Raw genomic sequence first — 141,387 nt, forward strand, 5'->3', positions numbered from 1 at the left:
GTATTTTGTTAATGTGGGTGCATTTATTGCAAAAGCTGGGTTGTGCCTTTCCTATCAGTAGTGCAGTTTTAGGATCGTGTGGTAGGGGGCAGAGAGGTAAAGCAGGTGATTGCCCACATTTGGAATAGATCTGCAATAGAGCAAGCACAGCATGATGAGATGTGATGTCATATGACACCCAATGACGTGCAGTGTTCCGGTCACATGTTTACAGCACTGACAGATGGCCACGCCTCCTCCACAGACATGGCAGCGGTAGGGAGCAGGACTCCGATCCTCTGCTTATTGATCATTTCTTTTTTCATCCTGCTGGTCTCCATAAGTCGGCCAATAGGTACACTATACACTTGTCATCCTATCTGCACTGCTGTACACAGAGTTAGGTGCAGGGCTGTCACTAGTAGCTATATGTATGGGACTGATCATGAGTACACAGTCAGCACACTATGGTAGAGAATCGCAATCGTAGATCGTATTATACCCTGCAGAGTGGAAACAGCACGCAGGCTTCCAGGAGAATACAAACCAAGTGCCTGCTTTCCAAGCCCATCTTTCCTGTAGACTCCATTAGAACAGACGTGGCTGAATTCTAGGGAAGGTGCGATCTCTCATAGACCACCAGGGGGCAGCACACTGTCTTTCTTCTATCAGAAATTGCAAACCAGATACTAAATATCATTTTTTTTCCCCACAAATAGAGCTTTCTTTTGGTGGTATTTGATAACCTGTGCGATTTTTTTTTTTTCTTGCGCTATAAACAAATTGCAACAATTTTGAAAGAAAAAAAAAAACTATTTTTCACATTCTGCTTTATAACATTCCCAAAAAAAAATAAAATAATGTAAAAATCTAATTTTTTCATCATATTTATTTTTTTTACTAGTAATGGCAGCAATCTGTGATTTATAGTGGGACTGCGACATTGCGGCGGACAGGTCGGACCCCTAACTGACATTTTTGACACTCTTGGGGGGACCAGTGACATTACTACAGTAATCAGTGCTAAAAATAAGCCCTGTTTCAATCAGTGACAGATGTGCGGTGTGCCGTGTTTTAAAAATATGCACTGTTACTGTAATAATGACACTGGCAGGGAAGGGGTTAAGCCAGGGGCAATCAAAGGGTTAAATGTGTACTTAGGGAGTGATTCTAACTGTGTGGGGGCCAGACTTAGTGGATGGAAACAGAGCTCCTGTGTTCCGAGATAACAGGAACACAGGAGCCCTGTTTCAATCAGTGACAGATGAGCGGTGTGCCATGTTTAAAACGGCACACCGCTTCTGTCAGTCCCTGCAGCGATCGCCGGACCCGTTGCTTAGCTGCAGGGTTGGATAGCCTGCACTACTTGGGGGCGACTTTGGAGCGGCTTTCATTGACTTCTATTAGAGAAGTCGTTTGCAAGCCACGCTGAAGTCGCGCTGCAGAGGGCGGCTTCAGAGTCGGGCGACTTTGAAGCTGCCCCAGTGTAAACCGAGCCTCACAGCTATCAAAAAAAAAGAGCCCCTGCAACTGTTTATCAACATTATCAACATTGTTGCTAGATAACTATAAACACAATGTTTTACAATGTATCATTTTGTTCTTTTAGATCAAAGAAATTAACTTCCATCTGTAAGTGAGGGTATACTAAACATTTTTCTGACACGTGTTGCTTACAAGTTAAAATCAGTATTTTTTACTAGAAAATCACTTTTTTTTTTTTTTTTTTCTTTTAGCAAGGACTCTAGGAAATAAAATAAAATGGTGGTTGTTGCAATCTTTTATGTGAAACTATATTTGCGAAGAAGTCTTTCAAACACAGTTTTTTGGGAAAAAATACACTTTAATGAAATTTAAAAAAACTAAACAGTAGTTAGCCCAATTTTTTTGTTTAATGTAAAAGATGTTGTTATGCCAAGAATCGTTATCTTTATTGTAAGCAAAAAAAATTGTGATTCTCCTTTTATCTGGAATCGTGCAGCTCTACACTGAATCATGCATGGCACGTGAATGAGTATGTTGCTATGAATGAAATGTACATTTCTCTTTCGTTCATTGATGGACACAGCTTTTGATATTCTTAACCATTGGGTTATACTGTCCCCTACAGGAGTAGAACACTAGGTAGAAATAAAGTCTGGCTATGCCTATGAGCAGCCCCAGGGGGTATACTCCCTCTATCTACTATTGGTACTCAGTTTTTTTCTGCCTAGTCGGGAGTAAGGATCTGATTCCTTGCTGGGATCTCTGGTCATGGCAAATTTTTTTTTTTTAGATAGAAATGTTTTTCTCCTGGATTTTTCCTGTAAGATCTACAATCAACTGCTGGACTGGGCGATGGGCTGAATTATCTAGATCCAGTGGTCACCCCAGTCTGGCCTTAGCTCTGCCGTGACATAGCCTCACTGGATGGGGGCTGGCCTGTGAGTTAAAACACCTCAAAAGGTCGCATATGACAAGTCTTGGCCCGAGTCACAGTGTTCCTCCCTTTTCGATGGAGAGGGGTTCTGTCTGGAGCAGAACCCCTCTCCTGTATGGTGAGTAGCCGTCCTCCCTCTCCCGCTGGAGGGTTTTGCGGTGGGCGTGGGCCCCTCCTTGGGATGGTCGGAACCCCGGGTTCCCCTCCTTCCCCTCAGGCACCCCCTTTCATCTATCCCCCATCCTACCACCCCTCCACTTATGCAAGGGCTGTTTGGGTGGTCTGGTCCACCTCCTGGGGTGGACGTAGGGTGCTATACTGATGATGGGGGTTAGGGCAGTTGCCCCGGCAGCAACAGGATAATCGGCTGTGCGGGGGGAGGGGTTGTACCTGGTAGGGACTCCTGCCAGGGCCCCCTGTCCTGCCTGGGTCTGTCCCTGAGGCTTAGGGATCCCTCCTAAGTCCCTGGAAGCCTTGTGGTGCTGCACGGGCCGCCATTTTGTTGTAGTCTGTGTGTTTCTATACATGGGGGCCATGTTTGTGTAGTCCGGTGGGCATTTTGACAGTGGAGCCCTGTGGGTGGCAATTTTGGCAGTGGGAGCCCCTCCTCATCCTCTGGTGCTGAATCCTGGATCCTTTTACTTCCTGATCGCCGCACGTGCAGTGCAGATTATCCTGGTGGCTGCAGGTGCCTGTTTCTGCTGGGTGGTGAGTCTAGTGGGTTTCTCTCCCTCTCTGTTGAGAATCGCTTGGTGCTCTGTGCCTGGTGACTGGATGGTGCTGCCAGCGCTGTGTCGCCCCTGTCTGCCGTTCCTTCCAAAGGTTGTCTCTGATTTTCATTTGAATGAAGACATTGTGTTGCCTTCCCCGTGTCCCAGGCTTAAACATCCAAAGGAAATTGCCTTGCATCCCTTGGATGTGGTCTGGGCAGTTAGGGTGTACCTGGCAGCTACGGAGTCTTCCAGGAAGTCAGGCTCACTATTTGTGCCTATGGATGCGCCTCGGAAAGGGTTGTCCACTTCCTCTGCGACTATTTCCAGAATGATCAGACAGACAGTGATTTCAGGCCTATTCCTCCTTTCCCTGTTAAGGCGCACTCTTCTAGGGCACGTAGTGCCTACTGGGCCTTCTGTTATCAGGCGTCAGTGACGCAGGTTTGCAAGGCAGCCACCTGGTCATCGGTGCACACTTTCACAAAGTTCTATAAAGTGGATGAGTTGGCATCTGCGGATGCTTCTTTTGGCCGCAAGGTTTTGCAGGCTGCTGTTGAGAGGACCTGATTCTCTTTGAGGGTGTATTGTTTTTTTTTTTCAGTTTGGGCTCCAGTTGTTTTGGTTGAGCTCCTGTTGCTTGGTTGGCTACTGTTTAGCCTTGGGAATTTTTTTGGGACGTCCCAATGGTTGAGAATATCAGGAGCTGTGTCTGTCAATGAACGAAAGAGAAAATGGGATTTTTGGCTTATCGTAAAATCCATTTCTCTGATGTTTATTGACGGACACAGCACTCACCCCTCTGTGGAGTTGTAATTCTTCTGACAATGCTTGTAACAAAACTGAGTACCTATAGCAGAAAGAGGGAGTATAGTCCCTGGGACTGCCCATAGGCGTACCTAGACATTTTTTCTGCCTAGTGTCCTACTCCTGTAGGGGGAAGTATAACCCAATGGTTAAGACCACCAGGAACTGTGTCCATCAATGAACATAGAGAAGTGGATTTTCCTGTACGTCAAAAATCCCATTTTTGTATACTTCACATAAAGCTTGTACACAAAAAAAAGGAGCCATGTGATGCACTGAATCATGCCGCACACTGCCCCCTACCACGGCCGGCAAACGAACAGCCGCCAGAGTGATAAAGCGTTCAGGCAGCTATCTGTTGCAGTGTGAATACAACCTCAGAATTAAAGTAGGAGAGGAGGAGGTGACACTTTTCAGAGGAGCAGCAAGTGCTGCTTGCACGTATGATCAAGTCACAGTGGATCACTTTTCAGGGAGCAGAACAGGTGCGGCTGACATCTTTTTTTTTATGTGACAGTTAAATAAGGCAATTGAATGGAAAGACTGCGCCCCAACTATGAGTCTAGCATTTGGCTCATGGTTGTGGCACAGCCTGAAGCAATTCAATAGGCCGCATTTGGTGGGCAGGGCTATCATTTTCGCCAAGGTATGTGTACTACTTCATCCAACTGCCATGTTATTCTAAGGTGGGCAGTCAGGACGGTAAAACCACAGCTAAGCCGCCAGTTTTTACCTGCTCTCCCATCCTGACTGCAGATGTAAATGTATTTCCCCAGATAAACAGCCACATACATTGGTGAATAACACATGTAAATGGTCAACCTTTTAAAAAATGTGTAATCCAGTCTATTGATCCTGAAACAACTGCCAAGAAAGCACAGCCAGTTGTCGAACCTCCGTGCTTATTACACTGCAGTCCTTAAAGGAGGATTCCACCTTTTTGAAGAAAATAATATTAAATGCACCAATATTGTAAAAAGCAAAAGGGGAGATTTTAACTCCATATCTATTCCTGTGCATCAGGGCAAGAAATGAGGATATCCGTTGTCACTGAGACACAGAAAGTAAGAGATTAAGTAAGAACCAGTATTTAGATCCATTCAGCTAGTTCCCCCAATATGTTTGAAACTGATCTTCAGGTTTACTGGCCCTTTTAGCTATAATTCTTTTTAAAAATGCTGCCTCATCCCTCCTATCTATCCTGCAAAGTCTGAATAAGCCCACGTTCACATCAGGCTGATTTGACAAGCAATTCGACATGTCAAATCGCATGCCAAATCAGAGCCTATTGCCGGCAATGGCACAGTTCGAATCGGTGCAACGCTGACTTTGCGGCCTTGCACCGATTCCCAAAAGTAGTTTCTACCACTTTTGGCGACACGGGGGGCGATTTTAATAGACATATGTGCATTAACCCAAAGAGATGTCTGGCAAATCGCCCCCGAACTCGCACTGAAATGCTGGTTTGAAATCATGCATAGTTCAGCTGAATGAAGGCTCCAGTCCAGTCCCATGGCCCAGATGCTTTGGCTTCCTTGTGTCAGAGAGGGAGAAGGGCATGAGGGAGAGTCAGAGGGCAATGGGAGCCAACATGCTGCTTGAATGGACAAGGGCAAAGATGCCAAACCGCCCCCCCCCCCCCATCCCTGATGTGAGTGCCCCCCGATCGTCTTCAGCTAACACTGGTACCTGGTGCAGACTGCACTGCACACACATGCGCACACACTCTGATGTTGAACTGGATGGATTGGTATCTCTAATCAATAGTAGATAGGTAGGAATTCATACCATCTATGCAGGTAGGGCAACTCCCAGGCAGTATAGCCAGTGAGTAACGCATGGAGTGAGTGAGAGCAAACCCTTGGCTTGGTTGAATGTTCTCCAGAGGCTGCTGCCTTATGGTGCCCCCCACCACCACCACATAAAGACACTGTGCCCAGGTCAGCTGCCGCTGCTTTTCCTCCCTCTCAGTCCCTTACACAGGAACCACAACTGCTGGAATATGTGACTGGACCAGATTAAAAATGGGTATTTACACAGATCTTTTTTTTTTTTTTCTTTTTTTTTATAAATTTATTTTTATTGATTTTAAAAAAGAGAAAAAGACCTAACAAACCACAGTCGCCACGCAGGGCGAACACAAAAACACAAGAACAGCTGGCAACTAGCCAGTGAAACCCTCCCCTCCCCCACCCTTCCCACCCACCAACGCAGGCTCTACCCATCAAGCCCATCACAATGGATGGATGAGCCTCCAAGGAAGCTAAAACACCTCAGTAGATTCCCAACACACTTACAGCTTCACAATAGTGCCACTAGGATGTAGAATGGGTTTGGCAGCATACTCCAGCACCCACCTATGAATGCAGCAATAAAATACAATACCCATCACCATGCAACAGTCAGTCGAGGAAATCATTCAGCACATATACTTAGCAGCAACCTAGACATACAGAAAAAATAGGATACCCATGTCCGTTCAGCAGGAGGTCGAGGCCGGGCAGTCCAGACATAGCTTCCAGACCTTATCAAACTTGTTCGGACAACCCCTGCTTAAATATGTAGCCTTATAGAGCGGAATCACCTTGTTCACCAGACCCTTCCAAACACAGATCTCTTTTATACTGACAATAGACAGGAGGAAGGGGACACAGTTTTTAAGAGTATTTGTAATTGGTCTTTACTATTGCTTTAAGAAAGATGGCCATGAAACGCGTTGCCATTTAGCATTCAGAGCTTAGGAAGAAATCTTGTGTGGAGGGGCTCTATCTGCTGTCAGTGGGTGCCAGCATTACTGTTCACAGCCTTGTAGCTGCAGAGAAGTCCCATGGTTACATTACACTGTGGAAATAATGTACCCACTCACAGATGTTTAGCTGTAGGTGAGAACTGCCACTTTATCCAGGTTCTTCGCTTTGTCCAACACTAGTTCTGCATTTGTGGAGGTGCAGATTGAAAATCAGGACAGCTACCTATCTTAAAGCAGAAGTAAACTCTCCTATCCTTTTCAGCCAAGGAAACTGCCATCTTGGCCTCGGTTTGATCTTCAATTGCCATGGTGCTGCGCATGTGATCCGTTATGACACCAGCCATTTGAGGGTTTGATCATTTGGTTGTGAGCACGACCAATGTGACAGTTAGCATTCCAGCCATGCCTGAAATGCAACTGTTTTTTGAAACTGTTAAATCAGTGGGTTTACTTCTGCTTTAAAGTGTAACTCCACTTTTGTTGAGAAAAAAAAATTCCCTTCTGGGTGATCTCTGTACATTGCAAGGATTATAACAAACCTTGTTGCAGATTCCTGCCTTTTGTTATTCTGAAGAAATCATTGTTTGTTCCTCTGTGCTGAGTGAGTCAAATGGGAGTGGCTTCATAATTATCTATCAGCTGTGGCAGCTGCAGGGCTCTAATGAGGAAAGCTGCCGGGCCTGCATCCCTTTAGACGTGTTCCTATTGGGAGTATCTCACCAAAAATGACATGTTTGTTGCAGGGGATGCCAGAAATCTGACTTGTATCTTAGGTAGACTTCTGGGAAAATTGGTGAGCCAATCACACAAGCAGGAAATAATGTTTCTGGGGTGTGGTCAGTACACATTCTGTGTACAGAACAGCTCCAGGTAGCCATATTGTATTGCATTTTCAGAAAATTACAACAGCTGCAGATTGAAAAGGAAAAGTCATTTTTAATAACATTCAATTACAATATGACTTGTGTCGCAATTGTATACGATATATTGTTTTTTCTTTATTTTGCTGATTTTTTTTCCCCAAGAAAAGTGGAGTTACCTTTTAAATACAACTGAGCATACCTGTATTGTCCACAGGCTATTGGTTTGTTAGTGCATAAACTTTATATACTCACCTTGTCCTGAAGGCCTCTGCAGAATTTATTTTGATCATCAAGACATCATATATGGGTACATGTTCTCCATATTGAAAATAACCAATAGCAATCACTGTGTTGGCCCATATGCAATACTGTACAGCAACTGTACAAAAAATACAGGTTTATTCAATAATGCAAAGAGAGAATTGACGGAACCACAGTTCTGCTTAAGAGATTTGATTGCTAAGAACAATAGCATTTTCCCCTAAACTATTTCAATGGCTTTCAGTACCTGTATATTTTCTTGGAAAACATATAACTTTTAAAAGAAAGTAGAAGCTATGATAAGCCACATATAATGACCCAAAGTGATGAAAGCTAAGTGAAGGGATTAAAAATGGATGTCTTCAGCAAATCCTGCTTGTGTTAATTACAGGTTTCCTTTCAAGCGCTGTGAATAAGCAGATTATTATCGTATTGATGGCTTTGTACTGCTTATAACACTAATCAATTCAACCCATCCTTTTGACATTTTAAAACACCATTGTGTCTGTTTGTTCATTTGTTTTTCTTGTCCTTTTTTAGGTTTGAAAGAGATTGCTTTCTGGGGCGGAAGGTTCATCCTGATTCTGGCCCTTGTTACATTGGCCATCAATTATTTGACTCCATATTTCTCCAAATTCCGTCCAGCTAGTCATTCTCAAACAGGTAAGGCCATATGATCATTGTGTGCTGAAGAAAAAGTTTTGAACCATCTACCTTTTAAAGTATTACAGTATAACTGAAGGCAAAACTTTTTTGGATAGAGTGGAGAGGGACTAGAGCTTAGGTGACCAGACGTCCCCCCGGTTTACGGGGACAATCCCAGGACTGAGGAATTTGTCCCCGGACCAAGTCTGTCCCCTGTTTTGTCCCCAGTTTCAGGGCCATATAAATGTAGGCAGGGCATCTCATGTTGGCTGAGAAACAGCCTGGTGGCTTAGATGGCGACGCCCCCTGCTGGTCGATCTCACTGCCGCTCCTGCGGCTGTTCAGTGGAGAAGAGGCAGAGCTAAAAATGAACTGTGTGGAGGTCTGAGACCGGGCGATGAGCAGATGGGGGGGGGGGGGGTCTGTTTGTATACAGGTGAGGGAGCAGGGGTCAGGACTGGTGCAGCTGCATGGAGAGATGGAGAGTTTAGCTGTTGTGGGGGAAGGGCTAAGAGGTGGCTGCAGAGATAATCTGTGAGAGAAGGGTGCAGAGGTGAGTTATGGATGTGGGGGCAGAAGTGTCCTCTGTGCATAGTAAACCTCTGAACCCTGTACTCTATATGCCTAACACCCTCCTGTATTTTATGTAGCCCTGTGCCAAGCGCTCTGTGTATTATGCCGTCCTGTACCCAGCACTCTGTGTATTATGTTGTCCTGTACCCAGAGCTTTGTGTAAAATTTAGTCCTGTGCCCAGTGATCTGTGTATTATGTAGTCCTGTGCCCAGTGCTCTGTGTATTATGCAGTCCTGTACCCAGCGCTCTGTGTATTATGTAGTCCTGTACCCAGCACTCTGTGTATTATGTAGTCCTGTGCCCAGAGTTCTGTGTATTACGCAGTCCTGTGCCCAGCGCTCTGTGTATTATGCAGGCTGTGCCCAGCATTCTGTGTATTATGCAGTCCTAGGCCCAGCGCTCTGTGTATTATGCAGTCATGTGCCAAGCGCTCTGTGTATTATGCCGTCCTGTACCCAGCACTCTGTGTATTATGTTGTCCTGTACCCAGAGCTTTGTGTAAAATTTAGTCCTGTGCCCAGTGATCTGTGTATTATGTAGTCCTGTGCCCAGTGCTCTGTGTATTATGCAGTCCTGTACCCAGCGCTCTGTGTATTATGTAGTCCTGTATCCAGCACTCTGTGTATTATGTAGTCCTGTGCCCAGCGCTCTGTGTATTATGCAGTCCTGTGCCCAGCGCTCTGTGTATTATGCAGGCTGTGCCCAGCATTCTGTGTATTATGCAGTCCTAGGCCCAGCGCTCTGTGTATTATGCAGTCATGTGCCCAGCGCTCTGTGTAATATGTCAGGGCTTGAAAAATTTGCTTGGAATCTAGGAGCCAGCTAAAAAAGTTAGGAGCCAGTTTCTTTTCCAGCATGCCGAACGGTCGGCTTCTGTCGGACTGGCTGCCATACACTTGTGCCGAATGGCGGGCAGTTTTTATTGAAACTTTCCGGGGACAGTCCCTGGACCAAGTCTGTCCCCGGTTTTGTCACCGGATTCAGGGCCAGATAAATGTAGGTAGGGCATCTCATGTTGGCTGAGAAACAGCCTGGTGGCTCAGATGGTGGTACCCCCTGCTGGACGATCCCACTGCCTCTCTTGCTGCTGTTCGTGAGGCAGAGCCAAACATTGACTGTGTGTGTGGAGGGCTGAGACCGGGAGATGAGCAGATGGGGGGGGAGAAGTCTGTTTGTACACAGGTGGGGGAGAGGGGTCAGAGCTCATGCAGCTGCATGGAGAGATGAAGAGTTTAGCTGTTGGGAGAGGGCTAAGAGGTGGCTTAATTTGGTGGATAATTTGTGAGAGAAGGGGGCAGAGGTGAGCTATGGATGTGGGGGCAGAAGTGTCCTCTGTGCATAGCAAACCTCTGAACCCTGTACTCTATGCCTAACACCCTCCTGTATTTTATGTAGCCCTGTGCCCAGTGCTCTGTGTTTTATGCAGTCCTGTACCCAGCACTCTGTGTGTTATGTTGTCCTGTACCCAGAGCTTTGTGTAAAATTTAGTCCTGTGCCCAGTGATCTGTGTATTATGTAGTCCTGTGCCCAGTGATCTGTGTATTATGTAGTCCTGTGCTCTGTGTATTATGTAGTCCTCTGCCCAGTGCTTTGTATATTATGTTGTCCTGTGTAATATGTCAGGGCTTGACAAATTTGCTTGGAATCTAGGAGCCAGCTAAAAAAGTTAGGAGACAGTTTTTTTTCCAGCATGCCGAACGGTCGGCTTCTGACGGAGCGGCTGCCATACACGCTGGCCGTTTTTATCGAACCAGCTGAAGTTGCCCAAAATTCGATCTGTGTGTACTTGCCTTGATGGTGTGATGGGCAGCGGCTCACTAGGGAAGGACAGTGCAGCAAGGTGGGGGCGATAGGAGATCCAGTAACTCATGCCACCTTAGGCCCCTTTCACACGGGCGCCTCCGCTAAACAGAATCCGCTTGCTCAGCGGGGATTTTTCTGCTAATCTCCACTGAGCAGGCGGATGACTGGTCCTGTCCACTCCGCTATGCAGAGTGAACACGGATACAGTCTTGCTCTCCTCTATGCAGAAATCAGATAAAAACGGACTGCCTGTCCATTTCCATCTGATCCCATCCGATTCGCCTTACAGATGGAAAATAGGACCACCATCCATCTGTTTTTGGCAGACCGGTTCGGCTAGCGGCGGGTGTCAGCTTCGTCATCTTCGTGGGTGTTTAAATGGAACTGGGGCCATTCCAACCAGCTGCCCCACTCTCCCTGTCCACTCACCGTTAAGGACAGGGTGCAAGATCAAGCCTGCTATTTCCCCGATGCAAGCATCTCACTTCAGCAGGCCGGAGCGTCATCTCATTTCGTGTCCCCGTGGGCTGGAGCCGCATGGGGACAAGACACCTGCTGCAATGTAACCCAGGCACAAGGCCGCTAATTCCAGTCGCCAATGCGACTTGGCGCCTGGGGTTTGTCAAGCCCTGTAATATGCAGTCCTGTGCCCAGCGCTCGGTCTATTATGAAGTCCTGTGCCCAGCGCTCAGTGTATTATGTAGTCCTGTGCCCAGCGCTCAGTGTATTATGTAGTCCTGTGCCAAGCGCTCTGTGTATAACGCAGTCCTGTGCCAAGCGCTCTGTGTATAACGCAGTCCTGTGCCCAGCGTTCTGTGTATAACGCAGTCCTGTGCCCAGCGTTCTGTGTATAACGCAGTCCTGTGCCCAGTGTTCGGTGTATTATGAAGTCCTGTGCCCACCGATCAGTGTATTGTGAAGTCCTGTGCCCAGTGCTCTTTTGTATTATGAAGTCCTGTGCCCAACATTTTGTGTATTATGCAGTTCTGAGCCTAGCGCTCTGTGTATTATGTTGTCCTGTGCTCTGTGTTCCTTGCAGTCCTGTGCCCAGCATGCTGTGTATTATGCAGTCCTGAGCCCAGCGCTCTGTGTATTATGCAGTCATGTGATGTTTGCCAATAAAAAAAAACTGATGTACCAGGATTTAATTTTAAAAATCGTGTCACCCTAACCACTTTACCACTAGAGCATTTTGCTGTCTTCTGTCTGGGCCACTTTTTGTGATTCGGCGCTGTGCGACTTTAACTGACAATTGCGTGGTCATGCAACGCCATACCCAAACGAAATTTACGTCCTTTTTTTCCCACAAACAGAGCTTTCTTTTGGTGGTATTTGATCACCTGTGCGATTTTTACTTTTTGCGCTATAAACAAAAAAAGAGCGTTTATTTTGAAAAAATAACAATATTTTTAACATTTTTTATATGAAATTCCCCCCAAAAAAGATGTAAAAACCAATTTTTTTTTTAAATTTTTGGCCAATTTATTTTCTGCTACCCATGTTTGGTAAAAAAAATCGCAATAAGCGTATTTTGATTGGTTTGCGCAAAAGTTATTGCGTTTACTAACTATGGGAAAGATTTCTGTCATTTTTGGTGTTTTTTTTTTAACGCGTAATGGCGGCGATCTGCGACATTGCGGCGGACAGATCGGACCCTTAACTGACATTTTTGACACTTTTGGGGGTACCAGTGACATTACTGCAGTAATCAGTGCTATAAATATGCACTGTTACTGTAAAAATGACACTGGCAGGGAAGGGGTTAATTTTATTGGAGAGGGAGGGGTTAATGTATGCCTGGTGCTTACTAACGTGTGTGGGGGGAGGTGACTGTGTGAGCCAGGGACAGATCGGATGTCCAGCTATGCTGAACCCTGCAATCTGTCACTCCCTGTCACTTAGGAGATCCGCCCGCTCTGTTTACACAGGCGGGCGGATCTCCAAACTGGATTCCCCGACGATCGGGGCAGAGCAGCGGCGATCGCCGCTGCTCCTCCCCTGGCCCGACTCCCGCTGTGAATGGAAACAGCGGGAGCGCGCCTCCGGTGGCGCGCGAGCGCCGCCTACAGGGGGAGGAGTCTGGCGACGTAGGTCTACGTCATCAGACGATAACGAGCCACTTTGCCGCAGTAGTACTACGGTACTCAGCGGTAAAGTGGTTAACTAGAGCACTTGTCAAGTGTATATTGCTGTCTGTGTTCCTGCTAGGGAGATTTCCCTGCTGACTGTTATCACTAAAAGTGCAGATAGTCTTAGATTTTGAATGGTCACCAGAACAGGTTTAGAGGGGATATTTTTCGATGACACTTGTTCTGGTGACAACCAGGGATTCCCTCACTTTTGTCTCACTTCTGCTTCGGCTATGGGGAAGGAAGTGAAAGGAAATTTCACTGATGGGACATAGATGGCAAAAAAATCTGGCAGGGCTTGTAACTAGTTTAGCTCTTTGGACGTACGTGAACCCTCAATCACAAGCTGATGGCTGCAGTAGCAGCCATCCGCTTGTGTGGGTTTTGTTTAGCCAGATCCCTGCTTCAAAGTAAAAGTGATGTGGCAGCTCCATAGCTTCCGATCACTTTCACTAGTAATAGCAGCGATCAGCGATTTTTAGCGGGACTGCAACACTGCGGCGGACAGATCGGACACCTGACATTTTTCACACTTTTGGGGGGACCAGTGAAAAAATATGCACTGTTACTGTACTAATGACACTGGCAAGAAAGGGGTTAACCCAGGGGCGATCAAACGGTTAAAGCGGTGGTATACTCCGCTTTTTATCTTTTACCTACAGGTAAGCCTATAATACTACTAGCACATTATTCCATTGTCTTGCAGGGTTTTTTTTTTTTGGACACAGGATACTACCGCTTTAAATGTGAGCTTAGGGGGGTGTTTTCTAACTGTGGGGGGGGGGGGTTTATGGAATCCACACAGAGACCTGTGTTCCTAAATAGGAGGAACACAAGAGCTCTGTGTCGATTGCTGAGAGAACAACGGTCTGCTGTCTTTACAACAGTTGACCACCATTCTCTCTCCACGGGGAGCGATCGGGGGTGCCCGGCGGCAATCACGGCTGCCGGCCCTGCAGATCAGCTTCCACGCTGGCGAATCGCTCCCGTGAACCGCTGTACAGGTTCCCCCACACTGCAAGGGTTAAATGCTCGTTATTTCTAGGAGTATTAGAAGAGGCTGTATTACTTACCATACATTTCACTCCAGCTGGATTCTACACTGCTCTTCTCCCTGAAGCTCTGTGATGGGCAGATCCATTGGCTTCCTCACGTGCAATGCAAAGCTGTCAAGCATGCATTGTATGTGGAGAAAACGCCTTAGAGGGGTGGCAGCCCTGGACCCGTCACAGATGGCTTAAAACGGGGTAAGAGTGTTACTCCTTCTTTCTGTGACCCTCTAGAACAGTGATGGCAAATCTTGGCACCCCAGATGTTTTGGAGCTACATTTCCCATGATGCTCACCTACACTGCAGAGTGCATGAGCATCATGGGAAATGTAGTTCGAAAACATCTGGGGTGCCAAGGTTCGCCATCACTGCCCTAGAACAAGCATTTTCCCCTTGCAGTGTGGACCGAACAGACTGGCTCCTTAATTCCATATTCATTTGTCCACCCCTGCAATAGGGAGACATTAGAAGTAATTATTTTTGATTTTGATTTAATACATGTATATGCGCTTACAATTTTCTTATGTTAAAAAAAAAAAAAGTCCCTGCATGCACTGCTTTAGTTCTGATGTCTGAGACCAGCATTGTTCTAGACCAGGGATTCCCAAACTACGGCCCTCCAGCTGTTGCAGAACTACACATCCCATGATGCATTGTAAAACTCTGACATTCACAGACATGACTAGGCATGATGGGAATTGTAGTTCCGGAATAACTAGAGGGCTGTAGTTTGGGAATCCCTGTTCTAGACTATGTATGTTGATAGGTCACATGTGGCCAGGGCTGCTGTTGGAAATCATGGGGCCCCATACAGCCTACCTGACAGGGCCCCCCCCCCCCCCTGAAAATATCAAAAGATATTTTCGCTAAAATGCCATGACCACAATGGTATGCTTTGCAGCGATGGCAGAAATGATACCCCCATCGAACGGGACCTATTCAAGTGAATAGCACATCTCTGCAAGGAGGTTTCGCTAGTGTGGGGTTAAATCAGGTGTGAAGAGGAAATATGCCTGTCAAATGCTCTCTGAAGAACAATCCAAATGCTGACTGCTCTTCAGAGGGCAAAGTACATTTGAATGAGTCCCTAATTTTTTTATATTATTTTTTAGAATTTTACATTTTTAAAACATTTTTAGATTTTTATCTAATTATTTTTACATTTTCTTCTGTTTCAATCTTTATATTCAGTGAAAATAAATGCAGTGCTCAAATAATTAAAATGACCCCTTATGTATCAAAAAAGTATAAATAAAGAATCAAGTGAATAACAATCAATGATGTAGTCAAAAAACTGTAGTGACATAGTGTTACACCATATACATAGTGCAGGAATAACGGCACTGTTTGTCTAATTTTACATTTTTACCTGACCTTTTGGGGGTCTTTGGTCAAATATGGCTCTAAACAGACCCCTAATGTCTCACATTTGAGAAATGGACTGAGGACACAGATTAATCAGTCCCTTTCTCTGCAGCTCCACAGGGCAGTGAATGAATGGAAAGCACTCTGAGGCTGTTCAACACTATTAAACACGGATAATATGCTTCAGTGATGAATGGACACAGGAGCGATCAGTAGTGATCGCTTACTGTGTTCATTCAGGAAAGGAAGGGGCCAGTAAACATGGCATATTTACCAGTCCCCTCCCCACTCTCCATCCTAAAACCGATCCCCCTGTGTGCCTGCAGCTGCTGGCAGTAAAGGAGGGATGCCGGAAGCACTGCAGGGGAAGACAGCACACAGAAGGTCCTGGACAACAGGTGGACGGGGGCACAAATCCAAGAACCAATCTGTCTGCATAGCAGCCAGAGGGAGAAAGAAGAGTAGAAGCCGGCAGCGCTGCAGGGGGTTCCACAAGAGTCACAAGTGTGCCGTACTGGCCCGGGCCCAGTACAGGACCGCTGGCTGTACTGCCTTTTCAGCTGCCCTGCCTGTGGCAACCAGTTCATTTTGGAAAACAATGTGAAAACTGGAAAAAACAGGTATTAAAGGTGAACTTAAAATGTTTACATTGTGGTTGATTTTTCAAAATGAAAATAAAAAGTGAATTTTTATATGACGGTCTTGTGGCAGCACTTACAGTACATCTGATGTGCAATGTATATGTAAAAGCACTGCGTAAATTGACAGCGCTATATAAGTGCCTGAAATAAAAAAAAAAAATAAAATAAATCTACTAAGACTATAGCAACTGTGTAGCTTTTGCTAAGTGGGAGGCATGTGCAGTAACTTTCCCGAGCTTTTGACTCTTCAGTGCCTCTACCTAAAAGGATCTTGAAATTGCAATGGGACCTCCTGTTAGAATTTGCTTGTTCTAGGTATTTGTGACATTCATAACTTCTCTATATACAGCTAATCTTTTTTCTGTTCATTTTAAATAAATCTTTAGTGCCACAAGATGAAATCGACAGACAGCAAGAAATTGTGAGAAAATATCAACAAGATAATTTAAACAGAAAGGTGAGAATATTGTAATATTTTAATAAAATGTCCTATTTTCTCTGTTATGTTTTATTTTTATTTGTTTTTATGTTATGTTATGGATGGAATCGGTAAGGCGTAGACCTGAGCTGTGATTTACTGCTTAAAAACGGTTTCAGGAGGGGAGGCGGGTTAAACCAGTGTTATGGAACACAGCAAACAGTCTTTATTGTAGTCGCTAGCAACCATTCCAAGCAGTAAATCACAGTGTAGATCTATTTGATGTCTGCTTACCGGAGTCCATTTAACCACTTAAGCCCCGGAAGATTTTACCCCCTTCCTGACCAGGGGGTATTTTGCGATTCGGCACTGCGAGACTTTAACGGACAATTGCGCGGTCGTGCGACGCTGTACCTAAACGAATTTGACGTCCTTTTTTTCCCACAAACAGAGCTTTCTTTTGGTGGTATTTGATCACCTGTGCGATTTTTTGATCACGCGCTATAAACAAAAAAAGAGCGTCAATTTTGCAAAAATAACAATATTTTTCACATTTTTTTATATGAAATTCCCCCAAAAAAAAAAGTAAAAATCAAAATTTTTTAAAATTTTCGGCCAATTTGTTTTATGCTACATATGTTTGGTAAAAAAAATCGCAAAAAGCGTATTTTGATTGGTTTGCGCAAAAGTTATCGCGTTTACTAACAAAGGGAAAGATTTTTGTCATTTTTGTTGTTTTTTTTTTTAACGCGTAATGGCGGCGATCTGCGATTTTTTTTTTGCGGTACTGCGACATTGGGGCGGACAGATCGGACCCTTGACTGACATTTGTGACACTTTTGGGGTTACCAGTGACATTTCTACAGTAATCAGTGCTATACATATGCACTGTTACTGTAAAAATACACTGGTTGTGAAGGGGTTAACTTTATTTGGAAGGGAGGGGCTGTGTGTATCCCTAGGGGCGTGCTTTCTATTGTGATTGGCTGTGGCTTGAGCTGTAAGGACACTGATCAACGGATCTACATACTAGATCCGTTTTATCAGTGTCTTTACAGCGAGGAGAATGACAGGCAGCTTGTTTACACAAGCTGCCTGACATTCTCCCTATCCCCCGCCGATCGCCGAGTGACCGGCGGACATCGGGTCCGCTGGTCACACGCGCGGGGGGGTCCGTGACCACGCGGGAGCGGGAGCGCGCCTCCGGGGGCGCGCGCTCGCTCCCTAGACCCTCACAAGCTAGTGACGTAGCCCTACGTCACTTTGGCTGTGAGGGGCTGACTGCCGACGTAGATCGGCGTTAGGCAGTCGGCAAGTGGTTAAGCACAGTCAAAATTTCTTTGCCCCTAGAAGTGTGTTTAGCCCCCAAAAAGCATTGGATTTTTTCTGCCATTAGTTAATTTTATCATTAAAATCTCTTGGACATTTGGTGCTCTCATTGGATTGCATGTATAAATAATATGATAAGGGTTTTTGGCTTCCCCTACTTTTGCCTCCCCTTCTTTCCGTTAATGTGTTACTAAACCCACAACCGTAAAATCAGTCTGTATATGCAGTTAAGCATGCATGCTTGTTATACTCACTGTGGAAACTAAGGGGTTAATCCTCTTCATTGTGTAAAAAGCCTGTTTGATCCTGTCTTCTCCTATTCTCCCCATCTTTCACTTTCCTAAATCCATCTCCTGATAGTACAGAGCCTTGCGGGCACTCTGCACATGCTCAGTTTGGTGTGTATTTCTAGAGGGTTTTTTTTTTTTCTTGGGAGGATTCATGTGATCTGCACAGGGCCAATTAGCGCTGTCTAGACAGGGGGTTAGGGGCCGTGCAGCCTCATAGGACAGTCAGTAGAATAAAAACTGGCAACAAGCTTTCACCAGACACTTATAGAAGTCATAAGACTGCTATATACTGCTGATGAGAAAAGGTATTTAGCAGTTTATATTTACTAAAATAATTGCATTTCCATGTTCTGTGTACTGTGGGAGACCAGATATAGTGAATGCAGGGTCCTGGGATTAGTAACACTTTAAATTGTTGTCATTTGAACAGGAAATTAAGGAAAATATCTTGAATTCTAGTCCTGGATAACAGTAAAGTTTGACAGTTTTGGCTGCACATAGTTACATAGTTAGTGAGGTTGAAAAAAGACACCAGTCCATCCAGTTCAACCTATGATGTGTGTGTGTTTGCTGTTAACCGCACATTGTATACCCCTGTATGTTGTGGTCTTTAAGGTGCCCATCTAATAGTTTTTTGAAACTATCAATGCTCCCTGCTGATACAACTGCTTGCAGAAGAGAATTCCACATCCTTACTGCTCTGACAGTGAAGAACCCCCTGCATATTTTAAGGTTAAACCGCCTTTCCTCTAGTTTTAGTGAGTGGCCACGTGTCTTATTGTATTTCCTTTCTCTGAATAGGTTTTTCCATATGCTAGGGTTGCTAGTACAATATTTGTACATTGATATCATATCCCCCCTCAAGCGTCTCTTCTCCAGAGAGAATAAGTTCAGTGCTTGTAGTCTTTCCTCATAGCTGATGTCCTCCATTCCCCTAATTATTTTTGTTGCCCTTCTCTGGACTCTTTCCAGTTCTAGCACATACTTCCTGAGGACCGGTGCCCAGAACTGGACAGCATACTACAGATGCGGCCGGACCAGAGTCTTGTAGAGAGGGAGAATAATCTCTTTACTTCTGGAGTGAATCCCCTTTTTTATACATCCCAGTATTCTGTTGGCTTTGCTTGCAGCGGCTTGGCATTGCATGCCAATGCCAAGCCTGTTGTCTACCAGTACCCCCAGGTCCCTTTCCATCCTAGACTCACCCAGAGGTTCCCCCCCTAGTGAGTAGCTTGCTTTCTGGTTTCTGGCACCCAGGTGCATTACTTTAAATTTTTCAACATTAAACCTCATCTGCTATGTAGTTGCCCACCCCATTATTTTGTTCAGGTCCGCTTGTAAGGTTTCCACTTCCTGCCCAGAAGATATTGGCATGCTTAGTTTAGTATCATCCGCAAATACTGAGATTGTACTAGATATCCCCTCCTCTAGATTATTTATGAATAAATTAAACAGGATTGGCCCCAGGACAGAACCCTGGGGGACCCCACTTTCCACACCCGCCCAATCCGAGTACTCCCCATTAATCACCACCCTTTGCACTCTCCCCTGCAGCCAGTTCTCTATCCAGGTACTCACCTTATGGTCCATACCTACCTTCCTTAGTTTGAACAGTAAGCGTTTGTGGGGAACGGTGTCAAAGGCCTTTGCGAAGTCCAGGTACACCACATCCACAGGCTTACCTTTATCTAGGTGGCAGCTCACTTCATCATAGAATGTTAATAGATTGGTTTGGCAAGAACGATTTTTCATGAATCCATGCTGATTACTACTAATACCGTTTTCATTACTAAAGTTTTGTATGTGGTCCCTTAACATCCCCTCCAAAATCTTGCAGACTACAGATGTTAGGCTGACCGGCCTATAGTTACCCGGGATATATCTCGGCCCCTTTTTAAATATTGGTACCACGTTGGCTTTTTTCCAATCAGCTGGCACCATACCCGTCTGTAAACTATCCTTAAAGATCCAGAATAATGGTCTGGCAATCACCTGGCTGAGCTCTTTAAGAACCCTCGGGTGCAAGCCATCCGGTCCCGGTGATTTATTTATGTTAAGTTTCTCTAGTTTAGTTCTAAGTCTATCCTCTGTTAGCCATGGCGGTATTTCCTGAGGTGTGTTGTTTAGTTTGGCCTTACAAGCTGGGTTAGTGTAGCCCCCCAATTCTTTTGTGAAGACTGAAGAGAAGAAATTATTTAACACTACCGCCTTTTCCCTGTCCTCTGTGGCCAAAACTCCCTTATCGTCTTTTATGGGGCCAATGTGTTCTGGCCTCGCTTTCTTACTGTTTATATACTTAAAGAATTTCTTGGGGTTCTTTTTACTCTCCTCCGCTATATGTCTCTCGTGTTCTATTTTAGCTGCCCTGATTTCGTCTTTTACATACAATTTAAATCACCCTAATATTCCTAACTTATGTTTCTGGGAACATCTTGTGCCTGTAGGGCCAAGGACATTCAAAACACAGATGAAAGAAGAGAGCAGGCATGCCAATAGCACAGATTGTTGGCTAAGACAGCCTTTTTCAACCAGGGTGCCGTGGCACACTGGGGTGCCTACAGGGTTCTTCATGGATGCCACGGCAAAATGCCTAAAAATTGTTCCCAATTGTCCAAAAAATGTGGGGGAAATCTACAAGGTCATAGATAATTCCTTTCTCCAAGAGAAGTGCCACATTCAGGGCAGGGCAATGCCTATCAAGAGGCAACATGAATTTCTTGCGGAACAGTTTGCAAGCCTTTTTCAACCAGGGTTCCACGGCACCCTGATATGCCATCTGGATTCTTTACAGGTGCCTAAAACTGTCCTAAAATTGTCAACAAACTAGTGTGTGGATCAAGTCTGCCTTTTACACAAAGCCACAGTTGTGCAGAATTACAACCTTTAGCACCATGCGGGCCAGCTGCTGGCATCTAACAACTGATGATGCCATATTTGATAATGAGGATGTTAGATGCCTAACAGTATCCTTGTTTGTCCCTTTCCTGCTGCTCTCTGTCAGCACTGGGGTCGCATTAGAGTCGGGGGGGGGGGGGGGAACTGAGGGAGAAGAGAAAGTTTGGAATAGTAGTCAGTACCAATGTGCAAAGGAAGAGGAATAAATCACCTCTAACGTTGGTTGTCCTATGTGTGTGGATACTGCTGCAATATGGAAAAACTATTAGTTTAGTGTTTTATACTTTAGAATGGGGTGCCTCAGGATTGTGCAGAATTTTAAAGGGCGACTCGACTGAAGAAAGGTTGAAAAACACTGGGCTAAGACACGTTACCTTTACAGCAGAGAAGATGTAGGAATGGTGACAAAGTATGTGCATACAATTACAGATTATTGCCACTGTTAAATCATTTCCTATACACCAGGTATGTCCAACCTGCGGCCCGGAACCGCATGCAATGCTGCCAACTGACCCCTGACAATTTTATTTGTTGCTGGGGAGGAAGGAAGTCGGGTCGGGGGCACGGCCACAGCAGCTTCCAACTAACGGTAGGCAGAGGCTGCCTCGGAGGGGGGGGGGGGAGCATGTGCAGTGTTTCTGACTCCTACCACCATGACCACTTCAAATCACTGAAGTGGTCATGGTGGTTAGAGTGTTCCTTTATTATCTCTCAGAAGAAGTAAACCTCTGTATACTGATTCCATTTCATTTGATCATCCTCTAGTTGTGCTAAATTAGTGCGGGGGGTGCGGCGGCACGGGAAGGGCACAGCGGCATTTTATTACTTATATACCTTAACTATAGTATATATTTTATGTGCGGCCCGAGAAAATTTCTCTACACTCAATGTGGCCCAGAGAGGCCGCAAGGTTGGACACCCATGCTATACACAATGGGGCTGATTTACTAAAAGTGGAGAGTGCAAAATCTAGTGCAGATGTGCGTGGAAGCCAATCAGCTTCTCACTTCATCATCTTCAAATAATCTTTGACAATAAAACCTGGAAGCTGATTGGTTTCTATACACAGATGCCTAAGATTTTGCACTCTCCAGTTTTAGTTAATCAACCCCCAATGTGTATATTTCAAATTACTCAAGCTTTAATCTGTTTGTGGCATATTAGGGAGTACTTGTTTCAAATAATGGGTTTCTTTATTGCATTCTAGTACATTATCCTGTGTTATAAGAATGTCATAACACTTGCCTATTTCATAAGACACTGTATTTATTTGGAGTATTAATCATTCACAGGCAAGGGAATACTCCGAGGATGTCTTAAAGCCACGTGAAGCTAAAAAACTTAAAAAGCAAGAGGAAACCTTTTATAGGATGACAGGCCAAACCTGGAAATTAACTGAAGGTCATGAACTTGGTGTAAGTAGATTCAGAAGGCATGCTGTCTTAGGTTTTACAATTATATACTATTGTTTTGTACGAAGATTAGAATGGACTGAACTTGTCTAACCAAATATATTGCCTGCTCTCCATGAACAGATAGTGGAAGAGTATGTGGGGTTGATTTACTGTGCACTTGCAGTTGCTCCAGAGCTTAGTAAAAAAAAAAAAAAAAAGTTCTGCTGACTTCCATCATCCGATCACGTGCAAGCAAAAAGGCTGTATTTTTTTTTTTTTTTTCCTTGCATGTGGTTGGGTACTTTTTGCAAAGTGAAGCTTTACCTCATTTACTAAGCTTTGGAGCAAATGCACTTGTAGAGTGCAACTGCACTTTGCAAAGTGCACAGTCTGTTTAGTAAATTAACCCCTGCATGTCCATCAGGGTATAGATCACCCTGTTATATTTTAAAAGATCAACTTCCGTTCCTGTTTTGGTTTGAACTTTGTGCGTCTCACGGTTCTCTTACTGGATTAGCTTGAGGGCTGGAGCCACCTCATGAGGCATTAAAATGCACAATTGGTTCAAGAGTCATTTACAGTTGCATGGTACACTATTTGGCCAAAAGTTTGCAGACACCTAACATCACACCTTCTCTATGGCCCAAAGTATATGGACACTCATGTTAATTATTATTCAGGTGTTTGAAGTGAAGGACACTGTTAAAGTGTCTGTGAACACAGAGTAACAAAATAATACTTGTATGTTTGAGATGGCTAAAATTCCTCTGCCAAAAGCTTGTTTATGTTAGTAAAATCTTTTTCTCTTACGTCCTCCGACAGTCGCCGCCCTCTTCATATTCGTCACAATGGGGTATTAGACTTTGCTCCGAAGGAGTAGCTAGGCAACAGAATATGTCAATATAAAAGTTTTAACACATCCCACCCCCAGGGGGTGGTCCCCTCAGTCAATACCCTCCCACTTCCTGTATCCATACTCCAGTTTCAATGTCTAGCTTGTCAGGAGTAGCTGGATGTCTCTATGCTGGGGCATTTGTCTCAGCCTTTTCTCTATTCTTTTTTGATTTTGTTTGAATTTTTTCTCTCTGTTTGCTTAGCTGTTCATTTTGTCAGCATTAGTTGTTCTTCTGATGAAGAGAATTCGTGCGGGCTGGGACTCGGGCTGATTTCCCTGATCGCAGGTTGTGGGTCAGTGGTTTTCCCGGCCTGCCATCGAGCGTTCAGCCAGGTATCGCTCCTGGCACAGTGAACGACCCATCCCTGTTCGGTGCAGGGATGCTTGGTGAGGTGGCTACCTCACTGGACGCTGTGTGGTTTCTTAACCCCGGTTTCGTGCGTCCTGGATGCGACTCTCCCTGCCTCATGTGCTGCGGTTTGTTCGCCTGTGCGGGTCCCCCGCATCATTAGAAGGTAAGTGTACTTATGTGGGGACCTGTCTGTCGGGGGGGGTGTCAGTCTGGGACTGTGTAACCTGCCTCTATTCACACTATTTGGCTCCCTGTCATTCTGCCTGCACGCTGTGGGCTGCAGGAGGGGGGGCTGTGTGGCACTGTGTGTCTGCCTGTTAATGTGTGAAGCGCTGTGTGCTGTGGGGCATGCTTTTGGTCATGTTGGGGGCACTGTACAGCGGTCGCTGCGGCGACCTGCCATGTTGCTTTTTACATGGGTTATGTTGTTACATCGCAGAGCGGGGGAGCGGCGTTTTCGGCGCCAAGCGCCGCCATTTTGCCTGCATCGCCCCGGCCGCATGTTTTCAATGCGGGCGGCCATTTTCTTGTAGCCTCTCATAGGCTTTACAAGAGCGCCCTGATTACATCACTTCCTCTTTCCTGATGTGCACCGATCGAAGCAGCAGCTACTACAGGGGTCCCCTCAGGTTTTATTTTTTCTATCTGCCTGTATCCATTGCCTGTGTTTCTGTGCTATCCCTGTGGGGGTCTCATTAGGCTTGTGTGTGTGGCGGTGGGCTGCGCTCGCCGCGCTTGTTAAGGGGGCTGTTAACCCTTTCTTGTCAGCATAAGTTTTGTGGGGCAATGGATTCTCAGGAGGGCAAATTTCCTGCCACATTGGTGGGTAGCCAGGGGACTGCTGTTTCTCCCCCAGGGGGGGATTTGGCTGTGATTGTGGCTAATCTTGCTGCCCAGGTGCAAATGCTGGTGGCTGCTCAATCCACAAAAAGGTCCAGAGTTTTAATTTCCTCTGGTTCAGAGGGTGATGGTGCGGGGGCTGATATGGCCGGGGTCTCCTTGTCGGGGTCCCGTTCCTCCCTGGATCTTGTGGGGTCCGAGGTGGAGGCTGAGGTTGAAGGGGTGGATAATTCTCCCCCTGGCTCGTCTGAAGAGCTTGCACTCATGGATGACTTGGTTGCTTCCATCAAGCAAACGCTGCGCTTGCAAGATGAACCGTGTCCGCCGGCTGCTTTGGCAGCTTATGGGACAAAGAGAAGGCGCAAAACATCGCAGGTTTTTCCCTGCACTGATGATTTTCAGAGCGCCGTTAAGGAACAATGACGTAATATTCGCAAACCTTTTGCGGTACCCAGTAGGTTTAAACTGCGTTATCCTTTCACGCCCGCTACTGAGGTTCCTTCGCAGGTTGAACTCGGAACCACACACGGTGATTCTTGTGGCACCGGACTGGCCTCGCCGGTCCTGGTACGCGGATCTCGTGACCCTGGCGGTCGACGCTCCTTGGCGTCTGCCTCTTCGGGAAGATCTCTTGTCTCAAGGGCCGATATTCCATCCTGCTTTACAGTCGCTGGCTTTGACGGCCTGGCTGTTGAAACCGAGGTCCTGAAGGATAGGGGTCTCTCTCCGGAGGTTATTCACACTTTGATTAACGCGAGGAAGTCTTCCTCGGGGAAGGTCTATCACCGTACTTGGAAGGCCTATTTTGCCTGGTGTGAGTCCAGGGGGTTTTCACCTCGCACATACTCTGTGTCTAGGGTGTTGTCCTTCCTTCAGACTGGTGTCGACCAGCGTATGGCGTTGGCTACGATCAAGGGTCAGGTGTCTGCGCTGGCCGTTCTCTTGCAACGTCCTGTGGCGTCTAACTCTTTGGTTAGTACCTTTGTTCAAGGGGTGCGACATCTGGTCCCTCCTAGGAGGGCACCTTTACCTCCTTGGGACTTGAATCTTGTGCTGTCCGTGTTACAACATGCTCCTTTTGAACAGATCAGGCAGATCTCGTTGTCCATGTTGTCCAAAAAAGTCGCTTTTTTGGTGACGATCACTTCGGTTCGTAGGGTTTCGGGGCTGGCGGCCTTGTCCTGCAAGTCTCCGTACTTGGTCCTTCATCTAGATAAGGTGGTCTTGCGGCCCAACCCTTCTTTTCTTCCGAAGAGAGTTTCGGATTTTCACATCAATGAGGACATTTTCCTGCCTTCGCTCTGCGCGAAGCCCAAACATCCGAAGGAGGTGGAGCTGCATTCCTTGGATGTTGTTCGGGCGATTAGGGTTTACCTGAAATCGACTGAATCTTTCCGCAAGTCGGATTCCTTGTTTGTCCTTCCTGAGGGACCTCGGAAGGGCTTGGCTGCGTCGGCCTCTACCATTGCCAAATGGATCAGACAGACTGTGGAACAGGCCTATTCTTTGAGGGGAAAAATTCCCCCTGTGCCTGTGAAGGCGCACTCTACAAGATCTCTGAGTACGTCTTGGGCCTGTCGTCATGGGGCTTCTGTGGCCCAGGTGTGTAAGGCGGCGACTTGGTCGTCCGTTCACACCTTCACAAAATTCTACAGAGTGGATGTTCAGGCATCGGCAGATGCTTCTTTTGGCCGCAAGGTTCCTTAGAGCCTCTTGTATGGGCTTCTTGGCTGTTTGGGATACATGTTGTTATCCCTGGGTTATTTGTTTTCCTGGGATTTTTTGTTCTGTTGAGCAAGTTTTTTCTTCTGTTGCCCAGATGGTTTCCTTCCTTTGGTAAGGTTCCTTTCTCTGCTGTGGAGACGGCGTTGCCTGGGGCGCGGCTGCGTTTCCCACCCCTCATGTTTGCACTGCTTTGGGACGTCCCCATTGTGACGAATATGAAGAGGGCGGCGACTGTCGGAGGACGTAAGAGAAAACTGAATTTTTGTAAAATCTTACCTGTAAAATTCCTTTCTCTGAGTCCTCCGACAGTCGCCGCCCCCGCCCCTCTTTTGGGGTTGATTGTACTCTCTACTGCTATTCCACTGAAACTGGAGTATGGATACAGGAAGTGGGAGGGTATTGACTGAGGGGACCACCCCTTGGGGGTGGGATGTGTTAAAACTTTTTTCTCTATCGCTCATTGACAGACGTAGTCCTCGGTGATACAGCACCTTCGGGTTATGTTGCCTCCACAGGAGTAGGACTAGACAGGAAAAGAAAAATGCTCTGGCCACACCCCAGGGGCAGTCCCCGAGGGTATATCCTCTCTCTCTCCGCCACAGCAAATCAGTTTTTTTCTGTCTAGTCAGGAGTAGGCTTGTGACGGTATCAGATTTTCATGCTGCGATTAATTGATTAAGGTTTTGCCACGGTATACGGTATTATCACGGTATTCTATTATTAAATTTAAATTATTAAATTTCCACCTCACTTCAATTTCATTGCTGAATTTAGGGGCTTTGGTTCACTTATGCACATTATTATATAGTCAGTCAGTACAGACTCTGTGAACCAGGCCTAAAATAGGTCATCAAGCAGTGTCTGGCCTAACTGGTGATAACTGGTTCTGGCGCTCGGCTCCGATCCGATGGCCTGGTCATTAAGAGGGCAAATCCTTGTGGTCAAGAAGTGGTTAAACCTGAAGGAGGTGTTGTTTATAAATTACTTTACTATTGCTTTAGGCCTGGTTCACATGTATGCGGGTTGGTGGTTCACATGTATGCGGGTTGGTGGTTCACATTTGCACAGGCATAGCAGCCCATTGATTTGAACGGGCTGCTATGCCCTCATTTTCCGCAGAAAAAAGGTGCATGCAGCATTTTTTTAAAATTCAGTGGCCTTGAAATCCATCCTGCTTTTGCACCATGCGACTAACCTGCAGTTCCTGCTCTGGCAAGCTTTCTGCATTTTTTGTATACGTGGGCACGGCATTTAAAAACAGTTTGCGTGTGCAGCAACGGCAGGTAAGTCGCATGGTGCAAAAGAAGGATGGATTTCATGGCCACTGCATTTTTTTAAATTCTGCATGCACCTTTTTTCAGCTGAAAAAGCAGGCATAACAGCTCAAGCCCATTCACATCAATGGGCTGCTATGCCTGTGCAAATGTGGGCCGCCAACCCGCATACATGTGAACCGCCAACCCGCATACATGTGAACCGCCAACCCGCATACATGTGAACCGCCAACCCGCATACATGTGAACCAGGCCTAAAGCAATAGTAAAGTCATTAATAGATAAAAACACCGGTCCTCCTGCAGGTTTAACCACTTCTGGATCGCAAGGATTTGCCCCTTTAAAGACCAGGCCTTCGGATCAGAGCGCCAGGACCAGTCATCACCAGGTAGGCCAGACACTGCTTGATGGCTATATAATAATGTAATGTGGGCTGCTATGCGTGTGTGTGTGTGTATATATATATTTATTAGAGCTGCACGATTCTGGCCAAAATGAGAATCACGATTTTTTAGCTTGGAATAAAGATCACGATTCTCTGTGTAACAAAAAAAAAATTGGGATAACTTTACTGTTACGTTTTTTTTTTTTTTTTTTTATTCATTAAAGTCTAATCATTGCGTTTGAAAGACTGCTGCGCAAATACAGTGTGACATAAAATATTACAACAATCGCCATTTTATTCTGTAGGGTCTCTGCTAAAAAAATATATAAAATGTTTGGGGGTTCTAAGTACTTTTCTAGCAAAAAAAAAAACTGATTTTAACTTGCAAGCAGCAAGTGTCAGAAAAAGATCCAGTCTTTAAGAGGTTAAACTTCCTTTCTCCCTGGCAGAGGGAAGGAAAAGATACAATGTAATCATTTTTGTTTATAGTTAGGAGACTTAATGCTGAAAGGTGTTAGCTGAGTGAGTGAATGAGTCATCCAGCTCACTGAAATGTATCAATTCACAAGTCAGGCAGACTTGACAGAGAAACTCGGTATTTTAAAAATGCCACAATAACAATACCGTGGCTATGCAATACCGCGATATATCGAATTACCGAAAACCGGCATATGTCTAGTCAGGAGTAAGGACCTAGATACCTTGCTGGGATCTTCGGTCCTGGCAGGATTTTTTTCTTAGAAAAGAATTTTTTAAGACAGCTTTTTTTTTTTCTCCAGTGTTCCTGTGAGATCTTCAAGCAAGAAAGCTGGGCGACGGGCGGGATGTTGAGATCCAGTGGTCACCCCAGTTCAGCCTACGAGCGCGTGCAGGCCATAGCTCCGCGCTGGGTCGGCCGCGACATAGTCCCACTGGACGGGGACTGACCCTGCGAGTTAAACGTCTCGCTGAAACGCCAAAGACCATGAGTCACGGCGCCCGTATTGGTCGACAGCCCTCCTACCTCGGTGGAGAGGGGTACTGTCAGGAGTTGGCGCCCGCCTGGTTCCGGTATGGTGAGTAGTATGTTCCCCCTTTCCCCCTGACGGGTCTTGTGGTGAACGCGGGCCCCTCTCTGTAATGGTAAGGATGGGTTCCCCTCTATCCTACAACATGTCACAGATCCCCCTAATTGAGCGTGATTTTTGTGTACAAGAAGCCAGGAGGCTTGGTTTGGGAGCTGACAATCTAATTGTAAAGATGTGTAAATGATTGTAGTCAGTGGCAGTACTAGAACTTTACTGTGATAGTATAAGGTATCCTACCTGTCAGTAGCCACAGGGCGATGTCTATACATGTATACTGCTTTCCAGATCATTCCTCCAGCTAAGCAGATGCCTCCCGACGGCCACGGACCGCATACGGCCCGCTAGGGTCCAGTACCTCCGACCACGCTGACCACCATGAGGGTGAAGGGTTGTGAGGCCGAGATCCTTCTGCAGACATGCCGCTATTCTGTGCAGGCCGCCGCCATTGTCTGGTAGATCGCACGAGGCCGCCATTTTGGTGTAGCCTCGTGTCTCCAGCATGGGGGCGGCCATGTTTGAGGTGACTCAAACACCTCATGGAGCCAGGGGGAGGAGCCGGCAGGCGTGTTAAGGGGCGGAGCCGCCTCTTTTACCCAGGAAATAGGGCCAAAGACTTCCTGTCTGTAACAAGACAAGCACTGAGCAAGCTGATGAAAACTTCTGTGCATCAGGGATGAGCCTTGGGGTCTGTCTCTCTCTCTGTGGGGTCCAAAAAGGCAGGTAACACTGAGGGGCGCTGTTGCGACTGGGGGACACAAAAAAAAAAGTTTTTTTTTTTTACTTTGTCATTTTTTGTCGCTGGCAAGTGTCTTGTATAATCATTGACCCTGCCGCATAGGTATCCCCACCTGATCCCCTCAAGGTGGCCGCAGGACCCTCCAGTACCCCACTTGCTTTTAATGCATTATCGGCAGTTTTGGAGTCTTTGGTATCCCGGGTGGAGGTGGCCTGTCAGGGACGGGGATCAAGAAGCGACCCCCGCCTACCCCTATTGTTTATCAGATACTTCAGATACGGATTCGGAACTGGTCAATGCAGTTGCAGGTCCCTCTTAGGGGGCTGTTGTCTCAGGTAATATCTCCTCAGCAGTGAGGAGCACGTTTCTGCCTCCGCCATAGCACAAGAGTGGTGGATGCACTAGTTGTGTCCGTCCGGGAAACCTTTAGTCTTGAGGTTATACCGGCAGAGGTAGCTGAAACTGAGATTCCTTTTTGGTACTTGTTAGCCTACCAAAAGGGCGAAGGATTTTCCTTTACCCAAATGGGGTCGTTTTGAAACGAACCCCTGTTATTTCCAAACGCATGGCTAGGTGCTATCCGTTTGAGGAATTCCTCTTTATAGGATAGACGGTACCACCTGCTGTCTTGCCACAGACTGTTATGATAAAAAGACCTCGTAACTAACGAGGACCTTCCTTTTCTGCTCATATAGAGTTGTTCGTTCCGCGAGGGCGGGCGATAAGGCGAAACCCTCCAAAGCCCCTTTAGAAGGGTTTCAAAGGGCGCTGGTCGGGTAAACAAAGAGTCCGGCTCAGCCAAGCCTGAAGAATATAGCCTGATGCGCCCCTACCCATCTCTGGGGTGGGGGGGGGGGGGATGTCTTCACCGGTTTCTGGAGGACACAGGATCGAGTTTCGATCACTTCCACCGGTGCGATTCTTCCCTTCTAACATTGAACGGTTTCAGGGGTTCTATTCGAACCTATTCACAATGCCCAGGAAAGAGGGCAAGGTGCGTCCAAATCTGGACTTGGGAAGAAATAGAGTCCATCCGTACAGTGGTGGCCTCCCTGCATCAAAGAGATTTCCTGGCGTCCATAGACATATAGGATGCCTATCTTTATATCCCCATCATCGCAGGACATCAGCGTTTTTTCGCTTTCCCAAAGATCATCCCTGGTTCCCACCAGGAGACTGAACTATCTGGGCCTAAGGTTGGATACATCCTGGGCAAGAGAGTTTCTCCTTGCTGGGAAACTCCAGAAGGTTCAGTCAACGATTCAGATGTTGCTGTCCGTCAATTGGCTGGGACTGATGGTGGCCTTCTTAGAGGCAGTACCGTATACCCAGTCTCATACCCGAATTCTCCTGAAGGAGATTCTTTTTTAATGGAATCAGAATTCCGATTCCCTGGACAATCGGATCCGGTTGAGCGAGCGGACCAGGAAGTCTCCGATGCTCAACCAGGGGAAGTCATTTCTTCCGATAGTATCCAGATTACCAATAAGGGTATCGGAACTGAGAGCGATCAGATTTTGTCTGATTTACTGGATCGAGCAGCTCTAGAGCAGCCCGATTGGGATCCAATCGCATATGGCCTCTTCATCCAGAGGTTTTTCCCTAGCTGTCCCTTCATTGGGACATCCCGGATGTGGATCTGTTGGCACCTTGGCCTAACAGGAAGGTGCGGAGGTTTGTAGCTCGCGCCACGATCCTCTAGCGGACGCAGCAGAAACGCTGATCGCCCCGTGGGGGCAGTATCAGCTACGGCATGCCTTCCATCCTCTCAAGTTGCTGCGGGAACTTCTTCGCAGGATAGAGGTGGAGGGAATTCCAGTTATTCTGGAAATTCCGGATTGACCTCGTCGAGCCTGGTACGCCGACTTGGCGAGGCTAGTCGCGGACGCTCCTTGGAGACTTCCTCTCAGGGAGGATTTGCGGTCTCAGGGACCGATCTTCCATCTTGCTTTACAGTCGCTGGCTTAATGGCCTGGCCATTGAGACCCAGGTACTGAAGGACAAGGGAGTGTCAGCTTCAGTTATTCCTACCTCCAGTTAAAGCAAGGAAAGCGACTTCCAGCACATGGAAGTCTTATATTGCATGGTGTGAATCTATTGGATTTCCCCCACAGACCTATTCGGTGACCCGAATTTTGGTCTGTCTGCAACAAGGGGTTGAGCAGAAACTATCCTTGAGCACGATCAAGGGTCAGGTTTTCGGCGTTAGCAATCTTCTTTCAAGAAACCTTTGGCTAATCATTCCTTGGTGCGGAATTTCATCCAGGGGGTGCGACATCTAGCTCCGCCAGTGTGCGCACCCTTACCGCCTGGTATCTTAATTTAGTGTGGTCGGTTCTTCAGAAACTTCTCTTTGAAGATATTAGGGAGATTCCCTTGCTTACATTCCCAGAAGGTGGCCTTCTTGGTGGCCATTACTTCTGTACACAGGGTGTCAGAACTGGCCGCATTATCCTGTCGTTCCCCAGATCTGGTGGTTCATAGGGATAAGGTGGTTCTTCTTCCGAATCCATCCTTCCTTCCTAAAGTGGTTTTCGTAAGACGGACTCACTTTTTGTGATCACGGATAGCCCTTGAAGGGGGTTGCCTGTGTCTGCCGCGACCATATCTACATGGATCAGTCAGACGGTGGTACAGGCTTATTCTATTAAGGGTCGGAATCCTCCGTTCCCTGTTAGGGCGCACTTCACTCGAGCGCTCAGTACTTCCTGGGCCTTTCGCCATCAGGCGTCAGTGGTCCAGGTATGTAAAGCGGCCACCTGGTCGTCGGTACATACCTTTACAAAATTTTATAAAATTGATGTGATGGCATCGGCGGATGCCTCATTTGGCCGCAAGGTTTTGCAGGCCGCAATTTGAGGAGACCGGTGGTCTACCTCGAGGGTTTTTTTTTCTGTTTGAAAATTTTTTTGTTGAGTCTCATCATTAAGGATGAGCATTGTAAACTTCTAGTTGGCACCGGTTGGCCCTTCTAGATTTGGATTTGATTTCCATTTTCCCACCCCTCATTTGTGATACTGCTCTGGGACTTCCCGAAGGTGCTGTATCACCGAGGACTACGTCTGTCAATGAGCGATAGAGAAAAATGGATTTTTGTAAAATCTTACCGTAAAATCCTTTTCTCTTAGCTCATTGACAGACGTAGTACCCGCCCCTCTGTTTTTGAGTTGGGTTGGGTTAAATTCTCTAAGCACTGCTTTTGTGACATAACTGATTTGCTGTGGCGGAGAGAGAGAGGATATACCCTCGGGGACTGCCCCTGGGGTGTGGCCAGAGCATTTTTCATTTCCTGTCTAGTCCTACTCCTGTGGAGGCAACATAACCCGAAGGTGCTGTATCACCGAGGACTACGTCAGTCAATGAGCTAAGAGAAAAGGATTTTACGGTAAGATTTTACAAAAATCCATTTATATTGACATATTCTGTTGCCTAGCTACTCCTTCGGAGCAAAGTCTAATACCCCATTGTGACGAATATGAAGAGGGCGGCGACTGTCGGAGGACTCAGAGAAAGGAATTTTACAGGTAAGATTTTACAAAAATTCAGTTTTTAGTAGTTTAATTTTGGGGTCACGTGGTTGGCAAAGCCTTGTTTTTGTTCTTTTCTGGGGTGTGTTATTTAGCAAAGCAGTTGGGTTAATTTATTTGTCACACACAGCGGGGAAGTTCACACATTAGGATAAGAAATCTTCTTTCCAAGTGATGATCATTTGACACAAAATATAGATCCTTATTTTGGGTTAAAGCTTTGTGAATTGAGCCTTAAGAAAATTTAGAAAATTGTGTGCTTCTAACCTTGTGACAAGACATAGTAGGGTCCATAAAGACATGGTTTGGTGAATTTGGTATGGGGGAACTTGAGTGACCTGCACAGACTTTTGGGATAAACTAATACGCCAATTGCGTTCCAGCACTTGACTTTACAAATACACTTTTGGCTGAATAAGTGCAATTTTCACCAGACCCAAAATCTTGAGGAATACCTTTCCAAGGACTGGAGGGTGTAACAGTCGCAGTGGTGAGATACTCCATTTTATTGCTTAAAGATTTAGAATTAACCACTTGCCGACCGCCGCACGACTATTTACTGCGGTGGTCAGCCCCTCACAGGCAAAGCGATGTAGTACTACGTCGCTAGCCTGTGAGGCTTCTAGGGAGCGAGTGAGCGCGCGCTGCCGGAGGCGCGCTCCCGCGCGGTCACGGACCCCCCCCCCTCCCGCGCGTGTGCCCCGGTGGACCCGATGTCCGCCGGGCACTCGCGATCGTCCGTTACACCGGAAGAAAGGCAAGCGGCTAATGTAAACAAAGCCGCCTGTCATTCTTTCCTGTGTAAGAATGGAGATCAGACGGTTCTACTATGTAGGACCGTTGATCTCTGTTCTTACACCAGTAGCCATGTCCAATCACAGTTAGAAGCACGCCCCTAGGACACACTTACCCCCTCCCTCTCCAATACAGTTAACTCCTTCACTGCCAGTGTAATTTTTACAGTAACAGTGCATATGTATAGCACTGATTACTACAGTAATGTCACTGGTAACCCCAAAAGTGTCAAAAATGTCAGTCAAGGGTCCGATCTGTCCGCCGCAATGTCACAGTCCCGCAAAAAAAATCGCAGATCGGCGCCATTACTCGTTAAAAAAAAAAACAACAAAAATGACAAAAATCTTTCCCTTTGTTAGTAAACGCGATAACTTTTGCGCAAACCAATCAAAGTACGCTTTTTGCGATTTTTTTTTTTTTTTTTTTTTTTTTTTTTTTTTTTTTTTTTTACCAAACATATGTAGCATAAAACAAATTGGCCGAAAATGTTAAAAAATTTTGATTTTTACATTTTTTTTTGGGGAATTTCATATAGAAAAATGTAAAAATTGTTATTTTTGCAAAATTGACGCTCTTTTTTTGTTTATAGCGCATGATCATAAAATCGCACAGGTCATCAAATACCACCAAAAGAAAGCTCTGTGTGTGGGAAAAAAAGGACGTCAATTTCGTTTAGGTACAGCGTCGCACGACCGCGCAATTGTCCGTTAAAATCACGCAGTGCCGAATCGAAAAATAGGCCCTGGTCAGGAAGGGGGTAAAATCTTCCGGGGCTTAAGTGGTTAAATACCCAATGAGCTCATAAAGGTATGCTGGTCAAGTGTTCACAAAGTCTTAAGAGTTTTACTGTGTATGTGGGCAAAACGAAGAACACCACATCCTAAGTCTAGTCTTCTATAGCACAAGTATAGAAAAATAGAGAAATAGATTTTTATAGTGCCCCAGACACAACAATAATGTGATAAAATGTACAAGTATATTACAAAAATATGAAAAAAGATAAAAACAAAGAAGTTCATTAAAATGGTATCTCTGCCTGAATTAAGTATTACAGAAAGAATTCTCACCTACAAGCATTATCCCTGAGGTAAACCTTACTTCAGATAACCATAACCATAAACTTTGTAATAATGTAATAACAAGTTAAAAAAAATGGTGGGGAAACCTGAAACCAAGGGGTTTTATTAACCTTGACATGTTTCGTGGTAGAACTGCTTCTTCAAGAGAAATCAGGGAGATCTTTGCAACTGCAAATAAATAAATAAATACATATAGATAATACAAACTGTGCAAAAAAATTTTGTACAATAATGCACAAAAACACAATCTCACCATCTGTGCACTTAAGGGGTCCACAAACCCTTGGCCATATAGTATACAAAAATAATCTCAACCTCAGTCCTGTCAGCCTAAATATGTTAGGTTCGCCTTTGACACCAGCATTGATATTGAATTCTTAAGGCAGTGGGATGTTGTCCCAAGTTTAATTGGAGTTCCCCTGGACCCTTTTTTTTTTTTTTTTTTGCTTTTTTTTTTTTTGCTTTTTTTTTTTTCAAATATGAATTTTTATTAAGGAAGTACAGCTTAAATACATTAACATTTCAACAAGTAATACAATATCAAATAAACCTTTATTGCTCCCATTCTTTCAATGTTTACTTGGCTTATATTCCTTCCTTATTTTCCCTTTTCATCCCATATCCCTTCCTCCCCCTTCCCTCCCCCCCCTCTCCCAAAAAAAAAAAAAAAAAAAAAAAAAGAAAAAAAATTTAGTTAATTGCTCCACTGCCTTCAGCATGGAGGACTCACTATCCCTCCTCTCCATTATCCTCCCCTCTATCCTCCTGTGAATTGTTTCCCTTCCTCAGAGACCATAAAAAGATTCCATGATTCCCAAATCTTTTTATATTTCTCCTGTCTATCTTGGGAAAAAGCAATTAGCTCTTCCATTCTTCTAATATCCTCTACTCTGTGTATCCATTCTGCCCTCGAGGGGGGTTGTGTTTTTTTCCAATTACCTGGAATACACGCCTTAGCTGCATTAACCAAGTACGGGATGATAGAATTTTCATATCTCCTTACTGGTATCTCTGTCCCCTGCAGTAAGAAGAAAAGCGGATTTTCTTCAATTTTGTATTCCGTGAATTTTTGGATAATATTTTTTATTCCCTGCCAGAATGGTTTTATATCTGTACAGGTCCAGAAAATATGGTACAATGTACCTTCCTCTTTTTTGCATCTCCAGCATAAACCTGATTCCCTCGGGAACCATCTATGTATTTTCTTGGGTGTAATATACCATCTTGTTATAAGCTTGTAATTCAGTTCTTGGATTTTGACGCATCCAGAAGGTTTAAAGGAAAATCTTAATATCCTCTGGACCTGTTCACTTGTCAGATTACATCCTAAATCCCTTCCCCATTTTCCCGGCCAAGACAATTCCGGCTGATCATCCGGATCTGTCAGTAGCCCGTAAGCGATTGATAATGTGTGTAGTAAGGTCCCTGGCTTCACACAGTGTTGTTCAAATCTCGTTAATGCTCTACCAAAACTTTCTGGTCTTGGTATTGAGGCCAGATAGTGATGTATTTGAATTGCTTGCCAGAAAGGGATATTATATATTCCCCCTCTATCAATCAATTGGTTAATTGAGGGCCATCTCCTTTGTAACAGGAAAGACGAGGCCTGCTCAATTTTCTTCTCCCTCAAATCCCCAAACTGTCTTTTATCTAAACCTGGTGCAAACTGTGGGTTCCCCAAGATTGGAAATAACGGTGACTCGTTCGTTGTCAGTTTGGTGTATATATTTGGTTGTCTACATACCCGAAGTGTATTTCCTATTGTCAAATGGTTTTTCAAATACTTAGGTAACACCTGGTAGCACCATATCGCTCTCTTCAAGTCCACTTCTGTTTGTTCCTGCTCTATTTGTACCCACAATTTATTTTCCAAATGGTGCCACCAGTCCAAAATTCTGGCCACTTGAGTGGCCTGATAATATGCGCGTATATCTGGGAAGGCTAGACCCCCTTTTTTTTTTGGCAATATTAAAATTCGTCTTGCTATTCGTGGTTTTTTGTAATTCCAGATATATTCCACAAACAGAGAGTGTATTACTTTGAAAAAGACACTGGGGATCTTGACAGGCAACGCTCGCAACAAGTACACAAATTTTGGCAAAACTGTCATCTTTAACAAATTACATTTACCAAACCATGAGTGCATCCCTTTACGCCATTGTTCTAATAGATTCCTCGTTTTTGCAATCAAGGGCAGGAAATTGAGATCGTACACCCGCGTTAATTTTGCTGGTATGAATGTCCCCAGGTATCTCACCGCCTCTTCCTTCCATTTGAAACCAAAACTGCTTTTCAGTACATTTACTTGGGAAATAGGTACCCCTATTCCCATCGCTTCTGACTTCCCAAAGTTGATTTTCAAATATGACATAGCACCAAATTTTTTAAACTCTTGTATTAAATTCGGCAATGATATACCTGGGTTAGTTAGTGAAAATAGTAAGTCGTCCGCGTAAGCGGCAATTTTATATTGTTTCTCTTTTATCTTTACCCCCTCAATATCTTGATTTAGTCGAATTCTACATAGGAAAGGTTCTACAACCAAGGCAAAAAGTAAGGGCGATAATGGGCATCCCTGCCTTGTGCCATTTCTGATTGGGAAGGCATCCGACAGTATGCCATTAGCTTTCACCCTAGCCGTTGGCTCTGTGTAAACTCTGGTGATTTTTTCCAGCATCTCTTTCCCTATTCCAATATATTTGAGCACAGCAAACATAAAAGGCCATCCCACCCGATCAAATGCCTTCTCTGCGTCTGTGCTCAACACTACGCACGGAATCTTTTTTTCCTTTACTACTTGTATTAGGTTGAGAATTCGGGTAGTATTGTCTCTTGCTTCCCTTGATGACATGAATCTCACCTGATCTAAGTGTACTAAGCTTGGGAAGACCCTTGCCAGTCTATTTGCGAGAATTTTAGTAAATATTTTTAAATCCACATTTAGTAAAGAAATTGGTCTATAACTGCTGCATGAAGACGGGTCTTTACCTTCTTTTAATATCAAAGATATATGGGCCGTGAGTGTATCTCTGGAAAATTTCCCATCTATATCTGATGCATTAAATAATCTTGCTAGATATGGGCCTAGGATATGAAACAGCGTTTGATAATATTGAGTCGTTAGGCCATCTGGGCCCGGCGCTTTCCCAGGCTTCATAGACTTAAGTGCTTGCTTTATCTCCTCGATGGTAATTTCCCTCTCTAGATCCTCCCGATCCGCCTCTATCAATTTAGGGAGCTGTGACTGATCTATATATCTTTCAATATCTTCTAGAGATGGTGGGGTTTTTTTTAAATTATACAATGAATTATAATATTTCTCAAATTCTGCTGTTATTTGTGTTGGTAACGTTTTCTTGGCCCCTTCTGTTGTGATGATATGCGGTATGTACGACCTCAATTTCTGCTCTCTTACTGTACTGGCCAATAATTTCCCACATTTATTACCAGATTCGTAATTCATTTTCCGACACCTTTGAATAGCTGCCTTAGCTTTGTATTGTAACAGGTCCGTTATCTGTTTTCTAATCAACTTCAATTCTCCCTCCACCGTCTCTGATAAGGTGTGTTTATGTTCTATCTCTAGTAAGCTAAGTTTTTCTAAAAGTTGTAACATTTGCTTCCCCCTTTCCTTTTTTATCCGTGCTCCATGCTTGATGAAGATGCCTCTCATCACCGATTTATGAGCCTCCCAGAGGGTCCCCGTCCGGTACTCCGGTTGGTCATTTATCTCAAAGAAGGCCTTCATCTCCTCTGTAAGCTCCTTAACTACCTCCTCTCTCTGGAGTAAATCCTCGTTTAACCTCCAGAAGCGTCTTCTCTGTGCCGAATTTGGTGTCAAGCTATATATTATTGATATTGGAGCATGATCTGACCATGTAATACTATCAATCTCTGACCTTTTCACTGCCTGTAGCTGAGCATGGGGTACGAAAAAAAGGTCAATTCTAGAATAATTCCTATGTGGAATTGAATAAAATGTATATTCTTTTTCCGAAGGGTGCTGAAGGCGCCATACGTCTATCAACTGAGCTTTATGTAAAGCTCTTAAAATTCGTTTACTCATTCCAGGAGTGAGGGTAGTAGTCCCGGAGGATGTATCTACTGCTGATATCAATGGTACATTAAGATCACCTCCCAGAATTAATTGGCCTTCTGTGTACCCCATCAGCTCAGCTAGAGTCCTAGAAATAAATGCATCCTGTCGATTGTTAGGTGTGTATATCGTTGCGAGCGTTACCTGCGTTTCCCCTATTAATCCCTTAACAAATAAGAATCTTCCTTCTGAGTCATGCCTACTATCTTGATAAGTCCATGGTACACCCTTTGCGATCAGTATAGAAACCCCGCGAGATTTTGCTTGCGTATATGTGGAGTGATATATATGTGGGAAAAATCTATTTCTGATGAGGGATATTTTATCTGCCCTAAAGTGCGTTTCTTGTATTAGTGCAATGTTAGTTTTTAATCGTCTCAATTCTGTTAACAATGTGTGCCTTTTTTCCGGGATATTTAATCCTTTAACATTGTAGGAAGTGATTTTTAAATCCTCCATCCCTGGTCAGCGGAGCACAAGAAGAAAAAAAAAAAAAAAAAAACAAAAAAAAAAACCCCCCTACTCCCCTCCCTTCCCTCCCCCTCTGACGATTGAGAGAAGTCGGCCTCTATAAGAGGTCTAGTCTCTCCCTCGTCACTTCGGATATCCTTTCTTATCCTTATCTCACACGGCACTTTTCGGTGCCATTTGTGTGAACCAAAAAAGGACTATACCCCGGAGTGTCACTCCCCGTACTCTCCCACCCCCCTCCCTTTTATCTCTGATTTCTCATGTAACTTCCTCCTATAACGCCATTCTAGTTACTCCCCTCCTTCCCCTGCATCCCAGCCTATTCCTCTCCCTCTCCCCTCCCCTCCTCTCTGGAGGGTCACCTCCAGCTCTTTACCATCTCCCCAATTGCACATCCAGAGGGGGGTAGTGGAGGTGGAAAGATTATCTGTCCATATTCTTCAATTGTCTAACTATGAGGGGGGGGGGGTCTCCTATTCCATGCCAAAATTTTGAGCCAGGGGGTGGAGTCCTGTTCCTTCCTTCACTGTATCTATAATACACTGCATCTTTCCATTCTTCCACCCTCCCCCCCTGTAAAACAGTCCGGACATTCACTGGTATAAATTCCTTCCATTGAAGTATTATCATTTTACTCCCACTTGGATTATCCTAGTTACCCACCCCCTCCCCACCTCCCCTCTCAGAGTGGTTACCTTTCCCTCCCCATCGTAAACTCAGAATATATCTCCCTAGGGGGGTTAGGGGAAGTGGAAAGACTATCAATTCTTGCTTCTCATTTATCTGACTCTTGTCTAGCCGATGAGAGGGGTTCTTCCCTTCCATAGCACTTTCTAATACAAGGGGTGGGGGGTTTGACTCATCCTCCGTTATATTTTAATACTTCGTGGGTAACTCCCCCCCCCCTTTCTACCTCTTTCCCCCTCTCTTACTTTCCCTGACTTTCCACTCTTCCCCTTTCCCCTCCCCCTGGGGCAGTCAAACATACAGTACATATTTCTTTAATACCGGTATTATCATTTATCCATGCACTATTCACTTTAATTACATGTCTCACATTCTCCCCTCCCCTCCTCCCCCTATGTAATGTCTTTTAAGAAAGGGAACATCCCTCCTCCCCGTGTATTTAGGATTAATAAGAAGGGCAGAAAGTATTATAGTAACTAACACTCTCTCCCTAAAGTGTGTTGTTTACCCAAAATGTGTCATAAAAAAAAAAAAAAAAAAAAAAAAGGGGGAAAAACCTCCCCGTGCAGAATGCCTATATATTAATAAAACGGGTAAATCGTATTAGAAAATGTGAGTACTCCCTCCCAAGATGTGTTCTTAAAAATTATACGGATAGGGACTATTGAAGAGATTCAACACTCCCTATCTAATGTGTTCTAAATCCAAAACCTGTCGAGAAAAAAAAAAAAAAAAAAAAAAAAAAATCCCTAATCCCTATAAAGTGTGTCAAAAATTATACGGATAGGGACTATTGAAGAAATTCAACACTCCCTATCTAAATGTGTTCTAAATCCAAAACCTGTCGAAGAGAAAAAAAAAAAAAAAAATCCCTAATCCCTATAAAGTGTGTCAAAAATTATACGGATAGGGACTATTGAAGAGATTCAACACTCCCTATCTAAATGTGTTCTAAATCCAAAACCTATCGAAGAGAAAAAAAAAAAAAAAAAAAGGGAATTATAACAATCCCCTACAGAGTGTATCAAAAATGAATACTGATATAGAGTATTAAAAAAATTTAAACACTCCCTCTCTAAATGTGCTCTAAACCTAAACCTGTCACACAATAAGCAAACTAAGGGTAGGTGGTGCTCCCTCCTCACAGTCACTTAGAGTCCTTCTATTTGGAGGAGAGGAGGAAAAAGAGAGGAAAAAAAAAAAAAAAAAAAAAAACAAATAAAATAAGCAAGTGATTTAAGAGGCAGTCCTCCTTATCCTCTCTCTTCCTCTATCCCAGCGGCTCGTCCCTCTTCTTGCCGCTGAGGGTACAGAGGGAATCTTTCCTTCGGTATCCGGGCTAGCCAGTTTACAACCTGTATTGGTTCTGTTCCTATAAACCGAAAAAGGGCCATTCGATCTTGAAAGGATCTGAGGTTAAAATATCGACCGTCTTTTTGAAATATAACCGAAAAGGGAAATCCCCATCTATAAGTGCACCCCATCTTTTTTGCTAGGTCCAATAAGGGTCTTAAAAGTGCTCTTCTCCTCAGTGTTCCTCTAGCAATGTCTGAAAAGATTTTAATCGGGGTTCCTTCCACCTTTATGTCCTTTGCTCCCCAGGCCTCCCTTAAGATTGTCTCCTTATGCGTGTAATGATGTAATCTACATATCACGTCTCTTGGTCTTTTCTCATCTTTACTTCTGGGGCCCAAAGTTCTGTGTATCCTTTCTATTTCAAGACGATCAGGAAGTTCACCCCTCAGAACCTGTTTGAAAATGTTTTCCACCACTTCGGTTAATTTGTCATTATTTATAGTTTCAGGTATCCCCCGAATTCTCAAGTTGCTACGTCTACTTCTATTCTCCATTTCTTCTAATTGAAGTTGCACCGTATCTTCTGTCTCCCTCTGTGTATCTCTAATTACTTCTAATGAGGTCACTTTTCCTTCTAAAATTTTTCTGGCTGCTACCTCTTCTTCTAGACGTGTTGTAATCTTTTGTATATCTTTTTTTATCACTTGCATTTCTTTTAGATGTGTTTCTTCTATTTTATTAATCATTTGTACTATATCGTTTTTTGTTGGCAAAGCCTGGAGCATAGCTTTCAGTTCTGAATTTTGCATCAAAGCCTGTGCATGTATACCAGCTGCCATGTTTTCTCTTTGTCCATTACCTGGGCTATCTGAATAGTTTTCTGAGACTGGGGAGGTGGCTGGTGAATTAGGAGTATCCCCGGACCCTGGGCTTGTCAGGACACTCTTCTCACATGCTTCCATCCTTGCGTCTCTGGATAATTTCTGGCTATTAGTGAGGAATCTTACAATCTCTCCCTCTGGTTTGCTTGTCTGTGACTTTACTGCATTCTTCTTTCCCTTCTTTCTTTTAGTAAGCGTCATCCTCCCTCCTTTCCCACTCACTCTTCTCCCTTCCCCTCCTCCGCTTATAGTCTCTGTTTATAACTCAGTTCAGGGGAGTCTGTGCCTCTTTAAATATAATGCTCCAAGTAATGTTCTCCACTGGGTAATATCTTACATCATTATTCAGCAGGTGGGGAGAGGAAAGCTGTTTAAACATCCAGTGAGAGATAGATTTTCCTATCAAGCCTTCCTGAACCCATGCCTTAGGAAGAGATAAGGAGAGGTTCCTGCACAGGTCTCACACTTCACCGTGCCTCACACCCATTCCATGAGGGCCGTTGGTTACACATACAATTCAAGTGATCAGTTCAGGCACGGTTTAATAGGAGCTAGTAATATAGTTGGCTGGAGGGCTTACCTACTCGACAGTCCTCCGATCCAGCTGCTCCTTTTAGCTCCCTTGTGTATGGAGTGCAGGCTGCCGATTGTGCAGGGAAAATAACTGACTCTCTCCCCATATGCCGACTTGCACATAAGGCAAAGTGCCGCTGTCCCTCAGCCCGAAGGGAGAGGGTCCAGTGATGCAGGCTGAGTGAGCGTCTCCCAAGTAGCACTTTCCAAACTACCGTCCACAGGTCTCCATCAGAAGTGCAGTCCGTACTGTCTGTGTAGCAAGCAGCTAAGTCGGGGGAGAAACAGAGCTACACACCCCGACATGCTGCGCAGCCCTCGCTCTCTCACCACCACCGTTCTCCCGCCGCTGGACCCTTTTGAAGGACTCTAGCATACTTCAAAGGTATTGAGAAGAAAAAAAGGATTTGTGGATAGTGGGGGAGATTTACTAAAACTGGAAGATGCAAAATCTGTGCAGCTGTGCATAGAAACCAATTAATTTACAGGTTTAACAGTCAAAGCCTTATTGAACAAGCTGGTTGGCTACCATGCCCAGCTACACCAAATTCTGATTGCTCCAATTTTTTCCATCTATTGTATGAACTTGATGGACTTATGTATGTATGTAACTATGAAGAGATTGGGGGGAGCTGCTGTACTAACTATTGTGATGTTCGTAAAGCAATCATGCCCACTGAGCAATTGTGTTCTGACAGGGGGACAGCCCTCCCCCCCCCCCCACCACCACCAGAACACACACCGGTCAGGCTTTCTCAGACATTTTCTTTCTCTGATTGGCAGACCCTTTTCGTTCATGCCCCTTCGACAGACTGACGGCTTCTGTCAGACCTGCTGCCGTACAGACAGGCTGAATGTCGGCCAGTTATTATTGAATCATCCAATGCCACCCAATATTCGGCCATGTGTACGGCCTTTAACCACTTTACCACCGGAGGATTTTGCTGTCTTCCTTCCAGGCCACTTTTTGCGATTCGGCGCTGTGCGACTTCAACTGACAATTGCGCGGTCGTGCGACGCCGTACCCAAACAAAATTTACGTCCTTTTTTTCCCACAAACAGAGCTTTCTTTTGGTGGTATTTGATCACCTGTGCGATTTTTATTTTTTGCGCTATAAACAAAAAAAGAGCATTTATTTTGAAAAAATAACAATATTTTTAACATTTTTTTATATGAAATTCCCCCCAAAAAAGATGTAAAAACCAATTTTTTTAAAAATTTTTGGCCAATTTGTTTTCTGCTACCTATGTTTGGTAAAAAAAATCGCAATAAGCGTATTTTGATTGGTTTGCGCAAAAGTTATTGCGTTTACTAACAAAGGGAAAGATTTCTGTCATTTTTGGTGTTTTTTTTTTTTAACGCGTAATGGCGGCGATCTGCGTTTTTTTTTTGCGGGACTGCGACATTGCGGCGGACAGATCGGACCCTTAACTGACATTTTTGACACTTTTGGGGGTACCAGTGACATTACTGCAGTAATCAGTGCTATATATATGCACTGTTACTGTAAAAATGACACTGGCAGGGAAGGGGTTAATTTTATTGGAGAGGGAGGGGTTAATGTATGCCTGGTGCTTACTGACGTGTAGGGGGGGAGGTGACTGAGTGAGTCATGGACAGATCATATGTCCAGCTATGCTGAACAGTCCGATCTGTCACTCCCTGTCACTATGGAGATCCGCCCGCTGTGTTTACACACAGCGGGCGGATCTCCAGACTCGATCCCCGACGATCGGGTAAGAGCAGCGGCGATCACCGCTGCTCCTCCCCTGGCCCGACTCCCGCTGTGAATGAAAACAGCGGGAGCGAGCCTCCGGCGGCGCGCAAGCGCCGCCCAGAAGGGGGAGTGTCTGACGACGTAGTACTACGTCGTCAGACGATAACGAGCCACTCTGCCGCAGTAATATTACTGTGAGCAGAGGTAAAGTGGTTAAGTAAATCTCTCCCAGTATGTCTGCTTTTTTTTTTTTTTTTTAAATGGAACGCTAACACGCCTTGCGCAGTGGGCCATGCTGAGGGCCCATACTTGTCTGTTTTGTTCTATTTGTAGTATGTGTCCTGCCAATACAAGGACCAGTATGTCTGCTTTGGGTATAGACTAATGTGTTAAAATATGCATATGGAATTTGTCTTTCGATATGAAATCTATACATTTAAAAATGGATCATTTTATAAGTGCTGTAATATAGTTTTATAGCCTATTGTGTCTGATGACATATGCACATTTATAATGGTTAGTTTTTTTTTTTTCCATATTAGATTTAATAGATTTACTGCTTGGTCTGCTTACATGTAAATATTAGTTTACCACACACGACTCATTAATCAGAGAAATGCCTGCTATCGAATTCTGTTGAAATGCTTTGAAAAAAGTACACGCACAATAGAGCCTGTGTCATTCAAGAGACCGCAATGAAAATTATGTATGTAGATGACAAAAGCAAATTGGCAGAAATCTGAAATATGTCTAGAAAGCCATGAGATGAAAAATGGTTTAAATTGCCAGGGAAATTAACTAATGTACAGGCTACAGCACTTGGCAATTGTTTGGCAAGCATCCAGATATCTTTTTTTTTTTTTTTTTTTTTTTTTTAATTTTTACAATGAAATTACTTTCCAGTATATGTGTATTTGAAAATATGGTCTAGATCCATTGAGGTAATTCCATATGAACTTAACGATTTAGTCTGACTGCATTTCAAAATGGTCTTTTATTTTTAAAGGTTTTTTAAAAAAATATAAGCTTGTTAAAGAAAGCAGCTCTCGGTAAATAATATTATTAGTGTGTTAATTCTTCAAAAAAAAAATTATGTAATACAATTATGTCTATACATGAAAGAAGCTTTATTTGTTCATTACATATGAAGGATGTCCTCTCTACTTTGCATTGCACACAACTATAAATTTGCCAGCTGGCTGAAAACAATGCACTGCAGGTGAAGCAGATATCTATTTCTCAACAACTGTAAGGAAAGAAAGTAAACAGTGCAAATTAAAATCCAAAAGCATTACCGCAAGAGGAAAAAAAGATGTGGAACTTTACTGGTGCCAAGAGTAGACATCATTACTTAAAATTCATACATTTCATTTACAAGGATGTTTATAAAACATCATTAAATGGCTTATGTGTCTTTACTTGCTTCCCCTTTGAAGCACCTTTACATGCTGGCATTGGAGAGGGATCTGGACTTCTCACTACAGCCTGAAACCTGGTACTCTAGGCTGGGTGTTTCCTTTCCTTCAAAGGTATCCTGAACGTCTCTTTAATAGAGGCAAGTGTCAAAGTCTCATTGAGATGGTATAGTACTTGGTTCCTACTCACCTTGCCAGGATGTACCCTTCAACTTTGTATGAATAAAGTAAACTGGTGACACACCTCCATCCCTATGTCTATATAATAAATTGGGAATAAAGGAAAACATGGGGAGGGAAGGGGGACTCGGGAAAAGGGAAAGATAAGGAAAATGGGACTTTAAATGAGACTCGTGCTATAGAGTATATTTATGGGTGACCAACAGCCTCATTGATAACCATTATCCTATTGTAAGTCATTTTCCCTACTTATTTTCCAATATATCTCTCTATTGGATGCCATGTCATTATTTGCCTTATTATTTTTTTAGATTTGCCTGCTCCTGATGAAGTGAAATATTTTTCACGAAACGCGTCGAGCATAAGAGGCCACGTATATCTAATATCCATTTCAGCATGCATCCAATCATTATGTTGCATTATATTTCATGTCTTTTGGTTCAATATTATTTTTGTTGTTTTCACAACTTATTATGGTCTTACAATAATACCCAGTTGTATACTGTTAATGTCCCCCCTGACTGATTGTATCTATTGTACCTATGCCTACTGCTATTTTATATGTCAATAAACACATGATGTTGATCATATGCCTTTTTATGCTTACCAGCGAAAGTATATGTACTATCATTAAATCATTATGTGTGTACTGGCCACACCTCATACAAAGTCCCACCCTTTGATTTTGTGAACACTATGTGTTCCTTATGTTCATTTATCATAACAGGGATGGAGACTCTATAGCACGAGTCTCATTTAAAGTCCCATTTTCCTTATCTTTCCCTTTTCCCAAGTCCCCCTTCCCTCCCCATGTTTTCCTTTATTCCCAATTTATTACATAACCTAATTGAATTGAACTGTATCTCAGCTTTTGTTATATTTCACTAACACTTACTGATACCCTCATCAATGTGTACCTCCTTCATGTCTTGTAAAGCTCTGTACAACTCTGTTGACACTGATATTAGCTTTTTGATTGTACACCTTCTTTACTCCTATGATAAATGAAAAACTTTTGAATGAAAAAAAAATCATTAAAATTAGGGTTGCTGAATTCCTCCTTATACAGTTACACCTTCCATATAAAATTCAGATCTTATACATAAATTCAGAAATGGAATGTTGGTAAGGTCAACACGTTCCCTGAGATTGCTTCCTCAGGATCTCTCCTATGCATTTGAAGAAGTTTATCCTAACTAAAGCGTTACAAATTACAGTTCCATCTTCCATATTGAATTCAGATCTTAGACATAACCTATGACATGGCAAGTTGATAAGGTCAGCATGTTTCGCAAGACTGCTTCCTCAGGACCTTTCATATGCCGTACAAGGAAGTGCATCCTAACTAAAGAAATACAGATTAAGTACAAAATAATATACAACACAAAATACATCATGGTCACATGTTCTTGTGCACTTACATGTCTCCACACAGCAAACAGACCCGGCGGTAACTGGCGACAGCCCTCAGGCCAACCACAGAGCAGATATGTCACAATGTGTGTGGGCCCTGTGGTTGGCCTGAGGGCTGTCACCAGTTACCACTGGGTCTGTGTGCTGTGTTGAGACATGTAAGTACACATGAACATGTGACCATGATATATTTTGTATTGTGTATTACTTAGCACTTAAACTGTATTTCTTTAGTTAGGATGCACTTCCTTGTACGGCATATGAAAGGTCCTGAGGAAGCAGCCTTGCGAAACATGCTGACCTTATCAACTTGCCATTTCTTAGGTTATGTCTAAGATTTGAATTCAATATGGAAGATGGAAATGTATAAAAGGGGAATACAGTTTTTAAACATGTTTGTAAATAAAATGTATGAATATTAGAGAAGAGTGTCTTTTCTTGGTACCAGTAAAGCCCCGCTTCTTTTTTTTTTTTTCCCCTTGGGGTAATGTTTTTGTACTTGTTATTTTGGGATGTGATACAAACTTGGCAGCAACATTAAGTGTATGCTCCCTCTAATGATAAAAGATTTGCTGCGCTTAGTTTGTACCAGTGTCATAACATAAAATTGATAATCAGTTCTTATTGAGAAAGCAGCCAACACGTGATCCTGAATGCAAAAACAGATCAAATAAAGCAAATAAAAATGGTATGTGTAGCGCTATTTATCTTAAAAGTCTCTATTCAGTCCACATTACACCAGATAGAATAGTGCTAATCACTTCTGGTAAGAGGCTATTTAATACCTCATGGTGGCAGCTCTTTCTCTATACTTGTTCACTGCTAAGGATCTATCCGTGGTTTGGACTGAACACCATTATTGGGATTCCCTCTTTTTGAGTGATTAGCACTATTCTATCTGGTGTAATGTGGACTTAATAGAGACTTTTAATATATATAGCGCTACACATACCATTTTTATATGCTCCCTCTAATGGCTAATCTACAGACTGCTGTACATATGTACATAATGCGATAACACAAATATAGAGTAAACATGAAAGTCAGGTCAAATATTATTTTAAGATAACTGATAATAAATGAAAATATGTGGCCACTGAAAATATACTATTCTTTTCCTTTAAAGTGTTACTAAACCCAGGACCCTGCATTCACTATATCTGGTCTCCCAGAGTACACAGAACATGGAAATGCAATTATTTTAGTAAATATAAACTACTAAATACCTTTTCTTATTAGCAGTATATAGAAGTCTTGTGACTTCTATCAGTGCCTGGTTAAAGCTTGTAGAAGGAGTTTATATTCTCCTCTGATTGTCCTATGAGGATGCAGGACACCTGACCCTCTGTCTTAACAGTGCTGATTGGCCCAGTGCTGATCACATGCATTCTCCCAAAAAAAAACTCTCTAGCAATACACACCAAACTGAGAATGTGCAGCTTGTCCCCGAGCCTCTGTACTATCCAGAGATGGTTTGGGGACTGTGGAAGAAAGGAAGGCTCAGAGAATGCAAGATCAAACAGCCTTTTTACACAATGCAGAGGATTCCCTTAGGTTCCTCAGTGAGTCGAACAAGCATGCTTTACTGCATATACACTGATTTTACTGTTTTTACTGGGTTTAGTAGCACTTCAAGCATTTGCCAGAGAAAGGCTATTTCGTACATAGCTAGATTGTATCCTTGTGTTTCACAGGATGGACATTAACATCAGAATGTTATTTATGGCAATGCCTCACATATCACATTGCCACAAACTGGAATAAACACAGGTTTGCTTCATAATCTCAGATTTTTTCCATTTCACCCAGCAGGAGGCAGAAGAGTCTGAAGATGATGTAGATGGTGAGGACTATGGAGTTGAAACGGCAAATGAAAAGGCTATTAGGAAAAGAAAACTTCCAGAACATGTTACAAAGCCTGTACTGAAAGCTGAACAGCCACAGCCTAAAAAGGTATTTTCATATATTTGAATGGGTTGGTGATAACCCAGTTATTACTCTGGGTACCTGCTGTTAAAGGTTTCAATACGATTGATACATTTCAGAGGAAATTGTTATAAACTCTTCATGATATTTTTTAAGGGATCACCGTGTGTATTTTCATCACATGCCCAAATTAAACCTAAGCATTGACAGGCAAACAGGCTACTGACTCATACTTCTTGTTTTTCATCCAGTGATAATTGTAATATATCACACCAGTTCACTAATAAAAAATGACAACCAATAACCTGGTGTTCTGGGAACCTCTTTTGCACAGATATATGAAGCTGAAACTGGGTATTTCTAATCGTTTCCACTGTAAGGTCTTGGGGACGTTTGCTTCTGAGACATTAGTATTTCTGATCCCACCCACTATAAAGTCCTAGCAAACATCTGTTGCTGATATATTTAAAATTACAGGTCAAGTTTGAGCCACCAGCTCAAATACTTAGCTTTCTACTTCATCCAGCGATCTATACTGTGCAGACCTCCCCAGCACTGAAAAGCCTTTCCAGTGAAAGAGTTCCCACTATGTTTTCCTCTCGTTGCTCATGCATGCCATGGCCTTATTCAACCCTATGGGTAACTTATACCTCTGTGACCTCTATCAGTTTAGCAACAAAGAAATAAATAGAACAGTAGTGCAAAATTAGAAAGGTATGTTATTGTGGGAAAGGCTGTGCTGTTCTGGGCAGGGCCACATAGTGAAGATGATTGTAAGGGTAGGGTGTACATCTTGTGATGGACAGGTTGCCCCTCCTCCATGTGTACCCCAATAACTAGTTGGGCAGCAATTGTAAGGGTCACACAGGAGGCCCAGGGTGGGTTCTTCTGGACTACGCAAGGGGACCAGAAGGATCATATGTTTTGGGCTTACACCTTGCCCAAGGGCATGCTCATCATTGCTGGGACCTGACAAGGGCTGCAGTCTTGTGAAGAATCAAACATTAAGGCAGTTCTCCCACTCATAGATGAGCCAATTGTGTGCAGTACTATGTGGAATCCTTTCCAAGGACGTGCTCCCGTATACTACACACTTGTATCTGTTGCATTCAAAAGGACCACGTAGAGCCTATGCTTTTCCACTAATCAGCATACTCTGCCACCTCACTTCCAGTATCTGAATGGGGTCCCATCAAGCACATAGCGTGGACCTTATGTATGCTCACTTAACCCTTCTTGCTCCATACCAAGTGACCAGGCTGTGACTCTCAGTGATGCTAGTCTGCCCCTGAGGAACAACAGAGCCAGGCAGCTAGGGAGCTAGAGCTATAACACAGACCCGCTTGCTACCAAAGAATTGGTCACCCTACCAGGCACCACGCTAATGACTGGTTGCAGTTAACCTTTTGTTGCTGAAATTTGACTAAAACCTTTCATGTGCTGTTACAGGTGTTTGCAGATTCAGGCCCTTGTGTGTGTGCGCCAAGACCCAATGTGCACCCCTTGAATGACTTCAGACCAGGCTTATTGTGGTTAACAACTTTTACTAAAGGTACAGCATGATAAGCATAACATAGCAGAATGTCCTTTCCATATTTAACACTAGTAGTGGCTGCCCCAGAGTACCTGTGAAGGTAAAGTTCTTGTGGGTGAAGTCCATAGCTGGCATGTCTCCATAGGCGAAGTTCAAGCTTGGGCGAATTCTGAAAATTCCATGGAGGAACTGTAAGTCTCAGCACAGTCCCAATCTCTTGTTGCTGACCCAACCCCGGAGATCCACCCTCTGCCTTTTATATATCACAGGCCAGGAGGCTGGACCCCAAGAGCCCTTTTTCTTCGGGCATGGCCTTGTCCTGGTGGGGTCCCTTCCAAGGGCCCTTCTGATGCCTCTTGTCTGGGACCCCTTCGGGGGGGGGGGGTCCGGGAGACCGCATGGCGCACCACGGGGGCTGCCATTTTGCTGTAGATACAGGCCCTTTCTTTTCCCATTGAATTGCATGGGCAGCCATTTTTTGTTAGTTCCCCATAGGAATACATGAGGTGGGCATTTTCTTGTAGTCCACAATGCTGGGCAGGGGAACGGCGTGTAACTTAAATAATCTATCCATGACAAACTGGCTTGTCATTTCCTGTGAAGAAACATTTTACTTTCACTTTCGCAAAATAGTGCTGACAGTCTCCTGAGCGGTCTGGTAACATTTTCTGGGGTCCCCTGTAGGTTTTACTCGCCCACTCTGCTATTGGTTTGTATTGCATTGGCATTGGGTATACCGCAAATTCAGCGGTGGGATCGCGATTTAGTGACTTTTAAAGTGACACTGCATTTCTTTCATATCAGTGTAATATGGAGTCCTAGGGTACAATTTTCACCTACAGATCCCTTAGGAGTGGCTGCTGAACCTTCTGGGTCGCAGCCTATGTCTGTGATTGCGGCTGTCTTGGAAAGCCTTTTGTCTAAGATAGATATTGTATATAAAAGGGTTGCTAGCCGCAAACACCCTCTGCCTTCGCCTCCCTTGGTAGTTTCCTCAGACTCTGAGGCAGACTTGGCTGCCACAGACGCACCCCACCCTGAGGGGTCAGTATCTTCACATTCTGATGGTGAAGAAGACCTGTCCTTGTCTGCCGCTGCGCGGGAACACGTTTTGGTGGGAGCACTTATAGTTTCAGTGCGGGAAGCGTTAAAATTGGCTGATAAATCTACAGCGTTGGGTTCACAGTTGTCTTTTGGCTCCCGCAAATCCCAAAAATCGGGCAAGGTGTTCCCTTGTCCGGAACTTTTTGACGATATTGTCAATGAACAGTGGCGGCGCATCAAACACATGTTAGTGGTGCCTAAGCGCTTTAAACGCAGTTATCCTTTTGCAGATGCAGTTTCCACTAGGTGGACCGTGCCATCTAAGGTGGATCACCCGGTTTCCAAGATGGATAATTCTACTGTTGTTCTGGTGGAAGAATCCCCGGCCTTCTCGGACCCTATGAATAGGCCAGTGGAGTCTCTATCTTCCATCTGCATGTGCTTGTGGGTTCCATTTTGAAACCAATATTTGTGAATGTCATGGTGTCACAGACGATTACTGAAGGGGTGAAGTTACTAAGAGGTAACATGGAAGCTGAGCAGCTCCCCCCAGTGGTTCTGGAACTAATGGACCAAATGGCTCAAGCCCCTGGTATTCATGTGTGATGCGTCCCTGGATGCCAGAGTGTCTGCAGTGAGGATTGCGATTAGACGCATGGTGTGGTTGAAAAGCTGGTCCGCGGACCAGGCATCCAAAAATGCTTTGACAGATCTCCCTTATTTGGGGGAGAGGTTGTTTGGATCCTCTCTGGATGAGTTGATCAAAGACCTTAGAGGGGGGAAGAGTACTCCTCTTCTTCAATCCTCTAAGGGCAAGGCACCACGTCCTAGACGGGGGCCTTACTTCACTGCTCATAAGCGTTTTTTTCGTACCTCCGGGTCGCAAGAGAAAGGGAAGCCGTTCAGGTCTTCCGGGAATTCCAAGAAGCCATGGTCAGGTAAATCAAAGACCAGCCAGTCCAGATCTGTGGACAAATCCTCGTCTGCCCTCATCCACTTCTGGGGTGGGGGGACGTCTTTGCTTCTTTCCGGAACCTTGGACTTCCTTGATTCAGGACAGATGAGTTCACGAACTGATCCGATCAGGGTACAAGATCAAATTCCGGTCTCGTCCGTCTGACAGATTCTTCTTGTCCAACCTGCGCCTCTCTCCAGACCGGTTAAAGGATCTTTGGGAGGCAGTACAAGATCTTCTGTCCCAAGGGGTGATTATACCAGCTCCCTCTCAGGAACGCTTTCACGGGTTTTATTCAAACCTGTTTAATGTGCCCAGAAAAGAGGGCAAAGTGCGGCCAATTCTGGATCTCAAGGCTTTGAACCACTGTGTGCGGGTACAGATGTTTTGCATGGAATTCATTTGAATGGTAGTGGCGTCTCTACACCAGGGAAACTTTTTGGCCTCCATAGATATCAAGGACGGATATCTACACATCCCTATCTATGCTGGTCACCAGCGGTTTCTATGCTTTGCCATAGCAGAGGAACGTTATCAATTTGTGGCATTACTGTTTTGTCTCGCCTCTGCTACCAGGGTGTTTACCAAAGTACTGGCCCCAGTGTTGGCATTGTTGTGCCAACGGGGGATTGCAGTACTGGGGTATCTGGGCGATCTCCAGTTGAGAGCAGACTCTCATTCAGCCCATATGGGCGACCTGATGATCTCTGTCAGCTCCCTGCAGGAGTTCAGGTGGACCATCAATTTTCTCTCCAGTCTCTGTCCCAAGCCCAAGCATCTGAAGGAAATTGCCTTGCATTCTTTGGATGTGGTTCAAGCGATCAGAGTTTGCCTGGTGGTTACTGAGACTTTTAGAAAGTCAGATGCTCTTTTTGTCCTTACTGAGGGTCCTCGTAAGGGATTGGCTGCATCTGCGGCAACCATTTCCAGGTGGATCAGGCATATGATTGTTCAGGCTTATTCACTGAAGGGTCAGGTTCCTCCTTTTCAAGTGACAGTGCATTCTATTAGAGCGCTGAGTTCCTCTTGGGCTTTTCACCATTGGGCGTCAGTGATGCAAGTTTGCAAAGCTGCGACTTGGTTGTCTGTGCGTACGTTCACAAAATTCTGCAAAGTTGATGTGTTGGCATCTTCGAATGCTTCTTTTGGCCGCAAGGTTTTGCAGGCTGCTGTTAAAGATAATCTTTTTTGTTCTCTTTGAGGGTGTAGGTTTTTACTAGGTGAGCTCCAGTTGTTCCTGGTTGAGCTCCATCTTACCTGGTTGGCTACGTTTAGCCTTTGGGGAGTTATGTTCTTCTTTGCGTTGTCTTCCAACCCCTCATGAAAATACTGCTTTGGGACATCCCAATGGTCTAAAGAAGATATAGAGCTGCGTCTGTCGATGAACGATAGAGAAAACTGGATTTTTGTACTTGCCGTAAAATCCTTTTCTCTGAAGTTCATCAACAGACGCAGCACCCGCCCCTATGCTTCTGAGTGAATGGGGTTGTTTTGTCTTCTAAACACTGCTTAAAACAAAACTGACTGCTGTAGCAGAGTGTGTGGGGTTATGGCTGCAGGGACAGCCCCCATTGGCGTGGAGGAGCATACCCAATGGTCTAAAGAAGATATGGAGCTTCGTCTGTCGATTGAACTTCAGAGAAAAGGATTTTACGGTAAGTACAAAAATCCAGTTTTTTAATCTGTCATGTGCTTCCAATAGGGGCTGTAAGTGGCTGTGCTAACACTTATTGTGAAGGCATGCTGTACTTTTCTCATTATCAGAAAACATACCACATGAAATGGCATGTATCCACCATTGTAGAGAGTCTATACAGACAGACGGTAACTCCAAATACGCTGCTGGTGATAAGCAGCACCGACATACGGAAAAGCATAGAAAAAAAAAGTCCTTTGGGGTTTAGCTTTTGGGTTGTACCAGAAACCTTGTCACATTGTTTTTCAAGCATGTTTGAAAATCTCTGAAGCTGAGTAAATTTACTATTCTCTTCCCCTATAGAGCTTGGAATGCTTCTTTAATTGTTTATGCTCATACTGTAGGAGGCAGGGAGTTATAGCATGTTTAGGTGTTCAAAAATTGTAAATTACACAATAATTAAACTGTTTTTTTTTTTGTTTTGTTTTGTTTTTTGTAAGGACTTAAAATTTTGGTGCTGATGGAGATCATTTTACAAACCATTTCCCATGGTTTGTCATTAGGTGCAAATTTAGATCCCATTCCTAGTGGTGTTTAAAGTGTAGGTTACTTGTGTATGCCTAAAGATTTTTTTTTTTTTTAAGTTTCGAGATAAAATATTGAACAGGTTTTCTTTCCAAATGTAACATTTTTGTTTTATTGTTTTTAAAGAGTATGTAAACTCAACAATTAATATTCCTGGTATGTGCCTACTGCACCATGTACACATGTTCCTTTGTGTAAAATCCCTGGTGTTTCTGCCAGTCACTCTGCTTTTCTATTAAAAACTGACTACATTGGGCATAAGCACAGCGTGGTCAGTTCTCTGGCTGTGCTGAGAACTCGGCCTGCTCTTCTCCAATGATCAGACTTGTGCTGACAATCCCCCCTGCACAGCCATTCACCGGGACAAGATAGGTGTGCTGCTTGTTCTCCTACCCCAGCTCTCTGAGTTCTTGATGCAGCTGGGAACACAGGGTATGTGACCCCTTAAAAAAATTCTATACCTTTTTTTTTTTTTTACACAAATGTTTTGCCTTTCATTAATATTTTAAACTGAATGGCTTGTTTTACAAGGTGTGGGTTTACATATACTTTAACTATAGCAGTGTATTTTTTTTTTAACATAGGAAATTGATACATGTTTATGTTACTAACTATAGCTGTATATATTTTTTTTACAACAGGAAGGGTTGTTCCAAAAACGCATTGTAGTTTTGTGACCATTTTAGATGCAAATAGGCTTAGCAGGTGTATTGTTTAAGGCAAGCAGATAATGAGATCACTTTTGAATTATTTCCGTATACCTTGCAATGCCAGTATTTCCTGTTCAACTTGAATTCCAGAGTTATTATCATCCTATTTGCACTGCTTTCTAAAAGGCAAGCTAGGCAGGTTTTAAACTCAGGATTTGATCCTGTAAACAAGAAGCGTACCTGTGTCACCATGACATTTTGGGCTGTATCCAGTACAAAAGGCTCAAATTAAAGAGGAAGTAAACCCTCCTATGATAAGGCTTACCTATAGGTACTGTAAATATCTCCTAAACATGTACCGTTTAGGAGATATTTACCTTACATGCAGCCAGTTACGTCACTGGCGCATGCGCTCTGAAGGAACGGCCGCTCATGCCGTTCCTTCAGAGTCCCGTGCCGTGACCGTCGGCTCTCGCGCGCGTGCGCGGGAGTGACGTCACCGCGGCTCCGGCCAATCAGATGGCCGGATGCCGCGATCCCGGAAGACGGGCGACTGAACATGTCGCCCGTCATAGAGGTGAGTGAGCGGCATGGCGGGGGCTCGTTCTAAGGTAAGTATTGCATAATGAGCTAGTATGCGATGCATACTAGCTCATTATGTCTTTCTCTTGCAGGTGCGAGTTTACAACCTCTTTAAATTATGTGATGAAAGGACTGAAAATATCAGTTTGATGTATTCATAAACTTCATTAATTCAGAATTTCATAAATTTTAAAGTTTTCTTGGGGGGGGGGGGGGGATTTAGGGACTGTCACGATGTGCACAAAAATGTATCAATAAAATACTAGAGATTTCTACCAAGGCCCCTTTTACACGAGGGGACTGATGGGGTCCGCCTGTCGCTTTTTTAGGCGGGCCTGATCAGACCATCCATGGCCCTCTACAAAGCGAAGGGCAGATACCCCCAACATCCGATCCAATCCTATCCGCTAAAAACAGACAGATGTGGAGTCTGTTCCCCATCTGTTGGTTAGGTGTAAACAGGAAGGCGGTCCGTTTACATTTGATTGCCCATAGAGGACAGTGGGCTGTGTCTGTGTCTGCTCTGCATAAGTGGAGCAGACATGGACAAGCCATCCGCCTGCTCAGTTGGGATCAGCAGAAAGATTTCCCACTGAGAAGGTGGCTCCTGGCGGACCTTAGCTGTATCCTTAGCTATTCAGTTGATATGGGTTAAAATATTCTTACAGAGAAGGTTAAAGGCTGGGTTGTAGCTAGGTTTGGGGGGCAGTGATGGTTTGGAATTTAAGTTCAAAGGACAACTTCACCTTTGCTGAAGTTGTCCTTTAATTCATTTTGAGTGCAGCCCACTCACTTAAATACCTTTTGGCCCCAATCCAGTGACGTTCACTGTGCAGAAAATCAGCTCATCACACTGCACATGTGTGCTGCAGCCCCATTTATTCTTATAGGAAAGTTGTACTTTATTACTATTATTATTTTCTCTATCGCTCATTGACAGACGTAGTCCTCGGTGATACAGCACCTTCGGGTTATGTTGCCTCCACAGGAGTAGGACTAGACAGGAAATAAAATGCTCTGGCCACACCCTAGGGGCAGTCCCAGAGGGTATATCCTCTCTCTCTCTGCCTCAGCAAATCAGTTTTTTTCTGTCTAGTCAGGAGTAAGGACCTAGATACCTTGCTGGGATCTTCGGTCCTGGCAGGATTTTTTTCTTAGAAAAGAATTTTTTAAGACAGCTTTTTTTCTCCAGTGTTCCTGTGAGATCTTCAAGCAAGAAAGCTGAACTGGGCGACGGGCTGGATGTTGAGATCCAGTGGTCACCCCAGTTCAGCCTACGAGCGCGTGCAGGCCATAGCTCCGCGCTGGGTCGGCCGCGACATAGTCCCACTGGACGGGGACTGACCCTGCGAGTTAAACGTCTCGCTGAAACGCCAAAGACCATGAGTCACGGCGCCCGTATTGGTCGACAGCCCTCCTACCTCGGTGGAGAGGGGTACTGTCAGGAGTTGGCGCCCGCCTGGTTCCGGTATGGTGAGTAGTATGTTCCCCCTTTCCCCCTGACGGGTCTTGTGGTGAACGCGGGCCCCTCTCTGTAATGGTAAGGATGGGTTCCCCTCTATCCTACAACATGTCACAGATCCCCCTAATTGAGTGTGATTTTTGTGTACAAGAAGCCAGGAGGCTTGGTTTGGGAGCTGACAATCTAATTGTAAAGATGTGTAAATGATTGTAGTCAGTGGCAGTACTAGAACTTTACTGTGATAGTATAAGGTATCCTACCTGTCAGTAGCCACAGGGCGATGTCTATACATGTATACTGCATTCCAGATCATTCCTCCAGCTAAGCAGCGGACCGCATACGGCCCGCTAGGGTCCGGTACCTCCGACCACGCTGACCACCATGAGGGTGAAGGGTTGTGAGGCCGAGATCCTTCTGCAGACATGCCGCTATTCTGTGCAGGCCGCCGCCATTGTCTGGTAGATCGCACGAGGCCGCCATTTTGGTGTAGCCTCGTGTCTCCAGCATGGGGGCGGCCATGTTTGAGGTGACTCAAACACCTCATGGAGCGAGGGGGAGGAGCCGGCAGGCGTGTTAAGGGGCGGAGCCGCCTCTTTTACCCAGGAAATAGGGCCAAAGACTTCCTGTCTGTAACAAGACAAGCACTGAGCAAGCTGATGAAAACTTCTGTGCATCAGGGATGAGCCTTGGGGTCTGTCTCTCTCTCTGTGGGGTCCAAAAAGGCAGGTAACACTGAGGGGCGCTGTTGCGACTGGGGGACACAAAAAAAAAAGTTTTCATTTTTTGTTGCTGGCAAGTGTCTTGTATAATCATTGACCCTGCCGCATAGGTATCCCCACCTGATCCCCTCAAGGTGGCCGCAGGACCCTCCAGTACCCCACTTGTTTTTAATGCATTATCGGCAATTTTGGAGTCTTTGGTATCCCGGGTGGAGGTGGCCTGTCAGTAGCGACCCCCGCCTACCCCTATTGTTTATCAGATACTTCAGATACGGATTCGGAACTGGTCAATGCAGTTGCAGGTCCCTCTTAGGGGGCTGTTGTCTCAGGTAATATCTCCTCAGCAGTGAGGAGCATGTTTCTGCCTCCGCCATAGCACAAGAGTGGTGGATGCACTAGTTGTGTCCGTCCGGGAAACCTTTAGTCTTGAGGTTACACCGGCAGAGGTAGCTGAGACTGAGATTCCTTTTTGGTACTTGTTAGCCTACCAAAAGGGCGAAGGATTTTCCTTTACCCAAATGGGGTCGTTTTGAAACGAACCCCTGTTATTTCCAAACGCATGGCTAGGTGCTATCCGTTTGAGGAATTCCTCTTTATAGGATAGACAGTACCACCTGCTGTCTTGCCACAGACTGTTAGGATAAAAAGACCTCGTAACTAACGAGGACCTTCCTTTTCTGCTCATATAGAGTTGTTCGTTCGGCGAGGGCGGGCGATAAGGCGAAACCCTCCAAAGCCCCTTTAGAGGGGTTTCAAAGGGCGCTGGTCGGGTAAACAAAGAGTCCGGCTCAGCCAAGCCTGAAGAATATAGCCTGATGCGCCCCTACCTATCTCTGGGGTGGGGGGGGGGATGTCTTCACCGGTTTCTGGAGGACACAGGATCGAGTTTCGATCACTTCCACCGGTGCGATTCTGCCCTTCTAACATTGAACGGTTTCAGGGGTTCTATTCGAACCTATTCACAATGCCCAGGAAAGAGGGCAAGGTGCGTCCAAATCTGGACTTGGGAAGAAATAGAGTCCATCCGTACAGTGGTGGCCTCCCTGCATAAAAGAGATTTCCTGGCGTCCATAGACATATAGGATGCCTATCTTTATATCCCCATCATCGCAGGACATCAGCGTTTTTTTTTCACTTTCCCAAAGATCATCCCTGGTTCCCACCAGGAGACTGAACTATCTGGGCCTAAGGTTGGATACATCCTGGGCAAGAGAGTTTCTCCTTGCTGGGAAACTCCAGAAGGTTCAGTCAACGATTCGGATGTTGCTGTCCGTCAATTGGCTGGGACTGATGGTGGCCTTCTTAGAGGCAGTACCGTATACCCAGTCTCATACCCGAATTCTCCTGAAGGAGATTCTTTTTTAATGGAATCAGAATTCCGATTCCCTGGACAATCGGATCCGGTTGAGCGAGCGGACCAGGAAGTCTCTGATGCTCAACCAGGGGAATTCATTTCTTCCGATAGTATCCAGATTACCAATAAGGGTATCGGGACTGAGAGCGATCAGATTTTGTCTGATTTACTGGATCGAGCAGCTCTAGAGCAGCCCGATTCGGATCCAATCGCATATGGCCTCTTCATCCAGAGGTTTTTTCCCTAGCTGTCCCTTCATTGGGACATCCCGGATGTGGATCTGTTGGCACCTTGGCCTAACAGGAAGGTGCGGAGGTTTGTAGCTCGCGCCACGATCCTCTAGCGGACGCAGCAGAAACGCTGATCGCCCCGTGGGGGCAGTATCAGCTACTGCATGCCTTCCATCCTCTCAAGTTGCTGCGGGAACTTCTTCGCAGGATAGAGGTGGAGGGAATTCCAGTTATTCTGGAAATTCTGGATTGACCTTGTCAAGCCTGGTACGCCGACTTGGCGAGGCTAGTCGCGGACGCTCCTTGGAGACTTCCTCTCAGGGAGGATTTGCGGTCTCAGGGACCGATCTTCCATCTTGCTTTACAGTCGCTGGCTTAATGGCCTGGCCATTGAGACCCAGGTACTGAAGGACAAGGGAGTGTCAGCTTCAGTTATTCCTACCTCCAGTTAAAGCAAGGAAAGCGACTTCCAGCACATGGAAGTCTTATATTGCATGGTGTGAATCTATTGGATTTCCCCCACAGACCTATTCGGTGACCCGAATTTTGGTCTGTCTGCAACAAGGGGTTGAGCAGAAACTATCCTTGAGCACGATCAAGGGTCAGGTTTTCGGCGTTAGCAATCTTCTTTCAAGAAACCTTTGGCTAATCATTCCTTGGTGCGGAATTTCATCCAGGGGGTGCGACATCTGGCTCCGCCAGTGCGCGCACCCTTACCGCCTGGTATCTTAATTTAGTGTGGTCGGTTCTTCAGAAACTTCTCTTTGAAGATATTAGGGAGATTCCCTTGCTTACATTCCCAGAAGGTGGCCTTCTTGGTGGCCATTACTTCTCTACGCAGGGTGTCAGAACTGGCCGCATTATCCTGTCGTTCCCCAGATCTGGTGGTTCATAGGGATAAGGTGGTTCTTCTTCCGAATCCATCCTTCCTTCCTAAAGTGGTTTTCGTAAGACGGACTCACTTTTTGTGATCACGGATAGCCCTTGAAGGGGGTTGCCTGTGTCTGCCGCGACCATATCTACATGGATCAGTCAGACGGTGTACAGGCTTATTCTATTAAGGGTCGGAATCCTCCGTTCCCTGTTAGGGCGCACTTCACTCGAGCGCTCAGTACTTCCTGGGCCTTTCGCCATCAGGCGTCAGTGGTCCAGGTATGTAAAGCGGCCACCTGGTCGTCGGTACATACCTTTACAAAATTTTATAAAATTGATGTGATGGCATCGGCGGATGCCTCATTTGGCCGCAAGGTTTTGCAGGCCGCAATTTGAGGAGACCGGTGGTCTACCTCGAGGGTTTTTTTCTGTTTGAAATTTTTTTTTGTTGAGTCTCATCATTAAGGATGAGCATTGTAAACTTCTAGTTGGCACCGGTTGGGCCTTCTAGATTTGGATTTGATTTCCATTTTCCCACCCCTCATTTGTGATACTGCTCTGGGACTTCCCGAAGGTGCTGTATCACCGAGGACTACGTCTGTCAATGAGCGATAGAGAAAAATTGATTTTTGTAAAATCTTAGCGTAAAATCCTTTTCTCTTAGCTCATTGACAGACGTAGTACCCGCCCCTCTGTTTTTTTGAGTTGGGTTGGGTTAAATTCTCTAAAGACTGCTTTTATGACATAACTGATTTGCTGAGGCAGAGAGAGAGAGGATATACCCTCTGGGACTGCCCCTAGGGTGTGGCCAGAGCATTTTATTTCCTGTCTAGTCCTACTCCTGTGGAGGCAACATAACCCGAAGGTGCTGTATCACCGAGGACTACGTCTGTCAATGAGCTAAGAGAAAAGGATTTTACGGTAAGATTTTACAAAAATCCATTTATACAGGATTTATATAGCGCCAACAGTTTGCGCAGCGCTTTACAATGTGAGGGAAGACAATACAGCTACAATACAATTCAATACAGGAGGAATTAGAGGGCCCTGCCCGTTAGAGCTTACAATCTAGAAGGGAGGGTCAAGTGAAACTGAAGGCTATAACTGTGGGGGATGAACTGATGGAGAAAATGGAAGTATAGTTGTTAGGTGTGGGTAGGATAGGCTTCTCTGAAGGGGAGGGTTTCCAGGGATCGTTTAAAAGCTAATAGAGTAGGGGATCATGGCAACCCCCAGAAGTCGAAAGGAGAATGTTTTTGACGTCAACTTTTAATTTAGTTATAGTCAAAGACTTTTGACTAAAATGCCATTTTAGTTTTAGTTGTATTTTAGGCATTTAGGTTGTTTTAGTTGTATTTTAGTTAACCAAGATCTTCAGTACATTTTAGTAAACTAAAATCCTAACGGTTTAGTTAAATTAGCAAAAAATTTGGGGGAGCAAACCCATGTATTTCTAAAGCTGGTGCAGCTATAAACCAAGAGACATGTATATTAAAAAAGAATAGCGCACACATGCAAAAGAAATTACTACCAAATTTGAAGACAATCCATAAATAAAAATGGGGATTAGTTAAATTGTAAGCATTTCTCTAGAATTGCCAAATTCACTATGTACTCCTGGAGAAAACATCTAATAACATGTTGTTATTTAGGATTGAACACGCACTACAGACACAGATGTATACAAACAATATTAAAGTGTTTGTTACCCCAACATTTCATATTCCTGATATGTGCCTGCTGTAACATGTACTTGTATGAGACGGTATCCTGTTCTATTTGTATTTCTTCGTTTATGTAATATCGATGGTGTTCCTGCCAGTACCTTTGCTTTCCTATAAAAAACTGACCACTCTATGCATGAGAGCACAGTGTGGTCAGTTCTCTAGCTGTGCTGGGAACTCCGTCTGTTCTCCTTCAATGATCAGACTTGCCCCCCCCCCCCCATACTTTAGATGACTAAATTAGTGTTAATTTAGTCACCCAAAAATAACACTGCTGCTGTCTGTGTCCCCATTGATGCAAATGCACCTAATCTGAACAAATAGAGGATGGATTTTCAGACAAATACATTATTTAGTACCTGGGAGAGGCTGTACTAGAGGACCATTTGATCCAAAACTAAAAAAAAAATTTGCCGGAGTTGAGCTTCAAATATAAGGATTTGCTTTACTGTTAAAGCTTAACTCCAGGAAATTTAAATAATTCACCCTCGCAGTGCGAGCACCGTAAGGGTTAAATGCTTATGTCTAAAGGAGAGGTGCTGTTACTTACCTTACACCCCACTCTAGTGCCTCAGCATTATCACATACATACAATACAGGGACATTAATTCTGTATGGTATGCTGAGACGGCTGGAGTGTGATTAGAGCCAGTCTCGGCTTACAGATCAGACTGCTGGGGACCTGATCACAGAACTGGTGGGATCCTGATGGAATAATCCTCTGCCCCAGACTGTACGAGCATTTAACACTTGCAGGCAGCCCACTGCATGGGTAGAATTTTTAAATGTTCCCGGAGTTGGACTTTAAAAGTTCATTTTATTGGATGATTACAGTAGATGTGATTGTTTAGGGAGTGGTTTAAGATTTATTGAGTTTAAGATTTAAAGCAGAACTAAACCTAAACTCTTTATTGAACATAAGAGATATGCTTTTGCAATAAGACACACATACCTGCCTGCTTGCAGTCTTCTATTGAATAGACACTGAGCTGTACATGCACAGCTCAGCATGCACTCCTAGCACACCGAAGCTGTGCACATGCACTGGATCATCCCCCGGTGGCCAATCAAGAGGCTGAAAACTCGGCAACCTTAAGTAGCCTAGGGAGAAGATGACAGCAGCTGGCAAGGGATGTAACCGTTGCATTGCTGGAAAATGGAGGTATCTCAAGGAGTTTAGTTTTACTATAAAGACATTAGGATCTAGGCTATATATTAACCACTTGCTTAGTGGGCACCTATACCCCCTTCCTGCCCAGGTCAATTTTCAGCTTTCAGCGCTGTCGCACTTTGAATGACAACTGCACGGTCATGCAACACTATACCCAAACAAAAATTTTATAATTTTTTTTCACACAAGTAGAGCTTTCTTTTGGTAGTATTTAATCACCACTGGGTTTTTTATTTTTTGCTAAAGAAACAAAAAAAAACATATTTTGAAAAAAAGAAAAATGTCACAGCTTGTTATAAAATTTTGCAAACAGGTCATTTTTCTCCTTCACTGATGTGCGCTGATGAGGCCGCCCTGAGAGGTGGCACTGATGGGCGGCACTGATTAGCAGTACTGATGGGCAATGATAGGTGGCACTGGTGGGCAATGTTGGGACAGATGTCCCTGTAACAGAAGCCAGTTACCAACCCTCTTCAGTGTGCTATCAGCATGAGAAGAAGAAAAGCTGATACCTAGCTTGTACTTCCGTGATCATTGGCTGACAGCTGATCACATGGTAAAGGGCCACTGTGATCAGCCGAGTCAGATGGACACTCTCCCGGCACTGGAAGCCTATGCTGTAGCCATCTTTCCTGTATAGCGTGGGCGGAAAGTGGTGAAAGTATAAGAAAAGGCAAACATTTTTTTTTTTTTTAACAGTAGAGAAGGGTTAGAAACTCCTGTTATAACTGAAGAACTGAAGAAAATCCCAAATTTTGGGTTGTCCCTAGAACAGTAATAGAGGGGAAATCTTCCATAGGGGACACAAGATCTGTTGACCTCAGTGACAACCAGGGATTCCCTCCCTTTATAGGAATTTCCTCTAACTTCCTGTTTTGGCTATGCCAGTCCAAACATTTTCCTGCACAGCCTGGGATAGCAGTAAAAACTCAACAGGGGTTTCAGTCCTTCCCCCAAACTGGATGGACTATTGTCATGTTTCTATCTATGTACCTATGTTAGGGAAAAAGACGTTTTTTGGCCTGACAAACTTTAGGAAGCTTTAAGTCAGGTTATCAAAGTAGGACAAGAAAGAAATTGCTCCTGCGCTTGAGGGATTGTCTAGCGACTAGTTTCCTGGAGATACGACTCAGCTGTTATGGTTGTTGTTACAGTTGTGCTACCACTCTCAACAGATTGTGGAAACCCAAAATGAGACTCTAAAAAGAAAACATACAGAAGGCGCACCAACCTAGCGCATTACCTTTAAAACAATTTATTCCCGGACGCTTACTCCGCAGGACCCACCCTTCCTCTTCCCCTTGCCCCCCCCCTTCCCACCCTCCTCTCTGCTCGTTCATGCTTTCTTTCTTTTTCCTTTTGCTTCCTTCTTCTCTGTGTCTCGTCTTTGTTGACACGCCTCTGCGTTCTATGCCGAATGAACATGTCTACCTACAATCAATGGAACTTACTCTAATATTGTTGCTTTTTCCTTTTTTTTGTTTTTTTATTTTTTTTATTATTGCTCTTCAAACCCATGGAAGGGAATATGTGCATCTATGCTATCTGCGTATGGCAGAATGTTTGTCTCCATTCTAATGACTTTCTTAATACTTATACGCCTACTTACATTAACTTATGTACTGTTATGCATTCCTGTTTGTTCTTCATCATGATTCTTGCTTATGTGTTCCATTTTTCATTGTATTCATTCGTATGGCCTTGTTGTATACCTATGCTCGCTATACAATAAAAACTTTTGTAAAAGAAAACCATTTATTAAATGAGACAATATACACATCATACTCACAAAATGTATGTGAGATACAAGCAAGATATGCAATAATCGTCCACCAGAAATGTCCACTGAGCTTCATCCACAAATAAGGACCATGATAAGATGTAACCCTCCAAAAAAGCTTATGCGTTTCGGAGGTGTCCTCCCTTCCTCAGCGCTAATTTAAGGTGTGGGTGGCTAGGCTTTTTATATATACTCAAAGAGTCATATGTCTTGCAGCGTGTTCTCAACCCTATGTGGGCGGGTCAAAAGGCAAACATCACATGTTTCAATATACACAATAACCAAATACAATCAAAGATTAAAAGTCCAGCCCTGGTGTTTTGTATGACCAATTTTAGTGCATAAACTAAAATCCTAAATGCCATCTAGATGTGATTAAAAATAGAAGGGGAGAGGTTATTTAAATGTGATCTGAGAACCAAATTTCCAGCGTTATTAAATTAAGTGTCACTGGCAATGGGGTATCGCAAGATAAACTGCCCTCTGCAACTAAATATCCTTAGTTTGCATGATATTCATAATGCAAATAATATACAATTTGTCTTGAACTGAAGGCAATACTGGGGGTAGATGACTTTATGTGATGAGGCAAATCTCTCTGATACAGTGCTAATGCGCCCGCCAACTTCGCCATCCTGGGCACTTTCTGCGTTCCAGGACCCGACTCCGTGCACGTTACTTCCGGTCATTACGTCACCTCCGGCGGAAGTGACGCTGCGAGTAAGAGGGAAGAGAACTTGCAGCCGACTCATGGCTGCATGATGTTCCCTCTGTTGGGCTTCTTTACCTGCTGAATTTAGGACAGAGCACTAAAAGGATTGTGGAAAGGCATGTCACCAAAACGTATACTAAACCACAGATGGCAGATAGGACTCTTGCACCTAAAATAAATGGCCCACAATTAGATTAAATAAAATACAATAAAATATATATTAATTAAAAAGGAAATGATTATAAAATGCCCTTCAGGTGTCAGAAAAGCATAAAATTCAAATGCAATACATAAAAAATCAAGCAAATGCAATCCAATTGGACAGATTCAGAAAATATGTGCAAGTCAGTTTTCTGACTAACACCAAGGATACATCAAACTTAATGAGTGTAATTCACACACTCAAAATTATATATGAAAAAAAAATCCAAGGAATGGATATAATTGCATGTTCACATATACCAGTGAAGAACCTGCATGATATAATTGCATAGTATAACCTGCATGGTATAATTTGAAAATCTCAAAAAAAAATCAAAACATATTAAACATATTTTCCATACTGTACATAAAATAGGGGAGAGGGAAAAAAAAGGAAAAAGCAGTACACCATGTTAAACCCTAAAACTGATGGACTAAATTGTTGGACTAAATTATTTACCTCAATGTCCTCATTTAGCCCTTTGGTTTCTAAACTACCAAGGGTGAAGATCCAGAAGCTTTCGCGCTTACACAGCCTCTGGTATCTTCTACCCTTATCCAGTTAATCAGAAATGGCCTTGATGCTAAAAACTCTCATACCTGTAGGGTCCTCATTGTGTTTGGCCTTAAAATGTCGGGGGACCGAGTATTTATATCTCCCGTGAATAATAATACACTTATGTTCCCCGATCCGAACCCTCAAGGGGCGTGTTGTGCGGCCAACATATAGGAGACCACAGGGGCAAAGGATACCATATATGACAAATGGAGTCCCACAATGAATAAATTGTTTGATTCCATGTACTTTGCCATCTGAACCTACAGTATCCCGTTTACGATGCCACATGAACCCACACGTGCCACAGTTGCTGACCCCGCACTTGTAGTTGCCTTTTTGGTCGAATAAAGAAGACCATTGGCTGGATGTACCATTCTGAGATCTTTTAGATCTTTGTACCATACTAGGGGAAATCATGCTTCTTAAGTCCTGAGGTTTTCTGTATATAAAGCCTGGTTTCTCTGGGATTTGATTGCCCAAAATAGGATCCCTGCTAAGTATATCCCAGTGCCTATAAATAATGCGTTGTATCTGCCAGGCCTTATTGTTGAATCTAGTACAGAAATTGGTCCGGTGTACTTCAGGATCTCCACAGCCCTGATCTTTCCTTGCTCCTCTACTTGTGTGTATGTTGTTCTGGTCACTTGGACCACCATATAGGGCTAGGTTCTTATTAAAAGCCTCCTCCACATGAGTGTCTTGGTACCCTTTTGTTCTTAAACTTTTTTAGTACACCACTTTGTTCTATATAGTCACTTTTTAAAGTACAAGTGTGTCTAAGCCTGCAGAACTGGCCGAAGGGTACATTTTTGATCCAGCACAGGTGGTAATTGCTATGAGCATGTAAATATGAATTACCCGGGCTGGGTTTGAAATGTGTCCTGGACAGAATAGAGCCATCTCTCTCTGTCCCTAAGTTCCAGATCTAAAAAGATCAAGTAAGCATCACTTGGGACATGGGTGAGGATTGTTTTGACAATGGTTCAAGAAGCCATCAAGTTGGACGTCTGTGCCATCCCATATAATACATTGTCAATGTATCTGGCATATAGGACCAGGTTTGCACCAAACGGGTTGTGTGATTAGATGTATTGAAGCTCCCAAAAGCCCATAAATAGGTTAGCAGAACTGGGTGCAAACCTGCCCCCCATGGCTGTGCCTTGAGTTTGTCTATAATGTTTTCCCAAAAAAGAAAAATGGTTATGAGTTAGGGCAAATTGTATGCTATCAAAAAAAAATTGGGACTGTTTTTAATGAAAATGTTGCTCGCTACAGATGAAATGTTGTAACGCTAGTAGGCCAAATTCATGTCTAATGGAAGTGTACAGGGATACCTCATCTAATGAAAGCCAACGATAACCCTCACGCCATGTGTAGTTGGATAGAATCTCCAACATATGCCCAGAGTCTTTGACATATGAAGGGAGGCTCTGAACCAGGTCTTGTAGGTGGTAGTCGATATAGCAGCCGAGATTGCTGGTTAAACTCTCGATACCTGCTATAATCGGTCTTCCCGGGGGTCTTTTTCATCCTTTTTTGGGATGTAATAGAAATACGGAATGGCAGGATGTTTTTTAAATAAAAAATGGTATTCATCTTTATTCAATATTCCATTGTCCCGAGCCCAATCAAGGAGGGTTTTAAGTTATTTTTGATAAGATATCACTGGATCCCCTGGAAGAATTTCATATGTGCTACTATCACCCAAAATTCTAAAAGCTTCTGCCAGATAGACGTCCTTATCCTGAATTACAATGTCCCTGCCTGTATCGGCTTGTCTAATGACAATATCGCTATTGTTTTTGATGGTTTCTAATGGACCATATATAGAAAAAAAAGCCTAGCCACCCACACCTTAAATTAGCTCTGAGGAAGGGGGGAAACCCCCGAAACGCATAAGCTTTTTTGGAACATTACATCTCATCACAGTCCTTATTTGTGGATGAAGCTCAGTGGACATTTCTGGTGGACCGATTATTGCATATCTTGCTTGTATCTCATATCCATTTTGTGAGTATGATGTGTATATTGTCTCATTTAATAAATAGTTTTAAAGGTAATGCTCTGCTAGGTTGGTGCGCCTTCTGTATGTTTTCTTTTTAGAGTATCAAAGTAGGATCCAGGAGATGGAGTACCACAGTGTACCAGATGGTCTATATGTGAACTGACAAGTGATGTTTTTTTATTTTTGTGGTGTCCTTATTTCAATATGATTGCATTGTTTTTTGCGGTTTGTTGTTGTAGATGATGCAACAAGTGTTTGTGTAAGTAACGAAATACTGTTCAGTAACATTATTATTTGTTAACAGGTCATTTCTTTACCAGAAGAACCTAGTGAACTAGAAGTAGGGGTATGTACTGTGTTTTATCTTGAGACCATGCTGAAATGTCATATCAATGGTGGACAATAAATAGCTTTATTTATAAAGGCTTTGCAAAGTGCAGTTAATGGCAAGCAATTCGCTTTTACTGTTTTCACTTGTATTTAATACTTTGAAAAGCAAAAATGCAACGTGAACAAAATATATTCATAAATATATAAATAAACCTATATAGCAGCTAATCCTAAATAAATACCTTACAAAAAAATATCTAAAAGTACAAGAATGTGCTATAAAATAAAATAAATTTTCAAAAACACAAAGTTCCAAAAATGAGAGTCTGTGTATACAATCCACAAAAATCCATGTTATTCCTTAGTGTTGCAAAGAAGTATGCGTACCTCAACCCAAAACTGGAAAGCAGTTCAACCTCTCATGTAACCCCCAGATTATTGGAGGGTGAAAGCATACCAGAAACCAAATGTATGTCTCCACTGATGCTGCTGATAAACTAATTATATGCCTCTTTCCTCAAGTTTACATTTACATTAGCCCAATGGAAGATTTTTCTCATAATGCCCAAAGAAAGGCACATGGTCATAATGTACGTAAGATAAAAGCTTCTAATGGTGAAATACCGTTAGTATTCCTAAAATAAAAATCTAAAACCACTCACATAAGGGCTATCTGGCACTATTAAAATAACTTTACCTTTTCCAGCAGCAGACTCGTAAAGTTGTGTACAAAATAATAGCAGTGTGTTTTAAAAAAGGTTAGTAAAGAGTACTGGGAGCTACCTGGTTACTTGCACAGCAAGGCACCTTTCAAGTTTCCCGCTATTGTTAGTTTTACCGCCAAAAAGTTAATGCTGAGGAAATAAGTACCAACATTATTCACTCCCTGTAAATGCTCATTAGCCTAGTATTTGATTGAGGAGAACCTTGTTAAAAAGTAGTTTGTCTCTTTTGTGGATCTGGAAATGTCCCATCTTAACTCAAAGCATCTGCTGTAACTGTGGAGGAAGCACCTGCATTTAAGGACCTCACTGATAGGCAGCTGGAGGCCCTATATAGAGCCTTGTTCTCTCTGCTAAGTCCTGCCCTGCAACCTATTTTGTATCTGGTTGACTGGTCCCGGGCTATCATAAGGAATCTGATTACTATGACAGTTTATCCCTTTGTCATAGAGCCCGTAGAACAAATGCCTTCCGCCTTGTTTCCTAAATGTTTCTTTTGTTAATGAACATTACATACATAGTCAAGTTGAAAAAAGACACAAGTCCATCTAGTTAAACCAATAAAAAAATAAATCATTCAATCCCATATACACAATCCTATACCCTCAGTTGATCCAAAGGAAGGCGAAAAACCCCAGAAAAAACATGATCCAATTTGCTACAGCAGAGGAAAAATTCCTTCCTGATCCCCGACAGAAGCAATCGCATTTTTCCTGGATCAACTTTACCTATAAATGTTAGTACCCAGTTATATTCTGTACATTTAGTAAATAATTCAGGCCATTTTGGGGAGCCAGAGGAGAGATTTGGGATCTAAAAGATCCCAAATCTTTCCTCTGGCTCCCCATGCAGCCAATCGGACCGAGAAGTGGTAAATCTCCTCTTCTCATTAGAGAATAAATTTAGTTCCTCTAATCAGCTTATCTAATCTAACTGATCTAATTAGTTTGGTTGCCCTTCTCTGCATGTTCTCCAGTTCCCCGATATTGTTTTTGAGAACTGGTGCCCAAAACTGAATTTATCCAGTATTCTCTCTCTCTGGACTCCATACCTCTCCTAATACAAGAAAGGTCTTTGCTCGCTTTGGAAACTGCAGCTTGGTATTGCATGCTATTATTAAGCTTATGGTCTACCAAAATCCCCAGATTCTTCTCCACTATAGATTCCCCCAGTTGTTCTGGGCATTAGAAGCACATTTTGGCTAAAGTGTTGGACTGTGCAGCCTATGTCAAAAAGGTACCTAATTTGTAGCTTCTTGCTCCGCTGGTCATCCTCTTCCATTCAGTATCTAGGCACCCATATACCGAGTGAACTCTCCAGAACCTACGCATTGAATTTTCCTCCACTGCTAAATAAGATTAATTTGAATCTTCAGCAGTGGATGTCTGGATCTTTCTCATGGTTCAGCAGATGCAAAGAGGAAACATTTAACCGTAGATAATTCTACTGGAACACCTTTCTCTATTTAGCTGATTACATCTCAACCATAGCATCTCCCTAATCATGGGGATCTTGACAGCAACCTGCTAGTTTGGAATTCTGGAGACTTCAACATCATGAGGAGCCATCTTCCCCTGCCCAAATATACAGATTACCCTGTTCAATTTCTATTCTTTTGTTCTGTTTCCCCATGCCTATACCTAAAAAGTTTCCGTCTTTGTGTCCTTTAAGAGATCTGCAGGAGCGGTATGTGGAGAGGAGCTGTGAGGCATCCACCACATAAAAATATATCTAAAAACAACAGTTTAGGCTGTACATATGTACACATTTACAGAATTGTTTGGTCTTTTTAGACATGCCGAGGCCTGTTGTAAGTATGAAAACTAAATTATCAGTTTCAATTTTGTCATGGCTGTCTCATAACATCCACTGACTGATCTGGCTTTAACACTTAATATTGTGCAAACTGTGGTAACCAACAGGTGACAACTAGAACCCTATTTACTATAATCAGACCAGAGAGAGAATTTTGATTGGTTACTTGAGTAATAGATTACACTAAAACAGTGCAATACGGCTAATGGCTCGTATTTGTGTAAATAAAAAAAATCATGTTTACATTGAACTGTTCTTACTACTGAGATGAATATAGTCACTGCTGGCCACTGCATTGCACTGTATTATGATTGTAATAAAAAATTATTTTGGCTAAAATCCACTCCAGAACCTGCCTAAATGACCGGACTTTAAAGGCTCAGCAAAGGAGACAAAACAGGATTTATAAAAATATAATGTCTTTATTATTTCAAATTTTAAAATATCAGTCAATACAATCCACAAAATAATACAACGAAACTCTACTTTGGTACCTGAAGACTGCTTGTGTACAGATACATTTAGAAATAGTGTAACAGTAATGTAGAGACTATACACTTCCGGTAACCAGATCTTCTAGGTCAACATTTCGCCAATTGCACAGCTTCCACAGGACCCAATATGGCAAGGTAGATCAACACTAAATATAATATAGAATAAAAGGAGAACGTATAACGTATATTTCACAGTAATCCAATACTGTATAGATATCATTTATCATATAGAACATAAAATGAAATGCTCGCATCACTGTGTTGAAACATAGAACACAGCAGACCTGTAGCCACAGAGAGCTATAGATGAGCTGTAATATAGACCAAAGGAAATACCATAATTGGATTTTACTGTAATGCAGCCCCCCTATAGCAAACTGTGCTTTTATTTGTTACTCAATACTGCTGAAAGTAGATGTACTTTAAGCAGCAATGAGTACCAAATAAAAGCAATGTTCTACGATCACACCCCCCCCCCCCCCCCCCCGTGATGTGAGCATTTCATCTTATGTTCTATATGATAAATGATATCTATACTGTATTAGATTACTGTGAAATATTTACATATAGTTATACACTCTCCTTTCTTCTTATATACTATTTAGTGTTGCTCTACCTTGCCATATTGGGTCCTGAGGAAGCCTTATAATTGGTGAAACGTTGACTTAGCAGATCTGGTTACTGGAAGTCTCTGCATTGCTGTTACGCTATTTCTAAATTTATCTGTACTAACAGTCCTCTGGTACCAAAATAGAGTTTCATTGCAACACTATTTTGTGGATTGTCCATAGGCTGATATGCCTCTGCTTTTACGAATTTGATTTTATATTTGTAATAATAAAGACATTATATTTTCATAAATCCTGTTTTGTCTCCTTTGCTGAGCATTTAAAGTCCGGGCATTTAGGTGGGCTCTGGGGTCGCTAGGCATGCACTCTTTTGCATGTATTATAATTGTATTTTTATATATAACTCTTACATTAACGTTACAATCCAGTGCTTTAACACCCTACAACAATACCTGTTCCAGTCCTCATACTCTTAATTTTAACACACCTTGGAAACATTCCTTAATATTTAAAAAGAAAAAAAATGTCTTACTTTTCCAGCTAGGATTAATGTAATGTCATCTTTCCTAAAGGTGGTCACCATTGCTTTACGGTGTCCTAGTGGGCGTGTTTATAAAAGACGGTTTTACAAGTCTTACAGTTCTCTTGTAAGTATTGCGAGAAACTTCTGTTACATAACCAAATGTTACAGTTACTATGGTGTTTGATCCATATATGTCTGGCTTTCAATACAAGATAGTACAGATCTGAGATCCCATAACTGATTTATTACCCAGAGTTGGAGGGAATGTATAGTGGCTTTGTAAATACTTCTTAAGAGTATGGTCAGGACAAAAAAAAGTTTTTATGTCAGGCAAATATTATAAATGGCAAATTAATCATTTTTGTAAAATTCCAGCTTGTAGGTAGCGCTTTAGGCTCCTTTTTCATGTTTTCAAGGTTCCCACTACCTGCATACTATGAAATCATAAGGCTCTGTTCACATCTGAGCATAGTAGAATCATACAAATACCATTCATTTCAATAAGCCTGCTTAATGTACTTTGACAGATAATTGTACCACATGTCCTATTTCTTAAGAAGGTGGTAAGCTGCAGCACATTCTGTAGGTGGGATACTAGCCACATAGTAATTAATGAAACATCTACTTGAAATACATTCAAAAATGAAAATGGAAGTTGGGATATATGTTCCATATATAATGTATTTGGTGACTGTGTTGAATAAAGATTGTCAATTTATTCTTTGTCAAGAACCTACAGAAAATATATTTTTAACTTTTTTCTTATGCTTTGTGCAGTCAATTGAGCTAACCTCAAACCAATAATATTTCCTCAGCTTCCTGGCTCACACTTGTTGCTGCCATAAAACCGGAAACCTATCCATAATTAGTCAGAGGCTGCTGCTGCTGCAGTGCTATATATTGCTTCAGTGACATTGACAGATAAATGCAGCTACATACACGCGAGTGGTGTACCACAAGGCTCTGTACTATGTCTATTTAATCTATTTGTAAGTGATTTTTTTTGCTGATGACATAAAGGTGTGCAATAAGGGTTCATATCCCTGTAGGTGTCTGTAACATGGAGCAGGATTTGGCATTGCTGCAAAATTGGTCAAAGCAGTGGAAAGTGCAGTTGTTTCCAAATCTAGACTAATGCACCTAGGGAAGAAGAATCCCTTGACAGAGTACTATATTTGGGGGTATAGTGTTTACCAGCACTACAGAGGAAAAAGATTTGGGGGTACTTATTTCAGATGATTACAAAATTAGAACAGTGTGGCCATGCAGTGGGAAAAGCGAATAGAGGTTTAGGAAGCATCACTAGAGGGGTCACTAGTAGGAGGAAGGAGATACTGATTCACCTATATAGATCCTTAGTTAGACCTCATTAAGAATTCTGGGGTTGATTTACTAAAACTGAAGAGTGCAAACTCTGGTGCAGCTGTGCATCATAACCAATCAGCTTCTAACTTCAGCTTGTTCAATTAACCTTAGAAAAAAAAACTGGAAGCTTCTATGCAGAGCCGCACCAGATTTTGCACCCTCCCATTTTAGTAAATCAACCCCACTGTGTCCAGTTCTGGAGGCCTCACTTACAAAAAGATAAGATAGTACAAGTCAGAGACGGACAACAAAATAGGTGAAAGGTCTGAGGCATAAAATATCAGGAGAGACTTCATGTACAGTTTGCAGGAAAGATGGGAAAGGGGTGACATGAATGAAGTTTGAATCAAAAACACGGGGCGTGACCTCAAGCTATCAGGAAGAAAGTTCAAAACTAACTAAATGAAGTATTATTTTAATGAAAGAGTAGCTGTGAGTCAGTCAACAGTAAGTGGATTCAACCATGCTTCGGAAACACATCTATACTCACACAAAAAAAAAGTCTGGGGCAGACTTGATGGACCACTTGGTTATTTTTCTGCTGCCACATCTATTTTTCTACATCAATTCTTTGTGAGTGACGTGTACAGATCTGACTCTTTCCTGGGGAATAACAATCGACAGCCAGAAGAATTTGATACAATAGCTGCATTCTTAAGTCACTACAGAAAACGCATTGCCCCTAAAGAATGACAAAGGAAAATACAGCAGCAAGTTCAATGCTTGTACAGTTCCATTTAGAGAAACCATAATAGGGAAGAGAAAGGAACTGGTGTATCTCAACAACAATCCATGGCATTGGCAAGAGCACAAGAAAAAGAGGAGTGTGTTTCTCTGGGCTCCTTGACTTGAATATTAAATGGTCAGTTCACATATAATAGTCATCTTTCACTATATAAATGTAAGAAACATGGATATTTTTGTGATAGTTGTGTTTTAAAATAATTTTCACTGACAAACCATTTCCCGTTTCCTTATTTTGCAGGTATTGTTGGACTGGATGATGAAAATTGGATACCACCCTGTTTTCTATACAATTTGCACATCGATTCCTAAATCTTATTTTGAACCGAGAAAAGACTTAACACTGGAGAATATCGGCATCACAAAACATACAATTTTGAATGTTGAAGAAAAAGATGTACTGTAATATTATATAAACGTAATACTGTTGTGGCCCTACTTGGGGTACTACGAGCCCTACAGAATTCTTTTTTTGATACCAGACTGCGGAAGACTATCCTGCTGTGATATCTGCACATGACACTAGAGCTGGGACCATTTACACAATTCAGTGCTCATTTTGGCACCTTTTGTAAGTGCTTGAAAACATCACATTATAAGGTGACATTCCATACTACCATTACTTCCTGGCCTGACCAATCTAATTGCTTCACTTTCAGTGTTCAAGAATGCATTTTTTTTTTAATAAAATTGTTAAGATCTAGATGTGTTTTTTTGCTTGAGGAGAATTTTACTACACCAGTTAGTGATGGCTTTATTTCCAGAAATAAAGTTTATTTTATTTTTATGTTAGATTGGAGGTGCTGATCACTTTTTGAAAGACATTGGTTACTGACATGCACATAGATCATGCACCCAGGACAGCCTTGAAGCAAGCTAATTATCGGTAAGTTGGTCAAATTGTTAAATTGTCAGGTAGACAGTAAAATAATCTATTGTCTATACCATAAAGCAACAGTAAAAAAAAAAAAAAAAAAACATTTTTGTTGGTTGTCCTAATGCAGTAACTTAAAGTCCGACTTTAGGCAACTGAAAAATGATCCCCTTCAGTAATGCTGCAAAAGCACCTCAGGGGTTAATAGCTCATTTTGTCAAGGGTAGGGAAGAAAAAGTTTTACTTACCTGATCCTCTGGTCCCCCACGCTCCACCAGTGAACTGTTCCTGGCATCATTACTTCCAAGGCAGAGCTATTGTCCTGATGACGTCAGGACCCTAGGCCGCTAGAGCACGGAGATAAAGAAGCTGCAGAGACTGGTCTAGCTGCGGGGGGGGGGGGGAATTGGGTAAGTAAATCTTTTTTGTTGTTTTTTTTTTTTTCTCCAAAGCGGGCACATGCCCAAAGAAACCTGTACTGAGTGAAAAATGAAGGGTTCTATTGTCCAGAATTGAAACACGCCCTCCAGTTGGGGGGTTGGTAATTGCAGTCAGTGGAGATATCTTCAACAAGAGGTCATAAAAGTGCATTCCTGTCCCCGGCTTACAGTTGACTTCTTGATCACCACAGCAGCTGTCCACATAATCTCCCAGCCCAAGAGGTAAGCTGTAATTTTAGCCAGATCTGGGCAGTAAACTCCTGCAGGGGTCCTGATATTCAGAATGTCTATTATATAAGAAATCATTGTTTGTTCCTCTGTGCTGAGTGGGTCAAATGGGAGTGGTTTCATAATTATCTATCAGCTGTGGCAGCTGCAGAGCTCTAATGAGGAAAGCTGCTGGGCCTGCCTCACTTTATACGTGTTCCTTTTGTGAGTATCTCACCAAAAATGACTTTTTTATTGCAGGGGATGCCAGAAATCTGACTTGTATCTTAGTGCAGACTTCTGGGAAAATTGGTGAGCCAATATGGGGTGTGGTCAGTACACATTCTGTGTACAGAACAGCGCCATGTAGCCATATTGCATTTTCAGAAAATTACAACAGCTGCAGATTGAAAAGGAAAGATAATTTTTAATAACATTCAATTACAATATGATTTGTGTTGCAATTGTATACGCTATATTGTTTTTTCTTTATTTGCTATTTTTTTTCCCACGAAAGTGGAGTTACCCTTTAAGCCATCACTCATGACCATCCAGCACAATGTTTGAGTATGTCAACCACACAATAGCTACATATGTCTGGTGCATCTGTCAAAATCTTTCCAACATACTAGTGAACTTTGTGATTTGCTTTTATGCACCCTACATTACCAAAAGAGCAAAGCAAATTACTGCAAGAGACAACTGGTGTGGTCGTCAGAGGTACCCAAAATTAGACCGAGCATGGACATATCAAAGTATTGACCACTAGCACTAAGCTCTTTGTTTAAGGCCTACCGTATATACTCGAGTATAAGCCGACTTTTTCAGCACATTTTTTTTTGCTGAAAAAGCACCCCCTCGTCTTATACTCGAGTGAGAAATAAAATTAAAATGGGGGAAATGTCTGGATTGACAGGAATGACTCGGAATCCCCCCCCCCCCCCCGCCCACCGCTTTGGAATAATATGCCGTAATAACATGCTCGCCCCTCGGCTCCTCTGTGGCAGAAGAGCGGATAAGATTGAGTCAGTGGATGAGCTTGGCCGGTCTGCACGGTGCACGCCACAGGGGGGGAGGAGCCAGTGCTGGCGGCCGCACTGCTGAAGTGAGCTGCCCGGGCTGCAGTAGACACTGAAGGAACCCGAATCCCTGCAGGACGAGCATGAGCACTCCAGCATCTCAAGGTTTTTGTACTTATAATATTATATGTAATAATTTATTTTCTATATTTTTATTCATTTAATATCACCTTATGGGTGACCTGGGTTGGGGTGGGGGGAAGTTTGGAGGTGAAGGCCTAATGTGGGTTGAGGAGGGGGGGTATGGAGGTGAAGGCCTAATGTGGGTTGAGGGTCGGTTGATGCTTCAGTGTAATTTTATTGGTATCTATTTTTATTTTTAAAATTTACCAGTAGCTGCTGTATTTCCCACCCTAGGCTTATACTCGAGTCAATAAGTTTTCCCACTTTTTTGTGGTAAAATTAGGGGCCTCGGCTTATATTTGGGTCGACTTATACTCGAGTATATACGGTATATATTTATTTAAAATCTCCCTCCTTCCTCCTACTTTCACCAACAGAATTACTGAAAGGTGCAAGTAAGATGAATAGAACTTCTCAGTCATGTTTCCTGGTCCCCTTAATTACCCCTAACGTATGTTAAATACATTTGACTCTATTATTGTAATGATACCAAACTAAACTACATTATCACAATTATTTAGGCAATAACCAATGTTCTTCACCATGGGCATTAACAGTTTTTCCATTTTCACAAGCTACCAGGCACCATTCTAATTATTGGTGGTTGTAGTGCTTATTAATCTCCTTCATTAGTCACTATAAATGCCCTATTGTCCATGTCAGTTTTCAAATTGTCCATTTCCAGGGGATGTCCTTACATACTGGAACAGGCAAATATAAGTTCTTTCAAGCAATGCTGCCAGAGGCTGAGGAAAATCCAAGTCTCTTTTTTTGGGCTAGGCTCTACTTCCACCTATGCCATTCAATATAACACTATGCATATATTCCAATTGCCACCACAAATATGGCTTGCTGTTCCTCCCCCAGGTTCCCAAAATTTAGATATCTAATCGCCTCAGTATGGAACCTGGAAAAAAAAAAAAAAGAACTAGCGCAGCATCAGATTCTTAGCAGTTATTATCTCTATATACCCTAATGGAACTCCCTGTTATCCCAATGCTCAGACCAGACTATGGTCCCAATTTGCCCTAGCTGGGGGTATTTTTCCTCACAAAACCATAAAATTCTTGTGATACTAAAAACAAAAATGAAACAAACAAAGATAAAATTCCCAGTTCAATTTGCCAACCAGTCTGCTTACCAACCAAATTGGCCTGTCTAACAGTTTGCGTCAATACAGGGGTTTAGTTAGCACACATTTGCAAACGCATGTGAAAGCTGCAGGGCCACGTCAAGGCTCCCTGTTACCTGCAGTCCTAACTCTAATGAATTTTAAAGAGTCTCCACAGTGGGAGCCTTGACGTGGCCCTGCAGCTTTCACATGCGTTTGCAAATGTGTGCTAACTAAACCCCTGTATTGACGCAAACTGTTAGACAGGCCAATTTGGTTGGTAAGCAGACTGGTTGGCAAATTGAACTGGGAATTTTATCTTTGTTTGTTTCGTGTGCGTTGCCCTTCCATGTGTTCTTTGCTATGAAGGCCAGTTATAGGTGGGGGCAGAGGCCATTTTCTTTGTTACTAAAAACAAAAAGTATGATTAAAAAAAAAAATATATATATATACACACACACACACACACACACACACACACTATCTCACAAAAGTGAGTACACCCCTCACATTTGTATAAATATTTTATTATATCTTTTCATGTGACAACACTGAAGAAATGACACTTTGCTACAATGTAAAGTAGTGCATGTACAGCTTGTATAACAGTGTAAATTTGCTGTCCCCTCACAATAACTCAACACACAGCCATTAATGTCTAAACCACTGGCACCAAAAGTGAGTACACCCCTAAGTAAAAATGTCCTAATTAGGCGCAATTAGCCATTTTCCCTCCCTGGTATCATGTGACTTGTTTTTATTACAATGTCTCAGGTGTGCATGGGGAGCAGGTGCGTTAAATGTGGTGTTATCGCTCTCACTCTTTCATACTGGTCACTGGAAGTTCAACATGGCACCTCATGGCAAAGAACTCTTTGAGGATCTGAAAAAAATAATTGTTGCTCTACATAAAGATGGCCTAGGCCAGTGATGGCGAACCTTGGCACCCCAGATGTTTTGGAACTACATTTCCCATGATGCTCATGCACGCTACAGTGTAGTTAAGCATCATGGGAAATGTAGTTCCAAAACATCTGGGGTGCCAAGGTTCGCCATCACTGGCCTAGGCTATAAGAAGATTACCAAGACCCTGAAACTGATCTGCAGAATGGTGGCCAAGATCATTCAGCGATTTAACAGGACAGGTTCCACTCAGAACAGGCCTTACCATGGTCAACCAAAGAAGCTGAGTGCACCTGCTCAGCGTCATATTTAGAGGTTGTCTTTAGAAGAAATAAAATAGAATAGACATATGAGTGCTGCCAGCATTGCTGCAGAGGTTGAAGGGGTAGGGGGGGTCAGCCTGTCAGTGCTCAGAGCATATATCGTAGACTGCATCAAATTGGTCTGCATGGCTGTCATCCCAGAAGGATGCCCCTTCTAAAGATGATGCACAAGAAAGCCCACAAACAGTTTTCTGAAGACAATCAGACCAAGGACATGGATTACTGGAACCTGTGGTCTGATGAGACCAAGATAAACTTATTTGGTTTAGATGGTGTCAAGCGTGTGTCGCGGCAACCAGGTGAGGAGTACAAAGACAAATGTGTCTTGCTTACAGTCAAGCATGGTGGTGGGAGTGTCAATGTCTGGGGCTGCATGAGTGCTGCCAGCACTGGGGAGCTACAGTTCATTAAGGGAACCATGAATGCCAACATGTACTGTGATATACTGAAGCAGAGCATGATCACCTCCATCTGGAGAATGGGTTGCAGGGCAGTATTTCAACAAAACGACCCCAAACACACTTCCAAGAGGACCACTGCCCTGCTAAAGAAGCTGAAGGTAAAGATGATGGACTGGCCAAGCATGTCTCCAGACCTAAACCCGATTGAGCATCTGTGGGGCATCCTCAAAAGGAAGGCAGAGGAGCGCAAGGTCTCTAACATTAACCAGTTACGTGATGTCATCATGGAGGAGTAGAAGAGGACTCCAGTGGCAACTTGTTGGCTCTGGTGAACTCCATGCGCAAGAGGGTAAAGGCAGTGCTGGAAAATATTGGTGGCCACACAAAGTATTGAAAAAAACAACAATGTTGGAGCGCTAACAAAACCTCCAGCACATGAAGGGTAAATAGGTTGGAAAGGCAGGGGGGAGGAGGATGGGGAATGAAATTTGTAAAAAACAAAACAAAAATGGGAGAAATACCATAAAATTGATAGATGAAAAGTCCTGATAGGAAATGTCCAAAGGCACTGAGCTGCTCTCCACAGAAAAGAGGAATTCTGGATTGAACAAAAAAGAAAGAGAAAAGCGCTCTAAGTGCAGACAGTCTTTATTGATAACAAGGCATAAGTAGTATAAAACTCACTAGAAACCAAGGTAATAGAGTTGTATCACATCACGGATATAAGAAGATCCTCTGGGGGGTGCCATCCATTCGTGTGTAGCGGTCTGTAGCTTGATCGCCGGTCACAGGAGAGAAGGAAGCCGGCTACCTCCTGCAGCAGTCAGCGGTCAGCGTCTAAGGCAGCAGCTATGATGTGCGGTAGAGGATGGGAAGCGGCCCCGTCACCAGGGAATGTAAGGTATGTGGAATATGCACGGTATGCACGATGCGTTTCTGAGCATGCGCCGGGTCACGTACAGCCCCGCGCGCTCTTTCTTCAGGTGCTGTCAAGGACAGGTGTGTGTGTGTGTGTGTGTGTGTGTGATATATAATTTCCTAAAAATGTACTCCACCTTCACCAACCCTTGGTACTATAATACATTGGTACCATTCCATGTAGACAGTAGAGTATACCTGGCCACTAAAATATTTGCTTACACAAGCAGTGTTTCTTAAAGGGGAATACCAATACCTACTAAGAACAATAAAAAAAAATTACGAATAAAATTAACACAAAATGAGAATTAATCATAAGATTTAAACAAAAAAAATGTAAAACAAAAAAAAAAAAAAAAAATGGAAAAATGAAAAATCTGACTATTTCCCTATACTAAGCAGGCAGTATTTGTAAACGTTGCCATATTACTCAGGAAAAATAGTAATGCAATTTGTGTCCAACTACATACAAGCCAGAATGGTAGATTAACCCAGGGGGTAAATATTGGAATTTTCATCCAGTCTTGTTCCTGGCTTTGTTTAGGGTGTGGGGTGTCTTTTATTATCTCTTCTCCAGAACTGTGTGATATCTCCTGGCTGTTATCTTTGATATCAGGCCTGTATGCTATGCAGTCCATGTTTTGGGTGGGGGTTTTCATCTCAGATATTTGTATTTCTGTATTTTTCTGCTCCATTCTAGCAATGTTAGGAGCTCTAAAAAATCTTTGTGCATATCTATTCCATCTATAACATCTGAACTCTCTCTGCCTTCTTGTACCTCTGCTTACTACAAATACATTTACCTTTGACCTGTACCCTCTATCACTAGACTTTGACAACATCTTGGAATGACCTAGCATTTCTCAGAGCCATTTTAGCAGGGTAAATCACATAACAATTATTGGCCATTGAATTTATGAAACCTGCATTATCCTCCAATAAGTCAGAACAGTTGAACGCCTTCTTAACCACTTAAGCCCCGGAAGATTTTACCCCCTTCCTGACCAGGGGGTATTTTGCGATTCGGCACTGCGTGACTTTAACGGACAATTGCGCGGTCGTGCGACGCTGTACCTAAACGAATTTGGCGTCCTTTTTTTCCCACAAACAGAGCTTTCTTTTGGCGGTATTTGATCACCTGTGCGATTTTTTGATCACGCGCTATAAACAAAAAAAGAGCGTAAATTTTGCAAAAATAGCAATATTTTTCCCTTTTTTTTATATGAAATTCCCCCAAAAATAAATGTAAAAATCAAAATTTTTTAATATTTTCGCCCAATTTGTTTTATGCTACCTATGTTTGGTAAAAAAAATCGCAAAAAGCGTATTTTGATTGGTTTGCGCAAAAGTTATTGCGTTTACTAACAAAGGGAAAGATTTTTGTCATTTTTGTTGTTTTTTTTTTTAACGCGTAATGGCGGCGATCTGCGATTTTTTTTGCGGTACTGCGACAATGCGGCGGACAGATCGGACCCTTGACTGACATTTTTGACACTTTTGGGGTTACCAGTGACATTTCTACAGTAATCAGTGCTATATATATGCACTGTTACTGTAAAAATACACTGGTAGTGAAGGGGTTAACTTTATTTGAGAGGGAGGGGCTGTGTGTGTCCCTAGGGGCGTGCTTCTAACTGTGATTGGCTGGGGCTTCAACTGTATGCAGAGTGATCAATGGATCTACATAGTAGATCCATGTGATCAGCTCTCATACAGAGAGGAGAATGACAGGCAGCTTGTTTACACAAGCTGCCTGACTTTCTCCCTCTCCCCCGCCGATCGCAGAGTGGCCGGCGGCGATCGGGTCCGCCGGTCACGCGCGCGGGGGGGTCCGTGACCACGCGGGAGCGGGAGTGCGCCTCCGGCGGCGCGCGCTCGCTCCCTAAACCCTCACAGGCGAGCGACGTAGACCTACGTCACTTTGCCTGTGAGGGGCTGACCGCCCACGTAGATAGTCGTGCGGCGGTCGGCAAGTGGTTAAACAATGCAAGATACTCACTGCAGAACAATATTGGGTCATCTCCTCTCCTAAATGTAATTTGTTGTAAATCAATCATACCGCTATCATGACTGTCCACAATACACTGCAACTCTTTCCTCCGCTCCTCTGCATCTGCAAAGTTATCATTACCTGTGCAGATAATTGCCCTGCCAGAGATCATGGTAGCCACACTTTTGGAAGAGAACATGCATTCTCATTACTCAAATGGAATCCAAGCACTAGAGCCTCAAATTTATTGGACAGACTCATGTCCGCGCGTGTGACCGGCGGACCCGATGTCCACTGGCCACTCGCGATTGTAAGATTCTGGTACCTCTGGTACCCTTATTTTCCATTTTCTTTCAATATGCGTCCCACCTTTCTAATTAGGTGGTACACATACACCTTTAAGACGGTTGACGTCATCGCCGAGCGCCGCAGAGCGGCTATTTCAACCGCCGGCGTTCTCTCTCACGTTGTTTGTTCAACCTGCCTGTGTGTCCACATGCTTACAAGCTTGTCTTGCTACCGGAACCTCCAGCTATTCTCTTTTACTTGGAACAGACCGGAACCTCGCTACTGATCCCTGTATCTCGCTACTGGATCACTCCCTCACTACTGGACCCTTCTACTACTAACCTTACTAGTGATAAGTACCTCACAGGGGAATCCTCCATAACCTTACTTACACTATCTACCTCTGCACATTAAGGACTGTTACTATCTATGCATACTAATTCTATCATCTGCACTGTTACATAGATTGCTAGCTCTTGAGTCTACTACCATCTATCCTTGCACTGGGTTAGTCTAGAAACATAGAAACATAGAATGTGTCGGCAGATAAGAACCATTTGGCCCATCTAGTCTGCCCAATATATCTGAATCCTATGAATAGTCCCTGGCCCTATCTTGTATGAAGGATAGCCTTATGCCTATCCCATGCATGCTTAAACTCCTTCACTGTATTTGCAGCTACCACTTCTGCAGGAAGGTTATTCCATGCATCCACTACTCTCTCAGTAAAGTAATACTTCCTCATATTACTTTTAAACCTTTGCCCCTCTAATTTAAAACTGTGTCCTCTTGTGGTAGTTTTTCTATCCTGTATTTGTCATCTGCTGAAGCTGACAGGCCCACAGTGATGAGTCTGGAGAGTTGGATCTGGTTATTCAACACATCTCTACATGACTACTGAGTGGAGATTCTGCAGCTGCAAATCCAGCCTACTACAAAAACGCAGGAGCGTTACAGATTGAACGAACCTAAAAAATGGATTCAGCAGAATTACCCACTCAAGTGACACAATTAACACAACAAGTAAATGCATTAATACTTGCTCTTACTGAAGTAAAAGAAGAAAATCAGACTCTGACACAGCAGGTAACCCCTCTTTCACGGCTTACTGCTGCTCAACCCCCTGAACCTAAAATAAACCCTCCTCTAGTGTTTACAGGTGATCGGAAAAAATTTTGTGAATTCAAAAACGCATGTCAATTGTTTTTTTTGTTAAAACCTCGTACATACCCTACTGATCAAATTAAAGTCTGTACCGTTATCTCATACTTAACGGGTGATCCACGGGCCTGGGCAGACTCTCTCTTTGAGAAAAATTATCAGCTTCTCAACTCCTATTCTTTATTCCTAGCGGAACTCGCTAGTTTATATGATGACCCCAACAGGCAGAGTACTGCTGATATTCAATTGAGGGCTTTAAAACAAGGAAGGAGACCTGTAGAAGACTTTGTAGCTGAGTTCAAAAGATGGACCCTTGATTCAGGGTGGAATGATACATCTCTGCGAACTCAATTCAGACTCGGGTTGTCAGAAGCTGTTAAAGACGAGCTCGCCCGAGCGGATTTACCTGGCACCTTGGATGCCTTAATACAACTCAGTATCAACATCGACAGGCGACTGCATGAAAGAAAGGCTGAGAAAATGGGAATGCCATTGTCTAGTCCTTCTCGGATTTCGGCCGTTGACCCTACTCCCATGGAGGTAGGAACCATACGCCCACCTTTATCAACTACTGAACGAGCCAGAAGAAGATCCAGAAACCTCTGCATGTACTGCGCATCCCCAGATGATTTGATAAGCGTCTGTCCCCTTGTTCGCAAAAAAGAGGGTGAGTGCTCACATGTCTTGCTAGGAGGATTAACGACTTCCTTTTCTAACCCCTATCTCTTTGTTCATTTGACATTGCAGTGGGACCAGACTAGGATTACCACCAAGGCTATGATCGACACCGGATCTTGTGGAAACTATATTGATACATGTTTTGTTACCTTAAATAAAATACCTATTATTTCAAAACCTAAACCTGTTTCTGTTAGTTTCATTAACGGTATTCCACTATCTTCCGGTCCAATCACCAACCAGACACAAGCACTCCTTGTCACTGCTAACGAGTCTCATATGGAGACCACCACTTTTGATATACTATCTTCACCCCATTTTTCTATTATTTTGGGACTCCCCTGGTTACACACACATCAACCAATCATAGATTGGAAAAGACGGACTTTGTCTTTCCCTTCTCACTATTGTGAGATTACGTGTAACCTCCCATCTTATGGAAAGATCCTGTCTGTGGTGTCAGATGAGATTGCACCACTATGCTATCAGGATCTGTCTGAAGTATTCCTTGAAAAAAATGCTCAAGTGTTGCCTCCCCATAGGGATTATGATTGCACTATCGATCTACTCCCTAACAGCAAATTGCCTTTCGGTCATGTTTATCCTCTTTCACAGGATGAACTTTCTCATCTCAAGGAATACTTGGATGAGAATTTAACAAAAGGGTTCATCAGACCCTCTACTTCTTCCGCAGCTGCAGGACTTTTCTTTGTCCGCAATAAGGATTCAAGTCTTAGGCCTATTATCGATTATAGGCAATTAAATACGATTACAATAAAGGATCGCTATCCTTTACCGCTCATCCCTGAACTCATTGAACAAGTGCGTGGGGCTACTTACTTCTCTAAATTAGACCTGAAAGGGGCATACAACCTAATCCGAATCCGTGAAGGAGATGAGTGGAAAACAGCATTCAGAACCAGATACGGATTATTCGAATATCTTGTGATGCCATTCGGGTTGTGTAATGCTCCCGCAGCTTTCCAAAGGTTCATAAACGACATCTTTAGAGACCTACTTGATGTCTGTGTTGTAGTATATCTGGACGATATACTTATCTATTCTTGATCTCTCTCTGAACATATAAAACATGTAAGACTTGTGTTATCCAGATTACTCGCACACAATCTATACGTGAAATTAAAAAAATGCCTATTTCATAAAGAAGAAATATTATTCCTAGGATACATCATATCCAAAACCGGAATTAAGATGGATATGAGCAAGATATCCTGTATTCTGGACTGGCCTATACCAACAACTCGTAAGGCATTACAGCGATTCCTTGGATTTTCAAACTTCTATAGGAAGTTCATCAAGAACTTTTCTGCCATTGTGAGACCTCTCACACAACTGAAAAGTATAAAGAAACCATTCAAATGGTCAGAAGAAGCAAATCAAGCTTTCTGCTTGTTAAAATCAAGCTTTACTTCTGCTCCCATACTACGCCATCCAGACCCATCCCTCCAATATATTCTGGAGGTAGATGCGTCAAATATGGCAGTAGGTGCAGTTCTCTCCCAACGACCAACAAATACTTCACCACTCCACCCAGTTGCTTTCTTTTCAAAATCATTAAGCAGCCCAGAGGTGAATTACCCAGTGGGTGAAAAGGAGTTGCTTGCCATAAAACTGGCACTGGAGAATTGGCGACATCTACTTGAGGGTACCCGGTTACCAATACTCATATATACAGATCATAAAAACCTTCAATACCTCCAGACTAACAAAACTCTCTCCCACCGGCAGGTACGATGGTCATTATTCTTTCTAAGATTCAACTTCTTAGTGACCTACACGCCTGCAGACAAAAATAAAAAAGCGGATGCGCTATCACGATTAACCGAAGATAACTGCGCCGAAATCCCTTCTATTCCTATAATACCCTATGAACGTATTATTGGGGTTGTTCGTTCCCTGAAGGAAGAGATTTTGCACAGTATAGGATTGGATTCACCTCCACCACAACTAAGTACTGATGCAGAAGGCTTCCTCTATAACGACAAACTCTATATACCCCCTACTATGCGCACCAAGATCTTGGAGTTATCACATGATGTGCCCATGGCAGGACATATGGGTATGACGAAAACCCTTAACCACTTGCCGACTGCCTAACGCCGATCTACGTCGGCAGTCAGCCCCTCACAGGCAAAGTGACGTAGGGCTACGTCACTAGCTTGTGAGGGTCTAGGGAGCGAGCGCGCGCCCCCGGAGGCGCGCTCCCGCTCCCGCGTGGTCACGGACCCCCCCGCGCGTGTGACCAGCGGACCCGATGTCCGCCGGTCACTCGGCGATCGGCGGGGGAGAGGGAGAATGTCAGGCAGCTTGTGTAAACAAGCTGCCTGTGATTCTCCTCGCTGTAAAGACACTGATAAAACGGATCTAGTATGTAGATCCGTTGATCAGTGTCCTTACAGCTCAAGCCACAGCCAATCACAGTAGAAAGCACGCCCCTAGGGATACACACAGCCCCTCCCTTCCAAATAAAGTTAACCCCTTCACAACCAGTGTATTTGTACAGTAACAGTGCATATGTATAGCACTGATTACTGTAGAAATGTCACTGGTAACCCCAAAAGTGTCACAAATGTCAGTCAAGGGTCCGATCTGTCCGCCCCAATGTCGCAGTACCGCAAAAAAATCGCAGATCGCCGCCATTACGCATTAACAACAAAAATGACAAAAATCTTTCCCTTTGTTAGTAAACGGGATAACTTTTGCGCAAACCAATCAAAATACGCTTTTTGCGATTTTTTTTACCAAACATAAGTAGCATAAAACAAATTGGCCGAAAACTTTAAAAAATTTTGATTTTTACTTTTTTTTGGGGGGGAATTTCATATTAAAAAATGTGAAAAATATTGTTATTTTTGCAAAATTGACGCTCTTTTTTTGTTTATAGCGCGTGATCAAAAAATCGCACAGGTGATCAAATACCACCAAAAGAAAGCTCTGTTTGTGGGAAAAAAAGGACGTCAAATTCGTATAGGTACAGCGTTGCACGACCGCGCAATTGTCCGTTAAAGTCACGCAGTGCCGAATCGCAAAATACCCCCTGGTCAGGAAGGGGGTAAAATCTTCCGGGGCTTAAGTGGTTAATTTGCTTACTAGGCAGTTTTGGTGGCCTGATATGAAGACGTCTGTACAAAAATTTGTATCTTCATGTGACATCTGTGCAAGGTCCAAAATTGACACTACAAAACCATCTGGTCTACCCTGCAGTCTACCAATACCCCAGGTTCCATGGGAAGTTGTGTCCTTAGACTTTATAGTAGAACTACCACCTTCTAAAGGATTTAATACCATTCTAGTGTCAGTGGACCACCTGACAAAGATGGCACATTTCATCGCTATCCGTAGACTACCTTCATCTAAACAAACAGCGGAACTACTGATGAAACATGTGTTCAAGTTACACGGAATTCCAAAGACTCTTTTATCCGACCGTGGTTCACAGTTCATCTCCAAATTTTGGCAAGCTCTTTGTCAAATATTACGGATAGAGCGAAAGCTCACTTCTCCCTACCACCCTCAGACCAACGGACAGACTGAAAGAGTCAACCAGTGTATAGAACAATATCTGCGTTGCTACACATCATACCTACAGGATGATTGGGTGGACCTTCTCCCTCTGGCGGAATTTGCTTATAACAACGCAACCCACAGTACTACTAAGCAAAGTCCGTTCTACTTGAACTATGGGTTTCATCCCACACTTCTTCCACCGCGCATCCTACCATCAAGTAACCCAGTAGCCTCAGACTATCTTACCCAAATAAAGGACTCTCTGGGTTTACTTAATACCACTATCTCACACGCCCATAGCCAACAAAAAAGGTACTACGACCTACGTAGAAGACCTTCTCCTCAGTATGCTATTGGGGACCTCGTTTGGCTATCGACAAGAAATTTAAGATTAAAGATCCCTAGCAAAAAGCTTGGACCTTTATTTCTGGGACCCTTCCCAATTAAGAAACTTATTGGAAAAGCTGCAGTACAGCTCACCTTACCAGCAGATCTCAAGATCCATCCCATCTTCCATGTGTCGCTACTGAAACCCCATGTTCCTAATCAAGGAATAAGGCCTACCATCTTGCCTCCACCTCCAGTACAAGTTGAAGGCGGAGAAGAATATGAGATTAAGGAGATTTTGGATTCTCGTATCCACAGAGGAAGACTCCAGTATCTCATAAGATGGAAGAACTATGGACCCCAAGACGACACCTGGTTGGATACCTCTGATGTTCACACACCTAGGCTTATACGAAGGTTTCTCTCGAAATACCCGGAGAAACCAGTGCTATAGGCCTTCCGGAGCCGGCCTTAAGGGGGGGGTACTGTAAGATTCTGATACCTCTGGTACCCTTATTTTCCATTTTCTTTCAATATGCGTCCCACCTTTCTAATTAGGTGGTACGCATACACCTTTAAGACGGTTGACGTCATCGCCGAGCGCCGCAGAGCGGCTATTTCAACCGCCGGCATTCTCTCTCACGTTGTTCGTTCAACCTGCCTGTGTGTCCACATGCTTACAAGCTTGTCTTGCTACCGGAACCTCCAGCTATTCTCTTTTACTTGGAACAGACCGGAACCTCGCTACTGATCCCTGTATCTCGCTACTGGATCACTCCCTCACTACTGGACCCTTCTACTACTAACCTTACTAGTGATAAGTACCCCACAGGGGAATCCTCCATAACCTTACTTACACTATCTACCTCTGCACATTAAGGACTGTTACTATCTATGCATACTAATTCTATCATCTGCACTGTTACATAGATTGCTAGCTCTAGAGTCTACTACCATCTATCCTTGCACTGGGTTAGTCTATCCTGTATTTGTCATCTGCTGTCCTTACCACCTGTTACCATACTCGATTACTAACCTATCTGCATTCTACCTAATACCATCTAATACTCTCCTGAACATTTCTATCAAGTGCTTACCATCTCTGTCACTGTTCACACCTGTCCCTTCAGCACGTCATCTTCATACTATCATATACATCCTATCACTCCAGGATCATCTTATTGAGTGTGTATATCTGTATGCTGAAGCTGACAGGCCCACAGTGATGAGTCTGGAGAGTTGGATCTGGTTATTCAACACATCTCTACATGACTACTGAGTGGAGATTCTGCAGCTGCAAATCCAGCGTACTACAAAAACGCAGGAGCGTTACAGCGATCTCCCGGTGGAGGGGGAGAAAGGCAGGCGGCTGATGTAAACAAAGCCGCCTGTCATTCCCCCTGATCTAACTGCAGAGATCTGTCAGGATTATTGGGGGAATTAAAATAAAAGAAAAAAAATGGATTTAAAAAGCCATGTAGACTATAGAGATTGTGAACAACACAGCTTCCATCTTGTTTTGGAGGTGAATGAAAGTTCATATATGTTCTTTTGCAAAATGTCTCTTACAAGAGAGTCTAGAATTTCAACAGAGTTCTTTGTATTTCTTTTAAATCGTAAATAAGTGGTACATGGACATCTCATCAGATAAGACATAATGGTAGTGCCAGTCTGTCTGTAAGTATTTTCACAATGGACAATAGCCCAGTGCACTCTATCAGACATTTAAACTATATAAGTTTTAAAGATGCATTATATGGTGTGTAAGAAAATATGAGTAATAATTATACGTATATGTATACATATATATTTAGGAATGTTATATCATATTTTTGTTTTATATTCTTGCTACAGTAATAATCTTACTTAGAGTGAATACTAATTACCTCATTTTATGTAAGTTTGTGTAAGTTTTTATGGCCATATAGATCTTCCAATCCTAGCCTAAATGTCTGAAGTGTTTGACAGAATTCAAATATTTAATGGACTTTCACTAGCCATAGGTCAAATAGGTCATCAGATAACAGTGGTCTTATTGTTTCTATATACTGAATCTAATGAACAGTACAATACTGCCCCCTTTGGAGATGCTACTAAATGCAGTCTCAGGGTAACTCAGTATTTTCCAATATAAATATATATATTGTATTAATAATTATAATATTATAAATGGCTTACCAGATCCAATAATTGCCAGGGTACATGATGGAGATTATGTATGTACTGAGAGTATGGACAAGTTTATATGTTGCTTTTATGATTACTCTTAAATATAAAGAGATCATCCTTTAATTTTATTATCCAAAGTATTGGGTTAATTAAAGAGGCGTGACTATGACCTCATCAGTTAATGGATAAGATATCCCAACCAATGGGGATAATGTCTCATCCTTCTGGGTTTAACTTATGGTAATTTTAATAGTCCTTGGTTCAATACCATATAAAAAGGAGAACCCAGATGTGAGACATTACACTACTGACAACACACATTACACTTGCGACACACACGCTACTCACATCCATCTATATACTCATCTAAACATACTCCATCTTGCTCCATCATTTATCTGAAACTTTGAGGGACGCCAAACGAAACTCCTCCCTAACTGGCCACCATTTTAAGAATTCATCCATCTTAAGGACTCTGGTAATGACCATTTGAAGCTAGCAGCCATCTTAAGTGTGGTAAATATACCTTGCTGTTTATTTGAGTTTATTCAACATTGTTTATTTCCTTCCTTATATGTTTTATATTGCATATTTAAGGGTAATAAGATTACAATCCCAGCCGTATAAACCATGGTAGATTTTTCTCTAAAAAGCGGATCTTTGTTTTAATACATTTTTATTAATATCAGATTTAGCGCAATATTAGCGATTTTAGTCTCCCGTTTTGCATAGCTTATTCTCGCTCCATCTGCAGTGGAGTGACTGTCGGCTGCGCAATTCACAGACAATTGTGGTCTGATTATATAGAACACTTACCTATGGTTTATGCTATACCTGGAGAAAAGGTAATGTTGCTTTATTTTTAGTTTCATTATTGAGCTACATATCACATTGCATTTATTGTTGAAGTTTGTATTTTATGTAAAGTTATCTTTTTGTGTCATTTCAAGTTTGATCATTTATTGTGAATACATGTCTTGTGAATAAATATTTTTATATATTCCATACTGTAGACTGTACTCACTAAGATTGGTATATGCTTTTAAAAAGAAATTAATCGATTAAAAATAATTTGTTACATATTGATTTGTGGAAATAAGTTGAGATTCTCCTACTTTATAGATCTTTGCTTATTGACAAATAGACACTGTTATATTCAGAGCAGTATAAATATTCTGACAGATCATACGATCCTGCTATGTAGGATCGTATGTCTCTGTGGTTACATCACTAGCCACACCCCTTTACAGTAAGAAGCACGCCCCTAGGGACACACTTAACCCCTTGATCACCAATAAAGTTAACCCCTTCCCTGCCAGTGTAATTTTTACAGTAACAGTGCATATGTATAGCACTGATTACTGTAGTAATGTCATTGGTACCCCCAAATGTGTCAAATGTCAGTCAAGGGTCCGATCTGTCTGCCGCAATGTCGCAGTCCTGCAAAAAAAATGCAGATCGCCGCCATTACTCGTTAAAAAAAAAAACAATAAAAATGACAAAAATATTTCCCTTAGTTAGTAAACGCAATAACTTTTGAGAAAACCAATCAAAATACGCTTATTTGCGATTTTTTTTTACCAAACATATGTAGCAGAAAACAAATAGGCATAAAATGTTAAAAAATTTTGATTTTTACATTTTTTGGGGGGGGGGAATTTTATATAAAAAAATTTGAAAAATATTGTTATTTTTTAAAAATTACTCTTTTTTTGTTTTCAGCGCAAAAAGTAAAAATCGCACAGGGGATCAAATACCACCAAAAGAAAGCTCTGTTTGTGGGAAAAAAAGGACGTCAATTTCGTTTAGGTACAGTGTCGCACGACCGCGCAATTGTCCGTTAAAGTCACGCAGTGCCGAATCGCTAAATAGGGCCTGGTCAAGAAGGGGGTAAAATCTTCCAGGGCTTAAGTGGTTAAATTCACCCAGAATCTAGCACAAAGTAAGTCTATTTTGGATTGTAATCAAACTGTTAGTCTGATTCAAAGCTATAGGTGCAATAGCTGACTGTCTTTCATCATGGCCCTTCCCCTCATTGACTGTGCAGATATTAGCCAAGTGACATGTCCTGTTCTGCTTTCAGTCAAGCAGGTGCTCAAAGGTTACAGGAGGGTAGCTTTTGTGGCAGGTGATAGGAGACCTATCTCAATTGAGGATCTTGTTAGTCTTTGCGAGGCAAAGCCAGTGGTGTGTTACTCGGTTTTTGAAGCCCTGCTTTTCAAGACAGCATTTGTTCTGGCTTTTTATGGGACATTTTGTATTTCAGAATTTTTGCCAGCATCAAAAAATGTTGGTGGTGGTGTTTTATATGAGCACGTGGTGGTGGATCAAGATGGAGTGCATATTTGTCTCAGATGTTCGAAAACAGATACTCTGGGAAAAGGTGTGTGGATTACTCTGAAGGCTCAGGATAATAAATTGGTGTGCCCAGTGGCAGCCGTTCAGTAATTTTTGAAGGCCAGACCCATAGGTGGAGGGCATTTTCTGATTCATCTAAATTCAGGACCCCTTACCAAATATCAGTTTGATTTTGTCCTGCACAACTGCCTTATATTTTTTAGGATTACATAATTTTAAGTTCACTTTCCACTCATTTAGAATAGGAGCAGCGTCAGAGGTGGCCAGGATGGTTTTGGCAGAGTCGGCCATTAAGGATATGGGGAGGCGGAAATCAAATTGTTTCAAATTGTATGTCAGGCCTAACCTTTTTGTTTAAATCCCTCAGGTTTGCAGAACACAGTACAGATTCTTGGAGATTTGTTTATTTATTGGGCATGTAAGCAAGCGGCTCAACGTAGTTACTCTATGAATTTGTCCTTGCATCTGGAAACCTTTAATGTGTATTGTTAGAAAAGTGTGAGAGGCCTCCAATGGCACCAACTATATTTTCACTTATACAGGTTGTATCAGGTTTGGCCCCATCCATCGATTTTGATGGTTCATTTAGAAAGTAATTATTTGGGAAATATAAGGACACTAGACTTGTTTATGATCAAAAGAGATTAACACCATTTCACGTTTACTTCCCCGGGTATAATTATAGTATTTTCGGAAATGATCCCACGTCTTTCTTGGCTGTCCTCTTCTCAGAGGAAAGTTATGGAAAAGATGAGAAAAAGGATAAACAGAGCTATGGAGAAGTACATGCCTACAATTAGTGGTTTGTCATACCGACACATAGATCTTGAAGGTGGAATTCCAGGGCTGTACAGGCAAGATGGAGTCCATCTTTCAGATGTGGGTCTCGATATCTTCAGTTTGGGACTGCAGTGTGGGATTGAAAGGGCCGCGGTAGTGGGGTAGGGCTGGTCTTGATGCTCAAGCCCGGCTCGTGGGGACATTGTATTTTCTATATTAAATTAAGGTTACTGTTGCTTGAGTTATGAAAACTGAGCAATTACAATTGTTTTTGTTACATTAAAATAATGCTGTTTTATATGGTTAATAAAAAAAAATATTGTGAATTGTTTTCATATGTTAAACCAATAATAGTGCTGTGGCCTTTCTTTGCCAAACTTTAGGTCTTGTCTATATTCATTTGATTTGTATCCGGTTTTGAGTGGTGTGTTTTGAATGAGTGTGGCCTACAATCTCATGCCCAGTGGCTGTGTCGAGTTGCACTTTAAACTGAGATAGTCCAGGACAAGATTGCATGTTCATCGTATGAGGACTCCTGAAATGAATATGCCATTCTCACCTGCAACAATGTGGGAGATCTGGTGCTTACATTGGCGATTTAGGTATGCCATCTTGGTAGTACCGGCAGCAAATATTAGCCTTTTAGACGTGATAAAGAAAAACAAAATGCTAACAATGCTGCTTTTACTTCTGTCAGTTCTCTCAGGTTGAAAGAAGCGGAATAAAATTTCAAGTCCAGGCACCATGGGCTTAACCCCCCAGAGCAACTTTCTGCTGAAAGCATTCTGATTAATTTCTGATGAATTTCATGTAGCAAAATTTCTCAGCACAATGCCTAGAGACAGGTTAAACCGGATTCTTAATGTAAATAGTGTCTATGTAGAGCAATTCTATCTTGAATCACTCTGGATGGTCTCTCCTACGTAAACTAAATTGTATGGATAAATTAGCACATAAATGACAAATAAGATTGACACATGTAATGTTTTTTTTTTTTAAGGCTCCTTTCACACGGCCGCTCCGTGTGAAAGGTCCGCTGCGGGACTTTTTTTTTTTTTTTTCCACGGAGCGGATGACATTTCTGTCATCCGCTCCGTGTGCCCGCATATCATCCCATCCGTTTGCGGATGATATGCGGACATAATGTAAGTATATGGCACTGCGGATGTCAGCGGATGACACCGCTGACATCCGATTTTCCTTCCTTTCCGTTTTTTACACGGAAGGAAAAATGGGGTTCTGTTCCATTTGTAAAAACGGAACAGAACTGAAAGGAGGAAAATCGGGTGTCAGCGGATGGTATTCCGCTGACACCCGCAGTGCCATTCACTTACATTATGTCCGCAAATCATCCGCAAACGGATGGGATGATTTGCGGACACACGGAGCGGCCGTGTGAAAGGAGCCTTAACCACTTAAGCCCCGGAGGATTTGGCTGCTCAAAGACCAGGGCCTATTTTGCGATTCGGCACTGCGTGACCTTAACGGACAATTGCGCGGCTGTGCGACACTGTACCCAAATGAAATTGACAACCTTTTTTCCCCACAAACAGAGCTTTCTTTTGGTGGAATTTGATCACCTGTGCGATTTTTATTTTTTGCGCTATAAACAAAAAAAGAGCAACAATTTTGAAAAAATAACAATATTTTTCACATTTTTTTTATATAAAATTCTCAAAAAAAAATGTAAAAATCTAAATTTTTTAACATTTTAGGCCAATTTGTTTTCTGCTACATATTTTTGGTTAAAAAATCGCAATAAGCGTATTTTGATTGGTTTGCGCAAACGTTATTGCGTTTACTAACTACAGGAAAGATTTACATAATTTTTATCGTTTTTTTTAACTAGTAATGGCGGCGATCTGCGTTTTTGTTCTGCAGGACTGCGACATTGCGGCGGACAGATTGCACCCCTGACTGACATTTTTGACACTTTTGGGAGTACCAGTGACATTACTACAGTAATCATTGCTATAAATATGCACTGTTTAATAAAAAATTTGGCGAAGGCGCCTAGCCCTAATAAAGAGAAATTAAACCTGCTGCCCTTTTGATTGTTAAAAACAATAAATAGGTATAGATAATTAGTAAAAAGGCGCTGGTGCTCTTTTGTGATGTTAAAAAATATTTTTCATACAAAACATAAATAGTGTGTAAAAACAATATATATATAAATAGTCAATAGTAAAGTGCAGGTGCTATCCTTTACTTATGCAAGGAAATTAAATTATTCAAGTGCTTGCTAGTGTATTCACATAATACATTAATATACCATAATAGTGCATATAAAATCAATAAATCCAATTAGTAAAGTGCAAGTGCTAACCTTTACTTGTGCAAAAAAAAATTAGCTTATCCAAGTGCTTGCTAGTGCATACACATAATAAATTTATATAGCATATATAAATCTTAAAAGGTATTACCTAAACGATAGTAGACCAAAGATGATTAATAGACCCACATACACCATAGGAGTTGACAGTGGGCTAAAAAACAAATCACTGTTCAATCCCCCTCAACCCTCTAATCACTGTGTTGATGTTTTCAAAAAACTGGTCATCAGGGACCTAGAGCAAATAAGACCAAAAAAAGATGTTAACCCAAGGCACGTGCAAGAGGGCCTAGAGGCCCTAGAAAAGCGTCAAAATGTAATCATTCGCCCAGCGGATAAGGGTGGGGGGAGTAGTTATTATGGAGAGGGAGTTCTATCTGAACCAGCTGAACGATATGTTATCAGATACCATCACATATCAACAATTAGATGGAGATCCAACTAAAACATCTCGTAACAAACTAAACGAGCTGGTCAATTATGGATTTGATAACAGATTACTAACAAAAAAAGAGAAAAGATACTTGGTGCCTAGTTACAGCAGGATACCAACTATCTACACCCTCCCTAAAATCCATAAGGATTCAACCAACCCCCCACCTAGACCGATAGTGAACAGTATTAACTCTGTCACATCAAGAATCAGAGAGTATCTCAATCATTTTCTGCAGGACAGTGTCGTGCGAACTAAATTGTACCTTAGAGATACTAAGGACTTTCTAAAATCTTTAAAGAGTTTAGACGGATTGGACACGGGCGAAGTATATTTAGTGACAGCAGATGTTGCGTCAATATATACAGTGATCCAACACAACGACGCCCTCCTTGCCCTTAATTGGGCATTTAGCCAGAGGGAAGATATCCCTGACCCCCAGAAAAGGTTCCTAAGTCATGCCCTAAGCTACTGCCTCTCGCATAATTATTTTTGGTTTGGAGGCAAGCTCTACACCGAAAAGAGGGGCGTAGCTATGGGGGCTAAGTATGCCCCAAGCTTAGCGAACCTTTTCATGGGGGAATGGGAAGACCGGTTCATATACTGTGGGCATAGACCAGAGTTGGTCTTGTACAAGAGGTATATCGACGACCTATTCCTGATTTGGAGGGGCTCCGAGGAGTCACTGCTGGAGTTCATGCAGTATCTCAATTCAAACAGGAATAACATTAAGCTTGATTTCAGCTGGAGTAAGACCAACGTCCATTATTTGGATGTCGAAATCTGGTTGGTGGATGGGATGGTTGGCACTAAGGCTTTTTTTAAGCCAACAGATAGGAATGGCTACCTTCCTATGCACAGTGGGCACCATCCACAATGGTTAAGGAACATCCCAAAAGGTCAGTTCCTCCGGATTCAGAGGAACTGTACCAGTGATGTTGATTTTCTCAAACAATCGGATATTTTAAAAAATAGGTTTGTAGAAAAAGGGTTTAATCCCCTTATCTTAGAGAGTACCATTCAGGAGGTAATGAACCTTTCTCAGGATGACTGCTTGGAAGATAAAGTTAGAGATAATAACACTAAACACGAATGGGGGTTTATCACTAACTTCAATGAGCAATATAAAGAAATAGAGGAAGTCTTCAAAAGACATTGGGGAGTACTGTGTATGGACAAGATTTTGGGGAGAGTGATTCCACAATCTCCAATGTTCATATACAGGAAAGGCCCATCTTTTGGCAATAGAGTGGTCCAAAAAATCATTGACCCGCCCACCAGACCTAAAATGTTTTGGGATAAGGCGGGATTCTATGCCTGCCGCAGGTGTAAATCCTGCAGGCAGGTTAAGGAACACCCGCGTGGAAAGACCACCTTCACCTCAAGTGCTAATGGGAGACAGTTTGACATTAAAGAATGTATTTCTTGCCTCACCACCCATGTGGTGTACTGCTTAGAATGCCCCTGTGGGCTAATGTACATCGGACGCACAAAAAGAACACTTACTAAACGTGTGTCAGAGCACATAGCCAACATTATTAAGGGTTACAAGGACCACAGTGTCTCCTTACATTTTAAAAAAAATGCATAACCAGGACCCTTCAGGGCTTAAATTTTGGGGTATAAGACAGGGTGTTTCCCAATTGGAGAGGCTCTAACATGGTGAGGGATCTCTCACAGAGAGAGACTCACTGGATTTACCTCACCGATGTACTCCATCCCAAAGGCCTGAATGTAGAGCTAGATGTTAACTGCTTCATCAGTGACTATTAATATTCAGAGAATTATATATACGTTCATGCTGCGCCTCACCTAGGCCTCATCGGAATCACCGGATGGAGGCATTGGTGAGGGAGTGGACATGTTTTAGGTCATCTGATATTGCTCAGAGAGGGTAATTCCTGCCCCATGTGCTTTTAGCCTACGAATTTCTTAACTCTAATATTTATCATTTTAGCCACTGTTGATATATTGTCTAATGTCTCGTAGTGGAGTCTTATGGCTGGCATGAATCAGTTTAGAGCCACAGAAATCATGCGCAGGCCTATTGTTTCAAAATTAGATACATAGGATCCGAGACACCTATCCACCCATTTAGTGTGTTCTCGGAGTATGCTTCTTATAGAGAGCAATGATTTTGTAATTTTAATGCTATGTACCCCACGTCAGAATGGGGGTCACATAGAGGCTCCACTGATGATCCTATATGGAGCAATTGATTTGGATTATAATTATGTGTATTTTAATTATTTATATAATAGAGATTATCATTTTATACATTTGGTTTTATCGATATAAGAACAGACATGGTTAATAATTGAGATAGTATCCTTATTGGAGAAGGTGAAAGGCTATTAACCCGTTGTAAAGTTTTGGTTTATTTATGCTAGAGGATACTGAGAAGTAAACTCAATAGGATCGTGCGTTTTTATGCAGTTTTAATATATTTTGAGTATGTATTAATATTGATGCACAGATTTTATGAATTGATATTGTTACGATGTGGGGATTTCCCGGTTTTCGGGTGCCCCATCAGTAATTGCCAAGGACGCCGACCCGCCGCAGTGGTTGGAACATTACCGAAGGGATTAAGGTCCGGCTGAGGCATGAGATAAATATGAGTGACGTGACCGCGCAAGTCACGCTCTCCGTTGACGTCCTCTGACGAAACGCGTTAGGGCGGTGACTTGCGCGGACACCTTGGCAACGGCACGCGGGACGGCAGCTTCGCTACAGATCGGCAACTTCCGGAACGCTGACGAGCGCACGGAGGACTGGTAAGCGACCGGCGGAGTGCGCGGTGCCTACTAAGATACTTTGTGTCTATTAATTTAATGCGAATGTGAGTGTAATGGGTGAGGGGGGGAGATTTTAAACAATAAAGAGGTGCAATTGTATCCAAACGGTACTGTTCTATGGGCTTCTTTTTTACTCCCTCCCATGCACCACGTTCTATGAGGAGAGTCTAGCCGCGAGCCGGGTTCTTAGAGCTGGGATATTGAGATGGTCCGGACATGATCAGCTACCCATGTACAGGCCTTTCTGCTAACGAGATTATGTAAGAGTATCCAGTTTGGGTGTTTGCACGAGGTGAGGTGGTGGGACATAGAGTCAGCTGTGTTACCATACCGGAATTATACCCCTCACTGGGATCCCGCATGAACCTGCAAGCAATGGACTTGTTTTAATAATTTTTATATTGGACTCTTATCTCTTTGTGTATGTGTTTATCACACCATTCAGAGACTTTTTTATAAGACCTTAGACATTAGGGTCATAGCGCTGCCTGTGTGTATCGATTAGGATGCCTATGACTTATATGCACTTTACTTTTACTATGTAGGACCGTTGATCACTGTTCCTACACCAGTAGCCATGTCCAATCACAGTTAGAAGCACGCCCCTAGGGACACACTTAACCCCTCCTTCCCCAATAAAGTTAACCCCTTCCCTGCCAGTGTCATTTTGCAGTAACAGTGCATATGTATAGCACTGATTACTGTAGTAATGTCACTGGTAACCCCAAAAGTGTCAAAAATGTCAGTCAAGGGTCCGATCTGTCCGCCGCAATGTCGCAGTACCACAAAAAAAACGCAGATCGCCGCCATTACGCATTATGACAGAAATCTTTCCCTTAGTTAGTAAACGCAATAACTTTTGCGCAAACCAATCAAAATACGCTTTTTGCAATTTTTTTTTTACCAAACATATGTAGCATAAAACAAATTGGCCTAAAATGTTAAAAAATTTAGATTTTTACATTTTTTTGGGGGTGGGGGGGGGGAATTTCATATAAAAAAAATGTGAAAAATATGATTTTTGCAAAATTGTCGCTCTTTTTTTTTAAATAGCGCATGATCAAAAAATCGTACAGGTGATCAAATACCACCAAAAGAAAACTCTATTTGTGGGATAAAAAGGACGTCAAATTAGTTTAGGTACAGCGTCGCACGACCGCGCAATTGTCCGTTAAAGTTACGCAGTGCCGAATCGCATAAAAAACCCTGGTCAGGAAGGGGGTAAAATCTTCCGGGGCTTAGATGGTTAAATAGGTAAGTCGTTAAATGAGGAGTGTCTATTCTAGATATGTGCATAAAAAATGCAATATATATTATTGTGTCATAAATCACTATATGAGCCCAAATATCACATTTCCAAAAAACATCCAAAAAACATCAACGATGTCGGACAATAAATCTCATCAAGATATATATATATATATATATATATATAATATACACATGTGAGGTATCGCCGCGATCGTTAGAGCAAGAGCAATAATTTGAGCCCTAGACCTCCTCTAACTCTCAGCTGGTAGCCTGTAGAAATTTTTAAAGTGTTGCCTATGGGGATTTTTAAGGATCCAATGTTTGTCGCCATTCCGCGAGCGTGCGCAATTTTGAAGCATGACAGGTTGGGTATCTGTTTACTCGGTGCAATTTTATCTTTCACATTATGGAAAAAAATTGTGCTAACTTTACTGCTTTCTTATTTTTTTTATATCAAAAATGATTTTTTTTCCCAAAAAAATTGCGCAAATACGGTGTGATAAAAAATATTGCAGCGATCTCCATTTTATTCTTTAGGGTCTCTGCTAAATATATATATATATATATATATATATATATATAATGTTTGAGGGTTCTAAGTAGTTTTCTAGCAAAAAAAAAACAGATTTTAGCGTGTAAACACCAAGTGTCAAAAATAGGCCCGGTCTCAACCACTTTAAGACCGGAAGGATTTGACCAGGCTCTACTTTGCGATTCGGCACTGCGTTACTTTAACGGAAAATTGCGCAGTTGTGCGATGCTGTACCCAAATAAATTGACGTCCTTTTTTCCCACAAATAGAGCCTTCTTTTGGTGGTATTTGATCACCTGTGCGATTTTTAATTTTTGCGCAATAAACAAAAAAAGAGCGACAATTTTGAAAAAAAAAAAAAATATTTTTCACATTCTGCTATATAAAATTCCCGAAAATAAAAATTAAAAAATCAAAATTTTTTAAGATTTTAGGCCAATTTGTTTTCTGCTACATATTTTTGGTAAAAAAAAATTGCAATAAGCGTATTTTGGTTGATTTGCACGAAAGTTATCGGGTTTACTAACTACGGCAAAGATGTAATTTTTATTGTTTTTTTTTTACTAGTAATGGCGGCGATCTGCAATTTTTAGCCGGACTGCGACATTGCGGTGGACAGATCGGACCCCAAACTGACATTTTTGACACTTTTGGGGGGACCAGTGACATTACTACAGTATTCAGTGCTAAAAATATGCACTTTTATTATTTATTTCAGGTACTTATATAGCGCTGTCAATTTACGCTGTTACTGTAATAATGACACTGGCAGGGAAGGGGTTAACCCTATGGGTGATCAATGAGTTCAATGTATGCCTCATGCTTTCTGACGTGTGGGGGGGTGGGTTTGTGACACAGAGATCGCAGGTTCAGCTATACTGAATCCTGTGATCTCTCCCTGTCTGTCATAGAGAAGATCTGCCTGCTTTGTTTACACAAGCAGGCGGATTTTCTCACACTTTCCCCGACGATCGGGAAAGAGAGACGGTGATCGCCGCCTCTCCTCCTCCGGCCCGACTCCCGCTGTGTCTAAACACCGGCGAGACAGCTAGGAGTCCAGCGACATAGGTCTACGTTGCTGGACACAGGGCTGCCACTGTGCCACAGTAGCAGCACAGTGAGCGGTCCTAAAGTGGTTAAGGAATGCATCTATATGTTGTTTTTAGTCATGATCAAGCAAATTTAATTTGTGAAATGCGTTAACTGCTTTTGTTCGTCTGTTTGTCCATGATGCCTGTCCCTTGATCTCCTCCTGTCTGTCACTGAGAAGATCCGCCTGCTTTGTTTACATAAGCAGGCGGGTCTTCTCACAGTTTCCCCAACGATCGGGAAAGGAGGTGGCAATCGCCGCCTCTCCTCCTCCGGACCGACTCCCACTGTGTCTAAACACAGTGGGAGCATGCCGCCAAAATCACTAGGAGTCCAGCGAAGTAGGTCTACATCGCTGGACCCAGGGGAGCCGCACTGTCGCAGTAGGATTACTGTGAGCAGTCGGCAAGTGGTTAAAGTGGTTTTACTTAACACAATAAGAAACTCATTACTAAAATACTCCCATCTTCATACGAGAAACCTTTTCCTAGTCAAAATAGACAATTTATAATCATTTTTATCTAAGGCTTCTCAAATGAGATATTGAATAAATGAGCTGTATATATCTATATATATATATACACATATAGAGCGCTCTCTCTCTCTCTATATATATATATATATATATATACATACATACATATATGGAGACTCTTTCATATATGCATATAGAGGAAAATGACAGGGAGACACACATCACATATTGTATACCAAACCAACCCAGGTACAATGCTATTCGTAATAATGTGTGACATCCCACTCAAAGTTTGCGTGCTGTTCTACCTACATATTGAACCAGGCATGTCTTACAGGTAATTAAGTAAACCAAAAAAACAGAATTTTTGTAAAATCTTACCTGTAAAATTCCTTTCTCTTACGTCCTCCGACAGTCGCCGCCTCTTCATATTCGTCACAATGGGGTAATTGACCTTTGCTCTGTAGGAGTAGCTAGGCAACAGAATATGTCAATATTAAAGCTTTTAACATATCCCACCCCCGGGGGGTGGTCCCCTCAGTCAATACCCTCCTACTTCCTGTATCCATACCTCAGTTTCAGTAGAATAGCAGTAGAGTATACAACCAAACCCCAAAAGAGGGGCGGGGGCGGCGACTGTCGGAGGACTCAGAAAGGAATTTTACAGGTAAGATTTTACAAAAATTCAGTTTTCTCTTACGTCCTCCGACAGTCGCCGCCTCTTCATATTCATCACAATGGGGACGTCCCAAAGCAGTGCAAACATGAGGGGTGGGAAACGCAGCCGCGCCTAAGGCAACGCAGTCTCCACATCAGAGAAAGGAACCTTACCAAGGGAAGGAAACCTGCTGGGCAGCATGAAAAAAACTTGCTCAACAGGAGCAACAACCCAGGAAAAACAAATAACCTAGGGATAAAAAACATATCCCAAACAGCCAAGGGTCTAAAACAAGGGACCCTAAGGAACTGCCGCACTAAGAACCTTGCGGCCAAAGGAAGCATCTGCCGATGCCTGAACATCCACCTTGTAGAACTTTGAGAAGGTGTGAACGGACGACGAAGTCGCCGCCTTACACACCTGGGCCACAGAAGCCCGATGATGACAGGCCCAAGATGTACTCAGAGATCTGGTAGAGTGCGCCTTCACAGGCATGGGGGGAACTTGTCCCTTCAGAGCATAAGCCTGTTCAATGGTCTGTCTGATCCATTTGGCGATGGTAGAAGCCGACGCCGCCATGCCCTTCCGAGGTCCCTCTGGAAGGACAAATAAAGAATCCGACTTACAAAAAGATTCAGTCGATTTTAGGTAAACCCTAATCGCCCGAACATCCAAGGAGTGCAAATCCACCTCCTTTGGATGTTTAGGCTCCGCGCAGAGCGAAGGCAAGACAATGTCCTCTGTGAAAATTCCGAAATCCTTTTCGGAAGAAAAGAAGGGTTAGGTCGCAAGACCACCTTATCCAAGTGAATGACCAAATACGGAGACCTGCAGGACAAAGCAGCCAGCTCCGACACTCTGCGAGCCGAAGTGATCGCCACCAAAAAAGCAACCTTCTTGGACAACATGGACAACGAGATCTCCCTGATCTTTTCAAAAGGAGCATGTTGTGACACGGACAGAACAAGATTCAAGTCCCAAGGAGGCAGAGGTTCCCTCCTAGGAGGGACCAGATGTCGCACCCCTTGAACAAAGGTGCTAACCAAGGAGTTAGACGCCACAGGACGTTGAAAGAGAACGGCCAGCGCAGAAACCTGACCCTTGATCGTAGCCAGCGCCAAACGCTGGTCAACACCCGTGTGAAGGAAGGACAACACCCTAGACACCGAGTATGTGCGAGGGGAACACCCCCCTGGACTCACACCAGGCAAAATAGGCCTTCCAAGTACGGTAATAGACCTTCCCCGAGGAAGACTTCCTCGCGTTGATCAAAGTGTGAATGACCTCAGGGGAGAGACCCTTATCCTTCAGGACCTCGGTTTCAACAGCCAGGCCGTCAAAGCCAGCGACTGTAAAGCAGGATGGAATATCGGACCTCGAGACAGAAGATCTTCTCGAAGAGGCAGACGCCACGGGGCGTCAACCGCCAGGTCTGCGTACCAGGACCGGCGAGGCCAGTCCGGCGCCACAAGAATCACCGTGTGCGGTTCCGAGTTCAACCTGCAAAGGAACCTGGACAGCAGTTGAATCGGTGGAAATGCATACATCAGTCGGTACTGATGCCACGGAGCTACCAACGCGTCTGACGCGTCTGCCCGAGGATCGCGCGTCCTTGCCACGAACCTTTTCACCTTGTTGTTCAGACGAGACGCGAACAGGTCCACATCTGGAAGACCCCACTTCGCGCACAACATCTGGAAGACACCCGGGTGGAGGGACCATTCCCCCTGGTCCAGGGACTGGCGACTCAGATAATCCGCCTGCCAGTTCTCCACCCCCGGAATGTGAACCGCCGTTATCGCCGGGACGTGTGTCTCGGCCCAAGACAGAATGTCGGCCACTTCCCGAGCCGCTCGGGCACTCCTGGTGCCCCCTTGGTGGTTGATGTAGGCCACCGCTGTGGCATTGTCCGTCTGCACCCGAACCGGACGGCCCTGCAGCCTGTCCGTCCAACGTCGAAGGCAGAGATGTATCGCTCGCAATTCCAGAATGTTGATCGGAAGGGAGGATTCCTCCTCCGACCAAGTTCCCTGGGCGGACAGAACGCCCAGAACACCACCCCAGCCCGACAGGCTGGCATCCGTGGTGACCACCGTCCATGAGAGAGGACGAAAAGACTTGCCCCCCGACACCGCCGGGGACTGGAGCCACCACAGAAGATCCCTTCTGGTGCGATGGCCCAACGAAATCTGGAGATCCAGAGATTGCGGTTGCCCGTCCCACCTGGACAGGATCTCCGCTTGGAGACGCCACGTGTGAAACTGGGCGAAGGGAATCGCCTCGAAAGCCGAGACCATCAATCCCAAACATCGCATGCACGTCCGGAGTGACGAGCACGGAATGTCCCTGAGGGACCTGACTTCTTCCTGAAGAGTCCTGAGCTTGTCGTCCGGTAGGAAGACCCTCGCCTGGACCGAGTCCAGAATCATTCCCAGGTAGGGAATACGAACCGACGGGCACAGCGTAGATTTTGGAAAGTTTATCGTCCAACCAAACTCCAGCAGAGTCTGCATCGTGACGGACAGGTCCTTCACCAGACCCTGGCTGGTCGCAGACTGAACCAGAATGTCGTCCAGATACCCCAGGACAGAGATGCCCTGGGCTCTCAACAAAGCCAGAACCGGTGCAAGCACCTTGGTGAACACCCGTGGAGCCGAAGCGAGACCAAAGGGTAGCGCCACGAATTGGTAATGATCCTCCACAATGGCGAATCGAAGGTACCTCTGGTGACCCTCGAAAATTGGAATGTGAAGGTACGCATCCTTCAAGTCGATGGAGGCCATGAATTCCCCCGGAACCAGGGCAGCCACCACCGACCGCAGGGATTCCATGCGGAACTTGCGAACCCGCACAAAGCGGTTCAGAGCCTTCAAGTCCAGAATTGGACGCACCTTGCCCTCCTTCCTGGGCACGGTGAACAGATTGGAATAGAACCCCCGAAATCTGTCCCGATGAGGCACCGGAACCACCACTCCCTGAGCTCGCAGGTCCCGCACCGCCAGGTGCAGATCCCGCAACCGCTCCGGAGACAGTTGAAGATTTGAGGGAAAAAATCTGCTCGCCGGCCGAGAGAGAAACTCGATCTTGTATCCAGATCGAACAATTTCCTGAACCCCCCTGTCCCGAACACGGGCCATCCAGGGTTGAAGAAAACCGAGCAAACGTCCCCCCACCCTAGAACTGGGTGAGGGCGCCCCTTCAGGTCGCATTGTTATGGGCAGCGGATCCGGACTGGCCGGACTTCTGCTTACCTGTCCACGGCTTCTTTTGGGAGCCTTGACCTTTGAAGGGCTGGCCCTTATAGTGCGACCGAAAGGCACGAAAGGACCCCTGAGAGGGCCAAAAAGAAGCATGCTTCTTACCCGGAGCAACCTTAGCCTTGTGGGATTGGGGTAAGAGCGTGCTCTTACCACCCGTGATCCCTTTTATCAGAGTATCCAAGGGTTCGCCAAAAAGGTGAGATCCCGTATAGGGTAGATTAGCCAAGGTTTTGCGCGAAGATTGGTCCACAGACCAACACTTCAGCCAAATCAGGCGGTGTGACAACACCGCCACGCTGTGCACACGTGCAGCCAACGGGACTATATCCAAGTCCGCATCACACAAATACATGACACCCTGATGGATTTGATCCACCATAGCCAGCGTCGCCGGAGGGGCAGAGCCAGCCACCAGGACGCGCCTAAGTACCTGCGTCCAATCCGCGACAGCCTGAGCTGCCATAAGAGAAGCAAAAATAGCTTTTAGCATGGAACCGGTAACCGAATAAGTATGACGGGCAAGAGACTCCAGCCTCCTGTCCGTGGCATCCCGGAACACCGGGGTATCCTCAGCAGGAATCGCAATGGACTTATTCAAAACCGCCACCGCGTGATGCACCGGAGGCGGCACACACCAACGTTCATCAGTAGCGGGTAAGAAAGGATAACGCAGCTTGAACCTACTTGGCACAGCAAAAGGCTTCCGTATATTGCGCCATTGTTCACTAACAGCGCGCTGAAAATCTTCAGTGCAAGGAAAAACCTGCGATGTCTTGCGTCTTCGCTGCGTCCCATAAGAGGCCAGGATGGCAGGAGGACAAGGCTCATCCTGCAAACGCAGTGTTTGTTTGATAGAAGCAACCAAGTCATCCATGAGTGCAAGCTCTTCAGACGAGCCAGGGGGGGAATTATCAACCCCTTCAACCTCAGCCTCCACTTCAGACCCTACAAGGTCCAGGGACGAACGGGACCCCGATAAGGAGACCCCAGCCATAGCAGCCCCATCACCATCACCCTCTGAATCAGAGGAAATTGAAACTCTGTGCCGTTTTGTGGATTGAGCAGCCACAAGCATTTGCACCTGAGCAGCAAGGTTAGCCACAACAGTAGCCAAATCACCCCCCTCGGGGGAAGCAGCAGCAGTCCCCTGGCCCCCCACTAAGGTGAGAGGAAATTTGCTTTCCTGAGAATCCATGCCCACAAAAGTGTGTTAGGAAGAAAAGGAGTACTGCCCCTTTAACAGCGCGGCGAGCGCAGCCCACCGCACACAAGCACACACCGACCCCCACAGGGATAAACACAAAACTTAGGCAAGGAATACAGGGATAAGGAAGATAAACCTGGAGAGACCACTCAGCTGCTGCACCGATCGCTGTTGCTCAGGGAAAGGAAGTGATGAAACACAGACCGCTCCTATAAAGCCTATGGAAGGCTCCACAAACATGGCCGCCGGTGAGGGACTAGCAAAGGCAGAGCATGCAGCGCTGACATGCGGCCCGAGCGATCGCCGCCAAAATGGCAGCGCCTGGCGCCAAAAATGCCGCTCCTATCACATAGATATGGCCAGCACACGCCTGCAGCTATTATAAAAAATGGCGGACCGCCGTAGCGGCCGCCGCATGTATGCACCAACATGTATAACATCATGTCCTATAACATACAGCATGTCACACCGATATTCACAGTACCAACACTGAACAGTGTACAACAGCCCCCCTCCTTGCAGCCCACAGCAGCATTAAACCAGACAGGGGGCCCAACAGTGTGTACAGGCATGCAGGGTTACACAGTCTCAGACTGACAACCACTACACATACAGGTCCCCACACAAAGTACACTTACCTCCTGAATGGCGTGGGGAACCCGCACAAGCGATCAAGCCACTGCACATGGGACAGGGAGAGTCGCAGCCAGGACGCAGTAGAACTGCGGTGCGAAACCGCATGGCGTCAAGTGAGGTAGCCACCTCACCATAGCATCCCTGCAGCGAACAGGGATGGGTCGTTCACATATGCCAGGAAAAATACCTGACTGAAGGCTCGATGGCAGGCTGGGATGCCACTGGCCCACAACCTGCGACCAGGGGGGCCAGCCCGAGACCCAGCCCGCACGATCCTCTTCATCAGAAGAACTAACTAATGCTGACAAAAGTAACAGCTAGGTAAAGAGAGAGAAAAAAAACTCAAAATAAAATCAAAAAAAGAAGATAAAGGCTGAGACAAAATGTCCCAGCATAGAAACATCCAGCCACTCCTGAAAGCTAGACAATGAAACTGAGGTATGGATACAGGAAGTAGGAGGGTATTGACTGAGGGGACCACCCCCCGGGGGTGGGATATGTTAAAAGCTTTAATATTGACATATTCTGTTGCCTAGCTACTCCTACGGAGCAAAGGTCAATTACCCCATTGTGACGAATATGAAGAGGCGGCGACTGTCAGAGGACGTAAGAGAAATTGGTATTACAATTGAAGAATTTATCAATGTCATAGATTTCATCACTAACCAAAGAACGAAATGTGTTTCCATAAACAGTCTCCAACACCACATCTAAAATTACTCTTAAAATGAAGCAAAGTAAGAGATTGAGAAGTGATCCTACACGGTGCAAAGAAACTGGGAGACAAAAAGTTCCCCAGTCTCTTGGCCCATTTCGCTACCACATTGTCTCCTTTATCTAAGACCTTAGAACAAATATCACCATTGTGTAAAATAGGTAAATGCTTCAAAACAATCTTTTTTATTTGTTGAAATTCTAGACTAAAAGGAATAGCCAATATCATAGATGATCGCTGATCAACCTTTTTGCCCATATTATACTGACATCGATGCTTGTTTTTATTTTTACAGAATTACTTTTATTTTTGTTTTCATTCTTATAAGCATCTCTATTTTTATTATTTATGGTGAGAATACTGTCTCTATCTCTATTTAGGGCCATGTGATATGCTCTATCCAGAGACCATTTTGGATAACCCAGTGCCAGGAAACGGTTGTATAGGAGACCAGATTCCCTTTTTGAAAGTCGATGTCTCACTACAAATCCTGCGACATCTGAGGAATTGGCCCACAGGGATGCCTTTAATAGTGTGGAAAGGATGACTGGAGCGAGCACGCAGAAGACTTTTGCCTGCTAATGGTTTTCTATACAATCGGGTGGCAATCTTACCTGCATGGTGCTCCAATGTAAGATCCAAAAAGTTAATACAATTGACATCCCTGTGGCCTGTAAACCTAAGATTGTAAGTGTTATCATTCAGATAATCCAAAAAGGAATCCAAATTAACATTTTGTGGCATACAAAGATCAGATTGTTAATGTAGCGCAAATACAGAGTGATCTGATCTCTGAAAGGGTTTCTATCTCCAAAGATGTGGGACCTTTCCCACCATCCCATGTATAGGTTAGCCAGGAAAGGTGAGAATAAAACAAATAGACAATGTGATTAATTTGTCCAGTAGATCTTTGACATCTGGAGAAGTCGCACTCCTTTCAAGAGGTTTGAACTTTTGTCCCCATGCTCATTTCAATCCCTTTAATACAGTTCTAGACATTAACAGATTAATTCGTAACTTAACTCTTCAGAGAAATTTTCATGATCCCCAGGATGAGGTCCCAGAAAGGACAGTACCTACTGACCATGATGTGGAGAACCCCACTATTTCTTGGTTATTTAGGGAGATGTGTGCTATTGTGGACATGGATAGTTTGGCTGCTAAAGTTTTTCTCTCTCCTGAATGTGGGGGTGACAATGAGGGCACCCGCAGGGTGGATAGATTTCAAATAATGGTGGAGCGAGACATCTTTACTTTGGCTTCTCGCATTTCCACATCAGTCCATGTTAGAAATGATAATTTGACATCTAGTGAAAGACAGGCGCTGCTTTCCCTGATGGATGATCCATCCATCATGGTCCTCAATACAAATAAAGGAGGTGCGGTAGTGGTTACACAGAGGTGATCTTTCTCTGGTTCTAGTACAGGTTATAGAGCGAGTGAGGGCACCCAACGGGGGGGGGGGGGGGATGTCTTCCACCTTCTCTGTAAAAGAGAAGATTTTTGGATATTTAAACTTCAAACTTGGCTACCCAAAGGGCTAAACTTTGTGTGGGATGTCACACATTATTACGAATAGCGTTGTACCTGGGTTGGTTTGGTATTCAATATGTGATGTGTCTCGCCCTCTCATTTTTCTCTATATGCATGTATGAAAGAGTCTCCATATATGTATATATACAGCTCATTTATTCAATATCTCATTTGAGAAGCCTTAGATAAAAATTATTATAAATTGTCTATTTTGACTAGGAAAAGGTTTCTCGTATGAAGATTGGAGTATTTTAATGAGTTTCTTATTGTGTTAAAGTATAAATATATATTTACACTACCGTTCAAAAGTTTGGGGTCACCCAGACAATTTCAGGTTTCCATGAAAACTCACACTTTTATTCATCAAATGAGTTGCAAAATGAATAGAAAATATAGTCAAGACATTGACGAGGTTAGAAATAATGACTTTTATTTGAAATAATAATTTTTTTTCTTCAAACTTTGCTTTCGTTAAAGAATTCTCCATTTGCAGCAATTACAGCCTTGCAAACCCTTTGGCATTCTAGCTGTCAATTTGTTGAGGTAATCTAAAGAAATTTTACCCCACGCTTCGTGAAGCACCTCCCACAAGTTGGATTGGCTTGATGGGCACTTCTTGCGTACCATACGGTCAAGCTGCTCCCACAATAGCTCAATAGGATTGAGATCTGGTGACTGCGCTGGCCACTCCATTAGACAGAATACCAGTTGACTGCTTCTTCCCTAGATAGTTCTTGCATAGTTTGGAGGTGTGCTTTGGGTCATTGTCCTGTTGTAGGAGGGTCATTGTCCTGTTGTAGGAGGACTCTGGCTCTAATCAAGAGCTGTCCATGGCATGGCGTTGCAAAATGGAGCGATAGCCTTCCTTATTCAAAATCCCTTTTACAAATCTCCCACTTTACCAGCACCAAAGCAGCCCCAGACCATCACATTACCTCCACCATGCTTGACAGATGGCCTCAGGCACTCCAGCATCTTTTCACTTGTTCTGCGTCTCAGAAATGTTCTGTGTGATCCAAACACCTCAAACTTAGATTCGTCTGTCCATAACACTTTTTTCCAATCTTCCCTTGTCCAATGTCAGTGTTGAGTAGTACACACCATTGTAGGAAATCTTCAGCGTCTTGGCAATTTCTTGCATGGAATAGCCGTCATTTCTCAGGACAAGAATAGACTGTGGTGTTTCAGAAGAAAGTTCTCTTTTTCTTGCCATTTTGAGAGTATAATCAAAACCCACAAACGCTGATGCTCTAGATACTCAACTAGCTCCAAGGAAGAGCCAGTTTTATAGCTTCTCTAAGCAGCACGACAGTTTTCAGCTGTGCTAACATAATTGCACAAGGGTTTTGTAATCATCAATTAGCCTTTTAACATGATTAGCTGACACAATGTACCATTAGACACAGGAGTGATTGTTTCTGGAAATGGGCCTCTGTACACCTATGTAGATATTCCATTAAAAATCAGCCATTTCCAGCTAGAATAGTCAGTTACCACATTAACAATGTCTAGACTGTATTTCTGATTAATCTAATGTTAAGTTCATTGAAAAAAACGGTGCTTTTCTTTAAAAAAAATAAGGAATTTCTAAGTGACTCCAAACTTTTGAAAGGTAGTTTATATCTCTTGATGAGATTTATTGTCCAACATTGTTGAAGATTTTTTGAAATGTGATAAGTGGGCTCATATGGTGATTTATGATACAATAATATATATTGCATTTTTCATGCACATATATATGTTTATTACATATAATTTCTTTACAGACAGATGGCTTTACAATTACATCATAATAAGGTTTTATTTCCATATATGTATGTCCAGTATATATATATTTATTTTCCTTTAGAGTCCATTCACACTGCCGCAACCTTTGAGGTGACTTGTGTGCCCTCAAGTCGCCCCAAATCCCATGTAAACTTCATGCACTACTGAAGTCGCTCCGACTTCAGAAAAGGGTCCTGTACTACTTTGAGGCGACTTGTATCCGACTTGTGCCAATAGACTTCAATGGGAGTCGCCTCCAAGTCGGATCCTTATCTTATTTGAAGTGACTTATCAGACTTTCCAGGAAGAAAAAAGAATTAGCCAGGCATTCCCCACATTGCAGCCATGCCTACAGTTCCTATATAGTTACACATCCCATGAGGCATTGTAAAACTCTGACATTCACAGACATGACTAGGCATGATGGGAATTGTAGTTCCTGAACAGCTGGAGGGCCATAGTTTGAAGACCCCTGCTATATACCATTATCTCTGCCTGGTCTGTGTGAGTGGCATTGGTGGACACTGATTTGTGGCACTGATACGTGGCACTGGTGGACACTGATACGTGGCACTGGTGGACACTGACAGAGTTGTATAAAGTACTCGAAACCCATACTTGACTAAAAGTACAAGTGCTCGATCAAAAAGGGACTTGAGTAGAAGTGGAAGTGCTCAATCAAAAAGTGACTTGGGTAGAAGTACTAAAGTATTCAACATTTTTTGTACTTATTGTAAGTAGTTTTTTAAAAAAAGTTTGCTACTCAAGTACTGAAAGTAAAAGTACCAGTAGTTTTGAAAAAAAATTGCTACTCAAGTACTGAAAGTAAAAGTACAAGTACTGTGTTATGTAGTTATTAAAGAAAGAAGTCAAAAGTTTGAACATCATATTGTTTTTTATTATTTCAAACGCAGCTTTTATTTATACATACAGTAGCATTTATTTTTGTATGCGCTGATAATACACATTTTGAGCTTCATGAAACCTGTCATCTACTGTCCTGGCAGTGGTAATTTTTATAATAGTAACGAGTAACTATGCAGCACAAAAAAAAATATCGGAGTAGAAGTATTGAAATCATCGAAAAAATGTAGTGAAGTAAAAGTGGAAGTAGGAGAAAAAAATTCTACTCTAGGAAAGTACAGATACCGCCTTTCGGTACTTAAGTACAGTAGTGAAGTAGTTCTACTTAGTTACTTATACATCTCTGGACACTGATTCGTGGCACTGATACGTGGCATTGGTGGACACTGATTCATGGCACTGGTGGGCACTGATACGTGGCACTGGTGGACACTGATTCATGGCACTGATATGTGGCACTGGTGGACACTGATTCATGGCACTGATACGTGGCACTGGTGGACACTGATTCGTGACACTGATACGTGGCACTGGTGGACACTGATTCGTGGCACTGATATGTGGTACTGGTGGGCAATGAGGAAAATCAGAAAAGGGGAATTAGGTCACAACACATCATATTCTGATTGGCCAAATACAAAGTCGTCTGTCATGTAAGTCGCGCAAAATAATTCACAAGTCGCGCTGAAGTCGCGGTAAAAAGTCGCTCCGACATAGGGCGACTTATGGTCGTGGCAGTGTGAACAGGCTTATTGGTTTTTGCAACAACTATCTTTATTTATTGACATTTCTCAATTTTTTGTTGTCGCTTTTTAGATTCACATAGTGTTTATAATTTTTGTATTTGATTTTTTATGGGTTTCTTTTGTTTATCATTCACTATTTCACAACACTTTGTGGTTTTCTATAAAAAAAAGTTTTTATCAGATGTTATCATTGAATCCAGACACAGCGGCTTGGCAAACTGATCATTTGGTTATATTGTAACCCGTCCTTGAAGGAAGGTTCGTTCAATTATATCAAGGATGTTCAGCTGTTGTGATCTCTTTTTAAGGAATGCATCTGTGTTGTTTTCAGTTATGATTAGGCGAATCTAATTTGTGAAGTGCGTTAACTGCTTCTGTTCGTCCATGATGCCTGTCAAGTTTGGATTCAGGGCCGTCTTTTCCATTGGGCATACCCGGCGGTTGCCCGGGGGCCCCACTTGCCAAGGGGCCCCACATCGATCGATGGATTGGTGGCATGTGATGATCATGTCCCACACTCCCTGGTGGTCTAGGGCCCCCCCCTTGGTGCCTCCGGTCCGGAGTCCGGCGGCGGCCGTGGGTGCCTCGAGTCTGCCCTGCACACACTGGTTGCTAAGGCCAGCCCGCTTGGCATCTAGCAACCAGTGACGTGAGCAGCAGAGCAGACCCAGGATGCACAGCGCCGCCGCCGCACGCAGCGGAGGACTCGGAGGAGGATCCTCCTCCTCGTCGGCTCTCCTCCAGTCCTCACTCTCCTCTCCTCCGCCTCCGTCCGTCGAGTCGACCGACCCTAGGAGAAGACTGGCTCCGCCTCCGCCTCCTCCCACCTCCTCCCATGCCATGTGCAGCCGTGTAAGGGTAAGTCTGCCTGCCAATTTTTTTTATCTCCTTCTCAATGGCATGATCATGATGTGAAGTCACAAGAGACAGTCAGACAACTACTACTACCTGTCCTGGCTGGAGGAGGATATACTACCTACTATATATTGGTCCCTGGCCTATATGTATATAGTAAGGTATATATTATCCTCCAGGTAAGTAGTTGTACTCTCTTGTAGTATAGTGTTCCCTGTAATGTGTATATAGTCTATATACATATTACAGGGAACACTATATACTACAAGACAAGAGATAACTACCTGGAGTATATTATATACCTTACTAACTATATACATATTACATGGAACACTATATACTACAAGAGTCTCTTGTAGTATATAGGATTCCCTGTAATATGTATATAGTAAGGTATATACTCCAGGTAGTTGTCTCTTGTCTTGTAGTATATATTGGTCCCTGTAATATGTATATAGTAAGGTATATATTATCCTCCAGGTAGTAGTTGTACTCTCTTGTAGTATATAGTGTTCCCTGTAATATGTATATAGACTATATACATATTACAGGGAACACTATATACTACAAGAGAGTACAACTACCTGGAGTATATACCTTACTATATACATATTACAAGGAATCCTATATACTACAAGAGACTCTTGTAGTATATAGTGTTCCCTGTAATATGTATATAGTAAGGTATATACTCCAGGTAGTTGTCTCTTGTCTTGTAGTATATATTGGTCCCTGTAATATGTATATAGTAAGGTATATACTCCAGGTAGTAGTTGTACTCTCTTGTAGTATATAGTGTTCCCTGTAATATGTATATAGACTATATACATATTACAGGGAACATTATATACTACAAGAGAGTACAACTACCCGGAGTATATACCTTACTATATACATATTACAGGGACCAATATATACTACAAGAGAGTACAACTACCTGGAGTATATACCTTACTATATACATATTACAGGGAACACTATATACTACAAGAGTCTCTTGTAGTATATAGGATTCCTTGTAATATGTATATAGTAAGGTATATACTCCAGGTAGTTGTACTCTCTTGTAGTATATTCTCGTGCGTGATTGTGTAGGCAGGGGGCCCCGGTGCACTGCATTGCCCAGGGGCCTATAAGGCTCTTAAGATGGCACTGTTTGGATTATTGTTTCACCAATAAAGTCCTTGGTCTCTTTATGTCGGAGTGCAGTCTACTTCTTCTTGTGAATTGGATATCACTTTGGGGGAACCCTTATCTTCCACATTTCCATTCCACGCCCGATCCTCAGTTATGGGCCAAGCAGTACATATATAAAAAAAGCAAAAAGTGTAGTAGTAACCGCACTAGTGGAACAAAAATTGTAGCTGCAACTTCAAGTGTGACCACACCCCAGTGAAATAATATAAATTAAGTTGCGCTAAACATTTAAATGGATCTAATTAAAGTCCATAGAATGTCCAACAAATTAAATTGATAATAAGAATCCGTGATGTTCAATCCAGACTCCCAATGGACATATGCTTACCAAAAGGTGAAATTTTTAAAGCGAGTGATTCTAACCAAGGCCTTGTCAGCTTGATTGAAGGAAGACCAAGTATTGCTTACAGTGATAGTGTATTCATTGGGTCATAAATAATGAAAAAAGGAAAAAACGCAATAGCGTAAAACCCAACAACAATGGATACATTCAATTTCATAAATGACACCAAAGTGAATATGTCTAGTGATTATGGAAAAAGAAAGAAAGTGGTGTTCAAATAGTGAATAAATGAAATCCTCCACCAATATTTGCGCTGCTTACCAGAACACAAATGGATATGCACAAAATGATAACAGAGGAAATAAGGTCCAGTAGAAAAGGACACCTGTGGATACTCCATACCAGAGATCAGACTTGCAATCACATAAACAACCAAAATGTAGTGCTAGTCCTCCACCATGTAGAATCGCCTCTTACCAGACTGACAAGCTGTATGCTCTTATGGGGAACCCAAATTAAAATGGTGTATGCGCTTAAGGGACTCCTCTAATCCGTGCAGACTCCACTTAGAATAACTCCAATAGAGAACCCCAAGGAAATCACCGCAGGATGAGTAAATGTAAGTGCCAGACTCAAGTATTGAAGGCACCTGTAGATCTCGTGGGTTAACTCGGGCTCCGCTCAGATGGAATCCAAAGACACCCCCAAAATGTATCACCAAAAAGAAAGGAAAGGCTCCATAGTGAAAAACCGCATATAAAATGTATTAAAAAGGAAATATTACACTCACATGCAGGAATAAACAGGTTTGTATGTGAAAAAAGCCGCCGGACGGACGGCTCCGCACATCCGCACCTCCTGGTCGCTATAGGGTGACATCAGTATGCCGTGTCCTTACGGCGTTTCGTCACAGATGACGTTTTCCACCTTTGAAAACGCAGCTCCTTATCTTCATGACTCCTAGGGATGTCCCAAAGTAGTATAATCATGAGGGGTGGGAAACAATGCAGAAACAAAACGTAAGTCTCCAATGGCTAAACTTAGCTAACCAGGTAACAGGAAGCTCAACCAGAAAAAATGTAACCCTCAAAGAGAAACTAAACAGAGTTCTCTTTTAACCACTTTAGCCCTGGAGGATTATCCTGCTTAACGTCCAGGCCACTTTTTTCAACTTGGCACTGCGCGATTTTAACTGACAATTGCGCAGTCATGCAACCCTGTACCCAAATGAAATTTACGTCCTTTTTTTCCCACAAACAGAGCTTTCTTTTAATGGTATTTGATCAGCTCTGCGCTTTTCATTTTTTGCGATATTAATAAAAAAAAAGAGCGAAAATTTTGCGAAAAAATTGACATTTTCTACTTTGACGGGTAAAAAATATCCAATTTATTAAATTTTTGTCATATATTTAGGCCAAAATGTATTTAGCTACATGTCTGACAAAAAAATTCTCAATGAGCGTATTTTTATCCACTTTAAGACCAGAAGATTTTACCCCCTTCCTGACCAGGCCATATTTTGCGATTCGGCACTGCGTTATTTTAATGGACAATTTTGCGGTCGTGCGTTGCTGTACCCAAATTAAAATTATGTCCTTTTTTTCCCCCACAAATAGAGCTTTCTTTTGGTGGTATTTGATCACCTGTGCGATTTTTAATTTTTGAAAAAAAGAGCGACAATTTTGAAAAAAATATATTTTTCACATTCTGATAAATAACATTACCCCAAAAAAATTTACAAATCAAAATTTTTAACATTTTAGGGCAATTTGTTTTCTGCTACATATTTTTGGTAAAAAAAAAAAAAAAATCACAATAAGCTTATTTTGATTGGTTTGCGCAAAAGTTATCATGTTTACTAACTACGGGAAAGATTTGTCATTTTTATTGTTTATTTTTTTGTTACTAGTGATGGCTGCGATCTGCGATTTTTTTGTGGGACTGCAACATTACGGTGGACAGATCGGACCCCTAACTGACATTTTTGACACTTTTGGGTGGACCAGTGACATTACTACAGTAATCAGTGCTATAAATATGTACCGTTACTGTAATAATGACACTGGCAGGGAAGGGGTTAACACTGTTGGTGATCAAGGGGTTAAATATGTGCCTTATGCTTACTGAGGGGGTTGTGTGACACAGATTGCAGGTTCAGCTATGCTGAATTCTGTGATCTGTCCCTGCCTGTCACAGAGGAGAAACAAAGCGGGCGGATTTCCTCACTCTTTCCTCGACGATCGGGGAAGAGCGGCGGTGATCACCGCCTCTCCTCCCCTGGCCGGGCTCCTGCTGTGTTTGAATACAGCGGGAGCGCGCCACCGAGAGAGGGAGGAATCCAGCAACGTAGGTCTACGTCGCTGGACCCAGCCGAGCCGCTCTGCTGCAGTAGCAGCAACGTGAGCGGTCGGCTAGTGATTAAACTGCAGCCTGCAAAACTTTGCAGCCAAAAGCAGCATCCACGGATGCCAAAACATGTACCTTGTAGAATTTTGTGAACGCATGCACAGACGACCAAGTTGCCACCTTGCAAACTTGTAGCACCGATGCCTGATGGCGAAAAGCCCAGGAGGCACTCAGCGCTCTCGTAGAATGAGGCCTCACTGGGAAAGTAGGAACCAGACCCCTCAGTCAATAGGCCTGTACCAGCGTCTGCCTAATCCATCCGGAATTGGTCGCAGAGAAATCTTGAGGTAAGTCCATAGGATTTCAGCGTGACGATACAGCCCTCCATCCAAGGTGGAGGGCTGTATCATCACGCTGCTTGGTTCGCACTGCAGGCAAGGTAATGCACTATCGGCGGCTCTGTTTCTTATTTGCATTCCATCTGGTTTTCCTGGTGCTATTTCGGAGAGTCTGGCTGACGCTGGAAGCTACTGCCGGATACCGGCGTGGTGCAGGAGTGGCGTTTTTGTACTTAGTTCGAAGCGATACTTGCTGTATAGATGAACATCCCACAAGATGAAGCACTGAGAGATCACAGGTGGCCACTCTTAGATGTTTACTGGGACGAGATCTTTCAATAGATCGGAAAAACCGTTTCACCAGTGGATGTCACCAACTGGCTTATCCAAAAAACTCACAAGGCGGCCACCTGTACCCTAAGCGTACTCACGGCTAGACCCCCTTTATCTCCGTCCAGTAGAAAGTCCAAGATGGTCCCAATGTCTCCCAAATTCCTATCTTTGGGCTGCATTTTGGCCCTGTATACTTTCCATACCTTGTTGTAGATTTTTCTGGTTACCGGCTTCCTGCTTTGGAGCAAGGTATCCGTAACACTGGTAGAGAGGCCTTTGTTCAGTAGTAGGCACTGTTCAGGATCCAGGCTGCTAAATTCAATGTTCGAATATGAAGATGATGGGCTTCGGCTAGAATAAGGTCGCTCTGGACTGGGAGGATCTAGGGGTGCTCCTCCGCCATCTTCCTCAACGGTGTGAGCCATGCTTGCTTCGGCCAGTACTGAGCTATCAAAATCACCCTTACTCTCTCCAACCAGATTTTCCTGATGGTTCTGGGAATGAGTTGGGTAGGGGGAAAACTGTAAGCAGGGTTGAACCTCAATGGAAACCCCAAGGCGTCTATTCCTAGAGCATTACTTTCCTTGTGCAGGGAGAAGTTTGTTACCTTCTTGTCTGCAGTGGCAAATAGGTCAACACCCGGAACTCCCCATTTCTGAGTAAGCGCTCTGAAAACAAGATGATTTAGTTCCCACTCTGCTGGATCCAGCTGTTTGCCTCTTAGGAAAACCACAAGAACGTTGGTCGTCTCTTTTATTTGGATGGCAGATAGAGAGAGCAGGTGGGTTACTGCCCCTGAAAGTATGTCGTGCGCAATTCTCATAAGCTGTAGGAACTTGTGCCCCCTTGGTGGCTGATATAGGCTACCATCGTGACGTTGTCCGAGAGTACCTGAACATGTCTGCCGACCATTTCCTCCTGAAATGCACAAAGGGTTTCCAGCACTGCTGCTAGTTCCCTTACGTGTAAAGAGATCTCCGCCCCAGAGTGGAACCAGGTACCTTGTCTCACCTAGTGCTCTATGTGTGCCCCCCAACCGAAGGCACTTGCATCTGGGATAACTGATTTGGATGGGAGGCAACCAAAGTCTCCCATACGAGCCGTCTAGTGAGGAGGTTTTCCAGGCCCAATAGATGGCACTGAAGCTGCCTCATGTGGAGTTGAGCTCACTGAACCGCTAGGATGGAGGCCGTCATGAGGCCTAACAGCACCATAATGTCCCTCCTTGTGACTCTGGGTACCGAGATTGTTTTGTCGTCTCCGTGAGCTTCGTCACTTTTTCCTCCGGTAAGAAGACTCTTTGGGCTACCGAATCTATTATGTAGCCCAAAAACACCACCCTCTGTGATGCAATTCTGTTGCATTTCTGACTGTTGATTCCCCACCCCAAGGAGGTGAGAAAATTTTGTCGTATGGAGATTTTCCAGTTCCTCTGCTTCTGTCTGACCGTAGATGAGGAAATCGTCCAAGTAGGGGACTATATGAACCCCTTTTAGTCAGAGTTCCTGCATTACCTCCGCCACTATTTTTGTAAAAATCCTGAAGAGAATACAAAGGGGAGAGCCTGGAACTGAAACAGGCGAATCTGCCATCCTGAACGGATGGCGAATCTCAAAAAAACCTGATGATCCGGATGGATCAGAACATGTAGGTAAGTGTCTTTTAGACCCAAAGTTACCAGGAAAGCCCCCTCCGGGAGCAAGGTTTTTACTGAGAAAATGGACTCCATTTTGAATTTCCTGTACCTCACAAAGCGGTTGAGGTCTTTGAGATTCAGGAAAAAAGCTGACGAGTGGTGAGAAAGGTGAATTTTCTTGACCACCCCCTTGACTAGGAGATTCGCGACTGCCGTCTCCATGGCTTCCCTTCCATAGGTTGACTCTGGAAGGGATGTGGTCCGGAATTTGTGATAAGGTTTTGCCGTGAATTCTATTTTTTACCCCTACTTGATGATCTCCAAAATGAAGGGGTTTGAACAAAAGTTCTGCCATTGTTGAAAAGTGTCAACGTTTCCCCCCCCCCCCCCCCCACTGGTAGGCTGGAGTCACTGGGTTTGCTACTGTTGCCCTAGGGGTTGGGAAAAAACATTGGATTTCCCTTTGTTCGCATTGAAAGACCACTTTCCTTCCGGAGTTCGGCTTCTTACTTGTGGATTGGGTCTCCCATCTTGGGCGACAAAAACATTTCTTTGGTTTTTCCTTTCTTTTTAGATGGAAAACCTTTAGACTTGTCTGGCCGAACAGAAGGTTTCCGTCAAAAGGTATATTGGATAGCTTGTTTCTTGAAGCATAGTCGCCATCCCATGTCTTGAGCCAGACTTTTCTGGCCAAGTTGATGTGGCCTGTGGTACGGGCTGATATCCTGACTGCCTCTGAAGCCTCATCCGCCATGTAAGCTACTCCTTTTTCAATAAGAAGTAGGGAGTCCTGAGCTTCATCCGTATCTGGGACTTTTTCTAGGTGCCCCCTGAGTTGCATCAGCCAAAATGCCACGTCCTCGGCTACATAAGTGTTAGCCATGCTAGGTTGGAATGCTGCTGTCCCTGCTTCGTACGCCCTTCTGAGCATTACGTCTTATCTTTTTTTTCCATGGGATATTTAAGTAGGCTCATGTCTGTCTTCGAAGGACAAATCTGACTTTTTGGAGACCTTGCTGGTGATGCTTCGAGTTTGGGGCATTTGACACTACCGACTCAAAGGGGAATCTTCTCTTTAACACTTTGGGGTAAAAAAGCTTATTTTCTCGGCACTCCCATTCCTTGTTGATTATCCTTTTCAAGGATTGATGGTCTTGGGTTCTTGTAGGCCCCTATACAGACTGTCTCGCACTGAATTGGAGACCTCGACTTCCTGCAGGTCCTCAGTAATGTAAATGGCCTTTAGGAGTCCCTCCGTTTCCTCTGCTGGAAACAAATGTTTGATTATCTTGGGAGGCATTGCTCTGTCTGGGTCCTCAGAATCACAACTATCCCTAAACAGGACTTCCCCTTCCTCCTCCAGAGAATCTGAATTGGAGTTTTTTTTTTGTTTTTTTTTCCAACAAACAAGGAGTGCTTTATTGGAAAGAAATAACAAGACAAGTAAATGTCAAACAATGATCCACACCGTGAGAAATAAAAATACATTAGCGTACAGTGAGGTAAACAATGGTATACAACAATCAACAGTTTAAAGCGAGAACAGTACTGAAATGTCCCAGAAAGAAAAACAAAACATGGTTCAAGCAACAGTATTAAAGCTAGGAGCAGCTGAATTCCAGAGGGGGGCGGGAGAGAAGAAGGAAGGAAGGAAAATGGGGCAATAGGAGGAAAATGTGAGAGGGGGGGAGAAGCAGAGAGGAAATAAGAGAAAGAAAGAGAGGGGAGGAGGGGGGGGGAAGAGAGGGGAGGAGGGGACGGGGGGGGGGGGAAGAGAACCACAAACCTCTGGTATCAATCAGTAGTCCAAGGCGCCCAACCTTGTCATATTTCCAAGGGCAATCCCTACTCATACAGGTCAGTTTATACATAGGCAGGTCCAAATCTATCAACTTGAGCCAGGATGACACCGTTGGAGGGGAAAGGGAGGACCATCTAAGCAGTATGTCCTTTTTGGCATAGAACAGCAGGTAGGAGATCAACAGCTTAGAATGGTGCGCCCGCTGGTCATCATCATGAACGCCCAGCAGCGCCAGCGCAGGGAAAACCGGGAGAGAAAGCTGAAGACGACTATTTATGACCCCAAAAACAGCAGCCCAGTACCCGGCAATCACCGGGCAATGCCAGAACATATGTAGGTAGGTCCCCTGATGGAGATGGCAGCGAGGACAAGTAGGGTCCCACGCAGGGTATATTCGATGCAGCTTCACGGGGGTATAATAGACCCTATGAAGAAACTTCATCTGTATTAATTTATCCCGGGAGGGAATCACCAGTTTGGGACCTAGTTCTAAACAATCCTCCCAGTCTCCCCGCTCCAGGAACGGAAGGAAAGTCTGCCACATAGTCCAGAGTCGCTCAACCCTAGGAGAATCCGTCCCCAGAAGCAATGCATATAGAGAAGACAGAGGTTTCTGCAAGTCCCCAGGGGCCAGGAGTTTCTCAATGGGATCAGGTTGGAGGAGAGGGGACTCAGGAAATTGAGCCTGGAGGGCGTGGCGCAGTTGAAAGTATCTAAATTTCATCCATAGGGGCAACCGAAACGTACTCATTAATTGGGAAAACGACAGGACCCTACCCGACGGCATGACATCAGCCAGTGTTTTCACACCATATCTCGCCCACACCTGGGGATCCGGGAGTAAACGCAAATGAGGCAAAGAGGGGTTCCCCCATAAGAGTTGGGCGGGAGACCACTGAGCAGGCTGAAGAAATTTACGACGAGCAGCAACCCACACCCACCAGGTACAAACCTATATGCCCACGGACCTCTATACACAAAGTTCTTCAGATATGCGAGACCCCAGATAGGCGGCCTCCAAACACATGGCTGCATTCATAGTAGAACCCTGAAACCACCAATGGGCCGTTACCAGAATCGCAGCCCAAAAGTAGACCCGAAAATTAGGCAGAGCCAAACCCCCCAGGGTGGCCGGGAGCCACAGGGTGGATTTTGCTAAACCTACTGAAACCTACCCCGGGCACGGCGTATTACGGAAAATGTAGGTAAATTTAGGCAAGATCATCATTTTGAGCAGGTTAATTTTCCCCAGGAGATTCAACGGCAGGCTGGCCCCAGAGGAGCATCTCGCTTTCAAGTCAGTAAGCAGGGGCATCAAGTTTTTGTCCAGAAAAGTAGTGAGAGGCTTTGTCACCTGCACCCCCAGATAACCCCCAGAAGTCACCCAGCGAAGGGGAGTTTGTTGAACCAACCACGTTGCATCATCATCAATGGGGAAAAAGCACAGACTTGGACCAGTTTATGCGGATACCGGAGAATTCTCCGAAGGTGTCAAAGATGCGCCATGCTGCCCGAAGGGAGGGACCCGCATCCCGGAGATAGAGGAGGGTATCATCCGCGTACAGGGATATTTTTTCTTCCAGGGCCCCTATCCGCAAGCCACCCACCTCGTCCGCCGCCCGAATCAGGATGGCCAGTGGCTCCAATGCAAGAGCAAACAGACTGGGGGACAGGGGGCAACCCTGGCGAGTGCCCCGGTGGAGAGGGAAGGCATCTGATAGGTCACCATTAGTGCGGACCCTCGCCTTGGGGGCCCTATACAGCAATCGGAGGCCGTGGATAAACTTGGGAGCAAACCCAAAACGGCGCAGAACCTCCCACAGATATTCCCACTCCACGAGTCAAACGCCTTTTCAGCGTCCAGGGAGGCAACAACCCTGGAGCCAGCATTGTCATGGGGAAGGGACAGGTTAAGGAACAATCTCCTGATGTTAATGTCAGTCCCCCTGCCAGGCATAAAGCCCGTCTGGTCAACATTGATCAGGTCTTCGATTACCGTTGACAGACGTCAAGCCAAGATCTTAGCAAAAATCTTGGCATCGACATTTACTAATGAGATAGGACGGTACAACGCGCAATCTAAAGGATCTTTGCCTGGCTTGGGGACAAGCAACAACCGCCTCTTCCATAGAGTCAGGGAGAGAGTCCAGGGAGGCAAAGTCAGACAGCAGGGAGAATAGGCGTGGAGCCAACAGCTCCTTGTGGGCAGAGTAGAACTCACAAGGAAGCCCATCAGCGCCCGGCGTCTTGCCCTTCTGCAGCCCAGCAATGGCCACCTGGATCTCCTTTAGCGAGATAACAGCTTCTAACTGATCCCTGGCAGAGACATCTAGGACAGGGAAGGAAACCCCATCCAGGTAGGTGGAAAGAACGGGTAGGGTGTAGGTAGGCCGAGAGAAGTAAGTGGCCTCAAAAAATTCTGCAAAACGAGCATTAACACGGTCCGGGGAGGAAACAAGCTCACCCCACCCCCCAAGCTGTATAGATCCCACAGGAGTGGTCATGGACTGACTGCCTGCCAGCCAGGCCAGCAGCCTGCCGTTCTTATTGCCATGTTCAAAAATCTGCTGAGCAGAGTGCACCATGGCCTTCTTTAGTCGCCTCCATCCGCACCACCGAGACTACGCAGCGCCTGCTGCCACGACGCATACGTATCCGGAGTTGGGTCAGAGACATAGGTCTCCTCCAAAGCAGCCACCCTCTCCTCCAATTCCCGTACAGAGCCCGAGGCCCGCTTCTGAATGTGCGATATGCGAGAAATGAACTAACCCCTGACCCGGGATTTAAAGGAGTCCCACAACACTGGCGGAGACGCAGTGTCCTCATTCACCACCCAGTGATTAGAAATAGCATCAGTCATCTGTGCCTGTAATCTCTCCTGTGCCCAGTACCTCGACAGACGCCAAAGGCAGCGACCCATCGCCTAAGAAATCTCCAGGGATAAACAGGTAGGTGCATGGTCGGAGATGCCACGGGGAAGGACGTCCGCCCCTTAACCAATCGCAAAAGCGAAGCATAAGCGAAACACCATGTCAATGCAAGACAGGGTACGATACGAGGCTGAGTGACAGGTATAGACCCTCTGAGTCGGGTGTATAAACCGCCACATCTCCTTCAGGGCAAAAGTGTCAGCCCAACGGGGGAGGTCCGGCGAATCCCGCCCCGCGTCATGTAGCCTATCCAAGACCGGGCACAGAACCAGATTGAAATCACCCACTATCAAAACATTAGGAGTGTCAAATTGCAGAGAGTTTCCATGAGTGAATAGAGTAGCTGGATTGAAGCAGGAAGGGGCATATACAACCCCACCAGCACCAAGGGCACGTCATAAATCCTAGCGTGAAGCATAACAAATCTACCCCCTGGGTCCGTTTTAATATCAAGAGCATGAAAGAGGAGGGATTTAAGCACTAACACACTAACCCCCCTGGCATAGGAGGAATAGGTGGCATGGAAATGGGGCCCCACCCAAGGTCTCCTAAGGCTATGAAGGCGGGAACCCTGCAAAAGCGTCTCTTGCAAAATACAAATTTGAACACCAGGGACCTTTTAACTGCGGCATTGAGCCCCCGGACATTCCAGGAAATAACCTTTAGCTGTGATATAGTAGTACCCTGAGAACATAAAAATAGAAAGGGCACCTACCCCGGGAGCCTTAGCCTTATATTCCAGGGCCCGAACCTTGGTCTGGAGAGAGCGGATAGCACCAGTGTGGTCCGTGACAAGATCATCCGTGTGGTCCAGCCACTGCTCAGCAGAGAACAGTCTGGAGCGGAGTTTGTCCATATCCTGGCGAATGAGCCCCACATCGAGCTGGATGGCCTCGATCTTCGAGGTGAGGGTCGCCTGACAAGTGGCAATGGCCACCATCACATCCTCCAGGCTAATCTGTGTAGAGGGAGCCGCATCCCCTAAGTCAGTCTGGGATGCCATGTTAGAGCAGGAGCACGGGCGGCCTGCCACGAGGCCCGGTGCGGCCGAAGTGAATTTCTCTTCAATGGCCGGGAATTTTAGCGTCTTACCCCTCCCCGAATGTCCCGCAGGTAGGCAGCGCATGGGGGAAGAAATCTGGTCAGTCTGGTAGCAATAGGATCAATAGAACCGTCGAAATAACGCGGAATGTCAGCAGAGCTCCGACAAGTGCGTCCTCTCAGGTCTCCATCTTGGCCACGCCCCCTCAATTGGAGGAGTTTAAATGAACGGAAGGCACAGTTGCTGTTCTATTAATTTTTGTTCGGGGAGCTCCTGAGGTATTCATTGAAGTAGAGGGTTGATGGTTGATCTGCATTTTTAATCTCCGAGATGGAAGACTGAAGTGATTTTAAGGTAGAGGTAACCTTTTTGAAATCTAAAAAATCTTTTGCCAAATGTTACCCCCCCCCCCCGCTTGCAGGGTCCAGCAGCCCCCCAAAGTCTCTCCCCTCCACTCACCATTGAAAGGCTGGGGCCCCAATCAGCAGCCTCTGGAATGGGGGCCAGGTCTTCCGCCATTAAGACCACCTGGAGGGAAGGTAATCACGCCAGCCACCGGGAAGACTGCACCGCTCTTTAAGACAGGGGGAAGTGTGTGTGTGTGTGTGTGTGTGTGTATACACACACACACTGTATATACATACACATGATATATATATATATATATATATATATATATATATATATATATATATATATATATATTATATATATATATTTCAGCCTCCCCTTCCCCTTAATCAGCTGTTACACATTGCCCTTAAAGCGGTAGTATACTCAGACCTTTTTTTTCTCAATTTCAAATTTAAAGCCTGTAATAAGTCATTCTTAATCACATAGCAAGTAAAGCAAATGATAAAAAGCATCCTTACATCTCTTATTGATCCCATTCTGCGGTGTTTTTCCTCATGTTTAGCGCAATTATCCTTACTGTTGTTTCAGTGTCGTTATCTGTAAAGTATTTCCGCCCTCAGTGTTCGTTCTGTTCCGAAATCCTGCGCATACGCACTAGCCACCGAAACCAAGCCTCGTTTTGGTCCATGAACCAGTTTGACAGCCAATAGGAGGCTGTCCACTATCACTCCCCTGTGACGTTGCAAGTCACATTGGGGTAGTGGAGTAATTGCTGAATGGGGACGGACGGAGTCTAGCGTGAGTACGGGGCTGACGTCCAGCAAAGGAAATGACGCAAACCCCAGGCAGAGACCCTGCATTATTCCGGCAGCAGCAATAACTTCCTGGAAAATCAGGCTGCACGGAGCATGCGCAGGTGACATAATTAGAAATTACAAACAAAATATCTAAGCAACGGAGAAAGTAAGTGGCAAAGGAGAAAGGTAAAAATATATGCATAGATAAGATTTCCTTATCCACCTTTGATATATGTTTTTAATCCTGTGCAATTATGTATAATTGTTTTTAAAGTTGCTGTGTTTAATGAACTGGTTGCTTTAAGCTCTGGTTCCAAATCTTTTTATCTTCGAGCCATTTCCCCCTTTTCCCAGCTGTGGTAAATCACTAATCAACTGAGCCATATATAAACTTTGTAGAGTCTACGGCGCTCCAGCACCTGAAGAAAGAGCGCGCCGGGTATACTGACCCCACGCATGCTCAGAAACGCGTCGTGCTTGCCGTTTTTTCGCTGTTGGATTACACCACCCCTGGTGACGGGAGAGCGTCCATCCACCTACGGAACCTTGCAGCCGCCGGTCATCTCCATCTGACCGCTTATCGTGCACTGAGGCGGGAGGCAGCCGGCTTTCTTTCCTCCGATTGACACTGACTCGGCCACGGACGGCGCCTTGGAGTGGATGGTACACCCCCCTCCCCCCAGAGGATGTCTCAAGATCTAATGGTGTTACACAGCCTGACCTTCATTCATGTCTTGTGAGTTACCACACACATTGCCTTATATGTATTAATAAACTGTCTGCACTTAGAGCGCTTCTCCTCTTTGTTTCTTATGGATGCCTGCCATGGACAGGGAAGAAAAATGGGAAGAATGTACATCATGCTTGTGTAAGCAGAACAGGAAACACAAGATAACTGAGGGGCAGCCTAGATGCGGCCATTCCAGGGGGTCAGCAGGTGAAATTTTTATCCTGGGACTCCATTGCTCACTTAAAAAAAATGTTTGTGTAATGTCCCTTTAAGACCCTGAAAAACACGGTCCCACCCCTATTACCGCAGATTCACAATCCCTGATTATGTAATAGCAGCAGAGCAGAAAAGGAAAAAACCCACAGGGAAACCCTGGCACGTTACCAGACCACAGAGAAGCATCCAGCCTGATCAGTGTAAAAATGGCTGCCCATGCAAACTAATAGGAACACAGAGATCATGAACCACAGCAAAAAAAAAAAAAAAAAGGGGGTCCCAGAACAATAGGCATCTAAAAGGTCCCAAGCCAAGGACCCAACCAGGAGACTCCCCCCGCCCCCCTCTCAAATAAGCACCATATCAGCCCCATTATTACTGCCCCCCCAAGGTAAAAAATGCTAGGGGAATGCCAAGGCGTACACCAGATTAGTCCTCCGGGTTGCCAGGGAACAGAGGGTGAAACAGTTCACCTCCCACCTAGGATAGGGGTGCTGTCAGCCAAGGGAAAGCTGCGACTCAGGGTGTTCCAGGTTGATATGTCCCAGCGAGACTGTCCCCTTGCAGGCTCATCCCCATCCATCAGAGCACTGTCGTGGCGAGGCCTAGTTCTGGACTATATCCTGCTAACGCTCGCTGGACAGGCTGGGAGACCTTAAGGATCTAGTTTATCCAGTGCGAAACCGCAGCCGGCTGTTGCTTGTAGTTCCTCTGGATCTTGGTCCTCAGGAACTACCTAGTTAACTGCGCAAACCAATCAAAATACGCTTATTGCGATTTTTTTTACCAAAAATATGTAGCAAAAAACAAATTGGCCTAAAATGTTAAAAAATTTTGATGTTTACTTTTTTTGCAGGGAATTTCATATAAAAAAAAGTGAAAAATATTGTTATTGTTTCAAAATTGACGCTATTTTTTTGTTTATAGAGCAAAAAAAAAAAAAAAAAAAAAAAAAAAAAAAATCGCACAGGTGATCAAATACCACCAAAAGAAAGCTCAGTTTGTGGGAAAAAAAGGACGTCAATTTTCAATTGTCTGTTAAAAATCACACAGTGCCGAATCGCGAAATAGGCCCTGGTCTTTGAGCAGGAAAATCCTCCGGGGCTTAAGTGGTTAAATAATGAAATCACAAACTTTCCCTGTTACAGCTAAGACTAAAGTCCCAGCAGGGAGCTAGGTCCTATTCCTTACACTAGGCAGAACAAACTGTTTGATGATAGAGTCTAAGGGGTTATGCCTGCAGGGACAGTCCCCATAGGTGTGCCTAGTCCTGGAAGCAGGAGCATAACCCTATGAGTCATGAAAATAAGGAGCTGCGTCTGTCGATGAACGATCGAGAAAGTACACAAATTTTATTTGGGTACAGCGTCACACTACTGCGCAATTGCCAGTTAAAGTAACGTAGGTAGTGCTGTGGCCTGGTCATGAAGGGGGGTAAATCTTTTGGTGCTGAAGCAGTTAACAGGCTGGCACCAGCTTGCCACACGCTTGAACAATATCCCACGGGAGCCTTAGAACTTCTTCACCCACTTCAGTTAGGCTTATTCCTCCCAATGGGCAATGAATCTTCAAGAAGTGGGCTCCTCTGCAGGCAGACAACTGCGTAGGACCTGTAGAGCACCCAGCCTAGGTGAATCACCTTTGTGCCAGGTCCAGTACAGTCCCATTCCCATCTTGATTAGGGGTTTAGGTAGAGTCCCCACAGCATGAAACCAGGGGGCCCAGGTTCAGAGAAGTGACGCCCTCTGCCACAGTGAAAGAAAAATATTTAAAAAAAGGGCAGAGATATATCCCGGGTAACTATAGGCCGGTCAGCCTAACAATAGTAGTCTGCAAGATTTTGGAGGGGATGTTAAGGGACTACATACAAGACTTTAGTAATGAAAACTGTATTAGTAGTAATCAGCATGGTTTCATGAGAAAAATCATTCTTGCCAGACCAATCTATTAACCATGTACGATGAAGTGAGCTGCCATCTAGATAAAGGAAAGCCTGTGGATGTGGTGTATCTGGACTTTGCAAAAGGCATTTGACACAGTTCCCCACACACGCTTACAGTACAAACTAAGGTACGTAGGTATGGACCACAGGGTGAGTACATGGATAGAGAACTGGCTCCAGGGGAGAGTCCAGAGGGTGTGAAAAATGGGGAGTACTCGGATTGGGCGGGTGTGGAAAGTGGGGTCCCCCAAGGTTCTGTCCTGGGACCAATCTTGTTTCATTTATTCATAAATGATCTAGAGGAGGGGATATCTAGCACAAGCTTGGTATTTGCAGATGATACTAAACTAAGTATGCCAATACCTGCTATGCAGGATGTGGAAACCTTACAAGCAGACCTGAACAAAATAATGAGGTAGTCAACTACATGGCAGATGAGGTTTAATGTTGAAAAATGTAAAGTAACGCACATGGGCGTCAGAAACACGAAACAAAAGCTACTTACTAGGGGGGAACCTCTGGGTGAATCTAAGATGGAAAAGGACCTGGGGGTACTAGTGGACAACAGGCTTGACAGTGGCATGCAATGCCAAGCTGCTGTAAAGCCAACAGAATACTGGCATGTATAAAAAACGGAATTTTTGTAAAATCTTACCTGTAAAATTCCTTTCTCTGAGTCCTCCGACAGTCGCCGCCTCCTCTAAGTCATCACTGTTGGGTATTGACTTCCCATCCGCAGGAGTAGCTAGGCATATAGACTTAGTCAAAAGACAAAAGGCAGTAGCATATACACACCCATGGGGGCTGTCCCATCTAGTCAATACCCCCCCTGCATCACCACTCCCAACTCAGTTTGGTAGCATAGCAGTAGGTAATAAGAACCCCAAAGGAGGGGCGGGGGCGGCGACTGTCGGAGGACTCAGAGAAAGGAATTTTACAGGTAAGATTTTACAAAAATTCCGTTTTCTCTTACGTCCTCCGACAGTCGCCGCCTCCTCTAAGTCATCACTGTTGGGATGTTCCAAAGCAGTATAGACATGAGGGGTGGGAGACGCAACCGTAGAAAAGGCAACACAGTACCCACATCAGAGAAAGGAATTTTACATGCACTGTAAGAGAACCAACTGGGCAACAGAAAAAAACAATGCTCAACAGGAGAAACAGCCGAGGAAAGCAAATGCCAACAGCCAGGGACCCAGAAAAAAACACAAGGGTCCATCATGGCACTGCCGCACTGAGAACCTTGCGGCCAAAGGAAGCATCAGCAGATGCCCGAAAGTCTACTTTGTAGAATTTTGAAAAAGTGTGCACCGACGACCCAGTCGCAGCCTTGCACACCTGGGCCACCGAGGCCCGATGCCAATAGGCCCAGGACGCACTCACAGATCTGGTAGAGTGCGCCTTAACAGGGAAGGGTGGAACCCGTTCCTTCAAGGTGTAAGCCTGTTCAATGATCTGTCTGATCCATTTGGCAATAGTGGCTGCAGAAGCAGCCATGCCCTTCCAAGGTCCCTCAGGAAGGACAAAGAGAGAATCAGTCTTCCGAAAGGACTCCGTAGACGACAGGTAAACACTGATCGCCATGACAAAATCCAAGGAATGCAGAGCAACCTCCTTAGGATGCTTAGGCTTCGTACAAAGCAAAGGCAGGACAATGTCCTCATTAATGTGGAACTCGGAGACCCCCTTAGGAAGAAAGGAGGGATGCGGACGCAAAACCACCTTATCCCGGTGAATCACCAAGTATGGAGAACGGCAAGATAACGCTGCCAGTTCAGACACCCTGCGAGCCGAAGTGATCGCCACCAAAAAGGCAACCTTCCTAGACAGCAGAGGTAACGATATTTCCCGAATGTTTTCAAAGGGAGCACGCTGTAAGACGGACAGAACCAAGTTCAAGTCCCATGGAGGTAAAGGCTCCTTCCTGGGAGGAGCCAAATGTCGCACACCTTGAATGAAGGTGCAAACCAGAGAGTGAGACGCCACAGGGCGTTGAAAAAGAATAGCCAGTGCGGACACCTGGCCTTTGATCGTGGCCAGCGCCAGGCGCTGGTCCACCCCAGACTGGAGGAAGGCCAACACTCTGGACACCGAGTACGAGTGAGGGGAGAACCCCCTGGACTCACACCAGGTGAAATAAGCCTTCCAGGTACGGTAATAGATTTTACCGGAGGAGGTCTTTCTAGCCTTGACAAGGGTAGGGATGACCTCAGGAGGAGAGACCCCTGTCCTTCAGGACCTGGGTTTCAACAGCCAGGCCGTTAAAGCCAGCGACTGTAAAGCAGGATGGAAGATCGGACCCTGAGACAGGAGATCTTCCCGCAGAGGCAGACGCCACAGAGGCGCCACTGCCAGGTGAACGTCGGCGTGCCAGGACCGGCGTGGCCAGTCCGGACCAACCACAATCACCAGGTGCGGTTCCGAGACTAATCTCCGGAGGAACCGGGCTAGTAACTGAATCGGAGGAAAGGCATACATCAGACAATACTGATGCCAAGGGGCTACCAACGCATCCGAGGCGTCCGCCAACGGATCGCGCATTATTGCCACGAACCTTTTGATTTAGCCGGGATGCGAACAGATCCACGTCCGGGGATCCCCACCTCGCACACAGCATTTGAAAGACCTCCGGGTGTAGGGACCATTCCCCCTGGTCCAGGGTCCGGAGGCTCAGATAGTCGGGCTGCCAATTCTCCACACCCGGAATGTGAACTGCCGAGATCGCCGGGACATGAGCCTCGGCCCAAGACAGAATGTCGGTCACCTCTCGGGCCGCCCGAGCACTCCTGGTGCCCCCTTGGTGGTTGATGTAGGCCACTGCGGTAGCATTGTCCGTCTGTACCCAGACAGGACGGCCCCGAAGACGGCCCGACCAGAGTTTTATCGCTCGCAATTCCAGCACATTTATCTGGAGGGAGGACTCTTCCTCCGACCAAGTGCCCTGGGCAGACAGGTTGCCCAGAACTCCACCCCAGCCCAACAGGCTGGCATCCGTGGTAATCACCGTCCACACCGACGGACGGAAGGACTTGCCTTCCGCCACCGACGGGGACTGGAGCCACCATAGAAGAGCCAATCTGGTCTGACGACTCAAGGAGACACACAGATCCAGGGACTGAGGCAGTCTGTCCCACCTGGCCAGGATCTCCGCTTGGAGAGCCCGCGTGTGGAAATGAGCAAAGGGTATCGCTTTGAAGACCGATACCATCAACCCCAGGGCCCGCATACAGGTACTCAGTGACGAGGACGGGTTGTCCCTGAGGGACCTGAGCTCGTCCTGCAAAGTCCACAACTTGTCCCCCGGCAAGAACACCTTTGCCTGAGCAGAGTCCAGAATCATTCCCAGGTAGGGAAGACGAAGCGATGGAGACAATGTTGATTTTTGAACGTTGATGGTCCACCCGAATTCCTGCAGCGTCTGTACCGTGGTGGACAGATCGCGCACTAGGTCCTGGCTGGCACGTGATCTCAGAAGTAGATCGTCCAGGTAACCCAAGACCGCAATGCCCTGAGCCCTCAGTAGGCCCAGAACCGATGCCAACACTTTGGTAAACACCCTTGGTGCCGAAGCGAGACCGAAAGGTAACGCCACAAACTGGTAGTGGTCCTCTGCGATAGCAAACCGAAGGTACCGCTGATGACCTTCGAAAATGGGGATGTGCAGGTACGCATCTTTTAGATCTATCGAGGCCAGGAATTGCCCTGGACTCAAGGAGGCCACCACCGACCAGAGAGATTCCATCCGGAACTTCCGAACACACACGAAGCGGTTGAGCGCTTTTAGGTCCAGAATAGGACGCACTTTGCCCTCCTTTCTGGGCACAGTGAACAGATTTGAATAAAACCCCCGAAACCTGTCCCGATGAGGCACCGGGACAATCACGCCCTGAGCAAGCAGGTCCTGCACCGCTTGATGCAAGTCCTGCAGACGCCCCGGGAGCAGATGAAGATTGGAGGGAAAGAATCTGTCCGCCGGCCGGGAAAGAAATTTGATCTTGTATCCCGATCGAACGATTTCCAGAACCCACCTGTCCGATATCCGGAGCAACCAAGGTTGGAGGAAACCGCGCAAACGTCCCCGCACCCCTGAAACTGGTGAGGGCGCCCCTTCAGGCAGAGGCGGATTGACCCACCGCGCCAGCATTGCTGGACTTCTGCCTACCATCCCAGGGCTTCTTCTGACTGCCCTGGGCCTTGAAGGGCTTGCCCTTGGATTGGTTCCTAAAGGCACGAAAGGACCCGATTGGATCTAGGCGCAGAACCCCTCTTGCCTCGAAAAGACTTGTTCTTCGGGTTCTGGGGCAGCATAGTGCTCTTGCCCCCCCGTGACGCCTTTCACCAGGGTGTCCAACGCCTCGCCAAAAAGGCGAGAGCCAGCATTTGGAAAATCAGCAACTGTTTTCCGGGAGGACTGGTCAGCCGACCAGCTCTTCAGCCAAATCAGTCGCTGGTTAAGCACCGCGACACTAGAGAGGCGAGCCACTAAGGGGGCCTCATTCAAGGCCGCATCACACATACATGACTCCTTGGTGGATCAGATCCACCATTTCCAGCCGGGCAGGCGGAACACCATCAGACACGAGATTTCTCCTAAGCATCTTAGTCCAATCAGCCACCGCCTGAGCCACCAGAACGGACGCGAATACGGGTTTGAGCAACGAACCCGCCGCCGTATAGGAATGGCGAGCTAGAGACTCCAACCGCCTGTCCGTGGGATCCCGGAAAACCGGGGTATCCTCAGTAGGAACCAAGGTAGCCTTGTTTAACACGGCCACAGTGTGATCTACCTGTGGAGGCATACACCATCGTGATTCCGTAGCCGGCGCAAAAGGATAAAGCAATTTGAACCGACTAGGTACCAGGAATGGACGTTTTAACGTGCGCCACATTTCATTAACAGTGTAATGAAATTCAGCTGGGCAGGGGAAAACCTGCGCAGACTTGCGGGTCCTGTGCGTCCCAAATGAGGACACAACGCCCGGAGGACAGGGCTCATCCTCTAAATGCAAGGTTACCTTAAACAGAAACAATTAACTCATCCATGGTCGCCCGCTCTTGACGTGACCCTGGGGAGGAGGTATCAACCCCCTCCATTTCAGCCTCCCCCTCGGACCCCGGGGGGTCCAGGGATGAGCGGGACCCTGAAAAGGGCACGCTCACAGCAGCAGCCATATCCCCATCTGAATCAGAAGAGAGAGACAATCTGGGCCTCTTTTTTGCAGCACGTTCAGACATCAGCATTTCCATATTAGACACCATAGTCGCCACTACAGCAGCTAAATCGCGTCGCAGCGGGGCCACAGAAGAACTGGGGACCCCCACTAAAGCTGGGGGGAACTTGCTTTCCTGAGAATCCATTGCTCAAAGTTCACAGAAAAAAACAGTGCAATAAATGTGTACTGCCCCTTTTAAATCGCTGCGGAGTGCGCAGCCCACCGCTACAGCTACAGTGACAAAGACCCCAAAAGGAGAGAGAAAACTGAGCCAGAAGCGATAATACAGAGGAATATTGAGAGCGATAACCTGCAGAGCCCGCAGAGTGTTGCCACCGATGTGCTGCTGCATATGGAAAGGAAGTGCTGCTGAAGTAGGCTGAACTTAAAGACTTTCAGTCTTAGGGAAAATGGCTGCCCCATAGGATTGCATTGGAGGCTTCAAGAAAATGGCCGCCGAACATGCGGTCGGACCTATCGTTTTACACCCACCAAAATGGCGGCGGATGGCGCCAAAACAGCATGCAGTATCGCCAACAGAGAGGATGACCATGACTGCCCAAATCAAAGATGGCGGACCGCTGCGGTCGCCACACAAAGTCTGCACCCCCAACAATGCACCGAAGTGACACAGGGAAGGGGACCCCCACACATACAGAAAACTGCACAAGCGATCCCCGCAGGGACCGTTTAAGGGAGTCACACAGGCACAGACATGGGGGACACAGCAACACAGACTGCCACCCCAGACAGAGGCCCCACACAGAAGTACTTACCTGTACCAGATAGCGTGGGAAGCCTCTATGCACGGAAAACCGCTGTCCTCACCTGACGGAGTGCCATGAGCCAGGGAAATGACACTGCAGCACCGCAGATGTGTCCTGTGAGGTAGCCACCTCATGGCTGCATCCCTGCAGCAAACAGGGATGGGTCGTTCGTAATGCCAGGGCGAGCCATAGCTGAACGCTCGATGGCGGGCTGGGGGTCCATCTGACCCTTTTGCTCTGGAGAACTAGGGCGGTTAGTCCGAATCCCAGCACCGCATGATCCATTTTCATCCGAAGAGAAGCTGACAAAATAAACAGCTAGTAAAGTAAGAGAAAAAACTGACATTTTCAAAGAAAATCAAATAAAAGATTAGGAAGGCTGAGACTGAAGCCCCAGCACAAGGTAAGCCTGACTACTCCTGACGCTAGGCAGATTAAAACTGAGTTGGGAGTGGTGATGCAGGGGGGGTATTGACCAGATGGGACAGCCCCCATGGGTGTGTATATGCTAATGCCTTTTGTCTTTGGACTAAGTCTATATGCCTAGCTACTCCTGCGGATGGGAAGTCAATACCCAACAGTTATGACTTAGAGGAGGCGGCGACTGTCGGAGGACATAAGAGAAAAAGGGATTCACTCCAGAAATAGATTATTCTCCCACTCTACAAGACTCTGGTCTGGCCACATCTGGAGTATGCTGTCCAGTTCTGGGCACCGGTCCTCAGAAAGGATGTGCTGGAACTGGTGAGAGTCCAGAGAAGGGTAACACAAATAATTAGGGGAATGGAGGACATCAGCTATGAGGAAAGACTACAAGCACTGAATTTATTCTCTCTGGAGAAGAGATGCTTGAGGGGGGATATAATATCAATGTACAAATACTGTACTGGTGATGACCCTAGCACAGGCATGTCCAACCTGCGGCCCAGAACCTTAGGCAATGCGGGCCACTACCCCCCGACAATTTTTTTTTTTTGCTGGGGAGGAAGGAAGTCGGGTCAGGGGCACAGCCACCATGGCTTCAAACTAACGGTAGGCAGAGGCTGCCTCGGAGGGGAGGGAGGGTGGGGGTGGGAGGCGGTCATGTGCAGTGTTTCTGACTCCTACCACCAGGACCACTTCAAATCACTGAAGGTGGTCATGGTGGTTAGAGTGTTCCTTTAATATCTCTCAGAAGTAGTAAACCTCCGTATACTGATTCCATTTCATTTGATCATCCTCTAGTTGTGTTAAATTAGTGCGGAAGGGGAGCGCGGCAGCGTTTTATTACCTATATACCTTAGACGTCAGCCTATGACGAAACGCGTTCGGAGGAGCCTACGGCGACGCTAGCCCACACGAGGAGACGCGGCGGCCATTTTGTTGGCGGGATAAGGACGCGGATCGCCAGACACGGGAGCTTCCATTCTGCACCAGTACCACCACCGTTTTGTAAGCTGCTTTTTTCTTACCTACAAATAAATATGACTGTACATGTTACTCTATGAGCATATGTTGGCTTTATTTCACTGGGATACATTTGGAGGTCATGGTTCCGGGAGATCTGGAGATGTGCTGATTGCCCAGGAGAAGTACTGATTGTGCACTTAGGAGAATGCTGACCTTTGTTATGAGGGTCCATGTTATCCGGTAAGAGGCAGTGCGTCTTTCAGCTTGGTGGTGGCCTTGGGATCTGGATTCTTATCACCTGCTTGACATGTTGATGTGGAGTGTTTGCTAAACACATTGTGGACTTTCCTTTTGTATGGACTGTCACGCTTTAGATTAGCGCTATACTTTTTACCTAAATGCTTTTTTTTTATCTGGTGTTACATTTGGATCTGTAGTAGCAGCTTTTCACCTTTATCTTATATTGTTTACCTATTTACCTAAGCGCAGCAATTATTCCCATTTTATACCTTAACTATAGTATATATTTTACATGCGGCCCGAGAAAATTTCTCTACACTCAATGTGGCCCAGAGAAGCCAAAAGGTTGGACACCCATGCCCTAGCATAAGGAACAAACTTTTCAGAGAAAAGAAATAAAATTACATGTGGCCACTCACTAAAACTAGAGGAAAAACGGTTTAACCTTAAAATGCGTAGGGGGTTCATCACTGTCAGAGCAGTAAGGATGTGGAATTCTCTTCCACAAGCAGTCATATCAGCAGGGAACATTGATAGTTTCAAAAAACTTATTAGATAGGCACCTTAAAGACCACAACATACAGGGATATACAATGTACGGTTAACAGCAAACACACACACATCATAGGATTGAACTAGATGGACTGATGTCTTTTCAACCTCAGAAACTATGTAACTTGATGCAGTTCATGATTCTTGATAGAAGAGATTCCTAATATTAGCTTCCCTTCTACAGAGAGGCATCCATCATCGGATGACACGTGCCAAAACGGAGGATGTTGGGACTACAGGAAATACCGGGGTGCCTCGATGGGGCTCTGTAGCTTATGCATGTATTTGCAAATGTGTGCAGTCTAAACCCCGTTTAACGCATACTGTTAAGATAGGATAATTCGGTTGTCCGTAAGCTGAGCAGGGAATGTCACTGTTTTGGTTTGCAAAACTAAGGATTGCATGGTAGGAGGGTTTATAAGAGGGAGTGTTAAAAGCTTTCAGTGGCTTTGCCAGTGCCAAATTAAATAAAGGAACAGCATATT

General features: G+C 44.2%; 1 protein-coding gene across 2 annotated transcripts; it reads left to right on the forward strand.

The window, feature by feature from the left end:
- Nucleotides 1-204: 204 nt before the first annotated feature.
- Nucleotides 205-76,671, forward strand: UBXN8 (UBX domain protein 8; the record flags this gene model as incomplete). 2 transcript variants are annotated; one of them, XM_082256968.1, is made up of 8 exons in its annotated part: nucleotides 205-334; nucleotides 8,329-8,451; nucleotides 16,382-16,452; nucleotides 22,220-22,342; nucleotides 49,536-49,679; nucleotides 69,733-69,774; nucleotides 73,931-74,005; nucleotides 76,232-76,671. In XM_082256968.1, 8 exons carry the CDS (start codon nucleotides 205-207, stop codon nucleotides 76,394-76,396), a joined length of 873 nt encoding a protein of 290 aa, XP_082113094.1. In that variant the 3' UTR covers nucleotides 76,397-76,671. The 2 variants fall into 2 exon arrangements, with proteins under 2 accessions (XP_082113094.1, XP_082113095.1); XM_082256969.1 differs by having other exon boundaries at nucleotides 213-334; nucleotides 49,539-49,679.
- Nucleotides 76,672-141,387: the final 64,716 nt, after the last annotated feature.

The sequence above is a fragment of the Pelophylax lessonae genome (assembly GCF_965119305.1).
Source record: "Pelophylax lessonae genome assembly, chromosome: 1".
In the NCBI taxonomy this organism is placed as follows: domain Eukaryota; kingdom Metazoa; phylum Chordata; class Amphibia; order Anura; family Ranidae; genus Pelophylax; species Pelophylax lessonae.